Source organism: Convolutriloba macropyga, chromosome 11, assembly GCF_964194025.1.
Source record: "Convolutriloba macropyga chromosome 11, txConMacr16.3, whole genome shotgun sequence".
Taxonomy (NCBI): domain Eukaryota; kingdom Metazoa; phylum Xenacoelomorpha; order Acoela; family Convolutidae; genus Convolutriloba; species Convolutriloba macropyga.
In genome coordinates this window covers 40631550-40747284 of record NC_134478.1, presented here as the reverse complement: position 1 = coordinate 40747284, position 115735 = coordinate 40631550, and the positions used below count along the sequence as shown (strand labels likewise).

The window sequence follows — 115735 nt, the reverse complement described above, 5'->3', positions numbered from 1 at the left end:
TTTTCTTTTTTTCTCAAGAGTTGATAATTGTTTTATTGAAAAAAAATTTTATCGTATACCAAGCAGTGAGAACAATACTTGACAAAATTTTCCAAAAGATTTAAGAAAAACTTCAAATTTCAAAATCCGTTCAATTCGATGAGAATTTCGACCTTCATGTTTTTGATTAAACAAATGTTTAGGAATTTTCACATTGATAAGAAATTGAAGAGATGCGGAAAGTGGCAGTGCTCATTGATACATTTGAATTGGTTCTCTATGTATATCGTAGTTTTCTGTCAAATGAAAAATAACGTAAAGCTTTCTGACTTTTATCCTAAAAAAGTGATTTTTTACGTCTTATGTTTTTCAAAAAAGTGATTTTCATCTGATGTTTTTTTTGGGTTTTTTGTGTTATTCATTTGCACTAAGAAGACAAGGCTTTTCTCTCTCTCTCTCTCTCTCTCTCTCCTCTCTCTCTCCTTCTCTCTCTCTCTATCTCTCTCTTTCTTCTGCTCTTTCTCACTCTCTTTTTTTACTTAACTCTTTTGTTGATGCTGCTCTTCAGCTGCTGTTGTGTGGCGAGATTTCTTTGTCTATCATCATCAACTCACGCGCCTTCAATGAAGCTAAAGCTAACCTCAGTAAACCAAGGATAGCTACTGACGAAGTCAACCGCTCGCCGTTGGTTTGAGAGCAATTCACCCGACGTTAGGCTGTTATGTTTCGCATTTTCATGTATTTAACAGGTTTCTGTTATAAAAAGGGGGCATAGATCAATTTAAACATCTATTAACAGACGAATTTTGCGCTTCGGCTGAGAGAAAAGTGAAAAGAATTATCTTCAACAGCCAGTGTGCCAAGCCCCCCCCCCCCCCACTCATCCATGGCATTATTTTTTTCTCAATGACGTCGTCTTTTTGATTTTGTTGCTTCGATGAAATTTTTTCTCTCCTCTCATTTAAGGAGAAGAAACTTTTCATTGCACAACTGCCTCCTTTTTGGGTGTCAAGTAATTGAATCTCGACTGAAATGTTGCAGCACCTGTTCTTTATATGGTTTGAAACATTTTTTACAATTTGATATCTGTGTCCTTGAAGTATTCCATAGAATTTTAACAAAATCGTCATTGATTTTCTAGAGTATCTGCAGCACTTTGGTTGTTTATTTTTAGGAGTAAGTCTGAGTGCCATAATAAAATGGTGCGAGAAAAACAAACTCTGACCGAAGAAGGCCAGAGGTTAGTGTACCTTTTAACCAGTATTTAAAAACAAACATAACATTTTCAGACTGCGGACCATGAATTTAAAATCAGTAAAATTGTGCTGATTCCGAAACACTAAGAAAAACTGGCCTGATTCCATAATTTTATTGTTGTTCCGACCCACTTTAGTGGTGGGCGAAATACATGCTCAAGTGGGTTTTTTTGTTCAGTCAATTTTTGCCGATCGATATGATCATCGTACAGAGTTTTGAGTGGTATCATTAGAAAGCCCGTCCAGCGTAGAATATGGAATTGAAGAGGTTTTTTATTTCGTTTTTTACAAGGAGTTATCGAGAATTTAAGTTTTGTGAAAAGGAGACGGAGACGACGGTTATATTAACTTTTATTGTTTTAATTCACATTTTCCGTTTTTTTCATCACAATTTTGTCAATTTTGCTAAAATATATTAAAATTACTAACGCCAGTGGGATTAAATTCATAGGAGAGTTTCTGAATTGTTTTATCTGAGTTTTTTGGATAGAAGTTGGTTAGGATAGTATTTGGGGACATATCATTCATAAGCTCGAAAAGAGAGGAGTTTTACTCCCGCTGCCTTCAAGAGTCTTCTGGATTATAAGTCGGCCAGTTTTTCAGAAATTTAAACTCAATAAATATAAAAAATGCTTTATTTATTTTTGATATACTGAAAAATTTTCATAAAAATTATTCCATTTCGCAACCGTTTGAACAATTGAGTCTTTTATCAGATGCGCAGCAAAATCAGGGCTGATCTTGATCTTGTCATGAATCCTTGCGGCCAAAAAGGCGGCATGGTTTTTTTAAAAAATATTTCAGCATTGATCGATTCTGTAAACTACTGAAAAGATTTTCAAATCAGGCTAAATTATTGACAGATCCTATATAGAAAAAATGAGACCCAAAAAACATATATAATGATTTCGGAGTTAGGCACATGGTTTTTTTTGGCTCTCACCAAATGTCTTCGCAAATTTTTATGGTCTTCTTATGTTTTGCTTTCATTTATCTTTCTTTTTGTAGTCCAATGATTTAGTGGCTCCAATCAAGGACCCAACATTTTGAGGGTATAAATAAAATTACACAACGCTTCCAGTTGTTATCTAATGTCCTTCAAGACTTTGAATATATTATTTATTTTAAGAAAATGTCGTTGAATATTTGAAATTTGCCTATATATTACTGCTTTTCTGTATTTTCTGGAGTAGTCTCGGCAAAAAAAGCGGAAACTTATTTCCTGTAAGTTTAAATTTGGTGTCTGAAACGGTTTTGTAAATAACTAATAGTTTGGTGATTTTGATACAACGAGTTTTCAAAGTAAAATTATTGTTAGGTCCAATTCAACAAAGGCATAATTGGGAATTTGCAAAGCGTTGAAAAGGGTATTTGAAAATGTTAACTGTTTCTGTTTAATAGTTGATGCTTTTGGGCTGAGACACCATTCACTCGAAAAATTTAGTGGCTTTGTTTTTACGTTTGCCTTTTTTGCCTTCATTTTGCTGTTGCACAACATACACCTGATAGTTATATGACTATTTGGTTCCCCAGGACGATTAAGTGCAATTATTTGAAGAATTCAAGTTATAGCTATTTAGTTTAATGACTTCCAAATAAACTTTATTTCTATATAATTGCTTCTTTTTTGTTCGCATTTTTGTCTAAAAGTAACTCAATCTCACTAATAAGAAAACTCAAAAAATTTAGTTCACTTCGACATCTTTCTTAAGTTTGTTATGTGATTTGACTGATGGCTTCGACAATTTTATATCAAAAAAAGATTTCGGGATCTCTACATTGTTCAGTTTTTGGGTATGTTTCTGTTGTAATTGCTTCGTGGTCTTTTAATAGAGGAGACCCTTTGATGTTCAGACGAATAACTAGTGATGATTTACAGTTCTTGCCGATAACATAATAATTGCTTTCTGAGGCGTTATAACTAAATCCATCTCTTTTTGCCGAAATAATTTGTTTTCAAAAACATCTTTGGATTTCTGAGCTTCGCCATATTTATATTTATAAGTCGATTTGCAGCTTAGTATCTGTCAAGACAGGTCACCACCCGTTTCAAGTGAGCTATGACTTGATCTTTATACGGTTTCAATTTCAACCAGTTGTTTCTCGGCTTTGTTACTACTGTTACTTTGAGTCTTCCTAAAATGTTTGAGATTTTTATATATTTGTACATTATAATGGACTTTTGTTTTCTTTTCAAACTATAACATTAATATTAGGCCCCATTCGCTTTGAAACACTATGCAATTGAACATTTTTAATCCTTTTAGTGACAAGTTTATGGTTTTAATGGTTTCACTTCCATTTTTGCGCAAAAGTTAATTGAAATTCTTCCCGGTATTTGTCCTTCTTTTTGAGGTCTTATAACTTACACTGGATAATGACAGGTCTCGATTGCTTCCTGTAGAGATAAAAATGAACAAGTGGTATATAATTGATTTCAGTATCTAATGATGATAGTCACTATGGAATTAATTGTTTTCTTTAAAAAAAACATATTTTTGAAATTCACACCCCTATGTTTTTTTTGTTGACCTGTTACCCAGTCGACTGAGAACAGGTTTCATATTTTTTCTGATGAAGTATAGGTTAATTTGTTTTGTTTAGGTTTTATCTTATGCAAGTTTGATTTTGTGTTTGTGTTTTTTAATACAATCATCGAGTTTTTTTCGTAATTAGGCTTTGTTGTTTGATTTTTATTATCGTCTTTTCTAGTAATCTTGTTAACAACAAGTTTCATCGGCCCTCTAGCGTGGCATTATTGTATTCCATTAGTGGGTTTTTGAACGATATGTATGTTTTTGAACGTTTTCTATCTCTTCGTATTTTTGTAGCCAATTAATTCAAGAATGTGGATGAGCGGGGTCGGAACATTAAACGCGTACGCAAATTACCGAGCCTCCTTTTTGTATTTACATTAATTTCATTTACATGTTTATTTTTATTTGGGGTAACGATGAGTATCAGATGAAATGGTTTAGTTCAATGGGTGTGAAATTTTACTACAATCTACAAATAGTTTTTAATTATAATTTTTCGGCAAAATCCTCGGCCTGGGTTGAGACAGAATTATTTAATTTTTTTACTTTTCTTTTTAGTGCTCAAATTATTATTTTTTATCCAGGCCTTTGAGTACCATTGAGGTCCTTGAATTGTCTCGTGAATGTCTGTAATCATCTAGTTTTGTTTTTCACTTTGTGTTTGATGCGCATAAAGTTTTAATCGTTGTTTAGGTTATCTTTGCTGCTCTAAAATGCACTGTTCGATCATAAACGCAGAAAGTAATTCATACTGGATATCAAAATGACGCAATAACTTTAGTGACTGGAGCTGAATAAGAGTGAAAATCTGAGTTCAGTAATACTGTGAAATATTTGTTTAAGTTGGATATGGTTGTAGCGGAACAATGAAATTTTTATTAAAATGTGGGAAAACCCCAAATTAGTCTGTTTTAGTAATCAACTATATTCATTGTCATCTCGGGGGTTCTCTTCTCCCAAAACTTTACAGCTAATAGGTTATATAGAAGTTTTCTACAAATTTTTCTGGAAAATCTTTGACAAAAAAAAATCATCCCTAATTTTTTTAATGTTGACTTATCGGCTTCATTTTTTATTCGAAAAGCTCTCTAGCAGTTTCATCGATTCATTATAATTAGTTCATATTAGCAATAACGAATAACCATTTAACTTGCGTTCATCGGTGTTTTATACATAAACTTGGGCCCGTTGTAATTTTAGTTTATATTTGTGTAATTTAGTTTCCGATTTAATTTTCCGGTAATGACTGTGCTGGCTACTTTGCTAATTCGTTTCCGATTACCGGTTTACAAAGTTAAAAAACATAACATAGAAATTTCAAGGCAGGCAATTGAGCAACCACCTTCTTCGTCGAGTGTCGTATTCCACTATATTTCATCCGTTGATACACATGTTTTTATTTTCGAAAGCTTCCAAAACATTCTTTCACTTTTGAAACATTTCGTTTGGTTCGCAACTTTTTGGTACCGATAATAGCTAGGTTGTTAGTTTATTATTTCCTCGAATGCGGTTCAAAAATTTACAAGTTTTGCTGGAAAATCTCAGAGGTTCTGAAGTATTTCACAAAAAGGAAACAATAATCAAAATGTTAGAAGAATTTGAAGTCGATAGTACTTTTATAATTTTTGGAGGGCATTTTTGACGAATTAACACAGGCCTTCAAAGCAGTTTACAACTCAACTGAGATCAAACAGTGATTTATATAACTTGGTGTGTATTATTGTTTCGAATGTTCCTACTAGTCATAAATGAAAACATTCGTGAACGAAATCGTCTAAAATCTCTGCGAACTTAATGCATATGTTAAAAATACCCTACCCTGTTTCTGTTTATAACCTATAGATACAACATGTATTTACATAACTTGGAGGATCAGGCGCTGGGCTAAAGTTGTGAAGTAATTATATAACTTTCCCCTTCAGAAATTTTACGACTTTTACTCCTTCCAGACTGTTATCTTGGGATTTGGGTTATTTGCTCTGAAACCAGACTGTGAAATGGCACCCCGCTGATTTTTGCTACGTAACTATTGAAGTTCAAAAGGATACCAGTTAGCTACTATTTCACCCCTCTTGAGTGGTGAAGTTTCCTATTTTTATTCCATTTTTCCCTGCTTCTTACTAACTTTGCCTCGTGTGGTTGATTTTTTTTCTAGCACGCTTTTGAAAGTGTTCAAAAAACAGAAGAAATTAAGAGGGTAATTAAGCCGAAATTTTCTTTTCGACGCGAATCTTTGAAATAGAATGAAATTGTCTAGCGTAATTGAAGTCATAACTACGAGAATTTATTATTATTATGTTATTAAATTTTATTATCTTATGTCTTTTTTGAGGGTTTGAAGTTCAGCAATACATTTCTAATGTTCCTCGAAAATTCGCTCAGATATTAAAATGGAAACACAAACCATTTTCACAAAGTAGGTTCCAGCTCAAATGGACAACCCAGTGAAACGAAACTTGATAGCCATGATAAGAAACACGATGAAACATGGTAAATCTTGCCGAGATCTTGTCATGTTACATGGCGGGAAAACATCACAATTTGTACGAATTTGCAAGTTCTATGTGTTGCTGTCAAGAAACAAGTTCTTGGCAAGATTTTTCAAGTTTTGCGATAGATGTCAAGATCATACCTGTCTTATCAAGGTGTATCAAGTTTCGTTTCTATGGACACGTTTGTAAATTAATTGGGAATCTATTGCAGCAGATCAACTTTTTTTTCGAAATAGTTTAAAAAGTATAAAGACAAAAATATTAAAAAATTGGTTAAATCCATCAAAAGAGGTACAGAGACTCTTCTTATGCATTATATATGAAAAACATACATAACAGGACCAGACCTGAAATACAAATTCAAAAAGTTTTTCAAAAAGCAAATTTTTTCAGTACCTCGAGAAATAAACTGATGTTGACAAGGGAGGGACACTAAAGCAGAAGAAATAAGAAAATTTGAAAAATGCGTTAAAAGACTGATTATATTAAAAACACGGTAATGAGATTTTCACGACCAAAGATACTGATTAAACACAGACACAAAATTACGACATATAAATTTTTTATTCAAATCAAAAAGCCATGTTGAACAATAACAAAACAAATGGAATAAATTAGAATTATTGTTCTGATTTTAATATTTTACAAAAGGATTTTTGTCTTGAGTTTTCAAAAACATAAAAACAAAAAATAAACTTAATATACTCTGATGAACTCTAATAAACAAAATTTTGTGAAAAACCGGAAAGCTGAACAAATGATAGGTAACAACACAATATCTGAAAAAATATAAAAATTGACGATGCCAGTAAAAAACTTGGCGTAGTTGCATATGGTGATTGAGATCTATAAGGCAAGTGAAAGTATAAAGGAGGTAAAATGGTCTGAAGTTTCAAAAAAACTGTTGTGCAGGTTTCATTTTACCGAATTTCAGTGATATTACGTTAATATAAAAACACTTAACTTCTTTTGGCTAGAAGCTGATTTATATCGAAGATCTATGTAAAAGAAACTTTGGAAAAATAGAAATCAAAGGAAGAGACACATAACAAAAACAAAACAGCTGAATCTTTCAGTTTATCCAGTAAACAAAAAGTTATCAATGACTTTAAATTATCAGCTTTTAACCAAAACAAAAACTATCCAGAAACTAGACAACCTTTGGTCCTTAAAAATTTTGAATCTGACTTGAAATTTATTTAGAAAACAAAGAGAAAATACCATACCTCAACAAAAAGTATGCTCTCAGAGTTGAAAAATTTGTTCGAACATTGCCTTCTTACTGGTCTTTAAAAGTAGTGCAAGAAAACTAGGCTTTTGCTCTGCGCAAAGACTGGTAGTAGTTTATTGCAAGGAATGTTGCAAGGACATATCTTTGAGAAAATTTGAAATCTGTATTTTTGTCTATTGTCAATTCATTACTTTTTAAGTCATAAGAATAGTACTTTATTGTTTAGCTCTGACAAAACGATCTTCGAAAAATTGAGGCACAATAATTCATTTATGTACTACCCAAAAGGATATGACAAAAAATCAAAAATATTCTACTACACACAAAACACTTAAATTCAAAACTTAACTTTTACTGTAGCCATCTTTTCTTTGAAACTTTATAAAAGCGACCAGACACAAGCTACACGAAGGGTTAGATAAAATACATTTCTGTGGTCAAAAAAGAGCATTGTTTAACCCAAATGGAAGCGGTGATGTGACTAATATCTTGCTGAAGAGATATCTGTAGACAGAAGAAACTATTGCAAAACACGAATTTTTATCTATCGTGGTTCACTTTTGAACTATCTGAAAATTGTCCGGCACATAGGAAATTGAACAACAACGTGGATGAAATTGAAAAAAAAAACAAATAAGGGCGTTTCGGCAAGTTTTATTATGTAAAAGTTTAACACGTCAAGCAAATGGTCTGCCAATGTTAATAATTCTGAAAAATTTTCCGTGGAACTTTTAAATAACGATCATCAACGATACCAGATGCTTTTCAAAGAGGTTAGTTTTCAGACAATTTTTGGGTACTCGATACTCGAATCATTTTTTTCGTTTATTTTGTCTCGATGAGAGAGTGAAAAGGTGGAAAAACTGGTTTTCTCTGATATTACACAAGATCTGTAGAAGTTGATGCCCAGGTAATATAAAATTAACCTATTTCAGTTTTTATTGGAAAAAAAACGTAATCGTGGCGAAATTACAATATTAGCAAAATAGCAGAAGGATTTTGTTATCATAATTACATTTGAGTTATTTGAGAAATCGGTAACTTTTTCACATACGGTTGAATCTCAATGAGAGAAAAAAAACGAGAAAAAACTAGCCGATAAAAACGAGAGAAGAGAGAGAGAGAGAGAGAGAGAGAGAGAGAGAGAGAATGAGAGAGAGAGAGAGAGAGAGAGAGAGGAGAGAGAGAGAGAGAGAGAGAGAGAGAGAGAGGGAGGGAGGGAGGGAGGGGAGAGAGAGAGAGAGAGCGAGCTAGGGAGAAATGAGGTAAAGCGATCGTTCACGTTTTGAAAAAAGCATATGGAAACAGGTTTCTGGTCAGTAAAATAATTTCTTGAAGGCAGAATTCATTAAAAAATGTGACAAAATTTCTTTGAAATTTATATCGCTAGACATACCAATCTAGTTAGTCTAGTTTGTTTCATATTTGCTCATTTTTGTACTTAATCAATCGTCTATTTCTAGTCAATAGGTATTTGCATTGTCTGTTTGGCATTTACAAAAGGTATTTTGGTATTTGCAACTGTTCAATTCATTGATCGATTTATTTCTTGTTGTTTATCTCGAGTTGAATTTTTACAGTCGAAGGAACAATTATTTGGGAGATAGGGCGGATATGCTGTCGTGAATTTTGAAAATATCTCACTCCCAGATACCCGGACAGTCTGGCGGCTGTTAAATTCACCAGACTGGAAACTTTTCACGGAACATTTCCTTTTAGAATTTGGTTCAGGAGGTGTTGGTGGTGGTTGTTTCTTGCTTCCTGGGTAGGTTTTTTGGAAGCATTGCGTCAGTTTTAGGGACAAATAGGTTTCAATCAAATGAAGCGAGAATGTAATCAAATGTTAATGCGAACATTATTATATGCCAAATCGGATATTGGTGATAAATTCAACTCAACCAGAGACACTAAAGCTACCATATTACGTGCCAATATAACTTCGTGTCAGGAAAAGAGAACTTAATTATTTCGTCTTAGTTTCTGCAATAGTTCCCGATCGAGTAGGCAGTTATTTCATTTTAAAGATTTATTCAGATTCTTGATCCAGCGTCTTGAAAAAGGCTATTCTTACCATTGGGCCCTCGCAAATTTGTTTCAAAGCCCATAAACCGATTTCCAGTCCACGAAATCGGGTATTCAATTTCCTGACATATGGACATATTGTGGCTCCCTTTTTCGAACACATAAATAGAAAAACTTGCAAGATTTTTTGCAATTGAATCGACAAGCTTGCAGGAAGAGTGTCGCAAGTGAATAAAAAAACTTGCAAGAATATTGCAAGCAAGTTGGTACCCGTTCGCATTTACTTGCAAGATTGCTTCCAAGATGCTTGCAAGTTTTTCAATCCGTCGATCACTGGGGCGCACATCATAGATACTATAGGATTTTCTATAATAAGTTAGTGAGGCAAACTTTCATGTTCACACACAGACTATTGATTTGCTGTACCTCATGCTAAAAACTTTGTTCCTGATGCAATTGTTACGGGAAAAGAGTTTCTGCTGCCATTTCAAGATATGGCATGGTCGCCTATGTTTTATAAATGTTACCTAGCAGAATGCAAACTTTCCTTCAACTTCGTACATTTGAACTCCATAGTATTTTAGGGCTGTTCTGAATTTGTGTTCTGAAATATATGATCAAAGTGGTGTAATACTCCAATAATTAATATACAATTAATATATTTAACTAAAATGAAGTTAATATTTAAATTAAATAGATAATTAAATAATCCAATCTAATATATTTAAAGTCACTTTTTTAAAAACTATTTGGCGTTCTTCAGCAGAAAAAAAAATTTCTCCTCAACAATAAAATGACCTCAAACTCAAATTGAAACCGTTTATTTAGAAAGAATTTCTTCCCTAGTGCTGTGATCCCTCTTTTTTATCACAAAATAAAACAAAAAGGCAAATGAAAAAAACTAGCTAAAATTAATAACAATTTTTTTGAAGATGACGACTGAATGGCAAAATAGATACAGCAATTATTGCTAAAAACAGAATTAGTTGCTAGAAAAAAATTCTCAGCAGCTTTGAGTCTCGTCTTCAATTGTAGTTTTAAAACCTACAACGACTGAAATGCTGAATTGACAACGCCCCATTATCACAAAAATTCCCTACGTACCTCTCAAGGAGACCGAAATAACTTAAAGTTCTGTCAGATAATTGGTTGCGAGTAACCAAAAGCAACCTATATCTATTGAAAAAAATTACTTGTACTGCTTGAAATAAACCGTATACAATCTTTTTATTTAGACAACGAAACCGTTACCAGAAAACCATACAATTGCACACAACACGTATTACAAACACACACACACACACACACACACACACACACACACACACACACAAAGACACATGTAAACAAACAAACATACACACACAAACACAAACTTATAAATACAAACCACGGCACCAAGAAAATTTAATTTCTCTCAATTAGTCATGACTCAAGCTTCATCACCATCCATCTAGCGCTTTCGTGTCATTTTCCAGAGAACCAGGTGTGATCTTTTTAGACAAATGTAGCGGTAATTGTAATTTTGACAGAGAACTTTGAAATAAACTTTTTATAAGTTTTTTGAAAAAATGTGCGGAATTTGACGCTTCAAGATTTTAATTGGCCGGTTAATTTTTCAAAATACTGCTGATGTGTTATCGCTTTAATTAAATCAAAACAACTTTTTGTTAGGAATTTGTTGAAAACCGCTATTTGTATCAATTAATATGTAATATTTCGAACACGTAATGTTTTTACGCTCTGAATCTATTTCTGTTTAACATGTAAAGAAACAATACTGTTTGCCCAAAGGGCAGTCATTTAGTAGTGTCAAAAATGTGTGCGTTTTTAGTGAACTTCAAATTTTTGATCTCATTCTTCGGGTTAAATAATGTAAGCAGTAAAAAATCTAAGCTTTTTCTTAAGAAATGAAAATAAAACAATATGTATTTTTTTTTAGTTTTTCGAAAAATTTCAATTTTTATTAGCAGTTTCACCACTATTAATTTTTCTCACAATTTAATTCACAAAAATGTTCTGAGACAAAAATAATCATGTCGATGAGCAGTTTGAAAACAAAGGTAATCAAAAACAATTTTCTTCTAAATTTCAGAAAAATATTTTGAACAGTTGATTTAATTTCTTTACTCTGGCAATCCGTTAAAACCTCTCAATCTCAAGTTTTTGGATATTTCATTATACTATGGCAAGCATTACTAAGGATCTCATATGAAAAAATGGAGAATACAGAAAAATTTGACTCTAGATATTGAAATGTAGTTTTATAGTTTTTTTTGAAAAGTTGTGTCATTTTTGAAGCCTCGTGAGATTAAATGGCATAATAACTTTCCTTCATCTCGCAGATCAGTTGCCAATTTGGATTAGTTTTCACAAATTCGTGTTAGAAGAATGTTTCAAACAGCAATTTGTAGCAAACATTAAGTAATCTTTCGAATTTCGTAAGATTTCGAACAGTTTTTACACTCCACATCTATTTGTGTCAAATTGAAAAAAGGAACAATTCCGTTGCTCCATAAAGCAGGTGTTTAGTAGTGCTGAAGAAAAATTTTCAGGAAAAACAAAACCTAAATTTTTTTTGAAATTGAACAGAAGGTTAACTTCTCAAAAAAACTTCGTTTTCTATCTGAGATAATAGCTCACAGAGCAGATGAAATCAGGTCAAAAGGAAATTTTAAAAGAAGAGTAGTAAAAAGAGTCCGTTAACTATCGAAATCTCAATTTCTTTGCTATTGCTTTATTCTACAGCGGATTAGTTATGTCTTTTATGACTCAACAAAGATTCCAAATGAAAAATGCTGTACAATTTTTTTGTATTATAATTATTTTGACCTTTTTGAATTCAAAAAAACCAATTTTTCGTCTTTTAAACTGCAGTCTTGAAAATGACTGAATGAAATATGAGGAAATGGTTTCCGAAAAAAATAAGATTTTAGAAAAGAAAATAATTTTGCGTTTATTTTTTAATTTTTTTTAATTGTTTTATTTTAGTTATTTTGTTTTCTCCATAATGTTTTTTCGATCAGGAAATACATTGGTTCTCACGCTAGTTTTTAATCATTAGAAGAAAGAGACGACGAATAAGATATTTTTGAACGAAATTTTCATTTTTTTTAAAACCAGAAAAAATGAATTATTTCAAAGTTTTCATTCAAATGGTTTGTCTTGATTATTTTTGGCTTAAAACTAAGATTTAATCTTGAAAATCAAAAATCAATTTGAACTAATTAAATTTACAACCCTTTTCTCTAATTGTTTTTTTAGCGATGCTTTTTAGCAAAGTTTTGTCGATGCCCCCCGACCGAAGTTTTCCCGAAATTTAAAGTGGAAAAATTCTGGAAAATCCAAAACTCTTTATGTATATCAAAACTAGATTCTTAGAGCTACAATTTTTTCTTGATTCTATGCGTCAACAAAAGTTGAAAATTTTTTAAAAAAACCTTGCAATTACGAAGCCTCAATTATATCGATCACAAGTGATTTAGTTTGAGCTACAACTTTTAAATTTTTTTTTAGCTTTTCGCATATGCCGCCATCAGTTATGTTCTCATAGGACAATGAATCAGATTATTTCTTATATTTAACTCACTGATGAATTTAAAAATTAAAGTTTTTATCATTTAAATGTTGTTTTTTTTCTGCCATGAAGCAGATGTTGTTAGTGTACAAGATTTCAATAGGCGTTTTCTTTGCTTAACACTTCAGAAAACAGGTTAAACAGGTTCAAGGTCCGAATTATAAATCTGTTTGCGGGTGACAGGAAAGCACAAAAAAATCGGTGTCTGTGGTAAAAAATGGGAAATTGATGGTCTGAAAACGAATCCTTAAATTCGTATCTGATGATCATTTATGTGAAATACAATGATGTTAATGTGAAAAAATCAGCAAAATTTTCAAATTAAATTTTCCTAAGAATTCTTCAAGATTTTCTGTCCTTTGTGCGTTGTTATTGGATAGACATGAACACTAATAGAGCTGGCTCAATATACAGAACTTAAAATCTAGCAAACCTATTGTTCGCAGTGCGTATTCCTTCAAACTCTTACAGTGAAAAACATAAACCGCATAAACAGACAAATTAACTCGGGAATAAAAGTTTGTAATTTTCGTCAAAAATTTGACCACTCCATTGATCTTCTCATAAAGGATGGTATCCTGCCAGCCGAATTGTTTATCTCAAAAGTTAGCCAAATGAAGCTGCAAAAAGATATAAGACAATGGGAAACATCCGAAAATGTTAAAACGTTTTCTAGTCGCCATAACGCTAGACAGAACAAGAGAACAAATCAGATTATTATAAAAAAAGAAAACAAAAACGAAGTGGAGTAACAAATCTTTAATCTTGAAAAGCGTTCAAAAATGGAACAAATTGCCCACTGCAATAAAAACTTTTAACAGTAAAACCTGCTTTAAAAGTGTTTTAACCGAGTTAATAGTAACGGGTGCTTTTAAAGTACCCGTTAATAGACAAATAGGAGCCTTCAAATACTATTTTTACCTATGAAAACGAACAGCCACAATTTGAAGATTATTATATTAATAACAATGCTGAGTAATTTATTTAACATTTTAGAGCATGTAGATATCTAACCTTAGGGTTATAGTCTGAGTAAACTACAGGTTTAAAAAAACTGCAGATAAGAACGGCAAGAAAATTGAACCATATAAAGTATGAATTCTGATTGAAGGGAAACGCAGGCCAGGCATGCAGCAAAAACAGAGAAGTCATATTAGATAGAAGTCAGTGGCATTTGCTGAACGGCGAATACTAAAGGCGGAGAGTAATTGTTGGTTTGTATGCTGTAACCTATTATAGGCATGTTTGTAGATGTTGGCTGCGCAGATAAATAAAAATTTAATCCGATTTTTTAAAATAAATTGAGTTGCACGGAACCCAAACCAGGATTTCTTTAAAGTTTTAGGCAGAAGTTGTGTAAGGATAAATGCAAAAGACTTATTGCTCTCAAGAGGCACGAACTGTAAGTCTCAAGCAAATTCAGAACTGAGTCAGAGACTAATTCAGGTCGCATTTTGCACTGATTTTGTCTGATTCAGAGCTAATTCAGTGATTCATTCTGAATTATCTTCTGATTCAGAAGAAGACAAAATAGTTTCTCTGAATTTTGCTCTAAATCAGGGAAAGTCAAAAATCACTTCACAGTTGGTTCTGAAATCCTTCTGAATCAGGACTGAAACTTGCAAAATCCTCTGAAAATGTTCTGAATCAGTACTGATTATCACTGAGTCTTAGTACGGGTTAGCATCTCTTTCTATGAGAACAAGTACCAACAGAGTAGAAACAGACCGGGCCGAAAAAATGCAGAGATCGTTGATTCAATCGAGCAATTCAATATACTTCTTAAAACAGCTAGAAACGGTATGGCGACTCTGGAAAAGTTGGCATTGTGTTCGCATTGGTCAAAATGAGGAAGTGCCCATTTCCAAGTGTATCAATGTCCAAATCTCTGCAAACTGTGGATAACTTCACAGACGTCACAAGGTCTCTCAACAGTAATTGTCCGAGTTTAAGCTCCGCATTATTTTTACAGACAGATATAAATGTTTTGTTGGTTGATTTGACAAAATCAAAGAATCAAACAGTGAACAATATAAATTGGTTTTATTTTGATTGCACAGTCCCACAAGGATGAGTAACAGATACATGAGCAAACATGGCCCCAAACTGATGGAACCAGTTTCTATGGATTACAGAGATTGTGATCAAAATCTCTTGATGTACATATCACAGAATCAAGCAAGGTGATTGTACTTGTAGAAACAAACGTAAAAGATCTTGAGATTAACCTAACAAGGCTACACCTCATCAACAAACGACCTATCAGAGAAGACTACAGAACACATTGAAATCTGAAAATCAGGTTAAAGTTTTCTGACATCCAGGTTGTCCAAGGAGAAGGGAAACCAGGGCATTTCTCTCAAAAATTTTGAAAGTGTTGGTGGGCAGTTTGTTAAAAAGAGAAAATGCTCACTGAGGTGTTAGAAATTAGATATCGTGAATTTTTCAATGGGTGTTAAATCGTTAAAAACATGAGAATTACAGAAAACAAAAGTTAAAGGAATTTGAACTAACCTTTAAATTCTCTAGATGAACTGTATAAACCGAATCCGAAATAATTCAAAGAGAAATATAGCTATTTGTACAGATCAAGATTAGAGTTATGATTGGATTTTCTCAAAATTAGTTGGTACCGAATTTGAACAAATTCTTTTTTTCGGACCTTATAAACTTAGTTAATGAAACACCTTTAAAGAGTACTGAAAGTACAATTTGAAATTTTAGGTATAAACAAAATGACCTGGATCGCATTTTCGGACCTTACTTAATACGTAAGGATATACAGAACTTCTCAAAATCAGGCCACGTTCTCAGGCCACGAATAGAGAAAATACCCTGAAGGGTATTTTTCTCAAATGATTAGGCTAAATTAATCCCCAAGGGCTCAACTATCTCAGGTTTTGAAAAGATAAGCTAGTATAAAAACGTCTGAATTTTGAGCCCTTTGCCTAGCCCAATTTCCTGATTCTAAATTCACTTGCTTGTTATACAATCGTCGTTATTCTCAGTGGTTATAGTCTTTCCCTAGTTTCCATTTTTATAATTTCTTGGAATTATTCAATAGAGTCGGGCTAGACTTAGAGATCGAATAGAGAAATAGAAAATAGTTAGGAAACTTTCAAGAGAATACACTTGATTGATTCTAGCTTTGCTTTAGTTAGGAAAAATGTCTGTGGTAACTTTGCAATCATTCAGCCTAATTATTTCTTGGAGTTATATTTGGCATTAATACAGAACTTAGCATATCTGCTTTAGAATACATAGGTGGTTTACAGATATCAATCTCCTTTAGGCTAAGTTAGTATCTCATGGGACTTGGGTATCATAGAGAGTGACTGCAGACACCCTCAAGACGAGTGTTTACAAGAGTATCAATCGCCGCGCTCAATTGGAGACTGAATAGGTGAAACCACTCTGAGGTCTGAGGGTAGGGCTGTCTGCTCGTAGAAGATTTGGGATTTGGGTTGATAGTCGTCTGGTTGGGTTGTGGAGTGAACTACGGTGAACTTTTCTTCATCCTCAGACTTAGTAGTTCTTAGTGTCATAGATTGATCTCTTTGTATAACTTAGCTGCATTGAGAAACTGATATACTTCTAAATCTTAGTACCAACTTTTTCATAATTGTTTTGTTTTCCATACACTAGTTTAGAGTGGAGGCTAGACAACACTGATTGCAACATTGAAATTTCTCTTTTATAGTAAATCTTGCCTCCAATTTGATTCTTAGGAAAAATAGAATTGCCTGGTAGAACCCTCCCTGTTGTTTAGGATTGTGGGCTCGTGAAGTTACCACTACTCTATTTCTCTGTTTTTACGAATTTTTAGGAATTTACAAATTGCTGGGATCTGAAGGAGGAAATTCCCCACCCCCAAGTTTTTCAAATACTAAGCATTACTCAAAGTCACCATCACTTAGTGACGCAATACTCCATTAATGAATTTAACAGTAGTGATAAAATTGAGCTAACGGAAACAACTGAGCCCTGCCCAGCGGAGACCAGCAAGAAAAACTGCTCAATTTCAAGAACCCAATTAGCGATGACTTAGTGTTATCATGTTAAACAAAAAGAATCCACCAGGTCAAGCCATAAGTGGGACCAAAGTTAAAGGCAATTCGAGGGCACGAGGAAAACACTCATGGATCTCAGACCCAATGTTGAATTATTCGAGAAAAAAAGCAAACTATCAAAAAGTTTGATATGAGTTTTTATTAATCTAAAATGAGTTTCTTGCTGCAACAAAACCAAAGCAGATTGGTTTTTTTAATTGAGTGTTGAAAAAAACATGACCGAGAAGGACTTCAACTTGTCATATGGGTATGTTTTTTGCGCTCTTCTGAATAAATTAACCAGTAGCTTGAATGCTAATTTGTAATGTGGATCATTTGTGCTGAAGTTATGATGCCAATTGAAAATGATTATTTTGGTTTTGAGAACCATTATTACTTACTAGAATCAGTATCAACCATTTCATTTTCCTAACAGAGAAGAGTCAAAGTGTTTTGGGCAACCTGACATGAGGAAAGTCAAAAGGGAAGATTTTTTTCAATGAAGAAAGTCAACTTTGATTTTTGAAGTGAAGTGTAATAGATATTTTTTTCTGTCTTTTGTTTCGATTTTTCTTGTATACTCTAAATCCTCAGCTCATATATGACGAACACTAAAGAAATCAGGTCATTAAACAATTAATCTTTTGTTTCGCGAAGGCTCTCTTGTGTGCGTCTTTGAAAAACTTTTTTTTGCTCAATTGGTAAAGCACATTTAACTGTGCAATGAGCTACATTTGGGCTTCCGAGTAAATTTCCTTAATGTGACTCCGAACCCAAATGTATCTTATAGCTCAGTTATTTTTACTTTGCCAATTCCCGGGTCAAGACAATATCGGAAAAATATGTAAGATAAGCGGTGAAAAGTTTTTCACCGCAAATTTCGTACAAAATTTTGCGGTGAAATGCGGTGAATGCAGTGAAATTATGTAAGTTCACTGCCAGAGTAAGCAGTGAACTTACAAAAATTCACCACATTTCACCGCTTAATACAAGTTACCCTCCGTGCACGGATTCGAATTTTTCACCTCCTGCATGCCAGCACGATCTTCTTCCACTGCGCCACTTCTCACTAAAATCTAGCATATTTGTTTTGAATTTAAATCAAATTCATTCCTTTTTGTTAGCTAGAGTAAGCGGTGAACTTACATAATTTTACCGCATTCACCTTATTTCACCACCAAAATTTGTAATTTCACCGCTTATCTTAAAAAAGTTCAAGCCTATGTTTAACAAAAAGGAGAGTGAATTTGATATAAGTTCAAAACAAATATGCTAGCTTTTAGTGAGACGTGGCGCAGTGGAAGAAGAAGTTACTGGCAAGCAGGAGGTGAGAGGTTCGAATTCGTGCACGGACGGTAACTTGTATTCACCGCCTGATTTATGTAATTTCACTGCATTCACCGCTTACCTTACAAGATTTTCGGCATTCACCGCTTATCTTAAATAATTTTGCGTTGAATGGCGGTGACACCTCGACCCTGAGGCTTCTCAGAATTATTCTAAAGTATATTTTTTTGCCTGATTTTTTCCTACCCGTGATTCAGCCATCCTTTGTCGGGCAGAGAGTTATTTCCAAATAGTTGAAAATTGTTTAAGAAAATTCTTTATTTCTTCGCGTGTTTGCATTGATAAAGCTTTATAAAAACAAAATTTTTGGTATTTACAAACTTTCAAGTTTCGTGTTTAAAGCAAGGTTACGTGACTCTTCTGCAGTCCTGACAAGGAAAACACTTCGAAATTCTGATTTAACATCTTGAACCGCTACGCAGTTCTCTATAGACGCTGGAAGTTCTTGGTGTCCTCAAGCAGTCACTGAAGCTGTGCAAAGTCAAGCACGGAGAAAGTTGTTTTTAAAACTAAACACGTCACTGTGATTAGCTGGGGTAACTCAAAAGTGCTTCAACCGACCTTGACCTTCATAATAACCTTTCTAACTTTTGCACTGGATTATGACTAAACACCACTATAATTCGCAGCGTATAATTTGTGGAATTTCACTTGCCGAAAAATTTTCAATGTGGTTCTTTCCTCTGATAAACATGTGGATTCCAATTTTTCAAAAAAAAAAAATCGAGTAATTAAAACCTGAAATGAATTAGCAGCTTGAAGTAAATTAACTAACATTATGAGCGCTCTCAAATTTGAGCCGTGTATTGCATTTTTTTCCATTCAATAGTGTTCGCTTATTCTCTTGTCTTTTGTCTGTTATGACGTCAGATTATAGCTTTTTCTGTCTGAGTACCCAGCTAAATATAAAACAATTTTGAATGAACAAGGGAGCCTAAATTCTGCATACATAATTTCACTCGAGTTCTTTACCAAACTAATTGAACGAAAAGGAGTAAAACGCTACGGAACAAAATTGATATTTTTGGGTCTGTATTGGCCAGGAAATTCAATGAAATCAACTCTCTTAAAATCTATTTATTCTTTTTAATTAGATTTTTTTGTTACTTGAGACTTTTCTGTTCAAATCACTACTTTTGGTCCCTTTTGACCATTGCTCATTTATTTCCTTTGTGTCCTTAAACATTAGCTATACCCATGTGGTTGTAATATTTCCAAACTCAATTAGCCAATCAGAGAAGGCTGAAGTGAATGAATTTGCTGTTTTATTTTGTGTTACGTCTCGCGTGGAATATTTGATATAGATTTTATGCAAATTTCACGCAGTTCTTTTGTATTTTCTCATCTTACTTTCCGTTTATTTCCAAATAAACAAATTTTATTTTTTTAATCAAGCCTGGTTAGATAAATTTGAGGGTGCTGTGATGGCTCCAGTTATCGTTACCTTGAATTTTTCCGCGTTTGGGAAAAATCAAATAGGAACATTTTGTTATTCTACTTTATTTCGGTGTGCGTAATATTATTATATTCGTGCGTCAATTTTGCATCTTATTTCTTCGGGTGCTATATTCATAATAGCTGCAATTACTGAAATCAACAACGCTTGCGAAATTTTGGCTAAAATTAATCAAAACAATTTCATTTTTGAGAAACATCGGTTCAAAGAGAACTGAGTTTGTTGGTTTACAAACAGAAAGCTTTTTAAAAAATGAAACCAAATAAAGCATTAATTTTTAATTACATTCAGTCTTCATTTGGTATTTTGAAAGCTCTATACTTATAGCTAAAGAACAGAAATTTTATGTAGACTCTTGTCATACATCTTCAAATTTCATTAAACCTTCAAGATCGAATTCGAATACTGGCTTCAAATTTTATCTTAAACATTTTTTTGTTACCCTCCGTTTATGGAATGTTAAAAACCACAAAATTAATCACTTAGTGTATATTCTGTCTTGAAGGATTGTCGAATTATGAAACATGACAAGTAACGAATTCGTAACTTGAGTTAAAAAATTAATCAAAATTCTGAAAACGCTGAATTTGAATTATAATTCAAAGTTCACTAATTCCCATGTTATAATTTAAAAACAGAAATCTTTGGCAGTATTTCTGAAACTAAATTCCATAGCCAATTGTTCCTTTCTTTTAGAGCGTTTTCGTTATACCAATTTTGTGCGTAGAATCATTAATTCCTCGTTGAATGAAAATTTTAAATTTACCTTAACTTTTTAGTGTGATATTTCATCTATTTTTCCATTTTATAATTGTTTATTACCCCTAATCAAGAACCATTATAATTTCATTACTATTTCTTTGGTAAAAGTATGATTTGGCTGGAGCAGTTAGTGGACTATTGTGTATTTTTCATAGCCTTTTTTGGCAACTTTTTCATTTTAATCCTGCTGTACGTGAACAGAAAGCGATGGAAGAGCATGGACATTTACGTGTATAGTTTGGCCATATTTGACTTCATCTACACATTGGGAATTCCTGTTCGCATCTATGTCAGATGGAAAGACGGACACTGGCCTTTTGGAACACTAAGTAAGTATGCTAGTTTTGAATTCCTTTTAAGTTTTTTTTGAGGAAGAAACATGAAAATTCAATGTATAAAGAAAGAAAGAAAGAAAGAATTAATTTCGTTGTTGAATAATAAACAAGCAACGTGGACAAATAACGAGATCAGAGCGATCTTCTTTGTCAAGTTGCCCAATAAATTACTGACAACGATGACTTGATAAACCTTCGTTCAATACATGCAAAATATAGCACAAATTAACAAATTATTCAGATAGGACATCAATTCAACAAACTAGAGTAGCACATGTTCAACATTGTTGTTCGCTTCAGTTAAAAACGAATCTAATTAGCTCGTAGTTCGACACCAGATATGAGTTTTTCAATTTACGACAGGAACATTTAATTTTAATTAAATTTAATTATAACCGTTAAGTAGAATTATCACATTTACTGGTTTTAAAATCACATTTACACAGTTTCAAATATTTTGTATGCTCATTTTACAATTTTCTTGTTTTTTTTTGTGAGGAGGAAACGTAAATTCAAATGTTTAATTGTTAGGTTAAAAATTTGCATGTTATATGTTACTTATTTTATGTTAAACAATTGTCGCTGTTCGATTCCGTTCTCATTTATGAAAATAAGTATTACGTGCTCCCAGCTGTGTGTTATAGTGGGTATTGGTTTATGTTAATTGGTTGCTGATGAATGGGCCTTTCCGTTACTGATCACCCATTGCATTAGGCCTCCCCCTATTATTCTGAGGAGCAAATTGTTTGCCATGAAACCCCAAACCATCCTTTAATATGCACTTGCACTTCCAGAGTGCAGATGGCATACAATCGCTAATTTTAAAATTGGTTACATTTCTCTTTTTTTTCAATAAAATGTCGAGAAAAACAAATTATCAAGATTGAACCTTTGCGCCCAACTAGACTCGAGAAACCACATAAATACAAAAACTTGGGTGACAATCTCAACAATTTTTGTGTCCAATTGACTTCTCTTTGATTATGTAATTTTGTTTTGTTTCCGATCACAATATCAGGATAGCGAGAGCATACACTAAACAAATTTTACATAAAACATAAATGACCCAACTAACAAACCAATTTTGTATCGACGACTGTTTTTTTTATCTAACCCCAGTGAAGCAAAACTTGAATCACCTTTCCATGTCATGCAAGATCTTGATATCTCATGCAAAACTTGCATTATCTTGCAAAGATTTTGATCAGGTAAAAATTGCATTGATCACATTGATAAGATCTTGACAAGATCTTATTCAGATTAGTAAAGAATAATTATTGGTGGAACTTACTACGATGTCGATAAATCTTGATACTTAGCCAAAAGGCTTCCTAAAAGAAGTGAGATAGAGGGAAAAAATTGAATCAACTTTAAAGATCATTAAAAGTTGGCATACGGGATAATAATTTTCACAGGAAATAACATGCATAACATGATATGTGGTGGTTTCAAGAGCTGTTTTGGGTGGTTTTGCAAGATTTTGCAGCATTATGTAATGATCAGTATACACCTCAGCAGTCTATTTTTTTATTACTTTATCTAACTGCATTTTTTTAAAATTATTTTCTTAATGCACCGCATACTTGCTTCAATTTCTGTGAACAACCAAGTTATGGTTTCTAAGCAACCACATATAATTTTAGGCTCGCTGCTTTTGAGAATTTATAAAGTTCATAGTCCGGGTACAGCATCATTGTTTTCTAGCTTTTCTACCAGTCGTGTGTTTAAATATCAAATAGATGATTTTGAGGAGGTCAAATTCATTGAGTTTCATATGTTATATAAAACACCACCATATAAACAAATGACTTCCTATTTTTGTAGCATAGGTGACGCAAAACCAGTTCTAAAAACTTGGCTACAAAACTATATAAAGAAAATATTTAATTTTGAGACGGGTCAGTACTTTCCTAAATTAGTTCACGTAAGGCAGGGAATATATGCCCTTGTTTCGACGTATAGTAACGTATGTGTTGATGCAATTTTCAATAAAAAATGAAATGAAATTTTTCAAAATTTGTTATTTCTGCATGAAAAAGGAAGCACTTGAATTTTAAACAAACCAAAATAAAGAAATAGATTGTTTTGGACTGTTTCAGGTAACTTTCTTGCTTCACGTTGCCAAGCTCAAATCTGTTTTATTTGATGAAAATGAGATCTTCAAGATCTTCTTACAAAATTCTCTATGAAGGTTTTTTCACCGTTTAGTTGAAATTTGAAATTAAATTCAAGTACATATGAGAACTGAAGAAAGTCTCTATCTCACTGCCTTAATTTTTATTAGTTTTAGTTAAAGGAAAATTTTTTATCTGAATCTTTTATATTGTTTGGTACAATTTAAACCAAATGAACTATTTATTAAAAATGTTGATATTATTAAAAACGATTTGTGTCCTCAATAATTTTCAACATATTGAATTATGTATGAAACGTCCGTTCTTGAAGGGACGAATTGAAGGGCATAACCGTACGGTCAGACGAGGATTTCTTCAGCAATTTTTTAGTAGTTTTTTTATCAATGTTCAGAATTTTTAGATAGTTATGGAAGATCTGGACAGGTTTGCCTCGCATTGAACAGCAATCCAATCAGTTTTTCATAATTTCATATTTTTATATGCATTGCCAAATAAGTTCATCTCCTACGAAGCTGTGCTGGAAGAAATAAAATCAATTGAATAGTTTTTAGGTCTATATAATTTTTCATCACTTTTCATTTTCTGCAAATTATGCCTATTTTTCAGACGGTTAAAAACTGGAGGTCTAATGGACGCAATGGAAAGTACGTTACAGTTAATTCAATTTTGCCATCTGGCGTTAAAATTAGAAGGAGGTTAACTTTTTCAAGAACATAAAGAATGCGACTTCTATCTTTTGTATTAATCAAACGGTTAAAAGGGGACCACTTAGGGTGCTAACTTTCATATACAAAGTTCTCACATTCGCTGAAGATATCATAAATCATCTGTCAACGGATGAAAAGATTTGAGCCTAAATTCAATTGGCCTATTTCTTTTCACTGCTGAAAGACTTGAAAAACCAAAGAAAATAGGGTTTCTAATAATCGCCCGGTGAATCAGCTTCTTGCCCTATAAACTTCGATTTTGACCTGTAAACATTTTATCCTCTGCATTTGGAAAGTGAATAGATTTATCACTTATATAAGAAAGTATGAATATAAATCTCATTTATTGACCTGAATTCTCATTTGTTCAGCCACAAAATATCATCTTAGTTTTTAATTGAAAATTTAACGCGCATTAACCTGTTAAATTGAACTGGTTAAAAACGAAATTCTCAATGAACGTGCGGACATGATACGAATTTTCTTGATGTAAACTTTAAAATATCTCTTTTCTTCACTTGTTTACCCTAAGCTTCTGTTGGCGGAAAATGTTTACTTTTAATGACCTTCAGTTAGAGGTTTTCCATGGCTGTTGAAAATAAGTCAACTGGTTTTTGGAGGGATTAATGGTTAAACAAAGGAATCGTTTTATGATTTTTCTAATTGTTACATCTTTCATTCTAAAAATTCTCATTTTAATTAAGATTTGAATTTTTAACTGGATGTTTTTTATAACTGTTCACTTTGTAACTGCCATTTCGGGATATGCCGGATAAAATAGTTCACAAGGCAAAATTAAAGTGTATATCTATTTTGGTCTCCCTGTCGTGAGCAGGAGATGAAACTGTTCTTTTTGTGATATTGTTCAATACGAATATTTAAAATTTTGTTTTTGGAAGTTGCTCACTTGGAACTGTTTAACATCACTCTTTAGAACTTTCCAGTTTAGAACGGTTAGTTTTAATGAGGTATCGAAATGTCAAAATTTCACTTCCTCGGATGTTGTCAATGCGAGGTTGTCAATTGAATTGGAAAAATGGAAGGAAAACAAAAACAGGGACATGTTTCCTGTCCAGCCATCGTTCAATTATTTAAAGACGCATGAAGCGTTCTCAAAGCTATAGAGGCAATCTCAGTGCAATAGAACTGAATCAACGGGTTGAGCATGCAACAGCGGGGTGCGGGGCCTGGGAAGAGCAAGGGAAGACGAGGGTGGCGGGGTTGAGATGTATTTATGTTTATTTATAATGTCAATTTCACGAGTTGTCTCCTGCCTCTGATAAAATATGCTGTTGTAACCATTGTTTTTTTAGTTTTAGGCTTGATCAAAGATGCACCAAATTTGGTTCACACATTGTGTATTGTAATTGAATTCCTGCATTTGTCATCTTGTGTAGTGACGTTTTCAAATGAAGAATAGGTCTCTTTGTAGTATTAGGTTCCCATTTTTCAATCTACTGTGGAGCGTAAAAGCTGTTGATTCTCTGCTTTTATTGTAAATTCAAAACTCGACCGCTGTTGTTCAATTGTTGACAAATGATTTAGTTTCAAGTTCATCAAAAATCTGTTTTTTGTTCAATTTTGTACAGATAGACAAAAATATTGTATTAAGGTAGGAAGAGAAATATCGAAAAAAATATTGTTTTATGTAATATTGGTAAAAAAATCATAAACCACTTTTCAATTTTTTCGAGGAATATTGGAGCACAGAAAAGAACTTAGAAAATATCTTAGAGCTTAGAAACTTAACTTATGTTGATAAACTCAGGAAGAAAACAAACTTACCAGATTTATAACGACAACTTCAGCTCACAATTTAAAAAATGAATGTAAATCAGTTTAGATCTGTATGTTTGTCAAATATTGATATTTATCTACTAATATTGAATAGGAAATGCAACTTTGTGAACCATCTCAAGTGAAGTAAATTTTGCCTGTAATAATGAAATGACGCCCACTCATACGCCCCAAAATCGCCTGTTTTTTGATACATTATTCTTTTAACAAATGTACAAAGTAAATGTTGTATTTATCTTTTAGACTATAAATACGACTGATTTTTGCTAAAATCTTCACAATTTTCTTCTCTTTTGAATCTCCTAAAATTAATTCTTATTCTCTCAAATATCTTTTGAGCTTAAACAGCTTCAATCTCTAACGTGCCAAAACTGGTCCCGCCTCATCGGGGTTGTTGCGCTACAGTGTTCGTAATCCTGCTAACAGGTTATGGACCCAACCATCAGACCGGTGACGAGCTAATAGAGTTTTGGTTGAGATTGTAGTGTCAGTGTTGGCAGTTTTAGCTCTTCTAGATTGACGAGAGTTATGATATTAAAATTGTGATTTCCCTCTTAAATAAAAGCTAAATCAAAAATTGTATAAAAAAGTTGAAGTTTAAACTTCATAATTGAACCATCAAACAATAGTTTGAAGTGGATGACATTTAGCGGGTTGGCTGAGGACTACCCAACATGGAGCACTCGTTTCTCTGCCTTTGCACAAACCAAGGGGCTCCTCGAAACGCTCACAGACACGGTTGAACTACCTGACAGGCCAGCACCACTGAGGGAAGATGCTAATGATGAGCAAAGGCGAGAACACGAGGCACAGACTCCAGCTAGAGCTACAGCTGTACAGGAAGATGAGAGCCGCAAAAATCAGATTTGGTGCTACCTGGAAATGACGCTAGACGCCAGCAGCCCCATGCTCATCCGACATGACTGTGTGAACAGCAAGGGACTCGGAGAGGGCCAGAAAGCGTGGCTACTTCTCCAGCAACGCTTCAGAAGCGACGAAACAACCACAGTCATCAGTCTGATGAGGCGGTTGGCCAGACTACAACTTCAAGAGGACGAAGCCATCCACCAGTACTTCATCAGAGCGCAAGAACTTGTCACCCGATTGCATCATGCTGGTGAGGAGCGTTCTGAGACGCTGTTTGATGCAATGGTATTGAACGGACTTCCACAGCGATACGAGAATTTTGTGGTGCAGGAGAGCTTCAATCCTGCAGAGAACTTTGTGGAGACAGAGAGATGATGTGGAGGAGGATCAGCACGTTGCCATGTCAGCAAAGAATGCTTCTCATCAAATTGGTATACACTCTTCATTCAAATCACATCCTAGGAAGATTTTTTCTAAGCCTATTAGTTCCAAAGGCCCTAGATTGTGTTTTGTATGTTACAAAACTGGACATTTAGCAGCTAGTTGTTACAAAAAAGACATCGCTGTATGTGGTATATGCAAGGCTAAAGGCCACCTAGCAAGTGCATGTAATCATCAACAAAAAAGTCCTCCCTCGTAAAGGCTTAGCTTCTAGTTTAAGCGCTGACAGCTCATTTGAAGTTTCGAAAACTGATCTAGTAGTAGATTCAGGCAATACTGATCACATGATGATAGATAAAACTTGGTTTAAAATTTACCAAAAACTAGAAACCATAGTTAACAATCCAGATGGAGGGAAAACAAAAGTTGAAGGAATAGGAGATGTAGATTGTGGAAGCACGAGACACTAAAGTTGTGCTACATAAGTTGACTTTTGAAAAAGTTCTACATGTACCAGAGTACAAAACAAACTTAATTTCAGTTTCAAGTTTAGCTCAAAAGCAACACGAATTATTTCACACAAAATCTAAGTCAGTGCTAAAACTCAGAAGCAAAGAAAGCTTCAGAGTGATAAGAAGAGGCAAATTGTTCTTCTTACCAAACAGAAAAGAAAATAAGCACCACTTTTCAAACTTCAGTGGGGGCACGTGTCAAGCAAAACTTTGGCACAAAAGACTTGGACATTTGAACTTTAGAGATGTAGCAAATACAACAGACGAAGGTTCCTAAGCTTCAGATTTTCGTGAAACTTGTGCTTTGGGAAAAATTTCGAAAAAAGCCTGTTTCAAAAGTGAGCGATAAAAAAGGAACTCAAAAACTAGAAAGAGTTTACTCTGACGTTATTGGACCAGTTAGTCCATCAAGTATAGGTGCCAACCGATATGCAATTAGTTTCATAGACGAATTCAGTGGCTACACAGTAGTAAAATTTATGAAGTACAAAACGCAGGCATTGCAAACTTTCAAAGAGTATGTTGCCCAATATGGCCGACCAAAAATTTTGAGAACTGATAATGGAACAGAATACAAAAAAAAAGCCTTCAAGCATAAGTAGAGAAAAAACAAAGCGTTTAAGCATAACCAAAGCCTAACAAAGCATTTTGCATAAGCAAAGAAATAGCTCGTGAGTTCACAGTTCCTGAAACACCCGAGCAAAATGGTGTTGCAGAACGTATTAATAGAACAGTAGTAGAGGCTGCAAGATGCCTTCTAATAGATTCAAAATTACCAACAAGCTATGGGGTTCGAGCATTAGATACAGCATGTTATGCTAGAAATATAGTTATTAAAGACAAAAATACAAAATCTGCCTTTGAAAAATTTTTGGCAGAAAACCGAGAAGCGACCATCTAAAAGTATTTGGTTGTGTAGCCTATTCAAAAAATTGTGACGCCAGTAAGAAATCAAAGTTTGATCCAAAAGCAACAAAATACAAGTTCATTGGTTACTCTGAAAACACAACAGCTTATTTGTTGCAAAACATAAAAACTAGGCAAATTATCACTTCTAAAAACGTTAGGTTCAATGAAAATAATCTACCAGGTTTTCATAATGAAACCGAAGATATAGAAGACAGCTTTCTATATCTAGACTTAGGCGAAGTAAGAGAAGAACTTCAGGATACAAGCAACCCAAGTGAGTTAAGTTCAGAGATTGAATTAACTGAATCAGAGAGCGTTCAAGAAAGTGAAAATAATACAAAAACTGAAGTTGATCAAGAAATTTGAGAAGAAAAACCAAATCCTAGCGTCAAAGCAAAATCCAAAATTAATTTACAGTTCAATCCAAATGTCGCAGTGAAAAACATGGAAAGAAAGCCTTCAAAAATTCCAGTACCTGTCAAAAATTTGCAACAGAAAAAAGTAAAACCACCCACAAGACTGCAAATGATAGGTAAACTAGGTCAAATAGCAATTCCTTCAGAAGACCAAAAGACTTTCCAACTTTGGTCAGAGTACGATGAAATGAAAAGATTGAGAAAGGAAGCAGCTCAAGATAGAGAACTTAAGCGAAGTGATAGGTCTAGAGCGCCTCCAGAACGTTTTGGTAAAAGCTATTCTCAGGCTGTTCAAAGCACATTAACAAAAAATTTCATCGAGCCTGAAAATTTCGAAAACGCTATTAATTCGGAACAAAAAGACAAATGGCTTGAAGCAATGAAAACAGAGATAGAAAGTTTAAATGAAACAGAAACTTGGGACTTAGTTCCAAAAGAAAAAGGACAAAATTTTATTCCTGGCCGATGGGTGTACAAAATTAAACATGATTCAAACGGAAATATCGATAAGTTTAAAGCTCGTTGTGTAGCAAAAGGTTTTAAACAAGTTGAGGGAATTGAATATTCGGATACCTTTGCTCCCACAAGCAAACCTGAAACCTTTAAAATTTTACTAGCTTTATCAGCTATCAAAAACTTCTTTTTAAAGCAGCTTATTTGCATCCTAAAAAAGACAAGGAGGTCTATCTAGAGCAACCAAAAGGTTTTGAAAAGTTAGACAGCAATGGCAACAAGTTAGTTTGTAAGCTTAAAAAATCAACATATGGACTGAAGCAAGCAGCCAAAAATTGGTATCAGGAGCTTTCAATTTTTCTAATTCAGCAAGGTTTAGAGAGAAGTAAACACGATTACTGTCTTTTTCTAAAAAACAAAGAAAATGACAAACTTTATGTTCTAACCTGGGTTGAGGACTTAGTCATAGCAGGAAATAGTCAAACCGAGATCGACAAATTGAAAAGTTCACTAGAATCAAAGTTCAAAATGGACGACAGAGGAGATCTTGAATGGTTTCTCGGAATGCGAATTCTGAAAACAGAAAAAGGAATAAATTTAGATCAAGAAAAGTACACTCAAAACATTTTAGAACAGTTCAATATGCAAGACTGCAAACCAAGCAAAACGCCAGCAGAAAATAACTTAAAACTTGAAGTGGCTCAGGAAGATTCAGTAAGAGTAGATTCACATGAGTTTAGAAGTCTAGTAGGTTCATTGTTTTACCTAGCTAATCAAACTAGACCAGATATCATGTGGATCACAAATGTCTTATCACGCTTCATGAATGACCCAACTGTTGAGCATTTCAATGCTGGCAAGCGTGTGTTGAGGTACCTACAACATACTAAATCTCTTAGACTCTTTTTCCCATCAACCAACAACAGCACTCTAGTTGGCGAAACAGATGCAGACTGGAGTGGAGACGTGAATGATAGACGATCGACCACATGATACTATTTCAAGCTGCGAAATAGTGGGGGATCTGTCAGTTCGCAAGTCAAGAAGCAACCGACAGTGTCACTTTCATCTTGTGAGGCGGAATAGCAGGGTTTAGCTGCCGCGGTGCAAGAAGCCATCTTCTTGCGTGGTCTTCTCAGAGAACTGGGGTACGAACAGTTTGAGCCCACAACCATTGGAGAGGACAACCAGAGTTGCATAAAGCTTGCAACTAACCCGGTGCTTCACAAACGATCAAAGCACATCGATACGAAATATCATTTCATCCGAGAACGAGTTGATGACAACTCAATCAAATTGGTCTACACGCCAACAGATGAAATGGCAGCAGATCTTCTGACAAAATAATTGCCACAGCAGAATGTAGAACAACATCGAGAACCACTTTTGGGCGAGTTCAGATTCTTACCTAGCGGCAACAATCTGAGTGGGGGTATTGGAGCACAGAAAAGAACTTAGAAAATATCTTACAGCTTAGAAACTTAACTTATGTTGATAAACTCAGAAAGAAAACAAACTTATCAGATTTATAACGACAACTGCAGCTCACAATTTAGAAAATGAATGTAAATCAGTTTAGATCTGTATGTTTGTCAAATATTGATATTTATCTACTAATATTGAATAGGAAATGCAACTTACTGAACCATCTCAAGTGAAGTAAATTTTGCCTATAATAATGAAATGACGCCCACTCATACGCCCCAAAATCGCCTGTTTTTTGATACATTATTCTTTTAACAAATGTACAAAGTAAATGTTGTATTTATCTTTTAGACTATAAATACGACTGATTTTTGCTAAAATCTTCACAATTTTCTTCTCTTTTGAATCTCCTAAAATTAATTCTTATTCTCTCAAATATCTTTTGAGCTTAAACAGCTTCAATCTCTAACGTGCCAAAACTCGTACCGCCTCATCGGGGTTGTTGCGCTACAGTGTTCGTGATCCTGCTAACAAGGAAAAATACTTGAATGACAAAAAAGTAACCTTTTCTTAGGCGGAGTAATTTTTAAGAATTTATACCTCGGTTTTATGTACTACATTTTTTATCTTTTTTATTTGTCCATAGTTTTGGCAATTGTACCGTTAAGCAATCAAAAGCAAGCCGTTTTTGACCAACTAAAAATCTGTCAAATTCAGCATGGCAGGTAATATTTAAATGCATTTTTAAATTGTCCAGTACCCTTTGGCTATAAACTGAGTACTTCTTTTTTAAACGCTTTTCCATGGAAAAAAATAGTGAGGAATGGGAGTAAAAATTTTATTTTACATACAGTTCTGAGATTCATCAAGATCATAATTGCCTCGTTTATACTGCCTTAAAAATGAGGATAAGCTGATAAAAGATGTTAATATCTAAACGTTAGTTAATCATTAGTAAACCTTAAATTAAAAATAGACTGATCTACTTCTGGGAAAAATCGCTCAAAGTGTAATTTCCTTATTTTGTTCTCAATATTTTCAACAAATTACAGATTACAGAAATGAAGTCGAAGTGCAAAATTATTTATGGCGTTCGTGACATCTGCCGAGAGAACAGTGCAACAGCTTCAATAGTTAAAGGCGCTGAAAATACTTTAAAATCAGACTAGTATATTATAGTAATTACAGTTGCCTATTTTTTTTATATGTGAGAGCGCATACGACACTAAAATTTTATCATTAGATTTTTAAACACGTGTTCTCTTTGAATGCGCTTCAACTGTACACATTTGGACTTCAATTGTTACAATATTTTGCTGAAGTTCACGTCTTGTGCTATGTTGTGTGAATTGTTTCCGACAATTTTCTAATTATAATCCTCAATCTGCAATTGATGTGAAATGGAAAAATAATCCATAATGAAAAATGTTTCTAACCGTTTTGCGTGATATTTTCTCCAAAAAAATCTCAATATATTTTTACGCAGTTAAAGTAGCATTGTTTATTTCACGTTTTTTCAACTTTATTTGTTCAGTGATTTAGGAGCTTTCTTTTGAAAAACAGGTTGCTTTAAAGAAACTTTTGCTTTTTTATTTGCTTGAAAACGCTTGAGATTTTGTATTGGCTTCTGAATCAGAGCTTTTTTGTAGCCACAAATGGACATAGAGTGAGTTGATACTGATTTTTCTTGCAAACTTTCTAATTCAGTACTGAATTACTCTGAAAATTAGACACGTAATAGCAATATTGCAAAGATTTTTATGGTTAACTTGACCTGATATGTAGAAACAAATAATTTCGCGGATTTCTGTATTAGTCTCCAAAGAGTTTAATAATTTCTATAATTCTTTTTTCCCACTGTTTTGATAAACAGTATCAGCTGATTCTTTCGTTATATTATCTGATATGCAAAATAAACATAACAATGTTTGAATGTATTTGAATGCCTTATATAAAGATAGCAAATAATAGATGTCTGGTATAAACGAGCCGCTCTTTCATCAAACATGGCGCCTTGCAGAATTGAAGAATAAAAAATTACCACTCAAAAGTGATTAGATAATGAGAAAACTTTTGAACTAAAACGATTAATGATCAAATATTCTGGGTTGAGAACCCAGTTAACCTGCAAAACTAAATTTTCAGTTCCTTTATATTAAAATTGGTATCTAATTATGTAAAATGCTGCTAGATGTCCTCAAAAGAATATAGTTCTAAAAGAAAAGCCGGACTTCAGATTGATACAAATTTTTGAGAGATTTTAATTGCTTGAAAACTGGAATTAACAATCACTGCAGATTTTTTTGCGCGGATAAGTTTCTTAATTACGCTCAGTTGGAGGTAATCATAACATGTATGCATTAATTTCAACATTAACTTGTTTTATTTTCTTTACATAAATAAAAAAAATGGTTGTAGGTTACCAAATTGATTCCCGGGGGATACCCGTCATAAAATTTTCCCTGTAAAATCATACAAGTTCATACATGATTTATATAATTTTCCGTTAATCAAAAAAATATTTTTAAAATTTGATAATTGAAGAACGCGTTCTTCTTGGAACAGTTATTCTTGTGATCCTGTGTGAAAATTGTGCCTACATTAAGCTATCAGATAAATGTATATTATACAGAAACATACAAAAATATTTAAGTGTATCTCCTAAAAATTTCACTAATTGAGATATTTTTTTGCTCACTGGAGGGACAACACAAGTTTACCTATGAGCTTTCTGGGAAGGGTAAACAGGGGTTTTTTCATAAACATGTAGAGCTTTGCTTCTGGGCCGTTTTGCTAGTCTGTAAATACACATAAGGATTCGCCAAAATTATTGGCGAAACCAACTGAACGTTTTATTGCTTTGTTTGATTTTGTCTTTTTGTTTCATTTTGAGGATTGATAGTTTTAGCCTCCCAGTTTTGAATTATTTAAAAATTTCCTTATGGCCTTTTTTCCACAAGATTTTTTAAAGTTTTTCTGGCACTTTTTTTAAAACTTTATTTTCCGCCGAACTACCGAAACAAATAACGGTAAATAGATAACTGCACTTCCTTTTACATCATGACTATAAAAGCGATGCGTCTTGAAAGGGTCTTTATGGGTCTAAAATGATTTGAAACAAGGCTGTTTACCTATTTCATTTTAATCAATTTTGTGAGCTTCAATTGAGCCTAACTTGTAAGGGATTTCGGGGTTACATATTTTGGAACTAAATGGAAGTGGAATGTCCACTGAAAGAACAAAAAGTTTTCTTTTACTTCGCAAGAGCTGGTGGTCTTTTCGGCTCGGAGCAGAACCTGGTGACACTTTGTAGTTACCTGATCCCTCTTGATGTCCACTCCTCCAGCAGCTCTACGAGGTCAACAACTTCATGGACAGTTTTGTCAATGATCGTTTTCTTTTCTTGTTCAACGCGGGACTTAATTTTGCATCAGGTGTTTCTATATTTTGGTGGCACAGCTGAAATTTTCGCTTTTTTCGTGGGTCAATTGTTTTAATTTTGCTTTAATTTCTGCATCAGTGACAAATAGAAAACTGAATATCGGTGGCCGCGAAAAAAGTTCTTTCTTCCTAATTTGGCTAGATAATTGAAATAGAATACAGTATTTATAAAATCTGATTAATTCTTCTCAAAAAAATGCTACTTTTTTGTAGAAGGTTTTTCTTCTTTAACTCTTTCGAAAACTCTCGTTCAAGATTTTTAAAAACCAGTTAACCGAAGGAAAAACAGATTACGCGCTTTTGACCTTCTACTCTTTCAACATACTTACTCTTGACCCTGATTATGAGCAATGGTTAGAAATGCCGATTTGAAGCACCAATTAGTTGTGGCCATGCTGTTCCTGATTTGGTTTCAAAGTTTTGTCGTTATTTTCTCTTGTTTAGTTTCCAATAATGTCAAATCACATCCATTTTACAATAACACTTTAAGAAATTTGTAGCCATGTTTTCTGCACCCCATACGTGTCAAAAAATTTTGGACTGAAAAAACAAATGCTGAGAGTACAGATTGCGTTGTTGACAACAGCGCATTCACTGAAACGATCCTAGATCTAAAATTCCGGCTCATCAAGGGCTCAGAGAAAATTGGCTTCTCCGAAGGGAGAGCTGATTCAGCACGGAACGTGATAGACAGGCAAATTATACTAACTGTTCTTACAAATTTGAAATATTTTGTTGTCAGTTTCAAAATTGAGTTTCGAGATTCTAATCTGAAGACCAAATTTTAAATTTTGTTTCTGTTTTTTTAGTTGGATTTCAAACGTTCGGATATGATTATGTAGTCTGCTGGTACTCTTCAAGTAACAAAATAAAAATAATGCTCTGAAGAACCCGATTGCTGCAGCAAAATTTTCCCAAATTGCTGAAAAATTCGTTGCAAGAGTTCTTTCTGTTCATCACAGCTTCTATGAAAATTTTCGTTTTTAACAGGCTAGATTCCTTTGATAAAACTAACAATTTAATTGTTTTTTGGCACCTTTTATCTAATGTACTCAACAACCGTTTGATTCCATTCACATCAAAAACAAAAATTTTTGCAAGTTGAAAAGATATAAGCAGAAAATGGGTTGCATTCTCGAACAATTCGGTCCGACTTCTTTACCTTTTTTGAGCTCATGAAAAATTTGAAAAAGTGTAAAAAGAATGAGCGAGATGAAAAATATTGAAATGGAAAGAATTCACTTGAATGACAAAAAACTGTAAAAATTGCCCTGAGTTTCAGAAAAATTCTTCAAATCCCTGAAGCTACATATCTTTCAGAAAGAACAAAAATAGTAGAAAAGTAAATAAGGAAAGTATCGTATTGAAATGATTTTTTCTCAACATCGACCCATTCAGCTCTCCGTTTTCCCAGAATTAAATTTATTTGTTCGATTTCTCAGAATTAACTCGTTTGTTATTTTTCTCAAAATGCAACTATTTGGTCGTTTTTCTATGAGTTCAGCTCATTTTTTTCATTCTCCAGTCTTTTCCGATTGGCTATCTTGCAAAATCTTGCAATATTCTGGCAGAATAGTGCAAGAGGATGCATCGCCGGGCAAGATTTTCTTCTAAAATCTTGTTGTACATCTTGCAACATAACTGTTTGCCGGGCACTAATCTTGCGAGATGACCGTTCATTTGCAAATATGCAAAGAATTGGATCATGTCGAAACAGGACCAGCAAGGATTCGTTGTTTTTCAATATCTACCATTGCAAAATAATACAATCAATTTTTTTTCTAAAAAAAAGTTTTTTATTTGTGTTCGTAGTTTTCAATGAAACGGTAACATTTTTGCTTAGCTGGCTGAACAGAGTCTTTTATTAATAAGACACATTTATCTAATATCTCCGATATTTTGGACACTTTTTGAAATGAAATATAATGGGCTTCTAACAACCAATGAGAGCATAGCTTGACCAAGTGGAACCGCTCATTTCTTCACCATTCAATTAACTTTCCACGTTTATTTAAGCTGAGAATGAGCGGAATACTCGACAAGGGAATATTTTTTTTTCTTATAAATACAATTTTAGAAAGTTCTTATCAATAACGGATTTCAAATTCATTGGTCTAAATCTTTAATCAGCAGCTATAAAAGAATTGCTGCACACTTAGTTTCCTCATGCCTACGGCAAAGGAAATACTGATGATCTGAAAAATTCCGTCACACAACGTTTTGTACAGTCAGTGACACAATTATTTAAATTTCGTTCATTTCGTTTTGATTTTCTGTTTTTTTAAACACGAAATTTTTGAGCGTCAATGTTTTTAATCCTTTTTTAACAGAAATAAGCAAATTGAAGAATATACGCAAGTATAGCTGCATTGGACTGAAACGGAAACAGAGAATAATTCATTACCTAATCACAGTGTGCTCAGCATGAATTTTAATCATTTAGTGGATGTTTGATGTTCATGAATTTCCCACTATTACCATCTTTCCCACTATTACCGCGGAATCTTAGTGCGGATAGAAACAGTTCCGAGGTAATTACCCTTAAAATAGGGTGTAAGGCCATTATATACAATGTCAAAATAGCCAATTTGTCAAAAAATTCTCTCAAAAAATCTTGTTGAGGTTATCAGAAAGACTATTTTGTATAATAATGCAAAGTGAGATAATTCGTATGCTCGTGCTATTTTTTGTGATAAAAAACAAAGAATGAGATCATGTTATCGTATTATCCGCTTAAGAATGATAAAACATGCTTGCAATATCAACTGCTAATATGTAATTGAATTATTACATCAAAAGATCAAAGGGATCACATAGGTAGGGTATTAAGGCGTTCGATATTTTTTCACATTTGTATCAGAACAGTCCTATTCCAGATGCTACGGAAAATTCTATGCTTCTGTGAACCAACACATTCAGTTATAAGCGCAATATGCAGTGATAATGGCATTAATTTTGAATTTTGTCCCACTGCACATCTAAAAATTTTTTCGGTTTCCTGAGACGCTTTTAACAACTTGAAGGAAACGCCATGTTTTGCAGAAAAAACGGCCCAGATCTGTTGGGAATAGCCGTTTCGCGTAGGTGTTCTCAAGTTTCTCATCTTTTTTTAGATCGAAAAACGTTGTATCTATATGAATTGGTATTTTTGTTTTTTTAAAGGTTTTTGTATTTTTGAAAAATAAATTATAATTGTTATAAAATTCTATTGGAGGATGCTTTTGGTGATTTTTGGCTTTTTGATATCTGATGTTTTGGTCATTGCTATTTACAATGAAAAAATGGCAGCTGAATTTGTAGTTTGCATAATTATATAACGATTGATTTTTCACGGTGTCAGGACAATTTACTCAATTCCATTTTAACCAATGTCATCATACCCAACGTGCCATTTTATCCCATGCCATTTGTAAGAAATGCGGTGAATTTTTGTAAGAAATGCGGTGAATTTTTGTACGAAATGCGTTGAAGGCGGTGAGAAAAATATTTCACCGCATTTCTTACAAAAATTCACCGCGAAATTCGCCACATTTCTTACAAAAGTTCACCGCATCGACTTTTCTGGCAACTTAATGTAAGAAATGCGGTGGATGCGGTGAAAAAAAAAATCATCACATTTCACCGCATTTCTTGCAAAAATTCACCGCGAAATTCCCCGCATTTTGTACAAAAATTCACCGCATTTGTTTTCCAACGTTTACTTAAATTCACAAGAATTATAATAGAATCAAGTGAGAGTTGGTGCAGTGGAAGAGGAAGTTGAAGATATGCCGGAGGTATGAGGTTCGAACCTGTGTAAGAGAGTGTCTTTTTTGTAAGAATACCGAGAACGCGGTGAGAATAAATAATTCAACGCGCTTCACCGCATTCACCGCAAAAAGATGTAAGAAATACGAGTTGAAAATTATTTCTTTTCACCACATTTCACCTTATTTCTTCCACAAATTCACCGCCAAACCTCAACCCGGGTATCCGCTTGCATCCTTGTAATACCGACTGCTAATTTGCAGTGAAATAATTGAACGAAAAGATCAAAGTGCATTGGATAAGGGGCATTTGGTATAATAGCAATCGTTAAAATGGCTGGTTGGGTATAATGGCATTAGGTACAATGGCAGGTTTGGTATAATCGCATCGGCTACAATTGCATTCGATAAAATGGAAGTGGGTGAAGCGTCAGCTGACCATTTCTCACAATCTATCAATCAATCCAATATTTTTAGGACCAAGAGTTTATCACCAATTTTAAAATTTTCTCATTGCCAAGTGAACAGCGTCTTGAGACCAGCTAGAGTAAGTGCTTGTTCTTGAGTTTATTATCTTTTGAAATCTTGCATTTTAGTTTCAAACACTGTGCCTTTCAGATCGGAGATGTACACTGATGCAACCGTTGAGCTATGCGATTTGAACTTTTTATCCTGGAAAATGATTGCATTGCATCAAAAACAAGCTTTCATTGAGAATGAGACAAAATATAAGAAATTGTTTTTGTGTAAAATTGCTTTGTCTAGAGTGTTTTGGTTTTTCTTAGGTTAAAGTAGTCGGCCTAAGACTTTGTTCTGAGAATTATATTGTTCTAAGAATTATATTGTAAAGGCTTTTTTACAAAAAGTTTATTAAGCAGGGAAAAGTGGTGTATAAGATATTCGAAACTTTAACGCCCATATCCAGATGGAATTTGAACTGGAGTAACACGATTTCCACAAATTTGCTGGTTTTGTGGAACATGGTGACAAATTTTTGCTTAATACCGCATTTTGTGTTTTGTGGAAATCAAAAGTTAAAGACTGTGGAATATGGCGACAAAATTTTTCACCATTTTTTACAATTAATTATGTGATCACGTTTTTAGTAAAAAAATTATCTATATGGCATTGTTTTTGTTGGAGCGGCACTAATCTGTTTTCCAATCTGGTTGTAATTGACATTCAAAATCCAATAACTAAATTTCTGATAGCAAGAAAAATCTTTTTTCAATAGCTGCGTGAACTTTCTCAGTTTCACCAAAATACTAATCTTTTCCGTCATTTCTTAAAACCCAAGCAGGACATGAACATCGAATGGAAAATTGTTAGTCTAAATTATGCTTCTAAAACTTAACTAATAAAGTTTGTTGATTTTGAGTTTAAACAGCTGAGGGAAAATATGAAAAAAATTACCGATAAATTTTTTACAGAGGGATTTTTCAGAAACTACTAATTGCGGATCAGCATTCAAACAACGATTTTTCAGAAATTATTAATTACTCGTCACTTTTCCTGCAGATTGATTTTTCAAGAATTAATAATTGCTGACCATTTTTCATAGAGCTTAATTTTTCAGATACTAATAACAACTGACCATTTTTTTCATGCAAAGGGAGTTTTCAGATTTTATGGAAACGATTACTCATTCCTCACCAGATCAACGCTGGTGTTCTTTAGCCTGTACTGCCTTATTGTGCAAGCTTTAGAAATTGGTTCTTTAAGCTGGCCATGAAATAATATAAATTTGTTACAGCAGTTTTGTTTATAAGTGATTTTTTAATGATTATATTTTAAATAAAAACTGTCACGTAAAATATGATAAACTTTGTTCATTTTATCTGCATGTGGTTGATCGCTTGAAATAATTGTTCTGTATGTCCAAACAAAAGAGTGTACAAAAAATTTAATAATGTAGTTTAAATAACTGTGCACCATGTAGTTTAATAGATCTGGCACTCTCTGCTCACCTTATTGTTTGTCAAGACTTCTTTGAATTTGGATTAGTGGGTACTTAATCGAACATTAATTGCTTGCTTGTTTGTGGGTTCTTAAAGACGTATCGTGTGGAAATTGCGTACCACAAACTGTAAAATATTGTAGTTTTGGACTAAATAATCTGAGGGAAAAATGTTGTCTCCAAATTTCACAAAAAGACTTAATTGGCTATTTTCTGGAGTTCGGTGACAAAAATTTGGTGCAATTTTCAAAAGTTTTACCTAACAACTTTTCACATATCAAGCCAGTTTTACATGCTTTAACGTATATTTTGTGGAAAACGAAGGTTGAAATGGTCCATTCCAGTTTGATAGGGGTGCCAGTCTGTAATGAAAAAAACTACTTGATATTGATTTTAGGGGAAAATTCCAGAATGTGTGAGGAGTCAAGATATTTTTACTACCTGTGAAGTTTTACTTGTGGCCTGATAATATGTGGCCGGACCAAAATTCAGTATGGCTTTAAGATGCATTTTCACCTTTTTTTCAAAAACATTAAAAAAATGAAACGGTGCAACATTAGATATTCAACTATTTGCAATGATGTCAAAATATCATTCCTTTGAAAAAAATGTAAAACGATAGGTTGGTTTTGAATTATTTGTAAGAAAGGAGTTTGTATTCAGTTAGCTGGGAATTGCAAAAAAGCAAGAAATAGTTGCACATTCATAACTATTACTTTATTTCCTATCTGTAAACACATAAAATGATCCCATTAAATTTGGTCCTCCTAGCTACAGAATTTAGCATCATTAGAAAAAATTTTTGACAAAAAATGCATTTATGTCACTGATAAAGGCTTCGCTCCAAATTTCGATTGGCGGGTCTTGAAAAGCTCCTGTATAATCTTAGTAGCCCATTGAATTGAGCAGCTGAATGATGGTCTAACGCTAAAGATTTTTAAAAATGATTGATTTGTTTCACGCTTTTATGTTATGGTTTTCACTTTTGACGCCTAACACGAATATCTTTCTGTTGGTTTGCTTTTGTCTGAGCGTCAAAATTTTGTTTTCTTTTCCCCCTTCTTTTCCCCTTTACAATTCCATCCGTCTGTCGAAAACCCATAAACAAATGGTTCATTCTTTATCGCAGCTAAATATAATGAAATTGAAGTAGCGTTTATATTTATTAAGAGCTGTGAAGAACAAACAGCACTTAAGGTTCATAAAAGAAAAAAAGCTTCTTATTCTGCTGTTAATAAAAATAGCTTCAAACAATAGGTTGCTAAGCGAAGCGGAAGAAAAATCCATTTAACGTGACTGACCGAAATTGACCGAATTTTGTCAAAGAAGAAGTATAGAAATAGCATCGTGCTTTATGTACCAAAATAAATGAATGAGTTATATTTGGTTTAAAGAACTTAGTGATCTTTAATAACCTCAGTTGACTTAATTGGAGTTTGAATTGCCCTAAGCTAACCAAAACAATACCGACCTAAAATGGACGTTGATTTTTTACCGATAAAGACTGAACAGAGATCTGTTACATTTTGTATAGGCTGAGAGATGTTGGAAACGGGAAGCAACAAACCCCTGAATGGGAGCTCAACAACATTAGTAATAGTAGTAGCAAAAGTAAAGACATTTGCTCAATGACGCACTATATAACAATCAAAACTAAAACTTATAATGACGGTTATCAAATAAATTTATTCAAGAAAAACTTGAAAATTAATGTCCTGAGATCTTTCCGAAAGAGCACAAGGCATCAAATAGATTCAATTTGGTGTCAGAATGAAGTTTGTTAGCCAGTTTGATGACGCCAACCAAAAGATTTCCCCGTGTCAATTACCCCTGTAAATATGATGCATACAAAATTTACTCAGAGAATTAGACAGAAGTTGAGTCGAGGTTATCTCTCTTGACCGTTTTCTCTAACTGATTTTCTATGTATAAACGACAGATAGATGCTGTTTTGTGATAAGTGTGTTTTAACTCTAAACTCCAACATGGTTCGGATATAAGGAAAACTGTGCTTAAAAGTTTTATTATTAGATCAGGAAATGATCTTCAAATCCTGATTAGCAGTTCTCTGGCAAACTCTGGAAAGTAATTTGTCAATAACTGGTAAATTTGGCTGTGAATACACAAGTCCACAGTTTTTTTGAACGGTTGCTTCACAAAATTTTTTTACTTCGTCAAATTGATTCACAACATCTTCATACAAAATTTTCTGTTATGTGTTAGAAACTTTTGTAAAAGATATATAAAAATATAACAAACATTTTCTATGATAACCTCACAAAAAATACCATTTAAGATAAATAAGCAGCCCAAAACACACATATCCTGAAATAATTTGAAAAAAAATGCCGATATCTGTAAACGGAAACAGATTAAACCGCGAGCTTTTTTCAATATAAAACATTGCAGTCAAAAGATAGTTATTTCCAAAGCTAATTAAAAGGGGCAATGATAACAAAGTTCAAATTAATTCCTACATTTCTATTTCAAGTTTATTTTTGTCTCAATACTTGACAAAAAACTGCACTTTCTTTTTAATACTTCAATTACATTTGACAAGATTTTTTTGGACTGATAATTGAAAGAGCTGCGTGAACTTTCTCAGTTTCACCAAAACACTAATCTTTTCCGTCATTTTTTTAAACCCAAGCAGGACATGAACATCGAATGGAAAATTGTTAGTCTAAATTATGCTTCTAAAACTTAACTAACAAAGTTTGTTGATTTTGAGTTTAAACAGCTGAGGGAAAATATGAAAAAAAATTACCGATAAATTTTTTACAGAGGGATTTTTCAGAAACTACTAATTGCGGATCAGCATTCAAACAACGATTTTTCAGAAATTAGTAATTACTCGTCACTTTTCCTGCAGATTGATTTTTCAAGAATTAATAATTGCTGACCATTTTTCATAGAGCTTATTTTTTCAGATACTAATAACAACTGACCATTTTTTTCATGCAAAGGGAGTTTTCAGATTTTATGGAAACGATTACTCATTCCTCACCAGATCAACGCTGGTGTTCTTTAGTCTGTACTGCCTTATTGTGCAAGCTTTAGAAATTGGTTCTTTAAGCTGGCCATGAAATAATATAAATTTGTTACAGCAGTTTTGTTTATAAGTGATTTTTTAATGATTATATTTTAAATAAAAACTGTCACGTAAAATATGATAAACTTTGTTCATCTTATCTGCATGTGGTTGATCGCTTGAAATAATTGTTCTGTATGTCCAAACAAAAGAGTGTACAAAAAATTTAATAATGTAGTTTAAATAACTGTGCACCATGTAGTTTAATAGATCTGGCACTCTCTGCTCACCTTATTGTTTGTCAAGACTTCTTTGAATTTGGATTAGTGGGTACTTAATCGAACATTAATTGCTTGCTTGTTTGTGGGTTCTTAAAGACGTATCGTGTGGAAATTGCGTACCACAAACTGTAAAATATTGTAGTTTTGGACTAAATAATCTGAGGGAAAAATGTTGTCTCCAAATTTCACAAAAAGACTTAATTGGCTATTTTCTGGAGTTCGGTGACAAAAATTTGGTGCAATTTTCAAAAGTTTTACCTAACAACTTTTCACATATCAAGCCAGTTTTACATGCTTTAACGTATATTTTGTGGAAAACGAAGGTTGAAATGGTCCATTCCAGTTTGATAGGGGTGCCAGTCTGTAATGAAAAAAACTACTTGATATTGATTTTAGGGGAAAATTCCAGAATGTGTGAGGAGTCAAGATATTTTTACTACCGACCTTGTGGCCTGATAATATGTGGCCGGACCAAAATTCAGTATGGCTTTAAGATGCATTTTCACCTTTTTTTCAAAAACATTAAAAAAATGAAACGGTGCAACATTAGATATTCAACTATTTGCAATGATGTCAAAATATCATTCCTTTGAAAAAAATGTAAAACGATAGGTTGGTTTTGAATTATTTGTAAGAAAGGAGTTTGTATTCAGTTAGCTGGGAATTGCAAAAAAGCAAGAAATAGTTGCACATTCATAACTATTACTTTATTTCCTATCTGTAAACACATAAAATGATCCCATTAAATTTGGTCCTCCTAGCTACAGAATTTAGCATCATTAGAAAAAATTTTTGACAAAAAATGCATTTATGTCACTGATAAAGGCTTCGCTCCAAATTTCGATTGGCGGGTCTTGAAAAGCTCCTGTATAATCTTAGTAGCCCATTGAATTGAGCAGCTGAATGATGGTCTAACGCTAAAGATTTTTAAAAATGATTGATTTGTTTCACGTTTTTATGTTATGGTTTTCACTTTTGACGCCTAACACGAATATCTTTCTGTTGGTTTGCTTTTGTCTGAGCGTCAAAATTTTGTTTTCTTTTCCCCCTTCTTTTCCCCTTTACAATTCCATCCGTCTGTCGAAAACCCATAAACAAATGGTTCATTCTTTATCGCAGCTAAATATAATGAAATTGAAGTAGCGTTTATATTTATTAAGAGCGGTGAAGAACAAACAGCACTTAAGGTTCATAAAAGAAAAAAAGCTTCTTATTCTGCTGTTAATAAAAATAGCTTCAAACAATAGGTTGCTAAGCGAAGCGGAAGAAAAATCCATTTAACGTGACTGACCGAAATTGACCGAATTTTGTCAAAGAAGAAGTATAGAAATAGCATCGTGCTTTATGTACCAAAATAAATGAATGAGTTATATTTGGTTTAAAGAACTTAGTGATCTTTAATAACCTCAGTTGACTTAATTGGAGTTTGAATTGCCCTAAGCTAACCAAAACAATACCGACCTAAAATGGACGTTGATTTTTTACCGATAAAGACTGAACAGAGATCTGTTACATTTTGTATAGGCTGAGAGATGTTGGAAACGGGAAGCAACAAACCCCTGAATGGGAGCTCAACAACATTAGTAATAGTAGTAGCAAAAGTAAAGACATTTGCTCAATGACGCACTATATAACAATCAAAACAAAAACTTATAATGACGGTTATCAAATAAATTTATTCAAGAAAAACTTGAAAATTAATGTCCTGAGATCTTTCCGAAAGAGAACAAGGCATCAAATAGATTCAATTTGGTGTGAGAATGAAGTTTGTTAGCCAGTTTGATGACGCCAACCAAAAGATTTCCCCGTGTCAATTACCCTTGTAAATATGATGCATACAAAATTTATTCAGAGAATTAGACAGAAGTTGAGTCGAGGTTATCTCTCTTGACCGTTTTCTCTAACTGATTTTCTATGTATAAACGACAGATAGATGCTGTTTTGTGATAAGTGTGTTTTAACTCTAAACTGCAACATGGTTCGGATATAAGGAAAACTGTGCTTAAAAGTTTTATTATTAGATCAGGAAATGATCTTCAAATCCTGATTAGCAGTTCTCTGGCAAACTCTGGAAAGTAATTTGTCAATAACTGGTAAATTTGGCTGTGAATACACAAGTCCACAGTTTTTTTGAACGGTTGCTTCACAAAATTTTTTTACTTCGTCAAATTGATTCACAACATCTTCATACAAAATTTTCTGTTATGTGTTGGAAACTTTTGTAAAAGATATATAAAAATATAACAAACATTTTCTATGATAACCTCACAAAAAATACCATTTAAGATAAATAAGCAGCCCAAAACACACATATCCTGAAATAATTTGAAAAAAAAAAATGCCGATATCTGTAAACGGAAACAGATTAAACCGCGAGCTTTTTTCAATATAAAACATTGCAGTCAAAAGATAGTTATTTCAAAAGCTAATTAAAAGGGGCAATGATAACAAAGTTCAAATTATTTCCTACATTTCTATTTCAAGTTTATGGTTGTCTCAATACTTGACAAAAAACTGCACTTTCTTTTTAATACTTCAATTACATTTGACAAGATTTTTTTGGACTGATAATTGAAAGAGCTAGTAGAATTTATCCATTGCATCGGCAAAAACATTATGCTAAGTAACGTCAATTTTAAAAAATAGCTTTCTCTATTTATTGTTCCGACTCCAGTGCGAGAGAGGAACCATATACTCAAATGGGTTTTTGAGTCATATGGTTCCTATAATCAGTCACTTTTCGCCAATCAATTTATCGGAGGGGAGGTAGTTGTGTGTGGTGTCATCAAAAATCCCGTCCAGCGACAAATATAGAAGTCAAATGATTTTTTTTATTTTCTTTTTTTCCTGGGAGACATCGAGATTTGAAATTTGGTACATAATAGGCCGATTTGCGTTGTTTTGTTGACATTTTCCTTAATTTTAGCACAAATTAGCGTTAATTTTGATTTAAAAAATTGTAAAAAAAAATCTCAACAATAATGTTACCGGTTTTACCTCTAATGAAAGAAGAGATTTGCTGATTAGTTTGATTCCAGTTTTTTTGCTCAATTTTTGCTTAAATTCTTAATATTCAGATCTTCTCATCAAAAATTTTGCCAAATATGCCTTTAAAGCCCACTTTGTTTAAGTTTGACAGCAATAGGGACCTGAAAACTGCTATCAATATGTTTTTCAAATTCAAAATAGGGTTAATTTTGTTTCACGTTTCTATAGAACCTCCTTTGCCTAAAATTTTCCCCGTTTTTTGCTCATTAACTTCATAACTATCCAAAATGCGCCTTTTATTTCGATGTAATGAAATATTTTTTTTCCGTAACTTTACTTTTAGGAAATTTCTGGAAAAATTAGGAGTTTATTAAGACGGGCAGCTATATCAGCGCCAGTTTTGTTCGCTTCATCGACTCTTTTAATCAAAAACTATTCGGAATCTTTTGCGGCGGGATCTTTTTTTCTCGAAATACTTTTGAGTTTTTTTGTCTTTTATATGTTAATTACTAACTAAATTGAATTCATAATTAGATTCAATTGAAGCGAATCCCTTTTACAAGCAAATGAGCTGTAATGAACAAAACATATGGGCTTCTGAGTATGAGCTCACGGTTATTAAGTCTTCGACAAAACATTTTACAAAACTTGAATTGAACCCTCGTTTTGCTTGAATCTTTTGTTCATATAAGGTTCTGTTTTTAATTTTTTGCTGCAAGAGCTAGTAACAAATATACATTAAATCGGCTAAAAACATTATGCTAGGTAACCTCAAATTAAAAAAAATAGCTTTCTCTGTTTTTTGTTCCGACGCCAATTCAGTGCGAGAGAGGAACTATATACTCAAATGGGTATTTTAATCGGTCACTTTTTGCCGACCAATTTACTTATCGTAGGTACTTGTGTGTGGTGATATTAAAAAACGCGTCCAGCGTTAAATTTTGAATTAAAAGATTTTTCTTTTTTTCCCTTTTTCCGGGAAGATATCGAGATTTAAAAATTTGTGCATTATAGGCTGATGTCCATTGTTTTTGTTTACATTTTTCTTTATTTGGCGTTTAAATCGAAATTTGGCGTTAATATAGATAAAAAATTGTTAAAATCTCAACAATAATGTTACCGGTTCTTCCTTTGATTATAGAAGAGATTATCTGATTAGTTTGATTCCAATTTTTTCGCTAAATTTTTGCTAAAATTTTTAATATTCAGACCATCTCATCAAAAATGTTGCCAAATATGCCGTTTAAGTCCACTTTGTTTAAATTTGTCAGAAATAGAGACATAAAAACTGCTATCAGTATGTTTTTCAACTTCAAAGTAGGGTTCATTTTCTTTCACGTTTCAATAGGATCTCCTTTGCCTAAAATTTTGCCTGTTTTCACTAATTTAACTTGATATCTATCCAAAATGCGTCTCTTATTTTGATATAATGAAATATTTCATTTGTTTAACTTTAATTTTAGGAAATATTTGGAACAATTAAGTGTTTACTAGGACGGGCAGCTATATCAGCGCCAGTTTTGTTCTCTTCGTGGACTCTTATAATCAAAAACACTTCGAATTGTTTTGCAGCGGGATCTTTTTTTTTGAAATACTTTCAAGTTTTTTGTCTTTTATATGTTAATTACTAATTAAATTGAATTCATAATTAGATTCAATTGAAGCGAATCCCTTTTACAAGCAAATGAGCTGCAATGAACAAAACATATGGGTTTTTGAATTTTTTGTCTTTTATATGTTAATTATTAACCAAATTGAATTCACAGTTAGATTCCATTGAAGCGAATTTCTTTTACAAGCAATTGAGTTCCAATGAACGAAAGATATTAGCTTTTGAGTATGAGTATGTACTTTTTTTGTGTTCGTTGTTGTTTTTTGAAGTCGTTGAAAAATTTCTAGATCATGTACGATCTCAATGTCTTCCTTCGGACTTATAAATGAAGCGATTCAATAAATTCATATTATAGCTAATGGTTTCATTCGCTTTTAGATCAATTATTAACAAAAAATAAAAAAATTTCAATCTCTTGATTTTTCTTATTTTGACATGATCTAACTTAGTTTCTATATTGATTGGTACTACCAATTTTTTTTGAGGCAAACATTGTTTGTTTTGGTTGGTTATATCATTCATCCAATGAAGTTAGGGCTTAGAGAATTTGTTTTCATAAGATCTTTAACGAGTTTTCTTTAATGGTCAAAATTTGATGTTCTTTTGTCATTTTCACGTACACCAAAAAGTAAAAATACCTTCAATTGATTAAAAATTTTTGTTGTTTTTAATGTCTCATAGCTTTAATGGCTTCAATTATGTGGTCTCATAAATTGCTTTCTTCAGTTGTGAACTCTGGTCGTTTTCATTGTTTTTTGTAATGTTGTGACCTACTCTTAATGTCTCTTAGTATGAACGGTTTAGTAGACCCGTAAATCAAAAAGGCAGATGAGCGGGGTCGGAACATTATGTGCGAACAAACATTACCGAGCCTCCTTGCATTTGCTATGTTTGGTTTGGTAATGTTTTCTTTAACATCTTGAAAATCTCTAAAATTGGGGAAAATGTTTGTACCTTTAAGTTTTGGCATTAAATTAACCTTTTTTTTAAAAAACGTGCAAAAAATTTCTGTCCAAAGTATTTGTCGAAGGAATCTTGAAATTAACAGAGATAAAACCCACATAATGGTTGTTTTTTGTCCATCTTGTTGGCTATTTTTTCATCTTTAAGGCTAAAAGTACTCATCAAAGAAATCTTGTCATTATAATCTTTTCGGAAAAAAAAATTAAATTTTTCTACTATGTTTTCCTCGATTAAACGAAAGGCCTCTTCTAAAAATTTTTTAAAGGAATGCAGAATAAGTGGGTGCTTCTTCCAGAATTTGAATTAAACATTTCCTGCAATGCAGTATTAATTGCATCCACTTGGAAACCTTAGTTTCCCCGCTTATAATATCTTAATGCGTAGAATTTAAAGACGAGAATCTGAAGAATTGAATCAGAAGCAAGTGATGCCCCATTAGTTTCAAATCCCGTCTGTCTGTGGTTCAGAATTAACTGTCTCCCATTGACTTGCTGTCTAAATTAATCGTTTTTGCAGATGCGATTGAATAAACAAAATTTACGGTCACTTTTGCCTCCTACAATGCTTCATAAAGGTAACAGAAAAGTGCTTCAAAAATGAAACATTTTACATTTTGGACGATCGTTGAAACAGAATAGGTCCCAGTTGAACCCAATACTTATAGGATAAGGCAGAATGAAGAAAAAATTGTTGCGTGCAATATGGCTTGAACTATCGCGAGCTCATACCAAGTACAGTTTACATTCAAGTTCATATTCGATCTCGTCGGCAATATTTGAAAAATTGCAACAGTAATTTTGAACAATAGTTTTCAATATAGTTTCAAAACTTCCAATTTTCCATGTTTTTAAATAAAAATAGACAGATTTTAGGTATACCAAATTTTTGCTGGATTTAGGTCGATCATATCTGACATTTTCTTAATAAATACCAAAAAGATTTTTTGGAGATAATTTCCAAATATCTTTGCTTCATTTTCCTGCGCATACTTAATACAAAATATAGTCTCTACTTATATGAACGAGGTATTCTTTCTTTTTAATTGAAATTTACTGCTTTTAAGTGCCTTCTTTCATTTGCTCGCTCTTAAAAATACAATCAAGTTTTTTTTTACTGTCGGCGACTAAATCTTATCAAAGCTGAAAAGGCTTACGATGCTGAATTTCCTCCTTTTTTCATGCAATTCAAATTAACGACCGCTGAGTTCTTTTAATCAGTGCTCAAGTTAAAATTGCTGGTGCCATTTTGGCTGGCGCTTTTGGTATATATCTTTTTTAATTCGGTCCAAAACTCTCTCTTTCTCTCTGTCTCTTACCAATTGAAAAACCTAATTCATTACAGAGCCTATTTTAAGTCCCTAAAGTTGATGACTTCTTGTTTTTCAATTTTGCGCATTATTTGAACACTCTATTGATCAGCTTTGAGCATTGATTGTATATTTTTCAATAATTTAAGGCAGACATTTATAAAGCAAAGTAACTTCAAAAAGGAAATTTCTTTCACATTTGCGAACGCTCATACGTAACAGTGACATTAAAGTAATACACAGAAAACGAAACTTTCAATCTATTAGTTTTATAGAGTCAGGCAACCAGGTGAAAAAGAAAAAGGAAATTAAATAAAGGGCAAAAATTTCGATGTTTTGAGCAATTACTACTCATAAACTCATAATGTATTCAAATCATAGCCAACTTTCTAGTTATTTATCAAGGTTCTTAAACGTCATTAAGTGTCAGTTGTATGAAACACAAGGTACAATATTCTCTGCGGGAAAACTCTCAGTTATAAGTTTTAATGGCAAATGTGGTGAAAACGGAATTTTTTAAGAACTGCAGATGAAATTTTTGAAGATAGCGTTGAACAAGCAGAAAATTCTGTCATCGTCAGAAAGGTTTCACCTGAAAACCTTATATAAATCACAGTCAAACAAGCTAAAAATTGGACTCGGTTGTGGTCTGGCATCACATAGTTTTATTCGATTTAAACAACACGTTGATCCATTGAATGTACAAGGAGGCTCGGTTATGTGCATACGCACATAATTTTCCCACCCCGCTCATCGACATTCTTGACTTAAATGGCTACCAAATGATGAAGAGATATGAAACTTTCAAAAACATACAAATCGTTCAATAAACAACCAATGAAATACGATAACGCCACGCTAGAGAGCCGATGAAAATTGCTTATAATAAGACTACTAGAAAGGACCATTACAAAAGTCAAGCAACAAACATAATGCACGACCAACTCGATGTCTATAATAACAAAAAGCATAACACAATCAAACTCGCATAAGATGAAAATTAAAACAAAACAATTTCTCTATACTTCATTAGAAAATATATGGGACCTGTCCTCAATGTGATTAGTCTACAGGTCGAGCAAATACGTGCGTAGCTCAAAGAAAACAGTTAATTTCACAGTTATTAATGTTATTAGATATCAACAATGCTCATTACAATTAAAATTTTTATTTTTATCTACATAGGAAGCAATTGAGACATGGAATTATCCCATGTTCGATTATGCAGAATTTCAACGCCAATGGGATCATCGATTGTTGTAATTTAAAAAGAAACCAAAAATCTTTTGGAAAGTACAAATATACAAAAATCTAACATTTTTTGAATTCTCGTAGTAACAGTAGTAACAATGCTGAGAAACAAATGTTTGAAGCTAAAACGTTATAAAGACAAAAATATCGCTCACTGGAAACGGGTTAAGACCTGTGTTTAAAGAGATTGAATTACAAATTGATCGAAGAACTTTTTTTAAAAAAACGAAGATCAAAAACCCAAGTTTATATTAGAAAACAAAAACTTTTTAAAAAGACATAACATACTTAGGATTACAACAAAAAGCGATGGATCAAGTTTCAACACCCCAGGAATCCTATTTGGTCTGTTAATAATGAGACTTAGTCCCAGGCCCCCCAAAAACAAATACCTAAAGAAGCAAAAATGTCAAACAATGTTTTTTACATGACACTGTTCAAGGCACTATAATTCAAAAATTTTTTCTCTAAGAAGTGTTAATCGTCATTTTTCCTTCATCTTAACATCAACAAGTCTTCCTTATAAAAGCACTATTTAGACATGACAACAAAAAGAAATCCAAAATTTGAACAATATAGAAATCTCGAAAACTTTTTATGAAACTAAATGGTCGAAGCAATCAGACAAAACTTATAACCAAGCGCAAAGAAGTTTGAATCATTGAAAATAATTGAGGCTTCTAATGAGTGAGATTAAGCTTCATGTTGACAAAAATAAAAGCAAACAGGAGACAAATGGAAACAAATTGCATTTTAATTTAGTTTGAAAGTCAACAAAACAAACAGCTGTAAACTGAAATCCCTAAACAGGTTGAGTTATACGTCCCGGGGAAGCAATCTATCGTTATGAGGTATATGTCGTACAACAACGAAAAGAAGGACAACAACAGGCAAAATGAAAAACCACCAATTTTTTTAAATAACTGTGTCTCAGCCCAAAAAGCATAAACTATAAAAAAAAATGAACATATCAAGATACGCTTCTTTCCAAAGTTGTGCTTTTTCCCTTCAATGCTTTTTGTCAACTGGTTATGTCAATAATAAGATAATGCGACAAGGAAACAAAATGAAATCAAAAAATATGCAATTAAGGTCAAAAATAAAAGAAAAAATTAAAACGCGTAGTACCAAAATAAGGAAACCATTAGTTGAATATAAAACTGTTACCGACATTGATTTATAACTCAAAGGAAATCAGTTTTTGCCTATATTCACCGATATTATCTCAAAACAAATATATTCAAAGGCATAGCACACGTTAGATAACAACTAAAAAATGTCTAGATTCTTATATACCTTCTTAAAGCTAACTGGATCTTTGATGGGGGACACTAAGTCATTGGGCTGCAAAAATTATAACAAATGAAAGCAAAACGCAAGAAGCCTATAAAATTTTTACAAAAAGAATTTCTCAGAGCCATAAAACCATGAGCTTAACTATGAAACCATAATATAATCTCGTTGGGTCACGTTTATTGTATATAGTGTCTGCAATTAATTGAGCCCTGATTTGAAATTTTTGTCCGTAATTTACATAGAAAGCACTTACATAGCGGAAATATTTTAAAAAAAATAGGTCGCACCGCATTAAATTCTTGTAAAATTTATTGTGGGAATCCATGGTGAGATAGAGATCAGCCCAGATATTGCTGCGCGTCTAACAAAACATTCAATTGTTGAAAGTTGACAAATAGATGAATTCTTTGCAAAATTTTTCAGTTTGCCAAAAATAAATTTTGCGTTTTGTATAATTAGGGAGTTTAAATTTGCAACAAAATGACAAAACTCTAATTCCAGGGACTCTTAAAGCCAGCAGGAGTACAACTAGCCTCTTTTGAGCTTAAGAAGAATATGGCCTCAGGTGACTACTTCCACCAAATTTAAAGCAAGTGTGCTAAAAAAGCCGTTTTTTTCAACGAAAAAAGTCTGAACTTTGAAAAAAATTAGCAGAATTTCTGTCCAAAAAACTCATATTGAACAATTCAGCAACCTCCTCTATCTTTAGAGATAAAATCAATATTACTACACTTTACAATTTTAACCTATTTTTGCAAAATGGACAAAAGTTTGCTCAAAATTGGCGAAGTTTTGGTCAAAAATGTGAATAAAAACAGCTGCATTACGACTAGTATTCACAAAACTTTAAACCCCTATAACTCCCTATAAAAGCAAAATTTGAAAAAATCTTTTTAATTCCATATTTTACGCTGGACGGGCTTTCTAATGATACCACTCACAACTTTTTACGATTAGTATATCCATCGGCCAAAATTGTCTGAGCAAAAAAAACTCATTTGAGTATATAGTTTCTCCTCTCAAGATGGGTCGCAACAAAAATTTTATTTTTCTCAAAGGTTGGCACAAAATTTTGAATATCAAAATTGCCAATTCTTAAACAAAATTTTCAGCAATATTTCTATGTTTTTGCAAATGTATTGGTTTGTGCTGTATTAGTGATAATAAATTTAACAAAATAGCTCTTACTGCGCTAAAAATTATTACTGTATATTTGGCAAAATGCGAGGAGAGCGAAATTGAGTAAATTTTTCCGAATGTAAATAAAAAAATTGCAGCCTATGTTTGTACGACAACACTTTCACGAATATGAGCGAATGAACGATTTTATCAGATATTTTATTAAAATATTTTATTGAAATCCATGTCGAGGGTAAATGAAACTCTGGCTGGCGATTATTAAATTTCACTCATTTGATGCCTAACGTGTATAATTTTAAAAAAATAGTTTTTCTGTATGTAAAATTTTTGCGTGTAAAAGTTTGCAGTTAAAATACAAATTCTCATGAGAAGAATCAAATCTTTAGTCATAATTTCAGCCTATCTTCACTTATGGATTTCTTCCGGATTTTTGTGAAAATAATCAATTGAAGTTCGGCGGGATTTTTGAAATTTGGTGGGATTTTTGGAACTGACAAATATTTGTATGCTGAGATGAAGTTGGATAATGGCATTGCTATGTCAGTTTTGTTTTTGGATGACTCGTTAATAAAAATAAAAATTTTATTGGCTCAGAAGTTCTTTTCTATTTCTTTTTTCTGCAGAGAGCTTATCCATACAATTGTTGGCTAATGTGGAAAATTCTGTGAAAAGTTCCAGCAGGCAAAATTTTTCCTTTAGCTCTGATTAAATAATCAATTCTAGTTGATTACTTACATTGTGAACATCAGTTACATAAAACTACTACATATGCTTACACAATTAGGTTCAAAAGGAAACATCAGCACAAATTTTACAAAAAATTATGAGAAAACCTTGCCAAATATATAAAGAAGAGCACACTTAGAACCGTCTACAACATGGTTTTCAAGTTAATTTTAATGAAGGAAGAATGAAAGGAAAAGCATAATCCTTGAATCTCTCTATATAGAAGAAATTTAGATGGTCATTTCCTGAGCTAAATATTTTTTTCACCTTCAATCAGGGCCATTTTTGTAAACTTCATGTCATTCGCTAATGTTCCTGCAAGTTGTAGTTTTATCAACCCTGACAATCGAAAGTTAGTCAGCTGTCCTAAATATTACCGTTATAGCTGAAAATTGTCAAAATTGCGACGCCAAATGAAAAGATGGCTTGTTTATAATAACTCTAAAATCAAAATAGTTGAATAAAATAAATAATCAATCCCTCATCTGGAAAAAGAGGTTACTATTTTCAGGGAAAGATTGAACTCGGTTTTTAATATCTTTCGTTTTCATTATAGGGCGCAAATGGAACCACAGAACCAGTTTTTTTTTATGTTTTTTAGTATATGTAACCTTTAACAAATGGAAATACGGATTTAATTCACAAGTTGAGACCTAATTCGGTTACTCTCAACATGAAATATTTGATTGCAATTATTACTTTTTTTGCCCGAAATTTTGTCCCGCATTCCGATTCGTTTGATGCGCCTGCATCATCGGCTAACAATGTATATACCATACTCATTGAAGATGCTGTTAATGAGATGCAAGTTAGTAAACTAACGATGAAGGCGAAGTATATGTGCATAAAAGCAACAAAAAGTTCGCGGACGAGATCTGTATGTCATTTGTACAATTCTTATATGCATTTATTCAGCACTGTATGATTACAAGAATTGGTAAGATTTTTTGCCGGCCATTTGATAACCTGGCTTGAGAAGGAGGTTAATGTATGACAGACGAAATTTTAAAACAAATCCTTGGAGCATTGTAAATGGCTGAAGGCGAGGTTCTGTGTAACAGAAAGATTTCAATCCATGGTGGATGTTTCTTGTGTTGCTGTCAGTAAACTCAGATTAGCTTTGGAATCAAAGAGTGGACCTTTTATACCTCTTTATGTGACGTCTTTATTTTTCCAATTTATCAAGAGATTATAAGATTTATAGCGAGGAGTGAAGATTTTAAAATTGTATGATCTGTATTTTGTTTTACAGGGCACTAATCAACCATATGCCTAATGCAGAGAGCCCACGTCAATTTTTTGTTGATTCTGCAACCAAACGGGATTCGTTTTAACGTTTTAATGTCATTGAACTTGAATTTTTTATGTACGTGATCCCAAACATCGAAAACTATTTTTTTGAAGATGAAGATGAAATTTATGATGATGAAGCGCAAAATTTTTTCAAAGAAACTGAGATCGATTTTTTGCAGGAAATCAGATCTAGATAGATTTTTAGGAGCTCAGAACGCCTTGAAAACTTTTTCAAGGTAAAATCAAAACCAGGTAAGAATACATATCTTTTCCATTGTCAAAAATTTGACCGTTATGTGATTGCATGAAATCACGTCCAGGCGAATGTATCAGCAAAATTGTCGTATATTTAACACGCGTTTTAATAATAAGCGGAGTAACCTATATTTTGAGTGGGGTAAACAGTATGGCGCCGTGATGAAGTGCGTCAAAACAAGGCTACTTTTTGCCGTTTTGAGTTCATAAAATCTTTGCGTGAAGGATTTGAGATGCAAACCAATTGCGTTTTCTTTTTGACAATGAAGTTTTTGTGTCCTGATATCTTACCGGAGATGAAAGCGAATGAAATCCTGAATGAAATCCTGAATGATTTTTGGAACTGTGTGAAACGGTCGAAGTCATTGAGGCACCTGACTAATTTTAATTGAACCAAAAGGTACAGTTTAATTAATTAGTGATACTCTTGACTAGCCGGAAAACCAAAAACGATGCTATCGCAGGGGACAACATTCTCTGGCAGAATCGTAGAGGTTCCTGAAAAATTGTCGCCCGAAAAATAATGGTGGTTATTAAGAGCCTTTTGCTTTCACATCAGCCAATAAAAATGGAGGTGACAAGTTGGAAAAGAACGTAGGTCAGCTAACAGGTTCGATTGATCCCCGATTTATGATAAGGAATCAAACAAGATAAAATTTTTGATCTAAAATGATTTGATTCATAACTCCTTACCAAGTCCTCTAACTTCACAGTATATTTTAAACTAGTTCAAAAAGCGTTTGTAAGAAATCCTGACCCTTTGTTTTCCTTTTTGGCTGTTTTTTACAGTTCAAAGAATTTGAATTGTATTGGTGCGCTGTGTTTTTTTTTTAAGATGTGTTCACACATTTTTCAATGACACTGATCTTTCAAAACGGGATAAACAGGTAAAGCCCAGCGGGCATTAAGTTTCATTAGAGGCCCAAAGTGGGCTTTAGTAGTCCTTCAAGTGCTTATAGTGGTGAAGCTGCTTGGATGGCCCTACTTTAAGGTTTAAAGGTCATTTTTAGGAGTTTTTGGGCTCAAAATGGTGCAATTTTTGATGTTTTTTGTGTTTTTTCGATTTTTTGTTTGATTAGTCTTAGATTAAAGTTTTTAAAAGTTGATGAAGGCCTTTTGCGAGACAGAATTGTTTGTTATGACCCTTTTATGAGCTATATGCTTTGGTACTACAAATTCAAACACGCAAAATTATACTAATTTTTGCAATTTTTTTCAGGTTTTTTGAAAATTTTTGCCAATTTTAGAGTTTTTTAGCCCTAGTTGTCAAGAAGCCTGCTCTAGAGTTTGATAAAGGGTCTGACGACGATAGATTACTGCTTAGATTCTAGTGGTAATGGAATGGTTTTCAACATTTTGCCATCATGAATTTTAGCATTTTTTGACAAAACTTGCAATTTTTTTCATATTTTTTTGAAATTTATTGTCATTATTCAAGTTGTTTGAATTCCAGGGGCCATCAAACCTCATCAGTTCCTCACCTCACCAAATGATAAGTTACTGAAAAAATTTTAAGTTGCCATTGAAAAGGTTTCAACTTTTGAATATCGCAAGTTTAGCAATTTTTTCTGACAAAATTCGCATTTTTTCAGGTTTTTGAAAAGTTTCATTTTTTTTTTCAGTTTTCCATTTTCAGGGACCAGGTAATCTCCTCCGAGGTTTGTTAATAGGGCACTGCATAGTTTCTAGTAACAGTGAAATGGTTTTTAGTGCCTCACGATTTTTAGCATTTTTTTGATAAAATCTTCAATTTTTTTAAGGTTTCCTGAAGCGTTCGTCAGTTTTTGATATTCGTCGATTCTCAAGTCCGAGAAAATATATTCCACGTTCTTTTGAATTTACTGCATGGTTTTTAGTTTCAATTGATTTGTTTTCAACAATTTAGCTTTTCGAATTTTAGATTATTTTTGACAAAATTTGCAATTTGACAAAACATTTGTATTTTATTTAATTTTTCCTGCCTCAGTAGCCAGGCAATCTCATCCAGGGTTTGATAGTATGTTATTAAACAGTTGCTAGGGGGCAATTGAATGGCTTTCAACATTTTAATAGAACGAATTTCTATTTTTTGAAGTTTGAAATGTTTTTACAAATTATTGGCTATCTATCTATGAGCCAATGAGTTTTTAAAGCTTGCAATTGGTTTACTGGATAGCCTCTAGAGACACCGAATTGATTCTGAAGATATTTCTATCGCAACATTTTCAGCAACATTTTCCTTATGATTTGCAATTGATTTCTTAAAATTTTTTGTTCATCTTCGATTTAATCGATCTTCAAGGGCCAATGAATATTTTTCAGGTCTTAAAATTGGTTTTGAACTAGTTTTTGACATAGGTATTTTTAAAGGGAAAAAGTTTGCCTTAGGCTCAAAAGCTTCAAGAGTTTTAGCAATCAGTATATTTTTGTTTAGTTTCGATTCTTTTTGTTTCTTAATTTTTTGATGATTTTGTTTGTGTTCTGGCTGGCATCGTTCAATTGATCTGCTGGTCAGGTAGAGTACGTCTGAGTTTTTCATTCAATTCTTTGAATTATTTTTTAGAACTTGTCCTGCTATGTTTTTTTTATTTATTTTGATGTTTATGTCAGTGGATTGTAAAACTAGTGTTGAAGTGTTTCAATTGAAAATTCACTCAATGAAAGTTGTCATTGGATTGTTTCTGAATTTTATTAAACGAATTGTGTGAACTAATTGTTGGTTTCGAAAACAGTAAGTTTTATTTTTCGATCCAAGTACAAAAGTTATCAAGCTATTTTTAATTTAGGTCAACGGTATCACGAAAAACTCATTGAAGAAATTCTGTACGCCGTTATAAAGGCTTATTTCGCTGCTTGAAGGGCAGGCTCTTTGCATGGTGGAGCATTAGAGTAGATGTGAAAATGAATTTTTAAATTGAACTTCCCTAATAGAAGAGAAGTGTTTCGAATCTAATTTTAGATATAATAATGAAAACCTGATCGCTGATTGTGTAAATTATATTTTATGCATTTTGGTGTTTGGATAATTAGTTTTTTCATCGTGAACTATTTTAAAGGGGGGACTTATAGAAACGTTAGGCTGGTCTTATAAAAAAAGTCTGGCGCTCAGAGACAGAAGAAAATCTATTGTGTAGGAGAGAGGGGGGAAACAGTGACAAATGTTTTCTGCCGTCATTGTTGTGCAAGCCATCACTGATGCCCAAGTTTATGGTAACAAATAACCATAATAGTCAACGTGTTGATTGGACCGAAATGAAAGAAAGCTTATTTTGCGGTTAATAACGGAAATAGCCGCTGCAATACTAATGGTGATTTGAGAAGACAGTTAGCGTTTTTACAAGTACCCATATCACAGCTCAGAAGAACAATTAAATCTTCTAATTGGTTCTCAATAATTTCTAAGTTTGAGAAAAACGTTTTCGGCTAATTGAGGGCTTTTTATGAAGAACTCATGGAAAGTAGTTGCGTTATTCGGAATTACGAATAACAAAATTTATCCTTATTTTGTCACTGTTTGTCACTGGAGTTAATCAATTTCTTTAGCATGAAAAAAGCATTACTAAAATTTTTAAATAATTTTGACGAACATTGTCTATTTTCACTGTTGTCCGAGAAAAGCCCGAGAAGCCAAATTTACAAAATGTACTTTCGGCAAAATAATGAGGGCGAAATTGAAATGAATTGCCCGAGTGTGGTTACTGGTGTGAACGTTATCGTTGTCAACCCTAGTTCAAATCTGATGCCAAATTTGCAAACATTTGCAAATTTTTGCTCAATAATGCCAAATTTGTAAAAAAAAATTGCAAATTATCTCTTCACAAGATCAAATTTGGAAAAGGTTGCAAATTAATGTTAAATTTGCAAAAATTTGCAAACGATGGGCCGAGTTCGTTCCAGTCGAGCTCTGCTTAATTTATCAATGTGGGTTATTTCCTTAATAATTTCTGAGAGATTGCTTAATTTAATTGAAAAATGTTCAAAGTACACATTGTAAACGATTTGTGTGGTAAAATCACCCTACAAGGCCGACTACGAACTATAAGAGACACAAACATTTAGACCTGTTTGTAAATATTTGTAAAATTAATGCATTATTTTACAACATTTGCAAATTTGTTTATAGATAATTGCAAATTTGACATTAAGTTAAAACTAGGGAAAGACATCTAATAGTCAGAGTTTTAATTCTTGCTTAATTTTACTTTGTTTCTGAACTTACGATCGTATAGTGTCTACGCCTCTAGCTTTAATTTTCCTTGATCATTTTTTTCATTTAAACTTCTGCGTTATTGAAACTTTAATTTATGAGAGAAGAGATTGTTGTGTGAGACTTTTCAATGGTTCGTTTTGTTAATTTCATTTTTTTGGTGATTCAATTACTTTTCAGTTGCATCAGGACAACGCACAAAATTTCTCCATAGTCGATAACCTACTTTGTGTCAAATGGTAAATGGATTTTAAATTCACTTTCTCAAAACTGATAAAAGAAAGAAATGTCACTTCGATATGTTCTTGAGACTCTTTTCATCTTTTCCTATCAATTTTTCCCAACGTTACTCCCAACGTAAATACCTTTTCCCAACAATATAAGGACCCCTGTACAACCTCCTTCTGAGCAGCAAGGTCGTTCCTTAAATATTCTGTTATAAATTACCATATATCCGTCTTCAAAGTTTTGGAAAAATGTTTTTTACTTACTCGGATTAGCGTACTCATTTTCAATATTTGAGGGTGAATTAACACACTAAGTTTTGAAGATAAAATTAAACTATCATGCGACCCCGCTGAATGTAGATTTGCCCAAAATTGCTTCCCTAGGGGAGGAATTCAATTCCGCAATCACCCAATTTCTGATTACGTGTTCGGGGAGCATAATGGAAAAAGAGAATGGAAAAATCTGTAATTGAAACCTGAGAAATTGATTATCTAGAGTGGAGTTCCAAACTCTTGGTTAATTCAGTTTACAAATTAGCTCTATTGGGAAATTTGCATTTAGGGTAATGCTATCTAACTATCCAAATAGATTGATGGATATTTTCAATGAAGTCTGAAAAATTCATGCTATAAACGCGAACGGAACATGGGCTTGTAAACAATTTTTGAGGCCGAAAGTCAAGTTGAGCTGAAAACTATTTGAAATGAGATAAGAGCTGCAGTCTTCACATAGTGCACATATCTGCTCACTGGCAAACTCGTACAAACTGCGCCTGAAATTGCCATTTCTCAAGTTTTCGCGTAGAAAAAAAACAAAAAATTGTAAATAATTGATTTCAGGTACCTGAAACATTTTTTCAAAGGATTCATCAAAAGTCAGGTTGCGTGCTGTTTTATTCTTTACAGCCAGGCACTTTTAAGTTTTGAGATTTAATATTAGTTTGTGTCAGAATGGTATTTGTTTTTATTAAGCAATCGTACCAAACACAGCAAAATTGGTAAGAAATAAAAAAAACTTTCTAATATTCATAACATAGCAGAGAATATCATAACTAATAAACCGAACTCGATAACCTGAATTTTATGACCGTACCCCAACCCGGATTTGTAATTTGAGAAACCCACTTTGAGCACAATTTGTCATTCTGGTCAATGATAAGATTTGTTAAGGTACTAATAGACGAGAACCGAGAGCATTACGAGCGTCTACGGGTACCAACTTTTTGAGTTGAAACGTACTTACAAATTTTGCGGATGAAAAGGCAATGTCCGATATGGAAATTTCAGTGATTGTTTTACACTTTTAAACTGAAAGTTGAAAAGTGAAATCTACTTTCGCCGCAAAGCACTTTTTGCGAAAGCGCATTCCGAAAAATTGACGTAATTAGATTTTTACTTAATTTGGGACAGCCTATTGTGCTTTCAATGACTGCAAGCAAAAAAATCACTTTTAAAAGGAACCGACTTCGCTTTTAAGTGAATTGGCTCGAATTTAATGCTCTCTTCGCGGAAAGTACTTCCGACAAAATCTTGGTGGTCGGATGATAATTGTCCTAATTAACTTCACTTCACAAAGATCACATTTTTTTCTGAAATGCCCTTAACGCCGAACGTAACTACTAATAACATTTCTTCGGAAGGATTTTTCTTTTTATGTTTTCCAATTGCCATGTTTAACCTACTCACACGTAAATTAAGCACTTTCCACATTGAGCGTCAAGGACGGTGAGAAATGCCAGGCAAATCCTTGGCGACTTTTTTTGTACCGCTAGACTGTTTTTTGTTTCCACTTATTTGTTATTTTCTGTTAAACGGCCTGAAAGGAAAACAATCATATTGCAGTCAAATAGAACTACGAGGAGTCGCTTTCTTTTTTAATCGTTGCTGCCAAATTTTCGAACAATACTTGGGATAAACTGTGCAGCTATATAGACTGCTATAAGGTATGCTGAAATAAAGCCAGGAGAACTGTGTTGATTTTGAATTTTACGGAGAAAAAAATTAAGTTTGTTTTTTGCGCTGTTTGCGTTGTTCCACAAATTTAACTATAGAAAAACTGGACGGAAGATAATTTTTCAGCTGGCAACTAAATGTTCGAGTGGCAAAATTGAAACAAATTTTGTGTCTAAGACTGCGCATGTTTTTGTTATTTGTGGTACGGGTTCCATTTTCTTCAACGTTTTATTAGCGACCAGATCATTTGAGCTACTGAACCATATTTATGCACTAAAAACATACATTGTCAGCTTAGTCTGAACCTAATGCAATAACTTCAATTTTTCATCGAATATTTCTCAAATTTGGGCTGTTTTTTTTGTTTTCAGAACATGGTAAACAGATCTTCAATTTTGAGCCAGCAGTCATGAATAATTGTATTTCATCCCAACCTAACTGCACAGAATTCTAAAAAATATCTTTGAAGCTTTTATCCTAATCTCTTCGTACTTTTTCCTCAATATTCGAAAACTATAGGTTAATTGTTGTTACATATTATAAATAGGGGTTGATGGCGTTAATTGTGAATGGAATTTTAGACTAAAAACTTGACGTCATTATTTTATTAACTCTAGACTGACTTCCAATTAACATTTAACACTTCAAATATTTTACCTATCTTCTTTTACCTTGTTAATCTCTAGAAAACTGTGGAGCCTTATGGCAAAAATTGGAAAGAAATAAGTTCAAGGGCAACAAAAAAGCTGACGAGGCATTGCTTTATTCACCTTTTTAGTGCACTTAATTTCAAAATTTCCCAATCGCAAAAATTGACATCAATTGTACTTAGAATATTGAAATAATGAGCATGTTTTTTTCTGAGTTAGGCAATTCTTTTCTCTTTTGGGATCAACAATCAGAACTTATTTTTATATTGAAGAAACCGTTATTACCTTACATGAGCATAGAGTGTAATATTTGCCAAGGAATAGAGAATAAAGAGGCTCGATAAAGTGGGTTTGCACTCAACCATCCTTTTTCTCAAAATTCAAAAAAATTTCACCCATAATGCCAAGGGGTACTAAATCTTTCAAACTGACATAGGTTTCAGTGACACTTTAATACCTCAACTTCGGGAAGTCTGTATTAGCAACTCTGTAGCAAAATTTTCACCAAAAATTTCCATGGTTTGTTGAAATAATAAGTACAACGGGAAGTAAAGCTTTTGAAAAATACGATTGAAAAATTCAGAAGTCTGACAGTTCTTTCTTGTGACAGATTTACGCAATTAAAATCTCTGTGATTTGTTGGAGAAAATTGAACATAGTGAAACCTCACTCAACAGGCCTCAGCCTTTAAAGTCATCTGATATAAAAAAAGTTTGAGAATATTACTGAAAAAGGGATGCAAAATGCAGTTATGGAAGAACATTTTTGTCAGCAATTTTTTGAAATCAGTGTAGAAACTACAAGTGGGTTCTCAGTTTTAAACAAAAGTGCAACGAAAGTTAAGATGGCCAAGAAACAAAAAAAAGTTTTTACGCGCTGGTAATAAAAGAACGATAAATTGTATATTTTAACAAGAATCTTACAGGTAAACAAAGAAAGTAGCATGGAGATATTGAATTCAATCCACAGAACTTTAGAAGCAAAAGTCATGAATGTGATGATTATAACTAGGGGTCGTTTTTGAATGTCATAAACAAGATTGACTATTTGAACAAATTAAAGAAAAATAGACAAACGTTGATAGAATCATTATCTATTTATATAATTAATAGTGTCTGAGACATAATTACCAAAATCTACATAACAGTTATTTCACAGACAAAAAACATGCGTAATAGAATAAAATCAAAATAAACTATTAATACCCCTAACATAAACTGTGAAAAGAATGAGAGGAGCGGAAACAATATATTTATAGACATTTAAACACATAACTGGTTATTGAAACCCACAAAGTAATTTTTTTTTACTTCGTATAAAAAATTGAATTAAATGTATTTGGAGAGCTTTTTATTTTTGTTACAACTGGGCTACATTTCGAAGTAACATGCATACTCAAATTTAAAAAATCTAAAGATATTCACACTTTGGTTTTCAAATAAAAGCCCTCAAAGTGCAAAATTTAGCCATAGAGAAGAACACTGCTACAAAATTTCAAAAGAACAGTGACAAAACTAGCATAGAGATCGATTAATTCCGAAAAATACAATTTTTCTCTCACCATTTTTTTGAGAAATTAATGTCAAAAACAAAACAATAATTAGCTGCATCAAGAACTTAAATTTTTTGTTTTCATTTTGATTATGAAAGACCCTTTTTTAACACAAATTAAAGACAAAGTTTTTTATTAAACGACAAAGTAAGAGACAAAAAAGTAACCGGGTCGAATTTTTCCGCCCAAAATGATGTAGGAGTGGGGCTGCAATGAGAGGATTTTTTGGGAAAATGCAGCTCAAAACTCTTACGGTTTTTTGGGCTGCATTAGGCTTCCAACGGAGGTAAAATGGTGTAAGAGTGAGGGGGTAAAAAACAGTTTAACACCCACTCTTACATCTTTTTGGTCTGTCAAGGGGGTAAATTGATGTAAGAGTTCGGGGGTGATTTCTCCATTACCCCCGAACTCTTACATCAGTTTACCCCCCTCGGCAGACCAAAAAGAATTAAGAGTGGGGATTAGCTTGCATTTTACACCCTCAGTATTATTCCATTTTGCCCCCGTTAGAAGCCTAATGCAGCCCAAAAGGACGTAAGAGTTTTAAGTTGCAATTTCCTAAAAAATTCTCCCATTGCAGCCCAGATCTTACATCTTTTTACGCTCTCTGAACAAATTACACCCTCACTTTTACGTCACTTTATCCCCTTTGGCAGATCAGCTCTTACATCATGTTACCCCCTCTGAACAAAAAACCCCCTCACTCTTACACCATTTTACCCCCCTTGGCAGCCCAACTCTTACATCATTTTACCCCCTCTGAACAAATTACCCCCTCACTCTTACACCATTTTACCCCCCTTGGCAGCCCAACTCTTACCTCATTTTACCCCCTCTGGACAAATTACCCCCTCACTCTTACACAATTTTACCCCCCCCCCTTGGCAGCCCAATTCTTACATCATTTTATCCCCTCTGAACAAACTACCCCCTCACACTTACACCATTTTACCCCCCTTGGCAACTCAACTCTATCATCATTTGACCCCCTCAATCTTACATTGTTTTAGCCCCCATAATTGACGAATGCAAGTCTTGAACCCACGACTTCTTTACCCTGAGCTGGTGTTCCTTTATCTCCAGAACACCAAAGCTTGTCCAACTCTTGACGATCTATATTTATGAATGAAAGTTGTTAGAATTGCCCCTCTGAAGAAATTACCCCCTCACTCTTACGTCATTTTACCCTCTCAGAACTAATGAATCCCAAACCCTTACATCATTTTAACCCCTTTGGCAGCCCAGCTTATAGCTCATTATACTCCCTCTGAACAAATAACCCCAAACTTTTACAACCACTTTACCCCCGTGGCAGCTAAAATCTTTCCTCATTTTACCCCCTCTGAACAAATTACCCCCTCACTCTTACACAATTTTACCCCCCCCCCTTGGCAGCCCAATTCTTACATCATTTTATCCCCTCTGAACAAACTACCCCCTCACACTTACACTATTTTACCCCCTTGGCAACCCAACTCTTACATCTTTTTACGCTCTCTGAACAATTTACACCCTCACTCTTACGTCACTTTATCCCCTTTGGCAGATCAACTCTTACATCATTTTACCCCCTCTGAACAATTTACCCCCTCACTCTTACACCATTCTACCACCTTTGGCAACTCAACTCTATCATCATTTTACCCCCTCAATCTTACATTGTTTTAGCCCCCATAATTGACGAATGCAAGTCTTGAACCCACGACTTCTTTACCCTGAGCTGGTTTTCCTTTATCTCCAGAACACCAAAGCTTGTCCAACTCTTGACGGTCTATATTTATGAATCAAAGTTGTTAGAATTGCCCCTCTGAAGAAATTACCCCCTCACTCTTACGTCAATTTACCCTCTCAGAACTAATGAACCCCAAACCCTTACATCATTTTAACCCCTTTGGCAGCCCAGCTTATAGCTCATTATACTCCCTCTGAACAAATAACCCCCAACTTTTACAACCACTTTACCCCCGTGGCAGCTAAAATCTTTCCTCATTTTACCCCCTCTGAACAAACTACCCTCTCACTCTTACCCCATTTTACCCCCCCTTGGCAGCTCAACTCTTAATTCATTTTACCAACTCTGAAGAAATTACCCCCTCAATCTTCCACCATCTTACCCCCATTACCAGCCCAGCTCTTACCTAATTTTACCACCGTTGTTGAAAACAAACATCCTCACTCTTACACCAAATTCCACAAAATTCTTTCCACTGCAGCCCATTGCAGCCCACTTTTACATTGCAATTTTAGCGAGGTATTCCAGTGAAGGTATTTCCCGTAAATTCCTCCCATTGCAGCCCACTCTTACATGGTAATTTTAGTCAGGGAGGGAAATTCCTCAAAAGTCCTCCCAGTGCAACCCACTGCAGCTCACTCTTACTTGGCAATTTTAGGCAGGGGTAATTCCTCAAAAGTCCTCCCATTGCAGCCCACATTTTCTTGGCAATTTTAGTCAGGGGGGGGGGGGGGTAATTCCTCAAAAGTTTTCCTATTGCAGCCCACTCTTACATGGCAATTTTAGCCGGGGGTAATTCCTCAAAAGTCCTCCCATTGCAGCCCATTGCAGCCCACTCTTACGTTACAAATTTAGTCAGGGGTAATTCCTCAAAAGTCTTCCCCTTGCAGCCCATTGCAGCGCACTCTTTCATGTCAATTTTAGTCAGGGGGCGGAGGGGTGATTCCTCAAAAGGCCTCCTATTGCAGCAAATTGCAGTCCACTCCTACATGGCAATTTTAGTCAGGGGGTAATTCCGCAAAAGTCCTATTGCAGCCAACTCTTACATGGCAATTTTAGCCTGGGGTAATTCCTCAAAAGTCCTCCCATTGCAGCCCATTGCAGCCCACTCTTACGTTACAAATTTAGTCAGGGGTAATTCCTCAAAAGTCGTCCCCTTGCAGCCCATTGCAGCGCACTCTTTCATGTCAATTTTAGTCAGGGGGCGGAGGGGTGATTCCTCAAAAGTCTTCCCATTGCAGCCCACTCCTAGGTAGCAATTTTAGTCAGAAGTGGTAATTCCTCAAAAGTCCTCCCATTGCAGCCCACTCTTACATGGCAATTTTAGTCTGGGGGGTAATTCCTCAAAAATCCTCCCATTGCAGCCCAACTCTTACATGATTTTACCCCCTCTGAACAAAATACCCTCACACTCTTACATCAATTACCCCCATAGACAAATTTTCCCCCCACTCTTACAACAAAATGGGAGGCTTTTAGGGAGGACATTCGACCCGCGTAAATATAAAAGACAAAGTAACAGACAACGAACCAAAAATTTACAACAGACTAGACAAAAGATAATAAAAGTTATTTTATACCAGCCAAAGCAAGTCATTATTGCCAAGATCAAAACGTTTTTTGATAAGGAGTTTATAAGGCAGACAACATTAGACTGTCAATCGGCAATTCCAAAGGAAAATATTTTTGAACTGCAGCAACGGTCAATGAAATGAAGAATATTCTGGATGAAAGTTTATCTATTTCAATAAAGATTCATGCGCCTCTGAAAAATTGCTTTATGCGGAACGATTATTCCAAACCCTAACAGGCAGCAAGATTGTCAGCCTAAAAAGTCGCTTTATAAATTCATGTGAGCCAAGTCTGGACAAGGAAACTTATGAATAGAAAAAGGAGTTCCAGAAGAACTTGTATTGATATCAAATGTATAAAGAACATCTTCCGCGGTGAAATAACTGAATAAAAAACTGCTCACTTTCTAATTTTTAAATTCAGCAAGCTAGTCGGTTTCATCCATAAGAAAAAACACGCTCCATTTGTTAGCATGCCTCCTTCTCACAGTTTTCTGTTCAGCTTTTAACAACATTTGAGCGCCAAAGTGATCTTCTTGGTCTTAGTGTAAACAAACCCCTGTGTTCTTCCACAAGACCTGCCTGGGCTGTTCGGGATGCTCCTCATCAATTAGCAAAACCTCTCTGCTTCCATTTTAATCAAAATATTCGACAAATATTCACTTCCCGACATCTCACAAAAATTGATGTCATTCCACTCTACAAAAGCGGTGACATAGATGATCCGATTATTTGAATTTCCTATATCTTTTAGGTCAACTTTACCAAAAATTTTTTAGAAACAACTTTTCAAACCTTGAGGCTCTTGTTTATTTTGCCGAAATAGTAAAGCAAAATTTTGACAAAGTTTTGGCCATTGCTTTATTTGATTTGTCTAGAGCCTTTGACTCATTGAACCTTGACATCTCAATCAACAAATTGACAGACATAGGCTTCGACTTCAAAGCATCAGATCAGAAAGAGGCGCAATTATGAGAGGAAGAGGGAAACTTCCTCTCATTATTGCGCTGATTTCTGATCTGATGCTCCTCATTTTTAATACGAGCATTTTTGATCATGGGTTTTATGGTTCAGATTTTTGTAATAATATTCTATCAATTTTTCTACATTTTTGCAATCTTCGAAAGTTCTGCTAGTCTTCAAACAAGAAACTCAACTGTGCAATTAAGAGGTAAACAAGAAGGCTCGTTAATGTGCGTTCGGACATGATGTTCCGACCCGAGCTCATCTACATTTTTGACTTAATTGTCAACCCAATGAAGAGATAACAAAAATAGATGTTTGAGTTTTGAAAAAAATTTAAAACCTAACTACTAATTGAATTGAATAATGCCATGCTTCATTACAGCGTTCACGAGATCTGCCATTAAAAAGACTACGAGGAAAACAACGAACAACAAAATAAGCAAAAACAAAAAATTCACGGCAGAAACCCAATATCTAAATTTAAAAGCACCTAGTAACAACGTCAAAATGCAATCAAATAAAACCTCAACTACACAAATTTAGTTTTTCCTAACTATACAGCAGATGGATGTTTTCCCTAATGTGACTAGGTAACAAGTCGACAAAGAGAAAAAAATGATGTTAAAATCAAAAATCAATCAACTTTTTTTAAACCAAATGATTTCGGAAGTCTAAAAAGACCTCTAGCTTATAACGAAATAAGTCTTGAGAAATTTACTAAAAAGTCAATATGAAGCCAATGGGACCTGTCTTTGGTTAAAATAAGCCATAGGAACGGACTATAGACCCGGAAAATCTCAAAAAGTTACGAACAATTTGCAAAAACACGAATTATTGAAGCCATTAAATTTAAAGACAAAGTTTTTTATTAAACGACAAAGTAAGAGACAAAAAAGTAAAATTAAAGACAAAGTTTTTTATTAAACGACAAAGTAAGAGACAAAAAAGTAACCGGGTCGAATTTTTCCGCCCAAAATGATGTAGGAGTGGGGCTGCAATGAGAGGATTTTTTGGGAAAATGCAGCTCAAAACTCTTACGGCTTTTTGGGCTTCCTACGGGGGTAAAATGGTGTAAGAGTGAGGGGGTAAAAAACAGTTTAACACCCACTCTTACATCTTTTTGGTCTGTCAAGGGGGTAAATTGATGTAAGAGTTCGGGGGTGATTTCTCCATTACCCCCGAACTCTTACATCAGTTTACCCCCCTCGGCAGACCAAAAAGAAACAAGAGTGGGGATTAGCTTGCATTTTACACCCTCAGTATTATTCCATTTTGCCCCCGTTAGAAGCCTAATGCAGCCCAAAAGGACGTAAGAGTTTTAAGTTGCAATTTCCTAAAAAATTCTCCCATTGCAGCCCAGATCTTACATCTTTTTACGCTCTCTGAACAAATTACACCCTCACTTTTACGTCACTTTATCCCCTTTGGCAGATCAGCTCTTACATCATGTTACCCCCTCTGAACAAAAAACCCCCTCACTCTTACACCATTTTACCCCCCTTGGCAGCCCAACTCTTACATCATTTTACCCCCTCTGAACAAATTACCCCCTCACTCTTACACCATTTTACCCCCCTTGGCAGCCCAACTCTTACCTCATTTTACCCCCTCTGGACAAATTACCCCCTCACTCTTACACAATTTTACCCCCCCCCCCCCTTGGCAGCCCAATTCTTACATCATTTTATCCCCTCTGAACAAATTACCCCCTCACACTTACACCATTTTACCCCCCTTGGCAACTCAACTCTATCATCATTTTACCCCCTCAATCTTACATTGTTTTAGCCCTCATAATTGACGAATGCAAGTCTTGAACCCACGACTTCTTTACCCTGAGCTGGTGTTCCTTTATCTCCAGAACACCAAAGCTTGTCCAACTCTTGACGGTCTATATTTATGAATGAAAGTTGTTAGAATTGCCCCTCTGAAGAAATTACCCCCTCACTCTTACGTCATTTTACCCTCTCAGAACTAATGAATCCCAAACCCTTACATCATTTTAACCCCTTTGGCAGCCCAGCTTATAGCTCATTATACTCCCTCTGAACAAATAACCCCAAACTTTTACAACCACTTTACCCCCGTGGCAGCTAAAATCTTTCCTCATTTTACCCCCTCTGAACAAATTACCCCCTCACTCTTACACAATTTTACCCCCCCCCCCCTTGGCAGCCCAATTCTTACATCATTTTATCCCCTCTGAACAAACTACCCCCTCACACTTACACTATTTTACCCCCCTTGGCAACCCAACTCTTACATCTTTTTACGCTCTCTGAACAATTTACACCCTCACTCTTACGTCACTTCATCCCCTTTGGCAGATCAACTCTTACATCATTTTACCCCCTCTGAACAATTTACCCCCTCACTCTTACACCATTCTACCACCCTTGGCAACTCAACTCTATCATCATTTTACCCCCTCAATCTTACATTGTTTTAGCCCCCATAATTGACGAATGCAAGTCTTGAACCCACGACTTCTTTACCCTGAGCTGGTTTTCCTTTATCTCCAGAACACCAAAGCTTGTCCAACTCTTGAAGGTCTATATTTATGAATCAAAGTTGTTAGAATTGACCCTCTGAAGAAATTACCCCCTCACTCTTACGTCAATTTACCCTCTCAGAACTAATGAACCCCTAACCCTTACATCATTTTAACCCCTTTGGCAGCCCAGCTTATAGCTCATTATACTCCCTCTGAACAAATAATCCCCAACTTTTACAACCACTTTACCCCCGTGGCAGCTAAAATCTTTCCTCATTTTACCCCCTCTGAACAAACTACCCTCTCACTCTTACCCCATTTTACCCCCCTTGGCAGCTCAACTCTTAATTCATTTTACCAACTCTGAAGAAATTACGCCCTCAATCTTCCACCATCTTACCCCCAGTACCAGCCCAGCTCTTACCTAATTTTACCACCGTTGAAAACAAACATCCTCACTCTTACACCAAATTCCACAAAATTCTTTCCACTGCAGCCCATTGCAGCCCACTTTTACATTGCAATTTTAGCGAGGTATTCCAGTGAAGGTATTTCCCGTAAATTCCTCCCATTGCAGCCCACTCTTACATGGTAATTTTAGTCAGGGAGGGAAATTCCTCAAAAGTCCTCCCAGTGCAACCCACTGCAGCTCACTCTTACTTGGCAATTTTAGGCAGGGGTAATTCCTCAAAAGTCCTCCCATTGCAGCCCACATTTTCTTGGCAATTTTAGTCAGGGGGGGGGGGGTAATTCCTCAAAAGTTTTCCCATTGCAGCCCACTCTTACATGGTAATTTTAGTCAGGGAGGGAAATTCCTCAAAAGTCCTCCCATTGCAGCCCATTGCAGCCCACTCTTACGTTACAAATTTAGTCAGGGGTAATTCCTCAAAAGTCTTCCCCTTGCAGCCCATTGCAGCGCACTCTTTCATGTCAATTTTAGTCAGGGGGCGGAGGGGTGATTCCTCAAAAGGCCTCCTATTGCAGCAAATTGCAGTCCATTCCTACATGGCAATTTTAGTCAGGGGGTAATTCCGCAAAAGTCCTATTGCAGCCCACTCTTACATGGCAATTTTAGCCGGGGGTAATTCCTCAAAAGTCCTCCCATTGCAGCCCATTGCAGCCCACTCTTACGTTACAAATTTAGTCAGGGGTAATTCCTCAAAAGTCTTCCCTTGCAGCCCATTGCAGCGCACTCTTTCATGTCAATTTTAGTCAGGGGGCGGAGGGGTGATTCCTCAAAAGTCTTCCCATTGCAGCCCACTCCTAGGTAGCAATTTTTGTCAGAAGTGGTAATTCCTCAAAAGTCCTCCCATTGCAGCCCACTCTTACATGGCAGTTTTAGTCTGGGGGGTAATTCCTCAAAAATCCTCCCATTGCAGCCCAACTCTTACATGATTTTACCCCCTCTGAACAAAATACCCTCACACTCTTACATCAATTACCCCCATAGACAAATTTTCCCCCCACTCTTACAACAAAATGGGAGGCTTTTAGGGAGGACATTCGACCCGGGTAAATATAAAAGACAAAGTAACAGACAACGAACCAAAAATTTACAACAGACTAGACAAAAGATAATAAAAGTTATTTTATACCAGCCAAAGCAAGTCATTATTGCCAAGATCAAAACGTTTTTTGATAAGGAGTTTATAAGGCAGACAACTTTAGACCGTCAACCGGCAATTCCAAAGGAAAATATTTTTGAACTGCAGCAACGGTCAATGAAATGAAGAATATTCTGGATGAAAGTTTATCTATTTCAATAAAGATTCATGCGCCTCTGAAAAATTGCTTTATGCGGAACGATTATTCCAAACCCTAACAGGCAGCAAGATTGTCAGCCTAAAAAGTCGCTTTATAAATTCATGTGAGCCAAGTCTGGACAAGGAAACTTATGAATAGAAAAAGGAGTTCCAGAAGAACTTGTATTGATATCAAATGTATAAAGAACATCTTCGGCGGTGAAATAACTGAATAAAAAACTGCTCACTTTCTAATTTTTAAATTCAGCAAGCTAGTCGGTTTCATCCATAAGAAAAAACACGCTCCATTTGTTCACAGTTTTCTGTTCAGCTTTTAACAACATTTGAGCGCCAAAGTGATCTTCTTGGTCTTAGTGTAAACAAACCCCTGTGTTCTTCCACAAGACCTGCCTGGGCTGTTCGGGATGCTCCTCATCAATTAGCAAAACCTCTCTGCTTCCATTTTAATCAAAATATTCGACAAATATTCACTTCCCGACATCTCACAAAAATTGATGTCATTCCACTCTACAAAAGCGGTGACATAGATGATCCGATTATTTACATTTCCTATACCTTTTAGGTCAACTTTACCAAAAATTTTTTAGAAACAACTTTTCAAACCTTGAGGCTCTTGTTTATTTTGCCGAAATATTAAAGCAAAATTTTGACAAAGTTTTGGCCATTGCTTTATTTGATTTGTCTAGAGCCTTTGACTCATTGAACCTTGACATCTCAATCAACAAATTGACAGACATAGGCTTCGACTTCAAAGCATCAGATCAGAAAGAGGCGCAATTATGAGAGGAAGAGGGAAACTTCCTCTCATTATTGCGCTGATTTCTGATCTGATGCTCCTCATTTTTAATACGAGCATTTTTGATCATGGGTTTTATGGTTCAGATTTTTGTAATAATATTCTATCAATTTTTCTACATTTTTGCAATCTTCGAAAGTTCTGCTAGTCTTCAAACAAGAAACTCAACTGTGCAATTAAGAGGTAAACAAGAAGGCTCGTTAATGTGCGTTCGGACATGATGTTCCGACCCGAGCTCATCTACATTTTTGACTTAATTGTCAACCCAATGAAGAGATAACAAAAATAGATGTTTGAGTTTTGAAAAAAATTTAAAACCTAACTACTAATTGAATTGAATAATGCCATGCCTCATTACAGCGTTTACGAGATCTGCCATTAAAAAGACTACGAGAAAAAACAACGAACAACAAAATAAGCAAAAACAAAAAATTCACGGCAGAAACCCAATATCTAAATTTAAAAGCACCTAGTAACAACGTCAAAATGCAATCAAATAAAACCTCAACTACACAAATTTAGTTTTTCCTAACTATACAGCAGATGGATGTTTTCCCTAATGTGACTAGGTAACAAGTCGACAAAGAGAAAAAAAATGATGTTAAAATCAAAAATCAATCAACTTTTTTTAAACCAAATGATTTCGGAAGTCTAAAAAGACCTCTAGCTTATAACGAAATAAGTCTTGAGAAATTTACTAAAAAGTCAATATGAAGCCAATGGGACCTGTCTTTGGTTAAAATAAGCCATAGGAACGGACTATAGACCCGGAAAATCTCAAAAAGTTACGAACAATTTGCAAAAACACGAATTATTGAAGCCATTAAATTTCATTGGCTATTATCTGAAAACTATGTATTTTCATTTCAGTTTTTATTTATACTAGTTCAGCTAAAAATATACTGAAAGAATAAACAAGTTCATTTGGGTCACATTTGAAAATCATTGGGATCTGTTTTTGCCTGAATGTGCTACAAGAAGAGAAAAAGAAACACAAATACACCACTCACAAAACTTTTATTTAAACGCATATTGCCCATCAAGCAAAACATCAGTTACAGCATTATATCAGTAGACATGCTAATTTTTAAATTTCAAAGAATTGTATGGGACCTCTCAATGACGAGAATAAGTTACATGTTGACGAAAAGAACAAAAACTGAAAAATCTTTGAAAACATATAATATCATGAACTTTTAAACTATTCGCTATAAACTGACTGCTTCGGGTAATATCATTCATTTAATCGTCAATTACAAGTTTATGAGTCCGGTCAGATTTTTGCGGCTACCTAAAGAAAAAAAAAGGCAAAAACAGCAAATTCCATAAAAAATTAAGCGAGAAAAGTGTCGAAGCCATTAGAAAATGAGTTTTTTAATAAAAACTTTTCTGTTTTCATGATTTTTTGACAGCAATGAGATTGTTTTGTTGTTAGAAAATGACTTGAAAAGCAACAAATATAAACAAGTATATTAAAACCACGAAGTTTTTGAGAAAACCCCTAGTATCAAAGCCATTAAATTCAATAACTTTCAAAGGAATTAAATTAAACGCTAAATTCTGCCCCGATGGGAGAGCAATGATATCTTCCATTTATAATTTATCAATAACTCATCACAATAAGTCGTATGGCAATCAAAAATACATTAAAACCACAAAACTTTTGAGATAACCGGTAGTATCAGCTCCATAAAAATCAATAGCTTTCAACGGAAGCCATTAAATACGCTAAATTATGCCTCGATTTGACGTCAAGGATGTTTGTCAATCAAAAGTCATCAATAAGACTTTAAAACGTGTCAGTGACTATGAAAACAACAAATACGGGCAAAATCCAGAAATTCGGTGGAAAAGTGCGAGAAGAAAGTGTCTAAGCCATTTAAACCGTAAGCTTTTCTCTGAAAAGTTTTTCCTACGATCCATTGAAAGTCTCCTCTGAGCCAAAGGGAACTATCAATACTAGGACAATTTAATAAGATTTGAAAAGAAACCAAAATTACGAAAAAAAAATATCTTGATAAAAATTTTTGAAAAATTATGAAAACTCGTGCATCGAAGTCAAAAAAACAAATAGTTAGAGGATAAAATTGCTAACTAGATAAGTTTTTGTTGAAATAGGAAGAAAAAGGGTTGTTTCATTACGGAGGCTGTTTTACAGTTCACGAAAATAAGTTTAAGATTGATTAATGTTCAAAAAAATTTAAAAAATATTTTTTGAAGACTTAAGTCATTAATTTCAATAGCGTTCAACGGAAGTCAATAAATACAATCAGTTATGTCACGATGTAAGAAAAAGGATGTTTTTCATGCATAGTTAATCAATAGGACATCACAATGTGTCATGGTTATGAAAAAAAATAACAATTACAGTCAAAGCCCAAAAATTCTGTAGAAAAATGCGAGAAAAACGTGTCGAGGCCAATTAAAGCTTTATTTTTTCTCTGAAAACTTTAGCTATGATCGGTTGAGCTTCCTCTCTAAGTCATTGGGAGCCACTAATTTTAGGAAAACAGGATAAGATTTTAAAATGATCCAATAATACGAAATGTCCAAAAATTATTTTAAAAAAAAATTTGAAATCTTGTGGCATTGATTTCATGTAACCAATAACTTAAAGATAAAACCGCTAACGAGATTATTTTGGATTGCAGTAAGAAGGAGGGGGTCCTGTTATTACTGAGCCTGAATTACAGCTCACAAAAAAAAGTTTGTGATTGGTTAATATTAAAAAATTTCGAAAATTTATTTTAAAAGTCTTAATTAATAGCATTAGCTGTCCACTCAAAGCACCAGATAGGTTCCATTAATGCTCATTACCATACATATTGTACTTTTAGTCAACGCCTTTATGCCTGAGGATTCCAAATAATTAGTAAAAACTCAAAAAGAAGATCAAAATTTCATTTAAAATTACGAAAACTAAAATACGAATCCAAAAAAAAATGAGCGATTCCTTGGAAACAAATTTTTTGGTCATTGGACTTCATTTTATTGTAAATGAGGTTTGTCATTAACGGAACTTCGATATGAAAACTGGCTAGTCTCTGGGCCACTTGAAAAAACAAAAAAAAATTGCAAAAATTTCTAAAAAAAGAGCTCTCAAATAGAATTCGGTTTTTTTTTATTGTAAACTTCCCTATGAGACCATAACTATGGTTTTTTTTATCGCCCTTCGTCTATTAGCAACACAAAATTGATTTATTTTTTGGCTTGAAATGTAATTTTGAATTAAAATTTTCATAGAAAAATGTTAGTTTGAACAAAAATTACGGTGAAAGTGAACAAAAGTGAACCAAACATCCCTTGTTCACATGAAACTTTTAACCTCGATAACTCCTCGAAAAAAAACGAAGTTTAAAAAAATCTTTTTTATTCGAATTCTACGCTGGATGAGCTTTTTAATGATACCACTCTAATTTCTCTACGATGAATATATCGATCGGCCAAAATTGACTGAAGAAAAAAAACCATTTGAGTATATAGTTCCTCCTCGCACAAGTGGGGTCGGAACAACTAGGTAGGTTTTCAAGTTTAAGTAGGCATTTTATTGCTCAAGTGTGGAAGGTTTGAGAGGGCAGTGATAGAGACACAGTTCACTGAAACGGAACTTGATACATCTTGCGATGTCATACAAGATCATGATAATTCTTGCAAAGCATGAAACATCTTGCCGAGATCTTGATAGGCAAAATTTTCTTGGATCATCTTGGTAAGATCTTGACAAGATTTTTATCGAGAAATGACAAGAAATTTTTCTTGGCAAATTTTCTTGGCAAAATTTTCGAATCAATTTTCCGGTTCAAAATTGGGGCAAATTGGATCAGCACAAGTGTTAGACTCTCATTTTGTAATTACTTGTTAAAGAGTTAGAGAAAGAACCAGACAGATAGTTAGGCAAGTGGGTTTCTTTGCAGACTTCATTGATAGACTTCAATGCGTCTGATTAAATGCATTATTGTTCTTGGCGACTTCATGTTCGTGTTGTTTTGTTTTCTGTTGTTTTGTTTATAGAATAAGAATACCAGCAATTCGCTCAACGGATGTGCAATCACGCAAATTAGACGGATAACTTTTTGTTCAACAACGAAGCACGAGCTTTTGAATTATTGTAATATTTGCGATTAACATTTCAAATGTGTGTGGCTTATTTCTCTTCTGTAGATGCTAATGTACTATTTTGTAATGAAGACTTGAATTTTTGGGAAGATAATTGTGAATAACTTTTAGGGGGTTTCTTTATCACAACACCTTTGACTCTATAGTTCTGTTGATATAGTACTGTTTTAAATAAGCGTGCTTTTAGCATTGTGTTGAAAAGCATATATACTTAGAAGATAATGGTTTTTCTATGTTTCCGCTGTTCAACTAATTGCGCTCGTTTCCAGAATCTGAATGTCAATTGCAAAACTAGAATTAATTTGGCCGAGAAGTATGGTGTGTGATTGACACGCCAATGATCGTTAGTTCAATCCCCTGCCTCCGTGAAGCTGTCTGTGTGAGGATGAGCTCTTACTTAACCATAGCTCCAGGTTGACCATAACGTGACAAATGTTGGCTGCAATGATGGTACCACGTGAACGTTTCGCACGCTAAAAAAGTGGCCATAGTCACCAAAAAAGAGCATTCATGCCCACCAAATGAACAATCTGAGATGTGGGGAATAATAGAAAAATGACAGCTGAGAACAGGTTACTGTTAATACAGACTGAAAGCCTAATGCTGCTCCGCTGCGATTAAGCGGAAACAAATTTATTTTATTTATTATTATTATTTACCAATGTTTAACGCAGTAAATGAATAAAATCTTAAGGGAGTGCAACTTGCAGCCTTGAAATTGATCATCAAACCACTGCTTTTAATTTTCGCCCGTTGTGAGATTCTTGTCATAAATTATTAGGAAAAAAAGTTGGCTCTTATAATTAGAAGATTATCTGTCTTGCTTGAAATTTATAACAAAAAAAGTAAACATTACTTGAAGGAGCGAACATCATAATACTTCGAGCAAAAGTTTTATTAATGGTAGCTTTAGGATAGTGCGGCTTGCTTTAGAATATTAAATGCCTGCATCCACTGCTGCGCGGAAGAAAAACATTGTTTATTTTTTATAAAAAATAAACTTCCACAATTTTTATATTAATGCTGCTGCATGTGCTGTACTAATTTCATCCCACTATCAATTTTGAATTCACGATGTTAACACCAAACACCACCAAACGGAGACAGGCAAACAACAGCACATACACACACACGCACATCACAAACACAAACTTACTTACATACAAATACGCACACAACCGCACGCACACACATACACACTCTCACACACGCACGCCCCCAAAATTTTGGAATCATATTTGAGAAGAACTCTTATGAGGTAAAGAATTTTTCTTTACCACCATAACTTTGTCTCAAGAAATGATTTAGTCCTGTTGAAAATAAACTTGCTTTTATCATTTTGTGTTGAAAAGGATTTTCACTGTTCAGATAATTGCGCTCTTTTCACGAAATGAATGTCAAATGAAACAGCAGAATTAATTTACCGATGTTTAGCATAGTAAACCATTAAAAACTTGAGACAGTGCAACTTAAAGCCTTAGAAATGATAATAAAAATCGCTCGCTTAAATTTTGGTAAATTGTGGGATCCCTGTCATTAATTATCTTAAGAAGATCTGACTTTTTTGAGAAGATAAGCGTTCTTACTTCAAAATACTGCAGCAAACGTAAACGTTACTTGAAGGAGTAGACCTTATAATATCTCGAGCAAAGTTGTAATTATTGGTAGCTTTAAATTGGATTTATTTGAGTTTTAAGGAAAAATCAGCGTGCTTTAGTATTCAATTTGCGTGAATGAACTGCTGTTCGGAAAGCTATTTTATGAAAACTAAATATTAGCTCAATGCTTCTAGAGATGGTGCACTAATTTCATCTCAATATCAGTTTCCAGTTTGTGATGTTAGCACTTTTCACCACTGGACGGAGACAGGCAAACGCCAACACAGACCCACACACACACAAACACAAGCATTCACACACACACCACACACACATACGCACACTCACATTGTTACATACTCACGCACATACACACATACGCACATACACGCAAAATTTTGGAAACAAAACTGGGAAGAACTGCAATGGAGTAAAATTTTTGTTCCTTATCGCCATATCTTGTCTAAAGAGTTGATTTAGCCCTGTTTTAAATAAAATCATATTAAATAAATAAATCATATATACACTTAAAGGTAGTGGTATTTCGAAGATTTCTGCTGTTCAGCTAATTGCGCATCAGTGTGCTTTTGTAGATTAAATGCCTTCAACAATTGCTTTTCCGAAAAAAAAACAACGAAGATTAATAGACTGAGACAAGTGAACGCCAGCACACATGCACACACACAGAGTGAAATACACATGCGCGCGCGCCCTCACACCATCATAGAGCAACTTTTTTTACCAATACAGACTAAAGAGGAGAAAAAAAAGATATCTCTTTGGATTTTTATTTTCATTCTTCACTTTGGTGAAAGAAAACCCACAATAAAAGATTAGACAGCAGTCTAAATATTTAGCGAAAGAAAAATCTCCTTGAAACTTTTTTTAAAGTGTTTTAAAGCCAGTTTGATCATGCGCTGTTTTGGCTATATGCTATATAAAATTGTGGTTTTTAGTAGATCAAAGTTTTGATAAATTGACAGATTTTTTCAATTTAGTCTTTAAATATTCAAGTATGCTAATAAGGAATTCAAACGAACATAAACCTAAATTTTTTCCTCATTATATTGATTATTTGATAATCTGCTTCTTCTCGAAAAGAAAACACAAGTAGACCTGGTATCCTGTGTTGCAAAATTTGAGTTAAACCAGCCACAAATGGCTCACAGAAAATTCCAGAATACTTTTTTAGTTCTCTTTTTTTGTCATTATTTTACCTTCGGGGTGCCCAGTTTTCTGATAAAAAACAAATCATGCAGTTGTTTAATATTTGTATTTTTGCACAATGAAGTTCAGAATTACTTTAAAGCATTTTCTTTTTTGGTGTTTTTCGAGGTATTAATCAATTTTTAGCAATAGGCGAACAATTGACCCTCACCTCACATAAAAAATTGTTGTGGTGCTACAGTCAATAAAAAAACCATTCTACAGTTTAGTGCTTTTTGATTTATCTGATACAATCCAATTTTGGAATTTTAATAGTATTTGTTGATATAGTGAATCAACCAATCGACTTAGTTTTTCTCCGTTCATCAGAAATTTTGCGATATACTAGATAGTGATATCTGTAACTCAGGGCTTGCTTTCAATACAATATCGCAGTATCCACACGAAAGTTTACCTCCCTTCGTTGGTTGTTAACTTTTTTCATATACATTTTCTCCTCGCAGGGTTGAAAGTTTGCACTGGTTTTGTTGTTATTAATGGTGAATATTCGCTTTTTGGACTGCGACTTTCATGTTATTAGTTTTTTTTCAAAAGGCCAAAAAATGATTCATTAAATTTTTTGTGCCTATTTCGACTTTTTGGTCCGGTTGTTTATGCCCAATCATTGTTTTATGAAGATTACCAAAAAATTGCGGAAGCAGACGAGACGTGTCAACGAAAGACAAATAACGGGTTGCAACAAAGCGATAAAAAAGAAGAAGATCTGCATCATTTAGAGAACATCTCATAATCTCAAAATGAAAAACTTTCAGTTATCTCAAATTTGGGACAGGATGTAATTGTGCAACATACAAAAAAACTCGTAACCTCAGTGCTAATTGTTTTTCGAGCTGTTGAATTCGTATATGTAGAAATAGGTAATCAAACAAACAAACTGTCTCAACTTGTGAGAGATGTTAACTACCACTAAAAGGCAGTGATTTTGAACTAGTAGAATCCTTATTTCCCAGTCTGCGAGAATACAATCCGCTGGCTGGAAATGAAAGCCTATCAGCAGAGGATTATCCGCAGATAACAACACGGTCAATTGCGCGATGTTGCTAAACGCTTAGCGATTAGCGATATTACTGGAGCAGTGAGTGCTAACACTAGATTTTTTTTTTGAATCAGTAATACTTTCATTTTTTTTGCTATTTTAGATAGTCAATAAATTAATTAGATACTTGTTTTTCGGAATAACAAGTCGTAATTAATGGTAGCTTTAAAATGCATTTATTTGATTTCAACGGAAGCATCAGCGTGCTTTAGTATATAATTTGATTGCATGAACTACTGTTCGGAAAGCTATTCTGTAAAAACTAGACTTCAGACAATTTTAGTTTAATGCTCCGGAGATGATGCACTAATTTCATCTCAATATCAGTTTTCAGTTTGTGATGTTAGCACTTTTCACCACTGGACGGAGACAGCCAAACGCCAACACAAACACACACACAAACACAAGCATTCACACACACACGCACACACATAGATACATATTCATGCATATACACATATACGCACTCGCACACACACACAGGCAAAATTGGGAAAAACTGCAATGGGATAAAAATTTTGTTTCTAATCGCCATATCTTGTCTCAGGAGTTGATTTAGTCCTGTTTTAAATAAATTCGCTTTTAACATTGTGCTGAAAATCATATATATATATATATATATATATATATATATATATATATATATATATATTTATATATATATATATATATATATATATATATATACTTAAAGATAATAGTATTTTGAAGTTTTCTGGAGTTCAGCTAATTGCGTTCTTTTGCACGAATTTGAAAGTGAAACGAAACACAAGAATTGTTTTACGATTGCTTTATGGAGAAAACTAATGAAAGCTTGAAGAAGATCAATGTCCAGCCTTTGAAATGATAATGAAACAACACTGCCTTTGATTTTGGTCTTCTCTGAGATTCCTGTCATTAATATCTAACATAATTCACATGTTTGCTCTGAGTGGCCAGCTGTGCAAAAGAAAAAGTGCCTGCAACTTTGCCCATTATTACTATACAGTTTTTCAGTGGCCCAGATTTTAAAAGTTTCCTTCTTGAACCAGAAGAATCAAATAGACACAACATAGGAAGGAAGTTAAGTTGATCCAGTTTCTGGAATTTTTATTGTGAATACGGATTTCAGTCCAAATGCCATATTGAAATATTTTGAAGAAAAATTATGCTAGTTGATAATTGACTTTTTGTGAAGATAAACGGTCTGACTTTAATTACTAAAGCAGAAGTAAACATTACTTGAATATGCAAACTTTAGAATAATTGGAGCAAAAGTTATATTAATCATAGCTTAAGATTACTTTTATTTGATTTTTTAGGAAGCATCAGCGTACTTTTTTAGATGAAATGCCCGCAACAACTGCTGGTTAAATTTGTGGTTTCTAAGTAGATCAAAGTTTTAATAAATTGACAGATTTTTCAATGTAGTCATTAGAAATTCAAGCATGCTAATAAGGAATTCAGACAAACATAAAACTAGCAAAAATTTTTCCTCATTATATTGATATTTTGATAGTCTGCTTCTTCTCGAAAAGAAGACACAATAGGCCTGGTATCCTCTTTGTTGCAAAATTTGGGTTAACAACAGCCACAAATGGTTCACAAAAAATTGCAGAATACTTTTTAAGTTCTCTTTTTTTGTCAATATTTTATTTTCGGGGTGCCCAATTTTCTGATATAAAACAAAATCATGCAGTTGTTTAATATTTGTGTTATTTCACAATGAAGTTCAGAATTACTTTAAAGCATTTTCTTTTTTGGTGTTTTTCGAGGTATTAATCAATTTTTGGCAATAGGCAAACAATTGACCCTCACCTCACATAAAAAACTGTTGTGATGCTACACTCAAGGAAAAAGCATTGTAGTTTAGTGCTTTTTGAAATATCTGATGCAATCCTGTTTTGGTATTTTCTTAGTATTTGTCGATATAGTGAATCAACCAATCGATTTAGGTTTTCTCCTTGCATCAGTAAATTTGCGCTATAGTGATTAATTTTGTGATTAAATTAATAAAATACTTGTTTTTCAGAATTTTATCACGTCATCCACTCTAAATTTGTACTCTAAAATATGGTGCACAGAGCATCAATTAATTCACACTTTATGTTTCTACGACTCTCTTCCTTCCATTGATGGGAATCAGTTTTCCTTTCCTTTCTTTCTCTGGCAGGAATATTGGCATTGTTTTTGTTGATATCAATTTCGAACTGCGTTGTTTCATTTATCAATTAGATGCATTGCTTGATTGTTCAAAATGCCAAAAGAGGGTTGATGTTATAGTTTTTGCCTAATATATTTTTGAAAATATTGCCGAAGCAGGATACAATTGACTGGCTTGCACCTGTGCTTTCGGATGTCGACAACAGAAATCTAAGATTTAGTCTGTAATCGGAATATCTAGATAATTTTATGGAATATAATAACTGTGCTGGTTTAATTTCGTTTCATATACTTCGTACTAAGAATATCCCATTAGTCAATTCTACAAATTTTTCTGAGCTGCATTTTGCGTTTGCTTAGAGGTAAAAAAATATTTAACCGAACTTTTTTTTAAAGTATTTTCAAATTTTTTTTGTGTACATTTTCAAGCAATGTTCTGAAACCAGATTTTTGGTGTTTTTGGTCGGAGATTTTAGTAATTATTGTTATTTTTTTAAATTTTGAGATTGCATTTTAAGGATTTAAAGGAAATCACTAAAATTTTCTCTGCTTGCGATTTGGTTTTGTATAGTAAGTCATAAAACAAAAATGTGAATCAACAGAAACTAGCAGTCAGCTAAAAAATAGTATGCTAAAACATAGTACGCTTGCTCATAGGATAAATGCTTGTCTTATAAATTCAGAGCTTTTTGTCAAGCAATGCATTTGAAAATGGGCCTTCAATTTTGCTTGACGACTGTTTTGTTTTTTAAAGTCAATGAACTAGTGAATTATCTTCCGGTTTGGCTGTTTGCTCTGAGTGGCCAGCTGTGCAAAAGAAAAAGTGCCTGCAACTTTGCCCATTATTACTATACAGTTTTTCAGTGGCCCAGATTTTGAAAGTTTTCTTCTTGAACCAGAAGAATCAAATAGACACAACATAGGAAGGAAGGTAAGTTGATCCAGTTTCTGGAATTTTTATTTTGAATACGGATTTCAGTCCAAACGCCATATTGAAATATTTTGCAGAAAAATTATGCTAGTTGATAATTGACTTTTTGTGAAGATAAACGGTCTGACTTTAATTACTAAAGCAGAAGTAAACATTACTTGAATATGCAAACTTTAGAATAATTGGAGCGAAAGTTATATTAATCATAGCCTAAGATTACTTTTGTTTGATTTTTTAGGAAGCAATAGCGTGCTTTTTTAGAGGAATTGCCCGCAACTGTTTTTTAAATTTGTGTTTTCTAAGTAGATCAAAGTTTTATTAAATTGACAGATTTTTCAAGGTAGTCTTTAAAAATTCAAGCATGCTAATAGGGAATTCTGACGAACATCAAAACTAGCAAAAATTTTTCCTCATTATATTGATTTTTTGATAGTCTACTTCTTCTCGAAAAAAAAACACAAGTAGGCCTGGTATCCTGTGTTGCAAAATTTGGGTTAACAACAGCCACAAATGGCTCACAAAAAATTCCAGAATACTTTTTAAGTTCTCTTTTTTTGTCAATATTTTACCTTCGGGGCGCCCAGTTTTCTGATATAAAACAAATCATGCAGTTGTTTAATATTTGTGTTATTTCACAATGAAGTTCAGAATTACTTTAAAGCATTTTCTTTTTTGGTGTTTTTCGAGGTATTAATCAATTTTTGGCAATAGGCGAACAATTGACCCTCACCTCACATAAAAAACTGTTGTGATGCTACACTCAAGGAAAAACCATTGTAGTTTAGTGCTTTTTGAAATATCTGATGCAATCCTGTTTTGGTATTTTCTTAGTATTTGTCGATATAGTGAATCAACCAATCGATTTAGGTTTTCTCCTTGCATCAGTAAATTTGCGCTATAGTGATTAATTTTGTGATTAAATTAATAAAATACTTGTTTTTCAGAATTTTATCACGTCATCCACTCTAAATTTGTACTCTAAAATATGGTGCACAGAGCATCAATTAATTCACACTTTATGTTTCTACGACTCTCTTCCTTCCATTGATGGGAATCAGTTTTCCTTTCCTTTCTTTCTCTGGCAGGAATATTGGCATTGTTTTTGTTGATATCAATTTCGAACTGCGTTGTTTCATTTATCAATTAGATGCATTGCTTGATTGTTCAAAATGCCAAAAGAGGGTTGATGTTATAGTTTTTGCCTAATATATTTTTGAAAATATTGCCGAAGCAGGATACAATTCACTAGCTTGCACCTGTGCTTTCGGATGTCGACAACAGAAATCTAAGATTTTGTCTGTAATAGGAATATCTAGATAATTTTATGGAATATATTAACTGGGTTAGTTTAATTTCGTTTCATATGCTTCGTACTAAGAATGTCCCATTAGTCAATTCTAAATTTTTTCTGAGCTGCCTTTTGCGTTTGGTTACAGGTAAAAAATATTTAACCGATCTTTTTTTCAAGTATTTTCAATTTTTTTTGTACATTTTCAAGCAATGTTCTGACACTTGATTTTTGGTGTTTTTGGTAGGAGATTTTAGTAATTATTGTTATTTTTTTTAATTTTGAGATTGGATTTTGTGGATTTGAAGGAAATCACTAAAATTTTCTCTGCTTGCGATTTGGTTTTGTAAAGTAAGTCGTAAAACAAAAATGTGAATCAACAGAAACTAGCAGTCAGCAAAAAAACAGTATGCTAAAACATAGTACGCTTGCTCATAGGATAAATGCTTGTCTTATAAATTCAGAGCTTTTTGTGGTGCAATGGAATTGAAAATGGGCCTTCAATTTTGCTTGACGACTGTTTTGTTTTTTAATGTCAATGAACTAGTGAATTTTCTTCCGGTTTGGCTGTTTGCTCTGAGTGGCCAGCTGTGCAAAAGAAAAAGTGCCTGCAACTTTGCCCATTATTACTATACAGTTTTTCAGTGGCCCAGATTTTAAAAGTTTCCTTCTTGAACCAGAAGAATCAAATATACACAACATAGGAAGGAAGTTAAGTTGATCCAATTTCTGGAATTTTTATTTTGAATACGGATTTCAGTCCAAACGCCATATTGAAATATTTTGTAGAAAAATTATGCTAGTTGATAAAAATTATTTTCAATTTCCTTGAAAATTGCGTAACTCTTATAAAAGTCCATCTATAGTAATATAAAAATCGTATCAACAAACACTATATAAGATTCCGCCAAAAATACCTTTTGCGCAGAAGTATTTTATTGAGCCTCCCTTTAGGCTCACTTCAACTTTATTCCAATTATTTTGACACTAATTCTCATCCCTTTGCAGAGAAAACAACAAATTTCGGCCTACAAAGTTGTACTCTCCAGTTTCAATTGGACATTTAAATTTAAACACAGAATTTCGTTTTAAATTCAGCCGAGTAGACTGTCAACAAATTTACCGTTGACCTTCCCACTCACATGTATATTAAAAAAAAACAAGACAACAAGAGACACAGAAACACACAATTGTATAAGCAGATAAACATAGGAAAGGAGACGCAAAAACGCAAAATAGTTAAACTAACAAAAAACATCTAGATTCGGGTCAGTATCGTGCTTTTCACTAAAACCAGTAATCTGCGTTAATCAAAAGGGTTCTTCAAATGGTGGTGGGTTATTTATTAGAATTCATTTTATTGGCGAGAGGTCTTTTATGAAAGGTGATTTTCGTAATAGCGGTTTTTGTTTTTTTTTTTAGATTTTGGCTACAAACTGAACTTATTTTTCTATCATATTACGATTTTAGCTCCTATATGTTTACGATACTCAGAAGTTGAAATTCTGCCTTAAGAGACTTCGCAAATCTGCATAGAAAAATTTCCGTGAACCACAGAACGCTTGTTAGAGCTTTCTTATTAACGGCATTTTCTATAGATAAAAAGTTTCCTCGATCAACTGTGGTTAGATTCAGCCTTGTTGGCTCCTAAAAGTTTTATGATGTACTTCAAAGAATAACACCTACGAGCTTATACATAGTCTGCCGGTCTCGCTAATTGATAAATATTCTGCAGTGTTAAGGGAAACTAGCCTGAAGTAGAGCAGCAATGCCATTTACGTAAATATTTTTTTTTCTAAATTTTGTTTTCCCGGCACATAAATTAAGGGAACCTTTGGAATAATCAGAGAAAATAAAATCTACTACCTGACATTTGCCAGCTTCGGTTACCAAATATCAATCCAAAAGAATCATTAAACCATCTGAAACCAAAAAAAATGCTAAGCACAAAAACTGGGACAGCAAAAGAAGCGGTAATTAAAGTTCATCGTTGCAATATTGAGAAGTTTTCAGCAGACTAGTTATAAATTAATAGTAATATACACTAGTTAACATGTCAGCAGCACTATTCTGTTGAGTGTACTTATTCATTATATTTGTGTACATCAATCGTCGTTCTCTTTTTCACCCTGATTCTTTTTACCCTCTCCTGCCAGCCTGGTCTTTCATTTCACTATTTAACCCAGTTTTTTTCTTTAAACCTTTTCCCAGATCCGACGCATTCCTAACTTTTGGGCATTATTCTAAAAATCTTGCAAAAAAAAACCATGCCTATGCCTCAATTCAGATGTTAATTTTATCAATGGTATAAAAAACTAATACCAAGTGAAAGGATAGACGTATAAATTAATCAAGGTTAAATGATAGGGTGACGTGGAATTGCCTAACCTTTGAAACCAAATGCGTGGAGGGGCTATTCTAGTAGAAAGTACGCTAGTGTTCGCTACACGGGCTCCTCAATTTCTTGGGTCACTCGTTCCCGCTCTACACTCCTTGGCAAGCATCTTGATGCCTTCTTAAGTGCTCACGTAGTTGTTTGATGTGACTTATCACGTATCGCGACTTTGGTTGTCACCTCACTTGCAGTTGGTAGAACAGCCGCTGATTGTCATGCCACACCTCTGGCGTCTTGAACGTCTCCTGAAGCACCATACTTCTGGTGTATGCTCCTCCTGATGACTTTCCGCCACCTTGCTCTGATCCCTAGTCACACCGGTTGACACCTGCTGACAAACTCCCCTGTAGTGCTTACTAACAATCACCCACCTCGGTCTCGTCTCCTGCTCTTTGGCATCTCTCACTCAGCACTCTCTTGTGTGCCCAGAACGCTCACGCTGTCTCTTCAGCTACCCGCTTCTTCTCTGATCAGCATCGAAGCTTACCCAATTGCTAATTCTCAATCTCGGCCTTCTGGCTACAACAAAAAAAACAAATCCGATTCTTCTTTTCTGATGTGATTTCCTCTCTCGTCCACAATACATTGTCCAGCTCACACCAAAAGTCCGTCTTGTTCATCTGGTCGCTGCTATAAGGAAAACACAGGGATAGAAGGTTGAATTTCTCAAGTTGGATACCGGGCTTCTGGCATCCTTCGCCAAAACATGTTCTTTTATATTCATTTTTCAGCCTGTTACATTCATAGGGGCAGGTACATACCTAAAGCCAATCAAATTCTAGCAACCTAGAACGTTGTATTATTTGCATTTAACATTTTACGTGGTTTTTTAAATGCATATTGTACAGTTTGGATTTCTTCTCAAATATTAATCAAGCGTTTTGATTCTAAATTAATTCCAGTTAAAACTGCTCAACTAAGTCGCTTCAATATGGAAATTTGCTTCAATTTATGATTCTACGTAAATGTGTTTGGACAGAAGAGGGAGTATTTTTAAATTACAAAAATTGTTCACTTTCACGGTTCATTGATTTTTCACGCTCCAAAATTTTGGAGTTTGAGAGATGATAGTTAATTTTGCAAAAAATGAGCTTTTACTGCATAATTGGTTTAAAAAGCAGCACCATTGCCATTGTCTGAATTGCCAACTAAGCAAATTTTATTGATGAACAACTTTACTTGTTGTATCAATGCTTTAAAATGAATTAGTCTAATGCCAGTTCACCCCTTGTATTAAAAATTTGCTTTCATTAATCCGTAAGAGCAAATAAAAGCTGCTTTTACCCTAATTTGGGTTCATTTTCTCAAGAAGTGACAAAACTTGCTATTAAAATGTATGCTGAAAAATTATATTTTGCAAACTTTCCAATTTGAGATGGTAATGTTATACATGAGATCATATTGTACCAGTGAAGAAAAAAATTAATCTTTCGTTGCTTCCATATAGGCCAAATCTTTGTGAGTGTCAGTAACCCTCATATCATCAGGTTGCTATCTAGCGCACCGTGTTTTTTGAGGAATGAATATATAAATTGATTTGCTTTTTTGCAGATATACCGATAATTACAAATCGAATTCTTGATCTTTTTTGTCAAACCCCACAATTTGATTTTTCCCGACGTAAGGCTACTGTTTCTTTAATTCTCAAGTTCCTGATAGGAAATTTGTTTGCACTTGAATATTTCATTTTTCCTCTTAAAATTTTATTTCTGCAAAAATTTCCTTTTTTGCACAGAACTCATAAAAAAGCAACAGAAAAGAGAAGTTTAGGTCTACACGCATTGCAAGAGCGGAGCATGGGACTAAGCAGCTCAACAAAAGTAATATCAAGTAGCTTCATATCTTGAGTTGAATGTGACAATTGCGTTTACTATCACTTGTTTGTATGCTTGATACAAAATTCCATGTCATAGAATGTTGTTGGATCTCATAATCAATCATGTAAACTTTTTGTATCTCAAAGCTTACGATAGTAAATTTTTTCCAAAGAGCAATTTCACTTTTGTAGCTTAAAATTAGAACCTTAAATCACATGGAGATAAAATTTTTGATACCCAGCTGAAGTTTGACCTTTCTTAATCTATAGTTTCCTAACTCAAAGATTCCAACCCGTTAATGCCACCAATTAATGTTATAATAAATATACTTGGAAAACTACCTTAAATTACCTGAAACGTCCAGGTAGTTTTGCCTTATTTTAACTAACCTTAACTTAACATGTCTCAGGTCTTTTTTTAACCTGAACTCGAATTAAGTTAAAGTTATGGTTACGTTTACCTTAATTACACCTTAACAAAAGTTTACCTTAACTTTGCTAAGATAACCTTAACATATTAAACGTGTATATAAATTTTAAATTGAAATGAATAACTGACTAACTTTAATATGTATAGGGCGACGTTTCAACAGTTTTCTAAATTTTTTTAATGACTTTTCTGTTTTTTCTTTGAAATGATTGGTCTAATTATGTAACTTTGGACGATATACTGTGTCGATAATCTAAGCAATATAGACTGCTTTCATGCAATTACCGCGTAATAAAACATTGTGCTCAAACACTAATTTATTTACACTAATTTATTTATTCAAACACTATTTATCACAAATGAAAAATAAGCTTCCAGACAAGCAGATTTGTGAGCTGAGTTTATTTTTTGAATAAAATGATCAGCTTAGAGGTTCTCTTCTTGTGAAATAATTCATTCACTGAAAATTTGATCCGAATTAATTTGATTCATAATCTAGTTGCTGTACTGCCAGATTCCATATGACCTCAGTCCACCTGAATTTGTGCTTCCCGGTAGGTTGATTTTGTAAATTCATATTGTCAGATACCAAGAAAAATTTGCCCTGTTCGGTTTTGCCATAACATGCCCGGGCCGGGGATCTTCCCCAAAAAATAACGCAGAATAAATTGTAAAGTGTAGAAATAAAAAAGTTTCATCCCTATTTCTCCTCTTAATTAAAGGTGGATGAGTTTAATTAAAAGAGTGTAATTTAAAAAAAATTAAAGTGGAATGTGGCGGTGAGGATTAATCCCCCTCTGTCAAACATGTTACTTTCACTTTGCGCGTTAACGATTGCGCCAACTGATATTATCATTACACGTTTCAATTAAGCTATAGTTATAATTGTGAAAGAGTGTAATTTTTTATGAGTCCACCCTAAATTGCACTCTTTGCAGAGAATGTAAAAAGAGTAGAGATAAGAATGTAAATGGTAACTTTTTCATTCTTAATGATTGCAGGATCTCCTGTAATACAGTGGCTTTCTGACAAACCTCTATTTGATTTGATCTTTGAGAGAAATTAATTTTTCTTTCCTTTTTTTCTTCATTTATTAATTATTTGACATCATCTGGATTTCTAAGCTGTATTTTTTATAGTTGTTTCAACAACTGAATTTTTCTTCAGGTAATTATATAATCACTGCGTCGCCATTTCACACTCAATAAAAGCCTCACTATGTGTGAAATTTGCATTACTATTGAACGATTATAATTGGTAAGCTGACGTCTAATGAAATATAATTAATAATTCAGTTGGAATCAAATGTCTGCCCGTATGTTACCTGATCAACTGTTTAATTTTCAATTAGTTAGTGAAAACTGTTGCGGTTGCATTTTAGTTTTGGTTAGCTCAATGCAATACTTTAAACCCACTGTTTTGTTGCTGATTTAATCTAGAAAAGCCACCTAGACTTTTTAAATCCATCCATACAAATTTTTTCAATTTTATCAATGAAATGAATTTAGCTTTTTTGTTCCTTTGTCTAGACAAAATACGTACTCAGCATAGATATGATGAAATACCCTTTTAAGAGATCGCATCAATATAAATACAAAATGAATGTAAAAAACCTTTATACCTATATCTTCCAAAATAGCTGTGTCATTGTAACCCCTAAAAAGAAGGAAAGAAAGAAAGAGAAAAGAGGGAAAGAACGGAGAGCAAAGAGTCTAAAAATGTGGATTAAATGTCTAGTATTGGCTGTTTTGTATTTCAGTGTGTAAGTTCTACTGTGGACTGGATTCACTATTCATGTCTGTATCTATCAATATACTCGTCATTATGTGCAGTGATCGATTTCTGGCTATCAAACGACCCTTCCGCACAGCGGCCGCCAACGTCCTAACAAAAGCTATCTCAAAAGTGGTGGTGGCCCTTGTAATATCGACCGCTATAACCAGCCCCATGTTCTTCTTTAGCCAGGTTACCAAAATAAAATTTGTGCCCAAAAGCCCAACTACCCCCACTCCGCCTGCAAGTTCTCCTTGGGCAAATGCGTCGAGTACCCCGGGTAGTAATTTGTTCACACGTAACTTCAATCAATCCGTCACCCGGGGAGATTATGGAGGAATGGTCGAAGGTTTGACAAATGCTACCAGGGAAGATGGGAAAATTAATGAGGGTAATATACCTTTATCCTTTTCCCAGATGAAGACTTTGTACCATAATGACGGTACCCAATTTTACTCCATCAGAGGGAGACAGGAATTGGGTTTTGCTAATTTTATGCGCCCAACGGGAGAATCAAAAGAAACCCCTGACAGTAATAGCCCGGAAACGGGCAAGGTCCTTGTTGACAGCAAGGTACAAGGCCACAACAGGGTTAATTTGTCGAACTTAAATGGAAATCTCGATATGAACCTAAATTCAGGAATAAATTATTCGACAGAACAAATAATCAATGTTACCTCAATACCAATTTCAGAACAATCAGATTATGATTTTCAACCCGGGGTCAACTTTAACCCCTTGAACTTGGATGGAGACCTTAGATGTTATTTAAAGCCCCCAGACGATCAGCAAAAATTCTATTTCGTCTTTCAGTACCTCTCAATTTTTGTAGTCCCGGGAATTCTCTTAACCTGGTTGTATCTCGAAATGCTTCGAGAGTTTAGGACTGTGACGAGTGTCTTGTATGAAACTCAAACTGATACAATCAGAATCGAATCGCCTCAGGACGAAAATACAAACAACTCACATGCACCTCAAACAGTAAATGATAGAATGATACAACTTAATTTGAGCCGAAAACGAAAAGTTACAAGAATAATTCTCATCATAATTGTTCTTTTCATGGTATGCTATTTGCCATTTAGCAGTATGGTTTTAGTACAAATGTTTCTTAAAAGCTCGCCGTGGCGCAAAAGTTGGTTCAAAATATTACATTTTGTTTTTGTAACTCTTACTTACGTTAATAGCTGCGCCAACCCGTTTTTATACACGCTTTTGTGCAAACGGTATCGAATTATTTTTGTCAAATATTTTCCCTGTAGAACCGTTAATTGTTACTGCTTGCTTCCGGCTACTAGCGATGCAACGCCCACGACTGTTAAAAATAGACGCGAAAACTTAGTTTATTCAGCCCGAAAAAGAGCAGCTAACTTGAATCGAAACATGAACAACAACCATGATAATGACATGGAAAACAGGTGTCATTACCAGCCACGACACATTCCAATTAATGCGACACCTCGACAACTTACCCCAATAGCGATGGCCGCGGTTGACAGAAAGTCGAATTCAGATGAGAAAAGAATTTGGCGTGCTGACGATAAAAACCAATTCCATATAATTGCTATCTACCGACCACACCCCCAAGATGTCTGATATCTGAATCTTTCTTTTTCAGTTATTGTCCAGAGGTTGGAAACATAGCTTAAAAGAAAGACCACTCTAAGCTATGTTAGGTTTTTGTTTGTAGAACTTCAAACTGCTACCTGAAATAATTACCCCCCCCCCCCCCCCACCTCCATCCGATCCAAAAGTTTTTATTCTTGGTGTTGATAATAGATAGTAGTTTGCTTAGTCCTAATAAGAGGACATAATTTTGAAATAATATAGCATTACCCGGGCTCAAAAATGCCGCAATTTTAATTATAAACGGTCATATTCAACTCGAATTTACCGGTCGTGGGAGGTGATAGAGTAAGAAAACATTCTTTGTGACTAGATTGCTTCGATGGAGTTAAAATTTTATAGAGTAATAATTCCTTTGTGTGCCAGCCTCTTTGTTTGATGTTTATTTTCCACCCATAATTTATTTTGCCTGCTGTACAAAACCATTTACATAGTTTACCGCTTACAAAGGAAATTAAATTTTCAGCGACTACAGATTTTTTTTCTAATTCGACATTCATCAATAAATCAGTTGCTGGTATAGTCAAAATGTCCGCTGTTAACATCAATGATTGAAAAATCAGTTTAATTTCTGCTTGTTTTTCATTAAAAATTTGATCAAAAACAAACAAAGAAATACCGTGTACAATTCTCCCCCAGACCGCAATCTGGTGTGTGTGTGTGTGTGGGGGGGGGGATGTCTGACAATTTGGTTCAGTGATGAATATAGGTTCAGTACCCTCTTATAAAATAAACTTTCGCAAAATTATTTAATCAAATTAAGATTGTACATCAGTTTTATTAAGGGGGGGATGTCTAAAACGAGTTCACGCATAGCTTCTTTGAGGGAATAGTTGGCATTTACTTTTCTTGCATGATGTATAATTATTATGAAAAATAGAACTGATTACTCGGAGCGTCGCTTTAAAAATAATTTATGATCATATAGTTATACCCCGGGGAGTTAAAAACTCGAATTATAGACGCAAAATATAAATATATGAGCTGAGTCCGATATGTTCAAATTGACGTGTATACTATGACTATGCGCAGTGGTTACCCTAGTATAGATCTGGAATTTATGAAAAAACCTAATAATTCCAGGTGGGGGAGGGTAAATATTGAAATGAATTACACGGTCGAGGACCTTAGTTAAAGTCGAGGTTAATTCTTTTCATAAGTCCAACGAAATTGTTTTCATGGGTCGAGCAAAAGTTTATTCATAGGCATTTTGGGTCAAGCATGATCTTTTCATAGTTAGCTTGAGTCCAGTATGGTCTTTTCATGGATCGAGCATAAGTGTTTTCATAAGTCTATTTTTTTGGCAAATTCAGAATTTAAAATATTCTGCCTCTGCACATACAGAAGCAGCATTGGTACAAGACTAAACGATAAAGCGATAAAGCAGGTATCGCAGCTGGACTATGTTGCCAAAATAGTTGGTTAAATGATACTAGGTATTTCAATTGTAATGGTGGCGTTATTCATTTTTTCCCTTCCAAATTTATCAATTATCATTGTTTTTAAAAAAACAATGCAGTTTTTTGATGGATTGTTGGTTCTTCTAAATCACAAAAGATGAAGGAGCATATATTTTGACTACTTTATAATTGATAGTTAACAATATATTTGCACGTAATATTTATCTGGACTTTGCCACGGTATATTTAAGGTGCCAGGAATCAGACAAATATACAGAAATCCATTTGCTCTCAAAACTATATCTAGTATATTTCGAGTACCACTACCAGCTGGAGTGCTACTACCAGCTAGTGCGTTTGAAAGGTTTTTTCAGAAAAGAATATGAATTGTACTTGGATTGTTAGTTTTCATCAAGATTTTTAGAAAAGTTGCAAAACCTTTTTAGCTTTTGTATTTATAATAACGTGTTACAAAAACCAAATACAGAAAATAGGAAACTATGATAATAAGCACAATGAGTACAGCTGATGCTTTTATGAGATATTATCAGGCATACGGCTTGAAACATTTCACGTTGTTCCTCGTGATCAAACAAATGAACTCAAGCAGCTTAAAAAGTCTACTCAACTTGGAGAGAAACAGTTTTTGTAGACGGATATGAACGCATTGATTACCTTTGAAATATATTACAAAGAGGATTACATTGGACATTTACAAAGTAGAGTATATAGAAATACTTTTTTTCGAGGGGAAAAACAGAACGCCAAGCAAAGAATCAGTCAACGACAAACTCAGTATGCGATCAACCCTACATATAAACAAAATTGATGACGAGACCATATTTTAGTTTTCTTAACCATCAATAATTAGAGGTCTCATTTTGTTTTCTTTTTATCTTCTTCTTGTTGCAATTATTTCTTCAGATCTCAATTAATTCGTTCCCTTTTTGTTCTTTTTGTTTTCGAATTGACTTTAAAATCTGTACAGTTAGCTGATCGTCAATAGAGCTAATCAATTCATTTGAACTTTCATCTACATTTATGGCTGTACAGAAGTTGCTTTATGGTATAATTACGAATTTTTATCATAACATTTTAAATAAGATGATAGATAGAAATAGTTCTTTGGGAAAATACATGAAAAAAGTATCACCCTCGAAGCATCAAATTTGTTTAATTTCAAATGGCAGAGCCAAACGCTGAAATAAAGGTAAGCTCTTAATTATCAGAAAAAATGCGAGAGCAATTTTTACAATTTGAGTCTATCAATCACGACCAAGTTTTTTCTAAAATTAGTTGCATGAAAATAAATTGAAAAAAAAATCCATGTTATCATATGAGAATAGTACAAAATAATGCGATTTCGGTCTTATTTCTGGTGCTCATTATCAGCCTGCGTACATTGAGAGCGTCTCAATCAAAAAGGTATGAAATTCAAAGTCTCAAAGCAGTCAGTAGACAGTAATTTTTAACATTATATGTCAATCTTAAAAATACACCCTGTGACATCCACAGTAAGGAGTGCAATTACTTTTAGACAGTAAATAGTGTAATATTCAATTGTTTTCCACAAAATCAAAACTTATCGATTTTTCGTTTTTTATTCCCTTGGATGGTAACTCCAATTGTTTGAAATAGTGTCTTTCTCTTATAAAAATAGAAAAGTGACATCCAAAATGTAAGATTCTAACTTTTTATGTCTTTAGCAGTCTCTGTAATAAAAATTTTTACTGAAGGTGGATAAAAGGGTGTCCCCACTCGACCACGAATACACGTTAGTGTTGAGTGGTTGATTGGGCATCCCCTTTTATCCACTACTAACATTGTTAACCCTATATAAAGCGTAAAAGAAAATGTAAAAACAGTTTCAAGAATTTGTCACTGGAGGTCGTTTTGGTCAAAAATTGTCTTGTCAGAGATATCGTTGAATACACTTTGAGCGCACAAAATTTAATTTTGAGTTCATGAAAGTCAATTTTCCTTGAGCGCAGGCTGCCTTAGTATGGTGCAATCTAATAAAATTGAGGTCATTTTGGTTTAAAACGTCAACCAGTCTATAAAAAGAAATGGGAAATCAGCCTAGTAATTCCTCGGCCTTTCCCTGAAAATTTTCCTGTTTGGTTTTGATATGAGATTTGAAACCCTATATGTTACAGTCTAGCCCAATGGAAGCTTAACTGCGTTGAATTTCAGAAAATTGACCTTACTCTTTTTAACCTCCTACGCTTCGTTTTCATCATAATGGAGGCCAAAAGGTAGGGAAATTCGACACTGCAACTGAAAAATTTCTGATCTCTGTATCGCAAACGCCATTGATATGGCTTCAAAATTCATTTTCCTTGATATCGAAGTTTGTTGTCCTTTGGAAAAGACCTGGACAGAGAATTTGTCTTAAGGAAAGGGTTGATGAAACTTCGGATAATTTTGACGATATTGAAATAATTTCTTGTTTTGACCAACAGAAAATATTTCTATGGTCAATCAGAAAATAAACTGAATTAAATTTATGAACGGCGCAGTTTAGTTTGACTTTAAAAACTTTTCTTGAGATATTGGTTTTGATTTTCAAGACACTGGGAACATCTATGAACAGTTGCATAAGCGAATGTTTTATCTAAAAAACTTTGTCCATACTATTAAAAAAATAAGACAATTGGGATATGATTATTTGGTTCTCCGAAGTAAATTCAGAGTTTATCCATGAGTTTAACTACAATGTTACAGGTGCTCAAAAATGCAACCACTGGGAATCAGAACGCAAGAGGTTTCACTCCGTTTCGTTTTGAACATTTTGTTCACGAGGGAAACAATTGAAAAAACTGATCTGAAAGTTATGAATTAAAATTTTTACGAATAGTGACAACTTTTTCAAAAAAACTTTGGAAAAACTGAGTTATCCGAGCATGATAACGACCAAATACAAGAAATCTGTTTTTAACATCCAATTAGGAGAATGATCTGGGTAGTTTGCACACAAGCAGAACAGCCAGATTTAAGACCAAGTCCAACAAGGCGGCTCGGTAATGTGCGATCGCACATAAGGTTCCGAACCCGCTTATCCACAAGTTTGGCATAATTGTCTACCAAATGAGGAACAGATGGAAAAACACAAAAAATTCAAGTTTTTTTCAAAAAAAAACAGGTGTATGAACAAAAAGATAGCCTCCAAAACAAATAACTCAGTGGAGTAAAAAATGACGCATTAGATTGATGAGATATGCCGATATTAAGAAGGCGAGCGAAGACGAACGGCAAAATCAAACAAAAACAACAAACATTAATTACATCAAAAAAATTATGTCCGTTTCAAAAACAAAACTTAATAACAAAATCAACATAGCAACAGATAGAACTGAAAATAAACAAAATAATTTGTAATTCACCAGAAAAAAATTGTTAATCACCAGTTCATAATAAAGCTTGGTAGCAATTAGACAAAAAAAGAACAGAAACTTTAACGTTAGAAAATTCGCTGAAGTTTAAAAAAAACAACTAATTTCAAAGTAAAGAAAACCATTAGGAATCAACTAAAATTTCCCATAGATTTACAATTACCAATGCTTTTATAGAAGAAGATTAAGAACTCTTGGTATTCAATTTTTTATGCAGTTACAAAAAGAACAACAAACAGACAACAAACTAAAAATCAATTAAAACATGCCAGAAAAAGCTTTGGAAGACGTAAAGCTATACTCTGGGCCCCATAATATGTTCGATTGCAACTTCGTCGAACAAGGATAATGTAATATATGGCCGCTCTTTAATGAAAATAAGCAACAATTAGACAAAAAAGAAAAAAAAACGCAAAATTATGTAACACTTGTTTTTTTTTTCAAAAAAAAATTATTTCCAAAGACATAAAAGCCATTAATTACAAAATTAAAAGTTTGAATAGGTTCGTCCATTCTTCCAAAGGAAGCCCTTGAGACCTGCAATTATCCAGAATATGTCTTACATCTACAAAAATAACGTCAAATATGACAAAAATCAAAAGTTCATTTAATTTTTTTGTTAAAAAACCGTGTGGAAACCAGTAAAGTCATAACGAATTCTCTAAAAACTTTAGATGTTGTGACACCAATCCCTTTTGACGTCTTCACTTGAAACAAATAATGTCATCTTTAACCTTTAATTAACGAGACTAGGTAACAAACGGACAATAAAAGGAACAAAATTGCGGAATTGAAATGTTTTTTTTTATTTTGAAAAAACATTTTTTTTCAAAGTAATTGAAAGCCATTATCTCTCTTCTAATATCAGAACATCGGCTCATCTACTCTTTCAGGAAAAGCCAATCAAACCGGTCATTGTACAGGAAATTAAATACGACTAAAATAAAAAATTAAAAAACGACAGTTAAAGACAAAATTAAAAATTCAATTAAATTCTCGAGAAAGTACTGTCGAAGCGGTAAAGAACAGCAATCTATATATTTAAGGATTTAAATATTATCAATTGTGTATTATTTAGAACGTGACAATGTGACATATGAACTGACCAAAACGTAATAATTTGAGAAAACTAGAAAACATGAAAAATGGGCAAATACATAAAAATTAAAAAAAATTGTGAAATCTAGTAGTATCAAAGACAGAACACCGCAATAAATACTAAATTTGAATTTAGCAAAAAAAAAGGAGCACTCTTTGATTGCTGACACTAAGCTACAAGTTGACCAAATTAAGAGAAAATGGAGGCAAAGTTCAATAAGCCATTTTTTATTTAAATATTAAATATTTTAAAAGTCAAAACGACCATCAGCTTTCAAGCAACCAACTAGATAAATAAATTTTGAGCTAATTAGGAAGCCAATAGGACCTATCACTAGTGAGCTTTGATTTGAAATACTCTGTTATTTAATTGATAAAAAAAGATCGAATTTTTTTAATAAAAAACCGACTGACGACAATCCGAATCATTTTTGGATTGTAACGGTCCAAAATTGGTACAGAACTAGTCCTGCTAATGTTGATTGTCCAATAGGAATATTTAATTTTTGGAATGTCATTGATAAGGGTATTTTGTTAGTTAAAAAGTCAAAAATAAATGCTGCGTTTTTTATAATCAACGAATAAAGTTAGCAAAACACGGCAAAGTTTTATTTACAGAGCACCCTCAACGGAATTTGAAGTGGAATTAGCCCCCCTTTCAGTCTACAAAGGTTGTGTTAGTGATGTTTGGGTGTGCACTTCCTGCAAATTTATTCAGAGTGGACTAAAGAAACTTATTTCGTGCTGTTCTTGATGAAAAAGTCTGAAATTTGTGAAATATTTGGCCGGAATTTGTGACAAAAAAATTCAAAAAAAATAGCCGACAATATATTTCGTCTTTAAGCGTAAAATCAACAACGTTTTCTTGAAAAATTTTATTAAATTTTATCAAAATTGGCGAAAATTTAGTCAAAAATTTCGAAAAATGTGAATGAAATCAACGGAATTCACTCTATTTTCTCGAAAGTTTAAACCTCGATATCTCCCTGTCAAAAATGAAAATCAAAAAAATCTTTTTAGTTCCATATTCTACGCTGGACAAGCTTTCTAATGATACTAGTCTCAACTCTCTACGATGAATATATCGATCGGCCAAAATTGACTGAACAAAAAAAAACCCCCAAAAAAAATATTAGTTCCCCCCCTCAAGAGGGGTCGGAACAATTATATCTGTATTTTTGTCAATGTTCGACGAGAAAGAAAAAACAACAAAAACAAGAAAAAATTAACAGAGGGCAACTAAAAGAGGAAGGTCAAGAAATTTGTCATGCACCACTTCATTCTCTAGTGTTTTTTATTCTTGAATTGATGGAATAAAATATTAATAGACTTTTTGTGGTGTATTGCAGTTTTGAATAAAATATAAAATGTTTACTCCAATTTGAAAAACAAAGAAAATTAACCATTCAAAAAACGGCTCAAATTGGCAGAATCTTTCTACCTGCTACCATAAACACCTACTGCCATTTCAACTATCATGTTGCCAATTTGAGCTAAAGTTTTGAAATTGTGAGACAAAATGTTTTAAACGCAAGTCTAAGTTTTTTATGATAACAGCCCAGTGAAATTTATTGTTAAAGACGTTAGCAAATACAAGCTGTCGACAAACGAGGTTATTTGACAAAAAGTTTTGAAAAAACAGAACTTCATTACATGAACAGCTGCCGTTACTTCATTAACACTTATCACCAGGTTCACAAAAAAAACATCAAAAAATTAATCGTGTGCGTCATTTTAACATCTTCCACCAAACTTCTCTTAATAGCGTTATCGTCAATTTCTTTTTAAAAAAAGTTATCATTCATGACAGATTTTTGAAATTCAAGTTGAAATTGTTTGATTTCGTCAGTTCACAAAGCATTTAAGGAAACTGAATACTTTTAAGCTATTCACCTATGAAAATTGCTGAAGATCATAGCGACACTACTTTGTTTAGAAGTTCGTTGTTATAATGATTACTTGCATTGAAATTATGAAAACTTCACAGATAAGTTTTCACGTTTTTTCTTTCTATTCGTGTGTTGATTGGTTAAGGTTTCATTGAAACATATAAATTATCTTGTTTCTGCACTTTAAAAATTTAAAAAAGAGATGTTTAATTGAAATTAAATAGCTTTCAAATTTTCTGTTTGTAGGAAGCTAAATTTTTGCTTTTGCCGACATTGTTTTTTTGTACTGTTCCAGAAAGGAGTTCCAGGTATCGGGAAGCGAAAGTTTTTGTTCTGTTTCGGTTTTAATTGAAATTGAAGAACAGCAATACATTTGCAGGCTTAACGGATTAAAACTATGCTAAAATAAGTCAGGTATCAAATTAATGTTATAAGACAAGAACACTGAACAAAGAACCGTTTCAAGGAGTATAAAACTGATGTTACCCAGCAGTGTAAAAATTTACAAATTACTCATTACTTCAACATTCAACAGAAAAACTGAGTGAATTCAATTTTTGTGCCGAATTAAATGAATAAAAAACGCATTAGTTTTATACGTTTTTTATACGCCAACCCAACAAAAGTAAGTCTAGTTCATACTTCGAAATTTAAATTCACGCCATTTTGAACAAGTAAACTTCCACAAACAAGGGTTTAATTTATAAACTGAGCAAAACAAAACTCTAAACAGCTTCGGGAAATTTCTTTGTATTGTTTGATTTTATTTTCACTGGGTAGTTCATTCACATTTAATATTGCTAAACTCAAAACGAGTTCTGCATCTTGTTAGTTTCCAGGATAAAATTTTTGTTCTGTTAGACTCATGAAGACTCCAATTTACTAATGGACATTTAGCAAGTGGTTACTGTTTTTTTCCGAAAAACTGTAATCTTCTTGTTCGCAAGAAGAGTTCAACGGGGAATATGTTCCGACTGCATTTAATATCTTGATCAAATCTTCAAATTTCTTGCTCAAATATGTTCAGATGATTTAATGCCAATGCAATAAAGACGAGTATCAAAAGTTTTTCTTTGATAGATTTTCCAATAGCGTAAATTGTTTTTACTCCTTGGGCAATTTTTCATAGGAAATGTTTAATTTCCAATTGAAATGTTAAATTGCCGTCCAAATGAACCCCCAAATGTTTTAATTCATGTTTCTCGTATCTTGGAATGGAATAAAGAAATATCTATTTACTAAAATCAGTTTTTGAATTATCTGAATTATCAGTTTTTGAGGATTTTACTGTGAGTTGATGTTCATGAAAATTTTGAACTATTTTGTTGGCATTTTGTTTCAACTTGGTCTTGTTTTTGTCAAAGAAGTACCAAGTTAAATTAACATTATCGTCAGCATGTTGTGTAAGTTCAGTTTGATTGTCAACTCGTGCTGCTAAATCATTAATATACAGGTTAAATAAAAGCGGGCCAAGTACTTTTCTACTGTTCTTTGTGGTACACCTCTAAGAAAAGCGTTGTTTCATCTGATATGCAGTGTTGTAGGATGACAGATTGGCGGCGGTTTGCAAGGAAACTTCTTATTTAAATTTTTAGCTTTCACCAAAACGAAAGTTGTCCAACTCGATATCCAAAAGTTCGTAATTAATTGTATGAAAAGCTTCTGATATTTTGAGGAAAGCGACTGTGACAAAATTGGTTAAGTCAGTTTTGTATTGCTTGGTTTTTTTGCAAAATTTTATTCATAAAAGCAAACTTAAGTCTTGTTTCGATCGCCATTGAGATACAGAATAACGATCAATTACGCTCAACAATCGGCTGAACAACATTGCGTTTTATTAGTTGCTGGCCTCTTCCATTGAAACAAAACTTTAAATACCTTGCCAAGTTATTCGTAATTTTAATTCTTGGTTGAAACTTAGGGCCTTCACGCGCAAACTGATCTTTGCTTCCTTCTCACCCTTTAACTCCGATTATCTCCATTTAAAACTTCAGTCATTAAACCTTTGTCGCTTCAGCCATTACAGTAGCCTCTAGACTACCGGTACTTGAAGAAACTAGACTACCTGACTAGAAAAAACCTTCATCTAAAATTCAATTTGTTTTTCTGTTTAAAGACCTTTTCAGCTCACATAGTATCCTCTCATTCGTTCTGCTGCTATCCAGCAGTTTTCAATCCTATACTCTTAAATTGTTTATCAATCCAGCGTCTTTTTCCGGTAAAATATAATTCATACCTAATGTTATTGTTCCGACCTCAACCCCTCTTGAGGGGGGGGGGGGGGAACTATATACTCAAATGTGTTTTTTTGTTCTGCCAATTTCGACCGATCGATATATTCATCGTAGAGAATCGTGAGTGGTATCATTAAAAAGCACGTCCAGCATAGAATGTGGAATTGAAAGATTTCTTGAATTTCGTTTTCTTAGCGAGTTATCGGGATTCAAGTTTTTGTGAATATTAGACCGATTTGCGTTATTTTTCTTCACATTTGCCGTAGGTTTTGCCAAAAAAATTCGTCAATTTTGCTAAAATTATGTTGAAGTTGTTTAAAGCAGTGTTGTTGTTTTTATTTTTGAAGACAAAAAGCATTGTTGAATGCTCTGATTTAATTTTTTTGGTTAAAAATTTTGCTAAACTTTTCAAAATTCAGCCTCCTTCATCAGAAATTGCCCGAAATAAGCTTCCTTATTCGCTTCGAATAAATTTGCCGTAAGAACACACCCAAAAACAACTAACACAATCTTTGTAAACTACAAGGGGTGACACAAAAGAGTTTAGTAATGAGAGGTCTTCCTATAGAGGCGTTTGAGATCATAAAAATGTTGGATGTTTTCATTGCTATCTGATGATTTTCATTACTATGAAATTTATTGTTTTTTTAAATATAAGCCATTTTTTAACTTTGCTTCCTTTTTGATCTTTTTGTCTAATTGTTACCGAGACTTTTTATGGAGTGGTCTCATATCTTTTTTAGTGAAATGCAGTTTTTTTGGTTCAGTTTCAATTTTATTCGACGCTATTTTGACCTTGTTAATAAGTTTTTTTTGAATGGACGTAAAGTTTTGGATGTAATTAATGTTTATTGTTATTGTTGTATGATTTTGTTGTTCGTCTTTACTTGCTTTCTTAAAAATGGCCTGGGGTATTTTATACTCCACTTATTTGCCAGTTATTTGGCAGGCATTTATGCCAAAAAATTGGATGAGCGGGGTCGGAACTTTATGTGCAAACGTACATTTCAATTCTCCACTCCAAGCTAACAATTTACCTAAGCTAATCCATTTTTATACAACAAACGAGTAAACTTTCAATATTTTGGACCCAGCACATTTGATATATGCATTTACTTTCTTTCTTCCCACATCAACTTGATCAATGACAATTTGTAAGAATCGAAGACAACAAGCAGGCCCGTTACAACATAAAAAAAACGTTGATTAACGAAAAACATTTATACTGTTTCGTCCTTTTAAGGAGGGAATGGAACCCAGAAAAAAAAACATAAAGAATGGGCAGAAAGAAAAAGTGGAAGAGTTTAAAAAATTTGAAAGAAGAAAAAAGAGAACAAAGGAAAAAATCTCGCTTTTAATAGCACAGGCGTTGGCAGCAGAATTGATTCTTTCTCGAAGTCACAAACCAAATTTAGAACAAAATCATCAACTGTTCGTAGAAAAGCCACCTCACGACATTTGACAGCAACTGGAAATGGTGCCAGTTATCTTATCGATTCATTTAGTGGATCTTTTAATTATTGTATGTCTTTAGTGGTCCAAGTTCGTCAAGTCTATGGCGTTTCGGGGTTGTGTCTTTTAAACAAACATAAGCCGACGAATTGCTCTCAAAAAAATTAGAAGGAGGCACAACCTAGAGAAATTTTTTGCTGAAAAAGTTCTGACTGAACAAGGGTTTAAACCCGTGACCTCTTTGATGTGAGTCATGGCCTAATAGTCTTTGCTAGACTGTCTCTGTCTGGATTTTGCTGAAGATCGATTTTTCTATTTTTTTTTGCCACAGACATAATTTCAGAAAACACGCGCATTTGCAATAATTGCTTCACAACTTCGTTCGAAAGCTATCAGAAAGATTTTAAAGATTCTTGAAAACTGGGCAGCCCTTGCACTCTAAATTAACATATTACGCTACAGTGTCTTAACCCACAGAATGGGTTTCGATCCAGACTGTTGCTAGTTTCCTTTGCAAATAGCAAGTTTAGGACCTCAGAAAAAATGCGAAGATTGATAGCTCAGGTTGTGTAGCATTTTCTAATTATGTTTAATCTGTAGATTAATTGTAAATTTTCAAGGCAACAATTGTCCTGTTTTAACGATATTTTTTGCTTCGCTTTCATAAAGCAGCAGAATTTTTAAATCAGTTTAGCCTTACTGCTTAATTACTCGGCTGACGTCAAATAATCTAAAACAATAAAAAGAAAGCGGATAACTCTTACCTATCGTTAACTATACTCTACACAATCAAAGATCATAATGCTTAATGAAAAACGTAAGTATACAAACTCGAGCATTCATGATGTTTGCTTATTTTACGCATCAATGTATTAAGAAACAGTCGAAGATGAAAAAAAAACAATTTATTGGAAATATCTCATGTGAAATTTACTTCATCGATTGAAATGAGTTGGTAAAAATCCAAAAATCTGCAAAACATAGTGAGCCATGTTAGGCAACGACCTTATCAGTTAAAGGACTTATCCACGCATTCAGAAAATAATAAAACAGCAAGATTTTTCCAAAAGATTCCGCTTCAAGTGATTGACGATAATTTGTGACTGGAAACGGAAATTAAACTTCAATGGAGATCCTTGAGATAAAAAACTCTTGATCAAAAAAGAAAAAAATACCAATTAACTCTGCCATCACGCGTACAGACGGTCAACAAAGAAAAATTAAGATAGTTAAATAATAAGATGAAAGGCAAGTATAAGTTCTGTTTACTCAAGAATGCACTTAAATTGCTTTGAAATATTGAAAAGCGACTGCAGGAATTTTCAAGAGCACACGTAAATATTTACCTCATGCATGAAAAGGTTGCGACCTGATCTTTGCCTTATTATCTATCAATGGCATACCACCTAAAAATAGGTAGAAAAAAACGAAGACAAATACTAAAAGATAGAAGACATCAAAAAACTAATGCATGATGCAATAATGACCAGCCGGTAAACTGTAGTTTGTCCCATGTAAACATCAGCAACAAAAATCTCTTTTTCGACCATCGTCAATTGAATTAATGCTTGACAGAACTATTTTTATGTAAAATAAGAACCCACCACCTGAGAAAAGATCTCAGGTGGTGGGTTCATATTGGTCTGGGAAATAAAAGGTCTGGGGAAATAAAAGTGATTTAAAGGTCTGGGAAATAAACAAGACTGTTTCTTGAACTACGGACACAAATTGAAAAATTTTAAGTTTATATTTAAAGCGAGTTCGCATTGAACAATATTTTTAAAAGAATTTACCATTTAACAGAGGCTACCAGGATTGACTGAAAAAACAGATACCTTTTTTAATGAACTAACAAAGTCAAATAGAATAAAGCTTACTATTAATTGTCTGAAATTGTTTTTGACTACATAGTTCATTAAGAAAAACAGACCTGCCTTACTAATGGATTTTCCGCTGGGAAGACATACTGGTCCATAAGTAGAACAAGGCGGCTTGTTAATGTGCGTTCGCACATGATGTTCCGACCCGATCTCATCTACATTTTTGACTTAATTGTCAACCAAATGAAGAAATAACAAAAATAGATGTTTGAGTTTAAAACAATGGTTACACAACCTATCTACTAATTGAATAAGATAATGCCATGCCTTATTAAAGAGCCAAAGAGATTTGAACTTAACAACACTACGAGACAAAAAAAAACAACCAAAAAATTAGCGAAAACTAAAAATTCACGGCAAAAACTGAATATCTAAATTTGAAAGCACATAGTAACAACGTCAAAATGCAGTCAGATAAATCCTTAACTACTCAAATTTACTTTCGTCTAACTATGAAGTGGACGGAAAGTTTTCTTAATGAGACTATGTTACAAGTCAACAAAGAGAACGATCAATGCGGCGAAATTCAAAAATTAATCAACATTTTTTAAAACAAGAAATTTCAAAAGTCTTAAAAATCATTAGCTTTTAAATAAATGATCCCTGATAAATTACTAAAATTTTATTACAAAACGAAAAGGACTTGTCTTTGATCAGACTAAGACATCGAAACGAACTAAAGAAGAACTCAAAAATTTACAAAAGATTTGCGAAAACACAAACTTTTGCTACCATTAAAATCATTAGCTAATATCTGAATATTATGTATTTTTGATTCAATCGTTATTTCTACATTTTCAGCTGAAGGTTTTATACTGAGATATTAAATAAGTTTACTTAGGCCATATTTGAAAACCATTGGCGCCTGTTATTACGCGATTTTTCTGAAGTAAGAGAAAAGGAAATACAAAAATTGACCACTCAAAAAATGTCCAAAAACGCATATTGTCCAACAAACAAAGCATCGGTAACAAATATTATCAGTAGAAATGTTTTTTTTTGCAAATACAAGAAATTGGATGTGACCCTCTCATTGACGAAAAGAAGTTACAATTTGACGAAAAGAACAACAAAAACAGAAAAGTTTGAAAAGTATTTGAAAATTTATATCATAAACTTTAAGATTAAAGGCTATAAACTGACTCAATGATTCGGGGTAACACTATTAATTCAATCCTCAACGACAAGCGTAAGAGACTTGTCAGCATTTTACGGCTAGCTAAAGAACGAAAACAGGCAAAAACAGCAATTTCAAGAAAAAAATTGAGCGAGAAAAGTGTCGAAGGCATTAAAAAATGAACTTTTAACAAAAAACTTTACTATATTCAATTAAATTTTTAACAGCAATGGAATTTATCTTTTTTTATCAATTTAATTTCAGAAAAACTCAAATCTACAAAAATACATTAGAACCACGAAATTTTTGAGAAGACTCGTAGTATCAACGCCTTTAATTTCATTAGCTTTCAACGGAATCCACTAAAAAGCTAAAATATGCCTCCATGGAACAATAAGTTTGTTTGCCATTCATATTTTGTCAATAAGACCTTACAACAGGTTATTGACGGTGAAAAGAACAAAAAAGACAGGCAACAAACAAAATTGAGTAGAAAAGCGCCATGAGAAAGTGTCGAAGCAATTTACATCATAAATTCTTCTCTGAAAACTTTATATATGATCCGTTGAACGTCTTACCTAAACCAATGCGAACCATCAGTATTAGGATAATATGATAAGATTTCAAAAGGATCCAAAAATGAGAAAGTACCCGAACATTTGAAAAAAGTTTGAAAACTAGTGGCATTGAAGTTTTAAAACTAATCGGTAGAAGATATAACCGGTAACCCGATTATTTTTTGGCTGAATTAGAAAAAAGTGATCCCAAAGGTACTAAGATTGACTGACAGTTCACGAAAAAAGTTTAGGATTGGTTAATATTCCAAAAAAAATCGAAAAACTATTTTTAAAATCTTAACAGCCATTAAGTTAAAAAAAAAATTAACGGAAGTCAATAACTACACTCAAAATAACACAATGGCATAAAAAGATGTTTCCCATACATAGACAATCAATAAGAGATTACAATCAGTCAAAAGACTGTGAAAACAACAACAAAAACAGACAAAAACCAAAAATTCAGTATAAGAGTGCCAGAGGAAAGTGTCGAATCCATTTAAATCATAAGCTCTTCTCGGAAAACTTTATTTATGATCCGTTGAACGTTTTCCCTAAACCATTGGTAACTATCAGTAATAGGATAATGTGATATGATTTTGAAAGGATCCAAAAAAAAGGAAAAAGTTCCCAAAATTTTTTTAAAAAAGTATGAAAACTCGTGGCATTGAAGTTTTAAGACTAATAGGGAAAAGATGAAACCACCAACCAGATTGAACTTGGCTGCACAAGAAAGAAAAAGGTATCCTTTAAGTATTAAAACTGACTAATAGTCTATGAAAAAATTTAAGGATCGGTTAATGTTCAAAAAAATTTTCGAAAAAATTTTTTTTAAAGTCTTAACAGCAATTAAACTTAGAATCTTTTAACGGAGGTCAATAACTACGCTCAGAAATAACACGATGGCAGAAAAAATGTGCTTACCATGCATAGATAATCGATAAGAGATCACACTAAGTCTTAAGACTATGAAAACAACAAGAAAAACAGGCAAAAACCAAATTTCAGTATAAAAGTGCGAGAAGAAAATTTGGAAGCCATTTAAACCATTAGCTTTTCTCTGAAAACTTTATCAGTGGTCCACTGAATGATTTTTTTAAGCCAATTGGATTAGGACAATTTTTGGACAATGTGTATAATACTTGGATAATGCGATAAGAATTCGAAAGTAGCCAATAATACGAAAATATCCAAAATTTTGATTTCTTGTGTCATTGAAGTCATATAGTCAATAGTTAGAGGATAAAACAGCTAATTAGATTTATTTTATTAGCGGTAGAAAGCAATAGGGTTCTGTCAATACTGAGACTGAATAACAGATCGCAAAAAATTTAAGATTGGTCAATGTTGAAAAAAAATTTCGAAAAATTAATTTTAAATACTTAACAGCCATTAAATTCAATAAATGTCACCTGCAGTCAATAAATAAGCTCAAATATGCTTCAATAGGAGTTTGGGAATGTTTGTCATGCACAGGTGATCAATAAGATATCACAACTGGTCTTATGACTATGAAAACAACAAAATCATGCTAAAACCAAAAACTCAGTAGAGAAGTGCGAGAAGAAAAGGTCGAAGCCATTTGAAACCATAAGTTTTCCTCAGAAGACTTTATCTATGATCCCCTGCAAGTCTTCTTAAGCCAATAGGGGCTGTCAATTTTAGGATAATGTGTTAAGGATTTCAAAAGTAACCAACAATACGGAAATATCAAAAAAAAATTTAAATTTCTTTGAAATCTTGCGTCATTGAAGTCCTATTACTAAACGTTAGATCAAATTTGGTTTCAGTAGGACGGACGAGGGTGCTGTCATCACAGAGTTTGACCTACAGTTCAGGATAATAAGTTTATCATTGGTTAATAATCAAAAAAAATTTTGAAAAATTATTTTTAAAGTCTTAGCAGTCATTAGCTGTCCACTTAAAGCACCAGATATGTTCATTTAAATCTCATTACTCAACATATTGGACTGTTAGTCAATGACTCCTTGACAAAAAATTAGTAAAACCTCAAAAAGAAATTCAAAATTTCATTTAAAATTACGAAAACTCAGAGTCGAATTAAAAGAAAAGCATGAGTAATTCCTTGAACACATTTTTTTTGTTCATTGGGCTTCATTTGACTGGAAAGGAGTTTTTTCCTTAATGGAACCTCGAGATGAAAAGTGACCTGTCTCTAGGAGACTAAAAAAGCAAAAAAGTAGAAAAGTTTTATAAAAAAAAAAGAACTAGTCTTTTTTATTGCCTTTAGTCCATTATGAACACAAAATTAGTTCATTTTTTGGCAAAAAATTTAAGTTTGAAATAGTATTTTTATAGAAAATATCTTAATTTGAAGAAAAATCACACTAGAAGTGAACAAATATCCCGTGTTCACACAAAACTTCAATCCTCGATAACTCCTCGAAAAACAAGAAAATCAAAAAAATCTTTTTAACTTTGAGTTCTACGCTGGGCCAGCTTTTTAATGATACCACTCACATTTCTCTGCGATGAATATATCGATCGGCCAAAATTGACTGAACAAAAAAACCCATTTGAGTATATAGTACCTCCCCCCACAAGTGGGGTCGGAACAATTATCATATTGTTCTCAGAATGTCTTTCATTTCCGCTTCATAAGTGCCAAAGAAAACAACATTGCAATTAAATCCTTAGCGACCAGGGCGATGAAATTTTTCTGTCCAGTTGTTGTAGCTTTCATTCAACACAGAAAACAGCATTACAGTATCATATTTTCCAGAAAATGCATTAAAAAGTACAGGTAATTCTCATTTAGAAAGTGATCCTGAGAAACCCAATAACTATAGTCCCGCATCAGTAACACGAAGTTTAAGAAACAATTTTGATATTGTTTTAAGGAACCAAATGAGTAACCATTTGACTAAAGAAATATCCAATATGATAATACATGATGACAATTTTTTCAATATATTCCACTGTAAATAATAATGTTTCTTCAGATCAAAAACCTTCAATTATTGATTCCATATATGTCAGCACATGTGACCTATATCTGCCTTTTTCGAGCAAGAGTTTTCTTTTTAAATACAAAATCACTTATATAGCAGAGTTCACAACATTGGTTTGACGAAATGAAAGATTTTGGACAAACATCTTTTTGTTAATCGAACTCCTTTATTATTTGTGTAGATTTCTCTGAGAAAATCTCTTTGTCAAAGAAGTTGGATCTTCTGCACAATTTTATTATCAATTTTCTTGACGACTTAGTTGTTTTGAAACAATAGTTGAGCCTCTCTAAACTAGACACAAAAATTGTTGAAGAATGTGCAAGAAGTAGAAAGAAAGGACACCAATCTTTTCAAAAAAAAGCAGAAATTTTAGGAAATCACCATTAAGCTGAACAAATGCTAGGAAAAGTTTCTGCCCAAAACATAGAAATGAAAAACAGCCAAAACATATAAATAAAAACAGCCACAACGTTTTTAACCTGGAAAATTTTGTTGTTTCCAAATCTCTTTGGATGAACACAAATGCTCGCATCTTCACTGATTTAAGGTCAGCATTTAAACAAAATTTTTGATGTAATCTGAAAATACTAACCAAATCTTGTAATTTTAAAGCGAAAGCATAAATTAGTAAATGTACATGTTTCAAAATTGAGAATAAAAGTTTCGGTGGCAATAGCAAACGAACGAAAAAAAAATTGCAACAACATTAAAAAATACCGTAAAACATTAAATGTTGATTTTTCCAGTTCATTCTTTGTTTATATTCAAAGGTTGCCTCAAAAAGGTTGCCTTTTGTTTCCGGATATAAACGCATGGCAGCTTTTCCAATATCGCAGTTGACCATATGCATTAATTGATTTTTAAAAAAGTTCGTGAAATTTATGAAACCTCAATGTCGTCAACATTCATCAATGATAATCTTGACGAACAGTCAACAATTTTTCATCTTTTCTCGAGCATTAAGACCTGCTTTATTAAGATTACTTTGGATATTTCTGCTTCTCAGAACAAATTGTGCCTGAGTAAATCTATAACACCTTGAAAGTGCCTAGAAAATTGCACTCCTCTACGAGCAGTATGAAGTTAATATGATGAGAGATAATAGTTATGAAACCTTGCCAAATATTGCCAAATTCTCTTCCCATTTCTCTCTCTCTCTCTCTCTCTCTATCTCTCCCTCTCTGAGCGTATGTTTGGTTTGTGTGCTTGCATGTGTGTGAGTATGTGTGTGTGTCTTTGTGTGTGTGTGTGTGTATGCGTGTGTGTGTGCTTGAATGCATGCGTGTGTGTGTATGTGTGTGTGTGTGTGTGCGTGAATGCATAAGTGTGTTTGCGTATACTTGTTTGTGTGTGTGCGTGTGAGTCTGTATGCGTGCGTATATATGTGTGTGTGTGTGTGTGTGTTTGTGTATCTTTATGTGTGCTTGTATGTGTGTGTGTCTGTATGTGTGTTTGTGTGTGTGTGTGTTTGCGTGTGTGTGTGTGTGTTTTGTGTTTGTGTGTGTTTGTGTGTGTTCGTGTGTGTGTTTGTGCATGTGTGTGTGGCTGTGTGTGTTTCACGAACGTTTCTTGAGGTGCGGATTGAAGAGCGCAAAAATTTTGGAGATTCTGTAAATTACAATTTTTTGATCAGGAGAGAACTGAAACTACGAAAAATATGACAATAAAACCTTGAGTGCTCAGATTTGGAAGGTTTTTAAGTGATTGGGAACGTGTTCAGAATTTGCTTCAAGCGCTGCGAACAAAGATTGAACAAAAACTTTGAGTAGAGTCACCAGGAATCTGATCATCGCTCTTTTTGATCTAGTGTAGAGTTTCAGATATCCCGGAATGAATTTCAAGACTTGATCAGCAGATCTCCAGTCAAATAATCGTCTTGAATTGACAGAAAAGTTCTGATAACGTCTTAACTCAAGTCTTAAGATTTGTGACGACATGCCAAAACTTGCTCAAGACTTTTCAGGTCTAAGAACGTTTGATTGTTTTCGTCGTTTTTGTTACTATTGATTATTTTAGTCGTGGTATTAGTAACAACTGGTTTATCGGCCTTCTAGAGATATAATTTATTTCGATTAAAGCTGTCAAGTTTTAGCTGATGGTGCTATTCGGGTATAATTTGTCTTTTATGAAATTTTTTGAGTGATTTAATATAATCCTGCCTCCATATATTCTTTTAGTCACTTAGAATTTTTGTAAAACAACTATCAATGTTTTTTGCTTCCTACAATTGAATAGTTTCTGATCAAGGTTCTTTATGTACAACTAAGTGATTTATTGACTATATGGACTCCAGTTTTTGAGAAAAATTACCTGGTAATATTAACATTTAATGAAAAAATATTTGCCGAAATCACTCATTAGCTCTCTCAAAATTTGGTACATGCTTTTTCAGGACGCCTGGTGTTAACTTTTCTACAACGCATTTGCAATCTCGGAACGAGTTCCAAGTCTTGATCAGTACTTCTCCAGTATAATACACGTCTTGAGTTGACAAATCAGTACTGATCACTCATTATTTCAAGTCATAAGCCTTGCGAAGACTTGCTCGAGACATTTGTCAAGTCTAAGTCAAGTCCTGGCCAAGACCTGGCAATTCCTGAGTCAAGTCTTGACCAAGACATGACAAATTTTAAGTCATGCCAGGACCAAAACTTGACAAGTCTTGATCAATGCGCAGTTAGGCAAAGTAAATTTTTAATAAAAGTTTATTTATAATTAAGGCTATTCAAAATTATTAAAAATTCGTTGAAACTTTTTAAGAGAAAATTGCTAATACAATCAGGCTATTTCAGAATTGAGCATATACCAATTACAATTGTCCCATATATACAAAACGAAACCAATTTTTATTCAATAGACTGGAAGAAATGGCCATGACTTGTATCATTAGGCGCTTTCAGAATTTTTTTCATTGTCATTCAAATGATCATTTTTGAAGTGTTCATGTTGTGTTTCGCTTTTGTTTTCACTTTGGAGAGTTGTAAGTAAGTGGTGGCCTTCTTCTTCAGCTTCCAAACGAAATGAAACGAACAAAAAAAACTGTGCTCAAAACTTGATTCAAGACTCCACAAGTCTTTGCCAAGACTTGCTTGAAGACTTGTCAAGTCTTCGCCAAGACTTGCTCAAGACTTGTCAAGTCTTGGCCAAGACTTGATTCAAGACTTTCCAAGACTTACGATTTTATTTAAGACGTGCTAAGTCTAAAAAGTGATATGATGAGAGCTCTGATACAGTACTGATCCAAGACTTACAATTTCACCGAATCAGTACCGATTATGATTTGACGTTTAGTCCACGATCACTGCCGCCTTATCTCTCATATAACCCTGGTATAAAAAATGACACGATTCTATCACAAAAGCTGACATCTTTTTGAAAAAAGACAACACTAAAACTTTCTATCAATTTTTCCCCTTATCCACGATGTCACATTGGAACACACAGTCGGGCCGAGGATTATTTGAAAAAATGATTAAGATAAAAACTTGTTTTCGTTCACCCCAAAATCTTACATAAGTTTGCTGTGAGTTCGTGCAATTAGTATT

At 33.7% G+C, this 115735-nt stretch overlaps 1 protein-coding gene across 1 annotated transcript; it reads left to right on the top strand.

Moving 5' to 3' along the window:
* The first annotated feature begins 19777 nt into the window (after window positions 1–19777).
* LOC142349801 (uncharacterized) lies at window positions 19778–94671 on the top strand. The gene is made up of 2 exons (XM_075401577.1): window positions 19778–21037; window positions 92560–94671. The coding sequence occupies exons 1-2, from the start codon at window positions 20818–20820 to the stop codon at window positions 94167–94169; spliced, it is 1830 nt and encodes a 609-aa protein (XP_075257692.1). The 5' UTR covers window positions 19778–20817; the 3' UTR covers window positions 94170–94671.
* Window positions 94672–115735: the final 21064 nt, after the last annotated feature.

Coding starts and splice junctions, on each gene's coding strand:
- LOC142349801 (XM_075401577.1), top strand. CDS start 20,818: ATGATTTGGCTGGAGCAGTTAGTGGACTATTGTGTATTTTTCATAGCC. Junction 21,038..92,559: donor CTGGCCTTTTGGAACACTAA/GTAAGTATGCTA, acceptor TTTGTATTTCAG/TGTGTAAGTTCTACTGTGGA.